Source organism: Saccopteryx bilineata, chromosome 2 (assembly GCF_036850765.1).
Source record: "Saccopteryx bilineata isolate mSacBil1 chromosome 2, mSacBil1_pri_phased_curated, whole genome shotgun sequence".
Taxonomy (NCBI): Eukaryota; Metazoa; Chordata; class Mammalia; order Chiroptera; family Emballonuridae; genus Saccopteryx; species Saccopteryx bilineata.
The window spans coordinates 388,496,904-388,640,348 of NC_089491.1; the positions used below are offsets into that span (position 1 = coordinate 388,496,904).

The 143,445-nt window shown below is 42.7% G+C and overlaps 3 protein-coding genes and 1 long non-coding RNA gene across 5 annotated transcripts; all 4 read right to left on the reverse strand.

The window, feature by feature from the left end:
- Positions 1–3,590: 3,590 nt before the first annotated feature.
- LOC136327240 (myosin-4) lies at positions 3,591–31,448 on the reverse strand. The gene is made up of 40 exons (XM_066264239.1): positions 31,376–31,448; positions 31,117–31,164; positions 28,406–28,653; positions 28,159–28,302; positions 27,615–27,771; positions 26,905–26,932; positions 26,685–26,802; positions 26,214–26,306; positions 25,998–26,061; positions 25,572–25,670; positions 25,354–25,457; positions 23,614–23,752; positions 22,920–23,038; positions 22,674–22,823; positions 22,404–22,574; positions 20,541–20,850; positions 19,053–19,126; positions 18,400–18,487; positions 18,202–18,319; positions 17,568–17,691; positions 17,333–17,469; positions 16,953–17,208; positions 15,368–15,610; positions 14,884–15,060; positions 14,552–14,697; positions 14,383–14,473; positions 13,912–14,301; positions 12,631–12,757; positions 10,513–10,631; positions 10,185–10,381; positions 8,754–8,937; positions 8,504–8,669; positions 8,276–8,400; positions 7,689–7,997; positions 6,698–6,901; positions 5,335–5,460; positions 5,075–5,245; positions 4,886–4,990; positions 4,686–4,781; positions 3,591–3,859 (listed from the first exon to the last, which is right to left on the reverse strand). Exons 3-40 carry the CDS (start codon positions 28,607–28,609, stop codon positions 3,707–3,709), a joined length of 5,826 nt encoding a protein of 1,941 aa, XP_066120336.1. The 5' UTR covers positions 28,610–28,653; positions 31,117–31,164; positions 31,376–31,448; the 3' UTR covers positions 3,591–3,706.
- Positions 31,449–36,748: 5,300 nt separating this feature from the next.
- On the reverse strand, positions 36,749–60,238 carry LOC136327242 (myosin-1). The gene is made up of 39 exons (XM_066264240.1): positions 60,207–60,238; positions 58,226–58,469; positions 57,984–58,127; positions 57,715–57,871; positions 56,635–56,662; positions 55,688–55,802; positions 55,507–55,599; positions 55,309–55,372; positions 54,553–54,651; positions 54,357–54,460; positions 54,069–54,207; positions 53,795–53,913; positions 53,547–53,696; positions 53,253–53,423; positions 52,171–52,483; positions 52,004–52,074; positions 50,963–51,050; positions 50,765–50,882; positions 50,370–50,493; positions 50,145–50,281; positions 49,791–50,046; positions 47,276–47,518; positions 47,006–47,182; positions 45,787–45,932; positions 45,618–45,708; positions 45,147–45,536; positions 44,444–44,570; positions 42,784–42,902; positions 42,458–42,654; positions 41,652–41,835; positions 41,215–41,380; positions 40,999–41,123; positions 40,312–40,620; positions 40,022–40,225; positions 39,572–39,697; positions 39,312–39,482; positions 38,948–39,052; positions 38,732–38,827; positions 36,749–37,013 (listed from the first exon to the last, which is right to left on the reverse strand). Exons 2-39 carry the CDS (start codon positions 58,427–58,429, stop codon positions 36,858–36,860), a joined length of 5,826 nt encoding a protein of 1,941 aa, XP_066120337.1. The 5' UTR covers positions 58,430–58,469; positions 60,207–60,238; the 3' UTR covers positions 36,749–36,857.
- A 3,044-nt stretch (positions 60,239–63,282) lies between these two features.
- On the reverse strand, positions 63,283–90,060 carry LOC136327239 (myosin-2). Its single transcript, XM_066264238.1, has 39 exons — positions 90,018–90,060; positions 87,907–88,130; positions 87,673–87,816; positions 85,601–85,757; positions 82,338–82,365; positions 82,141–82,255; positions 81,960–82,052; positions 81,762–81,825; positions 81,022–81,120; positions 80,826–80,929; positions 80,311–80,449; positions 80,037–80,155; positions 79,796–79,945; positions 79,494–79,664; positions 79,040–79,349; positions 77,972–78,048; positions 77,055–77,142; positions 76,857–76,974; positions 75,222–75,345; positions 74,997–75,133; positions 74,631–74,886; positions 72,396–72,638; positions 72,104–72,280; positions 71,877–72,022; positions 71,703–71,793; positions 71,232–71,621; positions 69,896–70,022; positions 69,105–69,223; positions 68,770–68,966; positions 67,854–68,037; positions 67,611–67,776; positions 67,397–67,521; positions 66,922–67,230; positions 66,632–66,835; positions 65,971–66,096; positions 65,711–65,881; positions 65,527–65,631; positions 65,309–65,404; positions 63,283–63,562 (listed from the first exon to the last, which is right to left on the reverse strand). The coding sequence occupies exons 2-39, from the start codon at positions 88,108–88,110 to the stop codon at positions 63,407–63,409; spliced, it is 5,829 nt and encodes a 1,942-aa protein (XP_066120335.1). The 5' UTR covers positions 88,111–88,130; positions 90,018–90,060; the 3' UTR covers positions 63,283–63,406.
- Positions 90,061–123,249: 33,189 nt separating this feature from the next.
- On the reverse strand, positions 123,250–124,553 carry LOC136327277 (uncharacterized). 2 transcript variants are annotated; one of them, XR_010729588.1, is made up of 3 exons: positions 124,422–124,553; positions 124,101–124,208; positions 123,250–123,684 (listed from the first exon to the last, which is right to left on the reverse strand). It is a non-coding gene; the product is annotated as an uncharacterized lncRNA (long non-coding RNA). The 2 variants fall into 2 exon arrangements; XR_010729587.1 differs by having other exon boundaries at positions 123,250–123,689.
- Between the last annotated feature and the right edge of the window lie 18,892 nt (positions 124,554–143,445).

Sequence of the window (143,445 nt, forward strand, 5' to 3'; positions counted from 1 at the left end):
CTGTCATCAACAAATCAACAAGTGCTGGCGAGGGTGCACAGAAACGGGAACCCTCCTACACTGTTGGTGGGAATGCAGCTTGGTGCAGCCACTGTGAGTAGTATGGAATTATTCCAAAAAATTAAAAGTGGAACTTCCTTATGACCCAGTTATTCCACTTTCAGAAATATATCCTAAGAATTCCAAAACACTAATTTAAAAGAATATATGCACCCCTATGTTCATTGCAGCATTATTTAATATTCCAAGATCTGAAAACAGCCCAAGTACCTATCAGTAGATGAGTGGATAAAAAAAATCTGTGGTCATTTATACCATTGACTATATGCAGCCATAAAAGTGAAGGCGTGGGGCCAGTCCATTTTGCATCTCCACCCTTCTTACCAGTCTCCATGTGACTTCTTTTGTTAATCCTTGGTTGTAAGACTCTTCTTCATCTAATCTTCAGATGGTTTTTCAGGACGATTGTTCTTAAATTTAGTTATAACTCCAGTGTGGTCCTGGGAGGAGGTGAGTGTAACCTCCACCTACTCTGCCACCATCTTAGATCCTTATTTTAATGCTGGATGTCTTAAAACCCTGAATCAGCCCTCAGCAAAATTGTGAGTAAATGGCCTTTATAGATGCATCTTGTTATGCCCCTCCTTTCCCTTGTCAAAGATGCCTCCCCTTCAGGCATATCTCAGCACCCCTTTTTATGACATGCTTTTTTAGTTGGTTAGCCAATATTTCTAGCTATTAGTCAAAATTAGTATATTTACAACTTAATAAAAGATTAAATAAAGTGAACACCCTGTAATATGTCAAGTATTTGGTCTCTTGTAGTAGGATACTTAGATATAAGGTAGATAAAAGAGTAAGTAATATTTTGGAATAGAAAGATCTCGAGTTTTTTTCTTTTCTTGATAGCTGTTTAGTTATTTGAAGATTTGTAAATTGAGCTGAGGGGAAAGATTCATGATATTTCCAAGAATCAATGTCTATGGTCCCAGAATTCACTTTTAGTAACCATGATGTTTAAGTCTTCAGAACATGGAAAAGTAAAGAAACTGGCTTTATTACAAATCCTTAGGAGATTTTATTTGTGGAATATTGTCTGGCTGGATACCAAAAACACTAGGGCATGGTCATCTCTGTCTCAATCAATCCCTGTGTATACATTTTAAATAGGTTTATCAATAAGTTAGAGAAAACCTTTCTTGCCTTTGTAACGTTTTACAATCTTCTTCCAGTCTCAGTTCTTTTCCATCACAGTACGTCATACTGCTACTTATCAGGGAGGAGTAAGACTTAAGCTACCTCCATTATTCTACTTCAGTGCTGTCCATGGAGACAGCGTCCTTCCTTCTTCTTGCGTGTATTCTGTTAGGCTTCTCATATCAAGCATCAGTAGGTTAGAAACTCTTCCTAAATCTCAGTGATCCCTCATATCAATTAAAGAAAAGGCAAAGAGTATTCTAAGTATTTCTAGATTATAATGAATGGTTTTGTTGTAAGAGATAAGGCAATAAGCCCATAAATCACCTACTCTGTAAAGAATATTAACCAAAATAGCTGTGACTCTAAATTCTTTCTGCTTTAATCAGGGACCCCAGAATAACTGACCCATCTGTAATTAAGTCAACTCCCAACTGTCTACATAAGCAATAATTTAAATAGTAGACAGAATAATAAAGCAATTGCCCAGTGCTTTTGAGGTCAGTAGGTTAACTCTAGAGAGTTTAATTAAAATTTGATAATAAATGCCTGCTCGAAGCAGGATATTTCATTAGTCCTTATTATGACCTAAGTGAAAATGCATAATTGTTTTCTATCTCCTCTAAATCCTCTTCTCATGAAGCAGGTTTCTTATTACTGACGAGGATTCCTGTATTGGGGAAGGCAAGTCCCTCAGGCAGCCTCCTCATTAGAAAGGTATATCCACCAGAATAAATTGGTCCTCTACTATCTTACTTTTTAATAAGTTTAAATGTCCACACAATGAAGCCAAACGATAAGCTTTAAAAACTTTTAAGTAAGTGAATAAAACCACTCTGGCAATGGCTATGATAAAATACTGTCACATCCTTTTTGCGATTAAATAAATTTTGTTCCTGATTCCACCTTAAAATTTGAATGGTATTGAGAAAAATCAGGTTCCTTGATAAGGAACACAATGTGTTGAAATTAGGTAGCAGGTTAATCAAAATAATTATCTAAAAAGTTCTGTCCCTTTTTGTCTTTGCTTTTTCTGGAAAGGGAAGAATTTCAGAAGAAAAACAGTTTTCCCCAAAAGGAAGTACACGGAATCACTGGGAGGTGTGAATGCTGTGGAACTGCAACTTCTTCAGCGTTGTCTCTCAGTCATTTCTTTTTTTTTTTTTTTTTTTTTTTTTATTCTTCTGAAGCCGGAAACGGGGAGAGACAGTCAGACAGACTCCTGCATGCGCCCGATCGGGATCCACCCGGCACGCCCACCATGGGCAACGCTCTGCCCACCAGGAGGTGATGCTCTGCCCCTCCGGGGCGTCGCTCTGCCGAGACCAGAGCCACTCTAGCGCCTGGGGCAGAGGCCAAGGAGCCATCCCCAGCGCCCGGGCCATCCTTGCTCCAATGGAGCCTTGGCTGCGGGAGGGGAAGAGAGAGAGAGGAAGGAGGCGGGGGTGGAGAAGCAAATGGGCGCTTCTCCTATGTGCCCTGGCCGGGAATCGAACCTGGGTCCCCTGCACGCCAGGCCGATGCTCTACCGCTGAGCCAACCGGCCAGGGCCTCTCAGTCATTTCTTTACACGAGTATTAGAACCCAGGTTTCATCTGCATTCTCGTTCATTTCCATCACTGCCACCTCCAATCTGACCATTTTATAGCCTTCCTAACATCATTCCAGGCTCGGGGCTTCCCTGTACTCCATCCTCCATACCACTGCCAGAATCGTGTCAACTCTTCTCCTTGCGGAATCTAACCCCTTTGATGTGTGTCCTAATTTCCAGCCCTGCAGATGAAGCAGGAAGGTTTTATCCTTACAGTCAGCTGTACCTTCCATCTCTGGCCCCCTCGGATGCCTTTGCTTACGGAGCCTACATTTAAGCTACTCTGAAATCCCATGCTCGTTTTCTTCTTACCAAACAACTGTCTCCACCTCTCTTTCACCTGGTAAGTTTTCTACTCCTGTTAGGGGCTAGCTCACAGTCCTCTTTGAGAAACCTTTCTGAACTCCCCAGGGTAGCAGCTCACTCTATGTGACTGCTACACTTTGTTTTTATATTAATACTTCAGTCAGAGTTACCATACTGTACTGTAATCTGTTTGAACTGCTATCCCTCCCAGTGGCCTGAGCTCCTCAGAGACGGGATGGCTCATATTCCGGGTGCCTGTTTCTGTGCACACACACACTTGGTACTCATTAAAACTGGTTGAATGGAGCTGAGGGTGCACTGACCACCTCATGTCCTCTTAGAACACATAATTTCATTTGCCTTCTGTTAAAGTTCCTGTATTGGCCACACTCATTTTTGTCACCATCTCTGATGGCGGTCAGTAGGAGCTTAATGAATATTTAATAAATGAATCAGTTCCAGTAGCACTGTAGAGCTCGGTATTGACACACACGTATTTTAGATTGCAAAATTCTCTGATTTTATTTCTTTGATATTACAGCGATGTGTGAAAGTGGCAAAGATTTTCACATTGTGTGCGTCTCTTTGGTCACCTCTCAGCATTAGAAGGGATCACTCTTCACTGACGATCTTTGTGTGCACCTCGCGGCTCTTCACCCGCAGCTTGTTGACCTGGGACTCGGCGATGTCGGCCCGCTCCTCCGCCTCCTCCAGCTCGTGCTGGAGCTTGCGGAACTTGGCGAGGTTGACGTTGGATTGTTCCTCCTGAGAAAAGAAATGCATTTGAGAATGCAAGGAAGTTTGACATATTTGATTCTTACCGCTGATAAAAGCAGCTACGGGATCTGCTTCACGAGTGAGAAAGCAAAAGGTTCCGCTATTTGGTGACAGACTTACTTGGGGGCAGGGCAAGCGGCATAACCGCCTCAGTGATTGGGTGGTGTTCCAACCCCCCTGCTCAGGAATGGGCAGGGCTCCAACCCCCTGCTTCGTTCGTCTTTCTTACTTATCTCTTCTTAGCAAACTTAAATGCTACCGTGACCACAGGAGGATCAACATATCGGGACCCTGAATGCGTCTTATATCTATGAAACAAAGTTTTAAAAGTTGGCGCAGTGGTAATGTTGAGTACAGAAAACCTTAGGAACATTTCAGAATTAATAGGATAAGAAGGAAAACTGCAGCCAAATTAAAAAGAAATGTCCCGAGATGGATTTTTTTATGAAGCTGAATGAGGCGTAAACCTCAGAGGCCTCATCTGCACAGTCCCTATGAGTGCGGGCAACATAGGGCTTCCAGAGGGAGTGGTACAATGTTCTAGACAGAGAGGGGATCGGGTTGTAACCAAGAGGCATTTCTGTCTGAGCATGTCTGGAAAATTGCTTAAAGACTTCTCAGAACCTGAATCTGGAAGACTCCAGTAACTCGTGGTAAAAATTTTCTCATTCTAGATACTCATTTTCAAACCTAATTTTGTATTCCCAATTTTGTGTTCTTTGCCTTAGAGAAAGCCTCTTAAAGACTGTCCACTTCAGGCTCCACAGAACCTGGCCTTGCTCTTTGACCTTTCTGTCTTGCTGAGGATACTCACAGCCTCTTCAGCTTGTCTCTTATACGCTTTAACTTTGGTTTGTAATTTGTCCACCAAGTCCTGCAGCCTGAGGACATTCTTGCGGTCCTCCTCGGTCTGAAGTGAAAGAGGTAGCAAATAGACTTGTGTCATTATTTGAAAACAACTCATTTTTATTCTCTTGAAAATAAAATTTCGCAAACAAGGCAAGGGTTGGTCACCTGATAAGTGAGCTCCTTCACTCTCCTCTCGTGTTTGCGCAGACCCTTGACGGCCTCCACGTTCCGCTTCTGTTCATTTTCCACCTCGTTCTCAAGCTCCCTCACCTGGCGAGAACAAAGGTGTTTAACCACTGGCTGCCACTAGCTGCGTGAGCAGGCTGGGAGTCATATGGGGTAGTGGAGACCCACCCTGGCCTCCAGTTTCTGGATCTGCTTCTTCCCGCCCTTCAGGGCCAGCTGCTCCGCCTCGTCCAGACGGTGCTGCAGGTCCTTCACCGTCTGCTCCAGGTTCTTCTTCATCCGCTCCAGGTGGGCGCTGGTGTCCTGCTCCTTCTTTAGCTCCTCGGCCATCATGGCCGCCTGATTAGTAAGGAGATCAAGAAAGTAAGGAAGCCTGGCAATGGCAGGTAGCCATGTGTATTAGTAAAGCAAACGCTCATCTTGCTCACGTCAGTGATGGCCTTCTTGGCCTTCTCTTCTGCATTGCGTGATTCTTGGACAATGTCTTCCATCTCGCCCTGGATCTGGGAGATGTCTGTCTCCAGCTTCTTCTTGGTGTTGATCAGGCTGGTGTTCTATTTTAAATTAATAAAAAAAAGAGAAAAGCCTATTATAAATATTTACATTATCAATTTTATTAGTGTATACAGACATAAAGTTTTGACCTAAGAAGTGTTTGGAATAAAAACCAAATCAAAAGTTGATTCTAGGTTTATGCCTTCTCTTCTTTCTACTCATATTTAATTTTTTATATCACAGTTATCTGACAGTTTATCAGTTGCTGCTTGTAAGCACAAAACACTATTCCTTCCCCAAGAACAAATTTAACTTCTGTATCATGTAGCTCCACACAGCTCATGAAAAGTTGACTATTAATTTTTAGGTGTTCATGTTTATTATATTTTAAGTGCATAAATAGCATCATTATTGGTTCAGAAAATGATGAGAATCTCTTATATTTTGGAAACTTGATAGTATTTGAAATATTCAGTAAATTAAAGGATACTGAATAATGAATGAATAAGAAAAATGATGCATTTTAATTTAAATTTAAAATTATTTGTAGTTTGTGCTTTTAACATTTCTATGATGGCTGTTTATATTGTAAATTTTAAAAGTATATAATAATACATGTTTATTGTAAAAAAATAGTAGAACATACAATTTCACAAAAAGAGACAAGGAATGAACTAATGAACACTTTTGTTTATCCTTCTGGATGTTTTCTCTATATTTTTAACAAAAAAGATGATACTTATATATTATTTTTAAGTTGCTTTTATCACTTACTATATTGTCAACATCTTTATGGCAATAAATGAATACTACAGTGGCTGCTTTTGTGAGGATAGACTACCATTTATGTAACAAATCCAATACAAATACTGACTAGTAGCATTGATTACTTCCATGAGTTTGAACTTAACAGATTTTTTTATATCCCATGAAGTTAACTTTATTTGCACATATGATACATAAAGATCATGCATTGGCTTATTCTTTATTTTACTTATACGCCATTTTGAGTTGCAAAAGACAAGATGGCCATCGATGTTATATATATGGTTATTTGTGGATGGCGATCTTCTGTGCTTTATTTACTAAAGTTTCTAGAACTGAAAATTATTTCAAACAGATATAATGATGCCATCCCATGAATATACTTGTGAGCCAGCTGGGTCTCAGTATGTACATTTTCCAGAATTCCAAATCCTTGCCAAGATTTCTCCTGACTGTACAAAGAAGCTTGTTTTCCTGAATGGTCTTCTCTTTCAGGGAGTGCATTTGCTCATCCCTAGTCTTGAATCCCACCTGGGTGTGCAGGAGCTGGACGCGCTCGCTGGCGTCCAGGAGCTCCTGCTCGGCCATCCTTCTGCTCCTCTCCGTCTGCTCCAGGGAGGCCCGCAGCTCCTCGATCTCGGCCTGCAGCAGGTTGGCTCTGCGCTCCACCATGGCCAGCTGCTCCTTCAGGTCATCTTGGCTTCTGATGGCATCATCCAGGTGTAGCTGGGTGTCCTGCACAGAAAGAGAAAATGACTCTTACTCATGGTCTGATTAAAGAAATACAAATTTAGGGTCATGTACATACACTGATCTTAATAACTCAGAGTATGATTAGATAGGAAAATTCCGCAAGTCTCTTTAGTGACAACTTCTTTGTAGCCTAGCGGAGCATTTCTACTCAAAAGAATATGATGTTATAATATTTTTGATCCTGAATCATAGAAAAATACTATGGCATAAGCCATGAAATTTTGGATCAGGAAAGTATTCTTAGAGATTAGCTAGTCTAATGGTATTAGTTTATGTACAGTAAACAAGTGAAATCCAGATAAATGAAGTGATTTATTCAGTGACATGTAACTAAACTCTCTCATCACTTTCTCTGTCTCCTCATCCTTCTTTGTCTCTTCAGAGGACAAAGTAGGTAAACTCTGTCCTGGGCTTTCCAGAATAAAGCTGTTTTCTAGCTGTATACATAAAAATTTCAACTAATCAGCATACTATTTAGAGGACTTAATGGCAGTTAGTCCTCATAAAACATCAAGATGTGAGTGACTCAGTGACATCCAGACTGCAGGATATACCATGTGTGTTTATCCCAATGTACCTTCAGTATTCCTTCTCAGTGACATCCAGACTGTAGGATCCCATGTACGTTTATCCCAATGTACCTTCAGTATTCCTTCTCAGTGACATCCAGACTGTAGGATCCCATGTACGTTTATCCCAGTGTACCTTCAGTATTCCTTCTCAGTGACATCCAGACTGTAGGATACCATGTGTGTTTACCCCAATGTACCTTCAGTATTCCTTGTGTGTTTCTCAGGTTCTTGATGGCCTCCGCGGCCTGGCGGTTGGCGTGGTTAAGCTGGATCTCCATCTCATTCAGGTCCCCCTCCATCTTCTTCTTGATCCTCAGAGCGTCGTTCCTGCTCCTGATCTCGGCGTCCAGTGTGCTCTGCATGGACTCCACCACTCGGAGATGGTTCCTCTTCAGCTGGTCAATTTCCTCATCCTTTTCAGCAATTTTCCGGTCAATCTCAGATTTCACTTGATTTAACTCCAGTTGGATGCGAAGGATTTTGCCTTCTTCATGTTCAAGAGATGCCTTTTGAGAAAGCAGCATTTAGGTTACCTAAATGTAATGTTCTAAGAGCTCTTTTGATTTGTACATTGGGATAAATTCTTCAAGAAGGCATTTAAAAAACTCAAAGACTTTTGTACATCTTAATTTAGCCTATTAGGCCTGCATTCCCAAAGTACAATTCAGTATTTCTCACTGTATTATATGAGTTACCCCATAAAAGTCTGCAGTATGATTGATCTCATTTGCTATTAATTTTTCAACTTATTTATAAAGCATAAGTGAGCAGACGAGACATGTACCTCCGCCTCCTCTAGGGCAGCCTGTAGTTCACTCTTCTCTTGATCGATCTGTTTTTTTATTTTCTCCAGCTCATGGATATGCTTTCCTCCCTCTGCAATCTGTTCCGTCAGGTCAGAAATCTCCTCTGTAGTTTAATAAGAAAAGACCAAATTCAGTTTAGAAAAAATGAAAAATTAGGAAGATATCCCTCTTACCATTTTTGGAATAGAACGATCATAAAAACTCACGTTGCAGGTTCTTATTCTCTCGCTTTAGGGTTTCAAGTTGATCCAGGGACTCCTCGTAGGCGTTCTTGATCTTAAACAGCTCAGTGCTGAGAGAGCGGGACTCCTTCTGGGAGGCCTCGAGCTCAGCCTGCGTTTCCTCTTGCTTCTGCTTCCATTCTGAGAGGACCTGAAAAGCAGTAAATCATCAGCCAGTGCAAGGAGACAGGGAGACCAAGTGACACACGGCTGAAGTGTCAGCAGGCTGGGCCACCTTGTCGAAGTTCCTCTGCTTCTTGTCCAGGGCGGCACAGGCGGCGTTGGACCTCTCCACGTCAATCATGAGGTCCTCCACCTCGTTCTGGAGCCGCTGCTTGGTCTTCTCCAGGGAGGCGCACTTTGAATTCACGGCTTCCACGTGCTCCTCAGCATCCTGCAGACGCTGGGCCAGCTTCTTCCTGAGAAATTGGTCAGTATTTGAGTGACTAAGAGCACAGTCGGAGTTACCGCAGTCACCTTTATAAAGCTGCTGGCTAAGAAAGCATATTTTCCCCAAGATATTTTGTTCGATGTCTACAGGTCTTTAAGCTTTTCTAAAATATCTTTTCAGAGTCCATTTTAGCTCTTCTAGAATTCTCTTTTTCCCAGTGAATTCTTACCTTTATCTCAGGGGTTGTCAGACATGTATATGAGGCCATTGGTATATGTGTGGTGGAAAAGGAGGAGGTGGAGAAAGAGAGAGAGAAAGACAGAAAGAGAGAGAGATGAAGGCCTTTTGCTGATTGAGCAATGTGAGGATGTGAGGGCGGGTCAGGAAGAAGGGACAGCAATGAACTGGAGTCGTATCAAAGAATGTTAGGCTTCTTAAACATTTCCTCTTGACAATAGAGGAACCTGGCTCAAAGTGACATGCTCAAGGTCATTTAATCAATCAGTAACCTTTTGGGTTTGTTTAGCTCAGAACATAACTATTATTTCATTATTACACTTCCCAAACATCCTCCAGTCTTACAGCTCCCTTCACCAGCTCGGCTAATTTTTGACCTCTTCCAGCCAACACTCTCACCTAGAACACCCCCTGCGCACGCTTGCCAGTCCCTCCCCTTCTGTCCAGTTCTTACAACTCCCAAGACAAGTCAGATTCAGAGAAGCTTCCTTCGCTGGGAATATAATGGTTATTTTCCTATCATGCATGACTCCCATGAGTTTTATTTCACAAACTGCATGTTATTAGTAAACTCATTGGTACTGGTTATTAGTTAAATGATGAAAGGGTATGATAGTCTTATTCTAAATTTCCAATACGCCAGGTAGAGATAAACTGATTAGTGTTCATTATAATATTCATATCAATATGCCAGATAAATCTCAACGTCTCTATATTTTATATTAAAGGAAATTAATTCTACTTAATTTTTAAAGGGTATACTGATAATTATTAATTCACTTTGGTAGAAAGAAACTTAAGATGCTTTCGTAATAGACCAGAATAAGGAGAGGGCTCTGGTCTTGGTCCATACATGGGGCTGTAGGAAAAAGAATTTGGTGGAACCCATCACTTTGCAATAAAATAGAATGAAATCCTGTACCTATCTCCATGCCTGGAATATTATCTTTCTTTTATTTACTTATTTATTCATTTATTTATTTTGTTGTTTTTAAACTTTAATTTCTTTCTGCCCTCTCCCCCACCAAGAGCACATACTTGGCCTCCTCCAGCTCCTCCGTGCGCTGGATGGCGTCCGTCTCGTACTTGGTCCTCCACTGGGCAACCTCACTGTTGGCCTTGGACATTGATCTCTGTAGCTCGGCCTTGGCTTCTTGCTCCTCCTCGTACTGTTCCCGCAGCAGGTCACAGTCGTGGTGGGCTGACTGTAGGGCGTGGGCCAGCGCGTTCTTGGCCTGAAGTAACCAAAAAGCGTGTAATGTCAGTTTATTATGTTCTTATCCATCAATATTCTTTATGTGAAGTTCAATAATGTCTCATGCTGAAAAGTTCAAGAGATTCAAAGTATCAACTGGAGAATTCTCACCTTAGTCTCCTCTTCCAGCTGCCTCTTTAATTCCTCGATCTGTTGGGTGAATGCTTGTTTGCCCCTGGACAGCTGAGACACCAGAGCATCTTTCTCATCCAGCTGGCGTGAAAATTCACCTGTGAGAGTCAAAACATGAGTGATTGAGTTCTGTTGTCTAAGAGAAGAATAATTTGAAAAATGAAATAAGATTAAAACTCTCTTATTTCTTAAAGAAATAGAACAAAAAACCATCAGATTTATATGAACCATAAGAAACCCTGAATAGCAAAAGCAATCCTAAGGGAAAAGAAGGAAGCTGGAGACATTACAATACCTGACTTCAAACTATATTATAGGGCCACGACAATCAAGACAGCATGGTATTGGCAGAAAAATAGACTCTCAGACCAATGGAATAGAATAGAAAGTCCAGAAATAAAAACCACATGTATATGGTCAAATAATTTTCAATAAAGGGGCCAACAACACACAATGGAGAAAAGAAAGCCTCTTCAACAAATGGTGCTGGGAAAACTGGAAAGCCACATGCAAAAGAATCAAACTCGACTACAGTTTGTCCCCTTGTACTAAAATTAATTCAAAATGGATCAAAGACCTAAATATAAGACCTAAAACAATAAATTACATAGAAGAAAACATAGGTACTAAACTCATGGACCTTGGTTATAAAGAACACTTTATGAATTTGACTCCAAAGGCAAGGGAAGTGAAGGCAAAGTAAATGAATGGGACCACATCAGACTAAGAAGCTTTTGCACAGCAAGAGAAACTGACAACAAGACAGACAGCCAACTAATTGGGAGATGATATTTTCAAACAACAGCTCAGATAAGGGCCTAATATCCAAAATATACAAAGAACTCATAAAACTCAACAACAAACAAACAATCCAATAAAAAAATGGGAAGAGGACATGAACAGACACTTCTCCCAGGAAGAAATACAAATGGCCAACAGATATATGAAAAGATGCTCATCTTCATTAGCTATTCAAGAAATGCGAATCAAAACTACAATGAGATACCACCTCACACCTGTTAGATTAGCTATTATCAACAAGACAGGCAATAACAAATACTGGAGAGGCTGTGGAGGAAAAGGAACCCTCATCCACTGTTGGTGGGAATGTAAAGTAGTAGTACAACCATTATGGAAGAAAGTATGGTGGTTCCTCAAAAAATTAAAAATAGAGTTACCATATGACCCAGCAATCCCTCTACTGGATATATACCCCCAAAACTCAAAACATTGCTACTTAAAGACACATGCAGCCCCATGCTCATCGCAGCATTGTTCACAGTGGCTAAGACATGGAAACAACCAAAAAGCCCTTCAATAGATGACTGGATAAAGAAGATGTGCTATATATAAACTATGGAATACTACTCAGCCATAAGAAATGATGACATCGGATCATTTACAACAACATGGATGACCTTGATAACATTATACGGAGAGAAGTAAATAAAAAAAAACTAAGAACTATATGATTCCATACATAAGTGGGACATAAAAATGAGACTCAGAGACATGGACAACAGGGTGGTGGTTATGGGGGTGGAGGGTTAGGGGAGAGGAAGGGGGTGGGAGGAGGAGAGGGGCACAAAGAAAACCAGATAGAAAGTGACAGAGAACAATTTGACTTTGGGTGATGGGAATGCAACATAATCAAATGTCAAAATAACCTGGAGATGTTTTCTCTGAACATATGTGCCCTGATTTATCAATGTCACCCCATTAAAATTAATAAAAAACAAAGAAACAAAAAACTCTCTTATTTCATAATATGGAAAGAACTCATGAAGTTTGATGCTGTTGAGAAGACTATTTCTTGCTCTTTCAAAAATGTGTGAGCTTTCTTTGATTTTTAGGATTTGGGGGTTTTGAGTAATGCTAAGGAAACAAAAATTTTCTCAGCACAAGGAGCTTAAAATTTTTTTTATGGCTTATGGACCCTTTTCTTTAACCATCTCACAGTAAAACGATGAAGGAATAACAAATCAATGGTAAATGGCGACACGTGGCCCACGAAATGATTTGTGTTCCCTAGGTACATAGTGGCTGTGGTCTGCCTTTCATTCACTCTGCACAAGAAGGGCATAAATATGTGCTCACCTGATTCTGTGTGTAAACGCGCCCTCTGGGCTGACAGCTCATTTATTAAGCGCTGCTGCTCCTCCTCCTTTGTTTTCACCTCACTCAGCTGGTCCTCTAGTGTGCGGCACATCTTCTCAAAGTTTCCCTGGGGCGGGAGGCATAAAACCGTGAGACGGTACATTCCTACTTGTACGTCTGCGATTTGGAGATCTGTAAATACTTGTGGAAAGCGACTGAATTTGATTTACTTTTCCATCTACCTCAAAGCCCTGCACGGTGCCTTGGATAAAGAGTCACATAATTTTGTCTGAATGAATAAATAAATGATTGTGAAATGACTGGAAAACATAAGCATCATTTAACTCTGCATCTGGTTCCTACCGCCCACTAGTGGGCATTCCAACTTTCATGGTGGGCAGTAGCGGAGCAACCAAAGTATAAATAAAAAGATAGATTTAACTATAGTAAGTTGTTTTATAAAGACTTATTCTGCCAAACTTAGCGAAAATCTGACATAAAGTACTTGGTAAGTAATTATTATTATATGCTTTAACTTGCTGTAACTCTCCTTTATAAATTTTATACAGTAAAGTTACTTCCCAACTTTATAAATCACCATTACTATGGAACCGGTGGGCGGTTAGAAAGTTTTACTACTAACAGAGATACAAAAGTGGGCAGTAGGTATAAACAGGTTGACTACCCCTGATGTAGAGTATGGTTTTTAGATAACTTTTTTTTTCTGTAATTGCACGCTTCCACAGTATTAGTGACAAAGTGTAAAGTAATTTCTATATATAAATGAAACGATTCAATTTAACACAGTGATGCCTACTAGGAATAATTTTAATATTTGAGATAACATCTAAAGCAGGGGTCCCCAAACTACGGCCCGAGGGCCGCATGCGCCCCCGAGGCCATTTATCCGGCTCCCTCCGCACTTCCGGAAGGGGCACCTCTTTCATTGGTGGTCAGTGAGAGGAGCACAGTTCCCATTGAAATACTGGTCAGTTTGTTGATTTAAATTTACTTGCTCTTTATTTTAAATATTGTATTTGTTCCCATTTTGGTTTTTTACTTTAAAATAAGATATGTGCAGTATGCATAGGGATTTGTTCATAGTTTTTTTTATATAATCCGGCCCTCCAATGGTCTGAGGGACAGTGAACTGGCCCCCTGTGTAAAAAGTTTGGGGACCCCTGATCTAAAGCGTGTACAGTTAGATTAGATTGTCATATATAACTTGATCATTTTGAATTGTTGCAAATAAAGATGAAAAGGGGACAAGTTAATAAGAACCTTGGCTTTGGAGACCGTCTCCATGTTGCTGGCCAGGTCGTCGATCTCCATCTTCAGCTCACTCTTCTCCTTCTCCAGCTTCTGCTTGACCCTCTGCAGGTTGTCGATCTGCTCCCCGAGCTCGGCCACGCTGTCCGCGTGCTTCTTCCGGAGGGCGGCCGCCGTGGCCTCGTGCTGCAGGGTGGCCTCCTCCAGGTCCCGGCGCATTTTCTGGAACTCGGCCTCCCGCTTCTTGTTCATCTCGATCTGGGCAGAGGTCGCCCCGCCGGCTTCCTCCAGCCGCTCGCTGATCTCCTCCAGCTCCCGGGACAGGTCGGAGCGCTGCTTCTCGGCTTTGGCCCGGGAGGCCCGCTCCGCCTCGATCTCCTCCTCCAGCTCCTCGATGCGGGCCTGGGCGCGATGAAATACACATGCTCAGCCCGTGCTAGTGATTCCGCCCGTTGTGTCGCCCTGACGGAAACCCCGTGGTACCTGTAACTCCTTGATCTTCTTCTGCAGCTGCATCCCCAGGGCCTGCTCATCCTCAATCTTGCTTTGCAGATTGCTCATTTCAAACTCCTTCCTGTTAGAAAAGCACTTGGTGTAAGTCACAGAGACATTCGTAGTCACTTCCCCATGAACCTCTGTCCTTGCTGCTTACTTTTTAAGCTTTTCATCCAGCTGCTGTTTGTCATTTTCCACGTCCATTGTGGATTCTTGGGCCAGTTTTAGGTCTCCCTCCAGTTTCCTCTTGGCTCGTTCCAAGTCCATGCGGAGTTTCTTTTCTTGCTCCAGAGAGCCTTCAAGCTAAATTTTTAATGGATATTATTTATTTAAGTTCTTAAGAACTAAAGCTTATGGTACTAATGTGCAAAAATGCACAGGAAAATATTATAAGACATACTTAGTAAAAATCTATGGGCATCATTTATGGTGATGTGGTACAATTGCTTATTTCATCTGAAAAGAAAACACTGTGTTTTTCACACTTACATCATCCACTTGCTGCTCTAGCTTGGTTTTAGCTTTGGTCAGGGTGTTGACTTTGTCCTCTTCTGCCTGCAGGTCGTCCAGCGTCTGCTGATGGGCCTCTTGGAGGGCCTTCTTCTCCTTGGTCAGCTTGGCGATGGTTTCATCCAGGCCTGCCATCTCTTCTGTGAGGTTTTTCACCTTTAGATTTGAAGGAAATTACAGAAATGTTAATGACATCCTGTCATCTTGATGAAAACCATGGTAGTATCTTAGGACAACGTCAGCCTGATGGAACAGGGAAACTACAAGCTAACCCAGGGCTCTGTAGCTGAAAAGTATGGCAGGTCAAGGTCAAGATCAATAGGAATGGTAAAGACTAAATAGATGACGTAGTATGATAGTGTTATCATTTCCTATTCAATAATTTTATGATAAACCTTCCATTAAAATACTTTAGTTACAACCTAGCACTTGTAAATACTCTAAAATGGGTCATGATTTGTACCTTGTTCTCTGTGGCATGCTTCTCCTTCTCAACCTTGGCCAAGGTCAGCTCGAGGTCATCAATGTCCTTCTTCAGTTCTGAGCACTCATCCTCCAGCTTCCTCTTTTTGGCCGTCAGCTCCGCGTTGATCTCTTCCTCATCCTCTGCTCTCTCGGTCACCTCTTTGATTTTGGCCTCCAGCTGGATTTTGGCTTTAATCAACTGGTCACATCTTTCCTCTGCATCGGCCAAGCCTTCAGCTTCCTAAAGGGGGAAATGAAATATATACATTTGCCTAAGTTATATCTGCAAACAAACACTAATTTGTTAAAAGGTAGAAACTTCAATGACCCAACCAATTTGGTCAACACATGCCAACTAACTTGTCAACTTTTAAAAATCAAAAGGATAAAAATGTTAGTAATATCAAATATACTGATTAAATATAATAACAAATTTCCTCCAAATATCCATACATAGAAAGGCAAATCAGGAAAAAGGAGCTTTTTGGCAAAATCTGCACCTCTGTTATTTGGAAAAGTCACTTATTTGTTCTAGAACATAGCTTTCTTACATTTCAGGATGATTAGTTTAGCCATTTTTTCTGTCCTGGTGAAAAAAACATAATTTCTATTTTATCCATAAAAATAATCACTAAAGAAAGAACATTGTACCTGACCAGGTAGGTGGTGGTGCAGTGGATAAAGAATCAGACTGGGACACAAAGGACCCAGGTTCAAATCCCCAAGGTTGCTGGCTTGAGCAAGGGCTCACCAGCTTGAGTGTGGGTTCACTGGCTTGAGTGTGGGATCACAGACATGACCCCATGGTCGCTGGCTTGAGCCCCAAGGTCACTGGCTTGAAGCCCAAGGTCGCTGGCTTGAGCAAGGGGTCACTCACTCTGCTGAAGCCCCCCATTCAAGGCACATGTGAGAAAATAATCAATGAACAACTAAGATGTCACAACAAAGAATTGTTGCTTCTCATCTCCTTTCCTGTCTGTCTATCCCAGTGGTTCTCAACCTTTCTAATGCCGTGACCCCGCAATACAGTTCCTCATGTTGCGGTGACCCCAAACCAAAAAATAATTTTGGTAGCTACTTCATAACTTTAATTTTTCTACAGTTATGATTCAGAATGTAAATACCTGATATGCATTATGTATTTTCCGATGGCTTTAGGCGACCCTGCTGGGGTCGCGACCCACAGGTTGAGAACCGCTGGTCTATCCCTATCTGTCCCTCTCTCCCTCTCTCTCTCTTTGTCAAAAAATATAACTAAATTAAAATAAATTTTAAAAAGAATATTGTAATCCAAGAGAAGTTTCTATAAAGAAAAGGAATTGTCTATGGATATTTTTATGATTTTGCTGACTGATGATCAAACATATGAATGCACATATGAGCAAATACAATGTAATCTGTGACTTTGCATCTACTGCTTCTTTAGGTCTGAGTTTTGTTATTTTTGAAAGGCAAACAATTACAACAAATGTTTCGGTGGAAATCATTTATTCATAAACCTTAAATTAAAAGATTTCTATATCAAGTCAGGTAGTGATTAGATGATAAGGATATGGCTTCTCTGAGCAATATATTATACTCACAGATTGTACTTGGAGCTGCAAGTCGTTTTTCTCTTGCATTAGAGTTACCATTTTCTCTTCAAGTTCTTTCCTTTTTGCCTCTGATTTAGCCAGGTCTTCCTTGGTCTTCTCAAATTCCTCCTTCATGTTGGCCATCTCCTTCTCCGTTTCTGCACTCTTGAGGAGGGGCTTGATCTTAAAATACAGTTTCATCCAGGGCCAGTGCTTGACGTTCATGAAGGCACGGACGTTGTACTGGATGCAGAAGATGGACTCTCTAGGAAAGAAAAAAAATGCAAATGAAAACACGTGGAAAGGGACCATGCCTCAAGCAAAGTAATGACTGTATTAGATCCAACTATTAAGCTGTGAGGAAGGAGGACGTGCAGGTGCTCCCTCACCTCCTCTCCATCATCTTCTTGAACTCCACCCGCATCAGGTACCCTCTGCACATGGCTTGAGTACGTGTGATGAGTTGAGCCAGCTTATCATCTCGCATCTCCTCTAGAGTTCCCAAAAGGCCAGCTTTAAAGAAAACCTTGGCAAAGAACAAGTTAAATATGTCATTTTCATGAATGAAAAAGTCCAAAAAAGATAGATGAAGTTTTGATGGATAGAAATTTGTATTGGTGGTACCTTAGTGTGACCGAATTTGTACTGGGTGTGGTCAATGTCAATAGATCCTAGAAGTTTCTCAGAAGCCTTCTTGCTGTCAATGAACTGACCTTCTGGGATGGCACTTGCATTTAGAACTTTGTATCTGCCAGAATCAAGAGAATATTAAAATGTGGCTTTTCTTCATGGAAATAAAATAAGTAGAACTCTTGATAGCTGTCATTGACAAAATTATACATTGATTTTTGGAGAAAAGATTGCATTCAAATAAACAATGCTTTATGTAAAACCTGCAAAAATATAAAAAACTTAAAATCATTTAAACGAAGACTTCCTTCCTTTGTGATCACCTTTCAAATAATTGCATTTTAGTGTTCAAGGAAAAGTTAAAAAAATATCCGAGGCCAGGCCGGGTAGCTCTGTTGGTTAGAGTGTCATTCCCATGTGCGGAGCTTGCAGGTCTGATCCCCGGTCAGGGCACACACAAGAGTCAGCCAATGAGTGCACAGATAGGTGGAACAGCAAATCAAGGTTTCTTTCTATCTCTCTAAATCAGTAAGCAAAACAAATTTTAAAAAAATTAAAAATGTTTGAAATATGGGGAAATTTTGATATAGACTAGCACATTGAAAGGCATAAATAATGAGACACAAACCTCTGCTTGAAGTCTGCATACAGGATCCGGCTGGGGAAGCCCTTCCTGCAGATGCGGATGCCCTCCAGCACCCCGTTACACCTCAGCTGGTGCAGGACAAGCTCGTGCTCCATGGCCCCTGAAAGGAACAATAGCACGCCTCATCTCCTGGTCCAGAGCAAGCGCGCTGGAGCCTGTGTGATGTCAGAGCTCTCTTACCGGGAGTCTTGGTCTCGTTGGGGATGAGGCAGCGTACAAAGTGGGGGTGGGTGCTCTTCAGGTTGGTCATCAGCTTGTTCAGATTCTCCTGTGAAGCCATATAAAAAGGTTTAAAATAATTTCAAGTAGCATTTACATGAGAGTCTCTACTGATCTGTAGTTAATGTGCTCCTCTTTCATGTTTTAATGAGCTGTCTCATGAAGAACAAATAATGATAGCAAAGAGAAATATATATAAAGTATAGATAGAAAATTAAAGATTACACAAAACCAGTCAATTCTAGTACATTTTTCTCAAGCATGGCCAATCAGAGAAAATTTATATTGAGACTTTGGTCGTATAAAGCAGATGTAACTTAATACAGTGGTTGCTCTTAAACGAGGGTTTGATTTCATGTGAAGTTTGTTAGTGCCAGATCTTTTAGATCTGGGGCTGAAAAGGATGTAGTTCATTTAGTGTTAGGTTTGATGTGAACAGACACAACTGCTGTTGGTCTTCTTATTAAAATCTTCCTAAGGAAATTTTCAGGTTATTTTTAATACATCACTACCTTTTTTTCTGTTTTAGTCTAGATTTATTTAAAATTTTATTTAAGTTATAATAATTTAATTTTTTACAAAAGTAATTATTTGAGTTTAAAAATATACTGTACCCTGAAGAGAGCAGACACAGTCTGGAAGGAAGAGCCCTTCTTCTTGCCGCCTTTCTTTCCGCCACCGCCGCCCTCTAAAAAATAAAATAGCGGAATTCTAATCTCTCAAGTATATCCACAGATATCACAACTGCCAAAATTCCCTTTGCAATTTAAATGAGCACTAATGAATTTGTATCATTCTTATCCTTTTCCTGTCCTCCAATTCTGGATTCAGAAAATGAAACATTGATCCACATTATAAACTTTCAGGAAAACACTACCACCAACGCCACCAACAAAAGAACTCTGTAAATAAAGGGTAGACTCGGGGAAAGGATGGGATTCCTCTAGTTCAAATCAGCAGAGTCTGTCCCTCAGAGGAATGCCGAGGAGACAGAGGCCTCCTTAGTGCACACATCCCCAGAAAACAGGCAGAAGTGCATGTGTGGTCCCTTAGTTGAGCTTCTGCTAACTGGGCTTTCATACCGTTACACGTACATCTGGTCTTAGGTGACTTAAAAGAACAGAACTTTACCTTCTCAAGCACTAGTGCCCTGACAAAAAATTTCCTCATTTCTACATCTGGTCTTAGGTGACTTAAAAGAACAGAACTTTACCTTCTCAAGCACTAGTGCCCTGACAAAAAATTTCCTCATTTCTAACTTAGTTGGATCTTTGAAGGAGTCAGCAGTATTAAAATGGTATAGATGGGCTGTATGATTGTGAACAAGTCACTTAACTGCTCTGAGTTTCTTATTGATGAAAAGAGGGTGTGGACTAAATGATCCATAGTGTCAATTTTATCTCCGAAAGTCGATGATTGTAACTCTGCCACCTTATTAAATAGACTTCATTTCATTAGATCCATATTGGCCGATATTTTCATGTTAGGTTTTCTATAACTATATCTGTCTCTGATAAATAGTATATTTCTGATTAGTGGCTCCAGGAACATATTTGGGATATTAAAAATGGCCATCAGTAGATGAGTGGATAAAAAAGTTGTACATTTACACAAAGGAATATTACTTGGGCATAAAAAATAAATCTTACCCTTTGTGATAGCATAGATGGACCTGTAGGGCATTATGCTGAGTGAAATAAACCAGTCAGAAAAAGACAAGTACTATATGATTTCACTTATATAAAGGATCTAATGAACAAAATAAACTAACAAACAAAATACAAATAGACTCATAGATACAGAGAACAGTGACAGCTATCAGAGAAAGGAGGTTGGAGGACTGGGTGAAAAAGGTGAAGAGATTAAGTAAAAACAAAAAATTATTCATAGACACAGACAACAGTATGGTGATTACCAGTGGGAAGAAGATGGAGGGAGGCAGAAGAGGGAAAAGGGGGATAAATGGGGATGGGAGGAGACTTGACTTAGGGTGGTGAACACACAGTACAATATATAGATGATGTGTTATAGAATTGTATACCTGAAACCTGTATAATTGTATTAACCAATGTCATCCCAACAAATTCAATTAAAAAAATTACCAGCTTCAGCAGCTGCTCCCCCAGCAAAGAGCAAAGACAGAGTCTTCATTGAAGACTTCTGGTACAGCCCAAGCACAGTCTCGTTCAGGGGGTCCTTGTTCTTGTCAAGCCAGCCGGCAATGTTGTAGTCCACGGTGCCCGCATAGTGCACCAGGGAGAAGTGGGCCTCGGCCTTGCCTTTGGCGGGCTTGGGCTTCTGGAAGTTGTTGGACTTTCCAAGATGCTGTTCATACAGCTTGTTCTTGAAGGAGGTGTCCGTGGCCTTGGGGAACATGCACTCCTCCTCCAGGATGGAGAAGATGCCCATCGGCTAAGAGTAGAAAAAAAGATTATAATAATGCAGGGCCCCTCAGAAAAAAATATGCCCCAATAATTTATGTACTTGGTGTTAACCTGGAAAATATAATGTTCCAAAAGAAGACTTGGAATGATAAGAAATTAAATAGGCAAGATGCTAGTTCATTTCTACTACTGAAATTTAATACAATCATGTACCATGGACATACAGGAAATATGTTTGCTCTGTTAAAAAAAATAAAAAAAACTCCATTAAAAAGAAAAGAAACCCACCTGTACCAATTGATAAACTTCATGTTAAGAGTATAAAATTAAAATTCTGAAACTGTCATTTCAAAGCAGAATTCTTTCTTCCATAAATGTATGTCCCTAAAAACTTTCTTCCTTATTGACAATACAACTTCCTTCACCTCAAATCTAGACATGACTTAAGTATGAAGAAGAGAGAGATTATGGATAATGACTAGAAATGATCCATGTGCAGGAGAAAAGTGATTCTCATATTGTATCATTAAAACTCTTTCTACTTTAAGCTATGTTCCCATCACTGTGGAGTTAAATGATGTTGATTTGGTTTTGCTTTGTAAGCAGAATGACTCTCTTAAGTGGCAAATTTGATATGAAAGCCTGATATAAAATTTAACATTGATGATTTTGCTGTAGTCACAAATTGTCTCCCAAAAACTATTTGGGTTGTTCCAGAAACTGAAATACTACAGAAAAAAAAAATGTCTTTACTGGGGAATAAATAATTTAAATGAGTAATAGAGATATTATATCACCAAATTAAAATAGCTTTTCTCTCAATTGGGCAGATCTAGTCTACTTTTGTGCTCTCATTCCTCATAGTTTTTGAATTTTGACATATTTGAAGTTTTCCTACGTGGCAGTTGCGTTTACTCTTCCCACTGATTAGGGTAGGGTTCACACATGATGGTACATCTTTTTGGTGTTAGTAAGTACATGATGAGTTCTCACTGCCAATTTGCAAGTGTTTAACGACTGCTTGATGAGTTTTACGTCTTCAGAACTGATACAGCTATTGCTCTACCCCCTTGATAATGGCTCATATTCCAAGAAAGGCTATAGAAAAGTTTATTACTCATCATTAGTTTACTCAGTAGTCATCATAGTCTTAATGACTGAAACAATTGAAGAGTTAACCTTCCAACCTTTAAGATATCCTGCCTTGATGCACATGAATGGTGATACCTGCACGATACACCATCATGGGTTTCCCTGAGTTCATTACAACAATCACAGGACTAACTGTAATTCCATTTCTTTCTCGCATATACATAAAATCATTTAGGAATAATAGTGAGGGAAAATGGAGTGATTAGAGGGGAAAATGTGATTATGTACATATAGGTGTTGTAATCATTTTTCTACAAATTACTTTTTTCATTAATAATATCACTTGTGACACACCGCACAACTGATCAGAGAGAACAAGTATGTCATAAAATACCACTGCTTGTTCTTTGAAAATTGGGACTACAGTTAAGCATAGGAAGATGGACTATTTGTTCTGCACATTTGGAAGGCTTGAAAAGTCATACAAACCTTCTCGATGAGCTCGATGCAGGCGGCCAGGTCCATCCCGAAGTCGATGAACTCCCAGTCGATGCCTTCCTTCTTGTACTCCTCCTGCTCCAGCACGAACATGTGGTGGTTGAAAAACTGTTGCAGCTTCTCGTTGGTGAAGTTGATGCACAGCTGCTCCAGGCTGTTGAACTGAGTGTTTCAAACAAGAGCCGTTTGGGTGAGCTGGGGGATTTCATTGTGGATTCAGCAAAGCAAATGCTAGGCCAGTCATTTACCCAAACAACTCACATCAAAGATCTCAAAGCCTGCGATGTCCAAGACCCCGATGAAGTATTGCCTGGGCTGCTTGGTGTCCAGCTGCTGGTTGATGCGGGTGACCATCCATAAGAACATCTTCTCGTAGATGGCTTTGGCCAGCGCACCCACGGAGTTGATCACCTTCAAGAGCAAAAGTAGTTTAGTTTCAATTGAAAACAATGATGGATGCTTGTATCTCCTGTGACTTAAATGAATTAAGGTTTAAGTTGTGTTTACCTGCTGCACAGTCTGGCCTTTGGTGACGTACTCATTGCCGACCTTGACCCTGGGGTAGCAGAGGGCCTTGAGCAGGTCGGCAGAGTTCAGACACTGGAGATAAGCTGCCTTATCAGCCACTGCATGAACAAGATGAAGAGGGTGAGACCCATCATGGCTCATACAATTTAATGGGTGACAGTGACACAGAAAAAATTTTTTTGCTTGAAGAGTAATATGTACAATGTAGCAAAACCTGTTCATTTGCTGATATTGCTTCAAAGTTGTTGCCATTTTAATGCTAATTTTAATAATTTTCCTTTTGAGAATTTGGGAAATGATGTCCTGTGTGATATTTAAAACATAACTAAAGTGGGCCACAGATGAAAATAATTTGAGAAACTCTAACCTATGGGAGTAGTGACTGAAAAAGTAACAGCTTCCTCCCCACCACCAGTGCATGTGGAATAAAAAATGTTTTAATCACTTAACAAGCACTAGCTTGTGTGAAGTCAGTGAAGAATGGAATGGGCGAAAATCACATCTTCACAAGTCTGCCCCAGTCACGTCAAACACCAGGTAGTAGACCATTTCTTTACCCCAGTACTTTTTCCCATCATCACTGAAGTCAAAGAAAGTGACACCATGGTCTGTGACTCTGAGGAGCTGCTGGTGTTAGTTCTGTTAACTGAAAGACATCAATAGGGAGTGGTACCCTCAGTGCCGTCGGGCTCGGCCTGCTCCTCTCGCTGCTTCTGCTTGAACTTCATGTTCCCATAATGCATCACAGCTCCTGTGAGCTTGTAGATGGCCACCTTTTCATCAGCGCTGAAACCCAGAATGTCCACAGCAGTCTGTGGAAAGAGTTGAATTTAATTCATCGCACAGTTATCACCGTAGAAGACTCAGGATACTCCTCCCACTTTTTTTCTCATCACACCTTGTCTTATATTTGACTAACACCTTTTTGTTTTTAAAAGGCACTCATATTCAGCACCATTTTGTTCCACATTGCAACACCAGGAGGTATGGATCCGTCTTCCCATTGAGTCATGTGGACAGTAAAGATGTTATGTGACTTGTCCACACTCACTCTGCCAAGACCAGAGCCGTGGTTTTTCCCATTTCTCCACATTAGCAACCTGGCCTTGCTAATCTAATGCATACTATTCTTGATTATGGCTTCTCTTGCTCTTCTCTCCAGCCTCAGAAATCTGTCTGTTCCTTCTTCTCCTATATTGTCCTAACCTAAAACATAATCAACCTCTCTCCACCCTAATGAGCATAAGGGATGCTGTTGGGAAGAGAATATGAGGACAACAGCAATAATCTGAGTTTTTCTCCATGTGCCGCTCTGATGACAGGTCACAGGTTAGCTGGCCATGAGACATCCAGCAGGGAGCTTTACCAGATCATTGTTCATGTAGGGAACAGGCACTGTGGAAAAACTTTCTTTTGTTATTGAACTATTTTTGTGTCTTTCTTCTCATTAGAGTGTGATTACCTTCTTAGTTGCCCATGTTAGGCTTTGAAAAGGTTCCTACGATGGAGGCAGGCATCAGGGAAGAAAAATACTTTTATTTACTACTCTCGTCTCCTAACACATTTGGACATATGAATATAGTAATAAGTTATAGACAGTAAGAGCTCATATAAGAGACACACAAATAGTTCATAGACTCCTTAAAATAATGTTTTAGAGGAAAAGTATGTTTGCAAGCAACTTTAAATCCTATCTTGAGAATGTTGGGATATTCCCATTGGTATTAAAGTTAATAATCAAAGATGATTGACTTCAGAAATTCAAAAGAAAGCACAAAATATGTATAAAGAATATAAACCAAAGTAATCTTTAAAAAAAAAAAGAGGGAGAGAGAAAATCTATAGCTCTAAAAATAAATGTAAAGGCTTCATAGCTCTAAAAATAAATGTAAAGTCCCAAAAAGGATATTATTCAGATAGACAATCCATTTCTTCTTATACTACATAGGGAGGTGAGGCTTATATTATTAGCCCACAGAAGTATTTTCAAAACAAATTTTGTGTTTACATCTAATATAGAGGAACTGTGGGGATTTCATTCTGTTACAAAAATTTTTTTTTAATATTATGATTCTCATATTCTTGGATGTAGGGTCTGGCATAAAATAGAAGAGAAACATCACTACTGGAGTATAAAAATTGACCAAATATGACTGATAAGAGAAATTAAAAAGAGTCAGTTAGCCAAGGAATGACAAAGACCTAACATTTATTAGAGACATTTAAATTTTCTAGTACATACTGATGGGCAGAGGCATTGAGATATCAGGTAATTTTATTCTAGGGGTGGGGAACTCTGAAAGGTGGACTGCCTATTTATACTCTTTCTGCTAATGTTGTCTACTCCAACAGAGGAGAGCATTGTATACTGGAAAGTGAATCTGCCTTTTCCTGCTTTGTCTGTGTCACTTACATCAGTGGCTATCAGCTCCTCCTGGTCATCAATGCTGGGGACCGTGATCTCCCCCTGACTGACGAAGGCAAAGTCATATGGGTTGGTGGTAATCAGGAGCATTTCTGAATACATGGAAGAGAATAAATATAGACAGAATTACTTTGATTATCAGAAGGGCTGTTATGGTTTTGTTTTGTTTTGTTTTGGGGTAGAAATCAACCAAAGATATTTCTTACCAATAAGCTCTGGTTTCTTGTTGGACATGATTTGATAAAATATGTGGTAGCTTCTTTCAGCCTTTAGCTGAAAAGTAACTCGGGACTTCTCTAGCAGATCTAGAAAAGGAGATTAAGCATATATATATATATATATATATATATATATTTATCCTTTTTATTGAATGTATTGGGATGACACTGGTTGACAACATTATATAGGTTTCAGGTGCACAACTCCACAACACGTCATCTGTACACTGTACTGTGTGTTCACCACCCCAAACCAAGTCTCCATCCATCACCATCTATCCCCCCAGCCTTTTCTCTACCTCCCCCACACCTGTACTCCTGACAGTCACCACACTGGAAAAGGACCCCATGGAAAAAGTTAAAAAATTTTAAATATACCTCAAAGAAAAAGATAATCACTAATATCTAACTTACATGTTTCAATATCTGCAGAAGCCAGTTTGCCTGTGGCACCAAAATGAATCCTGATAAATTTACCCTTAAAGAGGCAAAGGAGAATTCATTGTACATATTAATAGACAGACACTAGTTCTTCAGTTATAGGACAAATAGATGGAAAAGATACTGCTATCAGATGTACAGAAGAGGCAGTGCTAATTCTCACAGGAGAAGGAAGACCAAGAAACTTACAAAACGAGAGGAGTTGTCATTCCTCACAGTCTTGGCATTGCCAAAGGCTTCCAGGAGGGGGTTAGCGCTGATGATTTGATCTTCAAGGGTCCCCTTAAGAGAATTAAATAAGAAAGATAAACTCCACAGAAGATGAGTTGCAGTCTACTAAAATAACTTTCTCCTTTCTCGCTTTGGAGTAGTCTGTGACTTGTGCACAGGGTTTTCTAAAGTGAGTAAGGAGGAGGACAAACTGTGGGGAAGGGACGCTCTAGTGACATGGTCTTGATTTCCATATCTTTCAGGCTCATTTTCTCTCCTAATTAAATGGTTGTGAGGACTTTTGCATATTGAACCAATACATTTTCATTCTCATAAGTTCTTCCTGAGTTATTAAACCTGAGGTTGCATGGTGCTGAAGTCACCTAAAAACGTGGTCACATTTTAAAAAGTCTTTCAGTTCTTCCATCCCCAAGTGAGCATCACACCCACCTGCAGTTTGCCACCAGAAGCAGGCTCCTCTTTCTTCTTCTCTCCAGTAACTGCAATTGTTGCAAAGTACTGGATGACACGCTTGGTGTTCACAGTCTTCCCTGCCCCGGATTCTCCGCTGTCAAGTCCAGACAGAAGAAAAAGTCAGACTCTAAGGCTGGAATAGTCACTATTACAAGGGTCAAAGTCAACAGAAGAAAAAGATATGAAATGTGCATACGTAATCAGGATGGACTGGTTCTCACGATCTGTGAAAGAAACCAAAAACCAAGATGTTTAAAAAAAGACAAAAAACTTAGTATGTAGATTAACATATAGTACTTGTAAACTCACACAAAAATATATCAATTGGTGCTTTGCTGTTCTCACAAGATACTTCTAAAAAATAAGCTAAGGGTAGGCTAATTAATTATTCTATTAAACTTCCATTACTTTTAATGTAATAAAATATGTAATACATTATTTCATCATATTAGCATATGAGAATGAACTATCAATATCAAGTGAATAAATAATAGTTTCGTGTCCTATTAATCACCTAGCTCACAACTCAAAATTCTGTCATGATTAATGTCCAATCCAAATTTTAATGTAATAATTGTGATAACTTCTCAGTATGAAATTTCAGAGTGTATGTTTTAGAAGAGATGATCTATTAGCTAGAATTAAAATGCATATTTGATGCCTAAATTTAGTTAACTTTGAACTGAAATTTGCATTAATTTGGATTTTATCATAGAAATCTAAGCAAAATTCTGTATATGTTTGGAACTGGTATATTTTATTCTAACTATATTTCTCTAAGTTTATTAGTGCTATTAAGTTTATGCTGATCATTCTATTCTTAAGGTACTGGCCCTAGATTTTGTTTTATCAGTACACAAATATTTTATAAGTGGGTATGAAAATTGTAATTCTGGACTTGCTCACCCGTCAGCATGAACTGATAGGCGTTGTCGGAGATGGAGAAGATGTGGGGCGGGGCCTCCTGGCGCTTTTTGCCTCGGTAGGCGGACACCACCTCGGGGTTGTACACCGGCAGCCACTTGTAGGGGTTGACGGTGACACAGAACAGGCCCGAGTAGGTCTGCGGGAAATGACAAGGTTGCTCAGTCAGTAGTCACCTCATGAACTTGTGCTGGGATTACGGAGTGAGGGAACTAAGCACTGTATCGAAGGGACCCAAGCCTGAGGTTCTCGTGAGGCTTAATAGTTTCATTTATTTTGCTGCCTCCCTCCCTCCAAAACCCACTGCTGCACAAAACGCCTCAGTTTGCCAGCGAATTCGGTATTGAGTAGATGGCTTTCCACGTGCATATTTTCAAGCACATCAGAATTTATAACCCGAACCGAATGATTGGTCTTGAGATAGCATTGCCTTAGCAAAGTCTGAGAATGAAGTCTGCAATTTGTTTTAGCTAACATGGTACAGTACATGGAATATTGGAAAAGTAACATCGAAGGGGGCACTCACGTAGATCATCCAGGCTGCGTAACGCTCTTTGAGGTTGTACAGCACGGCGGGCTCGTGCAGGTGGGTCATCATGGCCATGTCCTCGATCTTGTCGTATTTGGGAGGGTTCATGGAGAAGACTTGGTCTTCCTTGACTGTGACAGTCTGTTAAGAAAAGAAGGAGCCAGTGTGTATCAACTAAGTAGTAGGATAGGATCAGTTTGCCTCTCCCTCCTTTTTGCTTTTTTTCTTTGTTTTTTTAACTTACAGCTCCACCTTCGGTCTTGACTGTCACCTTCCCCCCTTCCCTGCTTTGCACTGTTGATTTCACATAGGACTCCTTGGGGTCCACCACAAAGACAGAATTCTTGGCGTCAAAGGGCTTGTTCTGGGCCTCAATCCGCTCCTTTTCAGACTTGCGGAGATACGGGGCAGCCTCCCCAAAAATGGCCATTTCAGCATCCGAACTCATGGCTGCAGCTCACTGAGGGCCACACAGCACAGCACCAGGGGGACCTAGAGGGAAGACACAGAGGTGGACGGTGACCCCGCGTGTCCTGCCGCTCTCTCCCATGCTCATCTCCTCACCCCTGCCTTCCGGGGTCACTGCTGTGGACTAGGTAAAGGTTCTGAAAGGTTCGATCGTCGATTTGAAGCTCTTATATTGGAAACATAATTTTTATGGCATCTTAAGCCTCCATTTTTCTCTTTTGTACAGGTTGAGAGATGTGGAGGAATTGATGTTTCGATTAGCAACATTTGCAATACCTGAAATGTGCTCAGTGTCTTTTCTTTCTCTGCTTGCTTTTCATGTCTTTCCCTTTTCCATAAACTCCTTTTTTTTGACATTGTGATGATACAAAGAAATGGAAAATGACTGTCAACAATCGCTTTACAATCTAAATGAACCTATTTAAGAGATTAGATTACTTAAGCAAGTTTTTTCCTGTCTCAAATCATTAAAGTTGGATATATAAACTGGATGTAAAAAGATACTAAAATTGGATCCCTGAAAGCTACATCTGTTCTTCAAGGACGTAGTCCAGGTTGAAAACATGAAAAATACTTGTCCTGGTTAACTGACAACCGTTAGGTAATTAAAGACAAAAGTAAGTACAAAGAATGCTGAAAATCCAACAAATTATTTTATCCTGTCAAAATTACCTTTTATCAGTTTTAAATTGTTTGAAAGTCAGAAATATTTAAACAAAAGATAAACTTGACAAGTTTCTTGCAGAAAAACATCTGAATTTTTAATAAAATTTTTATAGCAATTGTATATTTTTAGTTTATGCTTCTCTTTGTTTTTAGCTAGATTTTAACATAGAGATTATTTTTATCTGATTCTTATTGTTTTAGGTCTCTCTCTCAATCTCTCTCTCTTTCCTCCTCTTATTTAAAAAATACCAAGTCTCTAAACATCTCTGCTGAAGTGGATAGCCAGGATAAAGTTTCAAGCCAGAATAAATTTTTCTCACTGACAAGTTAATTGTGAGGAAGTGAGTCCTCTTGCCTGATGGCAGGGACCGGTGAGTGAGCCGAGTTAAAGGGGTGACCCCTGTGGAGCAGGAGGGAAGCTGGTGTGTGGAAAGCAGCGTCTTGGGCATCAACAAGGACCGGCAGCCTTTTCTCAGCTGCCCAGGAGCAGACTTGGTGAGAACGTCCTCAGTTTGCAGTGTCAAATACAGAATTTGCCAATGCTATAGCTCTAAAATCAATAGGGTTCATACTTGTAAAAATCTCTATTTTTAAACTAAATTGTTTAAGAAATCAAATGTAACGGGGTGACATTGATCAGAAAGAGTACATAAGTTTCAGGTAAACATTTCTAAGTTTCTTGATAATACAGTGAAATTTAGACATTTGCAGAGGATAGACATTGGAACATTTAATGTTAGGATGTTTTTTTCTTGAAACTAGAAATGTCATTGTCACATTGTGTGTGTGTGTGTGTATAGTTTCTGTGTTTTTGTTTACATCACACACACACATCAAATTTTGAATTAACTGCCATAGAGAATACTATACACAGTGTATCCACAAAGCACAGAACGGATGTCACCCTGCCCATCTCATGTCTGAAATCGGTCACTTCCTAGCCTGTGGGTGACAAGCCCCTAAGGACCCTCAAGCTTGTTTCAGTGGTAATGGCCTCAAGTTGAACAAGCAACATTCCCACACAATGGTTGCTGTAATTTTCCAAATGAATATAGCTGCTGTATTAACTATAAACTCATTTAAAATAGTTATTACATGTATAGGAGGTTTTCATTAGTATGCCTGTACTTAACATGCTACAAAAGTACAGGTCCCAACAGGTCGAGTTAGGGAGGTCCATTAAATGTTTCTGGTCCTTAGAAACCCCTGACTTAAATCAGAGGTGACAAGATCTGGGCAGATCTTACCAGTCACCTAGAATAAAGGGGCCTCATTTCACTGGTGAGGAGACTAAAGGTTCAGAAAGGTGAAGGGGTCATTCGGTGACACAGAGGCGTAAGGGGTGGTGCTCGGATCTGAGTCCTGTTCTCCTAGGTCCACGTCAGGACTCATTGGTGCTAATTCTACTGCAATACACTATTTCAAGATACAGAAATGCCAGCTGCTTAGCAGGCAGCTAGAGTCAGTGAAAAGCCTGGACCGGCACCCAGAAGCTGGGACTCAGATCAACACATTGTTGATGTTACCATTCCATCTCTGCTCTATCCTGTTGTTTAAGTTGCAATAGTAGTGCACAGTAAATGTTACATGCAATCCTTGCCTTCTTTCTCAAGTTCTAACAACACGTAAAAGCGTCATTACATTTTGTGTGGATAAATGGTCTGAACAGTCAGAATTTTATGAGAAGCCATTTTTTAAGAAGCAGCTGCTCCTTAGATCCTATTCCCAATACTAAACTAAAATATAAAATGGTAGCCCTTTAAGACACAGCAATATAGAGATCCCTTTGTTCTTTAGAGTGTAATAATAGATGACTCTTACCTCTGTGTTACCAGATGGAGAAGGTGGCAGGCTCAAAGCAGACAACTACTGTTGAAAGAAAAAACAAACAAGAGAATGTGGATTCTTTTATTTTTCCCCCCATTTAATCACAAAATGCTAGTAATTATTGTGTACAATGTCATCCTTAGGAATGTTGGAAAGAAAAGTTAAACTTTGGGAAAGAGTAGCCATCTCCCCTAAGTGAACAATAATGATCAGGAATGTAAAACTAACTGAGTGCTCGTCCACGTATACATACCTTAAGGAATTTTGAGGAAGGACAGGACAGAGGCATCTCGGTCCCACTTTTATAGAGACCATTCTGCAAACACAGCAGCCACCTCAGCTGTCCTAACTGGGAACCTACTTGGCAAAAACTTTTTTTTGGCAATCTCTTTGGACAATATTCACTGACTGTGGCTGTGAATGGATATAATTAGAAATATTTGTTGTCACCCATAAATAATGTGACAGAGGATGATCTAGGGTTTTTTATGGGCATTTGATAGGGGACGGGGATTCAGGGCTTCTAAGGCTGTTTTTCCAGCTCTGCGGCTGCATCATTCACCACAGAGTTCAAAGCCAGTTTCCCACTCACTCTCCCACCTGTAAAATCGGTCTGGCAGAATGAGCCTGACATGAGGAGTTCAGGACTAATTGATTTGTTGGCGCTTAGAGTCATTGAGAAGCTGGGATGAATCTTAGATCTGACGTTATGATTGGAAGCACTGGGTGATGGATATTAAGGCAGGATTCCTAGCCCACGTCCGGATTTTAGAAACCACTGGTGAGAGATGCTTTTCAAGTCTGAAAGTCTAAACACCCAGGGCTAGTGAATTCTCAGGTCAGGCAGTGGTAATGGACCAGTGGGAGACTCATGCAAGACTGAGAATAGACATAAACACTTCTGTTCCTCTCCAGGAGGACTTGCCATGGATAGCTCCAGCTCATGTGTTTTCTCTGAGGGGACAACAGAATGCTGTGTGGTGTTCCATGCATGTTTCCACTGCATAAGGGAAGGAAACACAAACGTGTGTTCCTATTGCACGGGCAAATCCGCATGCCTAGCTGTAGCTCTAATAAGGTGGGTACTGCGTATTTTTATTTAAGGTGGGAGGAAAGACGTGGCATCCACAATACTCTCTCTCTTTGTGAATTGAGAAGAAGAGTGGGCCATCACATGTGAGCACGATACTTGTAAATTGGATTTGGGTGCTTTTGCCACATACACAGCTGTTGCAGAATATGACAGGAAATCTATCTACTCTAAGTGCGTCCCTAATGTCTGGTGTGATATTTTTGACTGTCATCTGCCAGCTTAAATTACTGATTAATGTGATCACAGTTTTTATACATCTATTGACTTAGAATTTCTCTTTAGCACAGAACAGATTGAATCTTTTCTACTTTTTCTTTCTTCTGATAAAATATATTGGAATAGTTGGTCAGACTTTTCTCTTTTTTCATCTCTGTGGAAATGATTCACGGAAGTGAATCATTTTGACTTACTCAAAATGTCAGGCTCTAAGCCAGAAAGAAGAAACATCTCCTGATTTTTCTCTAATTTAATTTTCTTATGACTCACTTATTCTTACTTTTTTTAACTTAATATCTAAATTCTAGACATAAGTGTAATCATACACATGCACTACTTTTGGAACTGAAAGATAAGATAAGCTATGAATGAGATCAAGACACATAAGCTGAGTTATACAGCTCTTGCTAATGAGAACTCTGTGTAAAAGTCAGAACTTTGACCAATCGCAGATAGACTAATCATTCAGATCTTGAATGCTCTGAAACAAGACAGTGATATTGTAGTGGAAACTGTCATGGGCCACCCAGAATGGCTCAAAGAATCTTGCAGAGCTTGGGTAAAGGAGAAGACAACGTACACTGAAGGAGAGAGGAGACATTTTTCTTCCAGTTGCTTTCCTAAAGAGTGTCTAAATAGGAAATACAGGAAATTGCCACTAACCTTTCTTTTACTTGTGTGGTTCTTTAGGATTAGGTGTAGGTGAGAGGAGAGTGGTTTTGGATGCTGCTTTAAGCAGTCTGAATAAAACCTTCTCTCTAGCATTTCCCTCTCATTCTCCTAAAGATTTGGAAATATTATAGTCTTCTGTGACCTTGTAATTCTTTATCAGTTAAAAACATAAACCTGGTAAAAACCTAATATTCACTCTTCCTTATAGAGTTGTATGAATTAAATTAGGTTGTATGAGTAATTTATAGCAATACTTATATAATTAATATAGGTATTATAGACTATTTTATTGTATCATAAATGGAGATTTTACCTAATTTATATGTAATCTTTTAAAAATTCATATGTGCACACAGACACACCTAGTAGAATGCTTAGAATCGTGTCCACCAGGGACTACTGATGCAGACATTTCTTAGTGAGAAGTAAAGGTCATGCCGACATGCCAGTACCTCTCCCAGATACACCCAAGGGGCTAACGTGGTAGCAAAGGGCTGAGGAGAGGTGGTGCTTAGAAAACATCAGTGCACAGGATTATTTTTGTTGTTGCTGTTATGTTTTTATTCTATAAATTGTGTTAAAAATACACTTGGGAACTAGGTTGAAGAAGTTATGTTCTAGCTTCTGTATTGAGTTTGAAGTACTTATAGCAGAGATATCAAATCAGGAACTCAGAATAGAGAACTAGAGTGGGATATACATTTGGACGTCATAGAGTATGGGTGGTGTCAAGAAGCCAAGGGAGAGGATGTGATCATCCCATGGAGAAAATGCAGAGTGAGACGAGAGGGAGCTAAGTGGAAACCTGAGCCATGCCCCTCTGCGTTCACAGAAACATGGGGTGGGGAGGCAGAGGCAGATGAGCTGGTGAGAGAGAGGAGAGGAGAAGCGGGAAAGTCCAAACTGTAAAGAAAACCAGGGCAGAGCAGCGTGTTTGAAACCAAGGGAAGAGAATGTTTCCAATAAGAGAGAAGGGCCAGATGCATAATGTGCAGTTGGAAGGTTGATTTAATTAAGTATTGAGACATGTTCATCTGATTTAGCAATGAAAAAGTCACAAGATCATAGTGAAACCCATCTAGAGAGAGTGCAGGGAGCAAAAGACAGATAGGAGTGAGTCAAGGAGTAGGTGGGAGGTGAGGAGATGAAGACAGTGTGTATCCATAACTCGTGAGAAATTTTATTGTAAAGGAAAGTAGGGAAATGAGACAACAAATAGAGAAAAAAAATAGAATCATGGGAGAGCCTAAGAAAGGGTCCAATAGAGTGAGAGTGGAAAAAAAGTGAAGGAAAAGCATGGCCCATTTTATAAATATTCCAGGAAAGGGGAGGATGAGATTTAGAGCCAGTGGCCCTAAACTGGAGGAGAGAGATCCTCAATGAAAGAGGATGATGGCTTGGCAGTAGAAACGTTTTAAGGCCATTTTCACTCAAGGGCATCTACTTTTTCTTTCAAGCAGGATCTGAAATTATTTGCCAGGCCAAAAGACAGATGGAAATTTGAGGAGAGCAGAGAAGATTTCAAATAGAGAGAAGCAGAATGATTGAGCAGATTGGTGATGTAACTCCAGCTCTGAAGGCCCAGTGAGGTTCGTGGTTGGGAATTGATAGCGGTACCATTTCCTCTGCAGTGTAGAGTAGTACATGATCAGATCATTCAAGTTTAGTTGTTTTGACACTCAAGGATAACAGGAGGGTAGGATGTGGCAAGGAATTTTAGGGTATTGTCAAGAGAGTAGACAAAAAGACAGATGATGAATTTTTACTTAGTTGGGAGAGAAATAAAGGTAAAATAGGGGCTGAGGAAAATGAAAGAAGTAAAAGGCCAGAATACTGGAAGTGTCAATGGTGTTGAAGACATGTTATGTTGGGAATAGCCCAACAGGCAAGCTAGAAAGTCAGGAAGGATATGCTCGGTTTGATGACTTTGGTGACTGGATGTTTTTTTGGAATGAGGGTGTGGAAGAGCTAGAATGGGAGAGAAAGCAGTGGACAGTGGGAATCAGTGTATTGGATGAATGATTGATGTGGACATTGACGTCTCCCAGAATGTGGTAACAAATGGGTGAAGAGAGAAGAAGTGCTAAAGTCTTTAATGAAGGAGAAGTCAGCAGGTGATAGCTATAAGTACATGGAATAGCAGAATAGCAGAGTCTCAGAGAAGGAAGTATAAGCAGCAATGTGGACTGGAGGTGAGGCGGGGATTTTGTTTCTAGCTCACGACCAAGCACTTCTTAAAGTGTGGCTACCTTTTAAGAGAGCTTTCAGGGAAGCATTGTTTTTAGGCAGATTTTGGTTTAAGCCAAGTATGGGAGGCATGTTCCAAGGGATATAAGAAATCATGTTTTTTCAAGTTGGTCCATATTGGGTGATCGGAAAACTAAGATTGGCAACTGTTATCAAACCCGCCCTTCCTTCTCTGCCTCTTTGCTCAACACCTGTCTGTTTAATAGGTTACAACCTTTAGCAGAAAATTAGGTAATATATTAAAGACTAGTAACTGTTTTATAAATTACTTTAAGGTCAGCTCAAGATGTAGCTTTACATCAATCCAGTGATCAATACAAAATAAATGAGCATGCGTAACAACCCAGAGGGAAGCTTTCCTAGGAGCTGAGGTCCAGAAGTGTGCATCTGAATAATTTAATCTATTGGATAACAAGGTTAAAGACATTTAATTTTGTATTGTTTCATAGGTTGTATACTGTTCTTATAAGATCTTTGTTCTAGTCCTAATGGACAAGATACTTGCTTGACCCCTGTCTGTTAAAAAATGAGACAAATAGAAGGCCCATGTTACCCTCAGCACATACCAATCTGTAGTAATACTACAGATTACATTTTATAATTACACATATAGTGTGGATTATACATTATACTATAATTGCCACAACACTATAAAAAGGCACTAAATGTAGCAACCTAAAGATAAAATAATGAGAGTAGGAAACAGACTTTAAAAGAATAATGAATTAGCCCTTTGCTATCAGAAGTTCTGTGAGGAAGCCATGTAAAAGATGCAGAAACTTCCAAAGAGAGAAGAAATACTGAAATATGTCTGTTCATAACTCCCATTTACCATTTAATAATGTACGAACCAGGGAGGAGGCTCGGTGAAACAAGCAACTCACCATCTGTAAGTAACAGAACACTACAACTCTCTCATGTTTAAAAAGGACCAGAAAATTTATAGAACATGTTTTCCTCTCCAGGGATCCTAAGCCAACTTAATATAATAGTTCATATCATTATGGGGGAGAGTTGACATTTTAAGTATTTTTGTTTTCTCTTTCCTTTTATGTTGGTAATTAGTGTGTTACTATATTTTTACTCAGCCTTGGGATCGAGACTGTTAACTTCATGAACAGAAATCTGCTTTTCTGATAACTCGCTGACATTTTGCCAAGGGAGGTAACGTGAACAGTCTGTGTTCAGGGGCCTGAAGTCTGCCTCGGGGTTTCCCCAGCTCCCCGCAAGGGCACGAGTGGGTTAGCCCTTACTGACTGCAGGTGACGTGGCTCCTCCTGCCACCTTTTATGTTTCGTTACTAAATCCTTCTCCAGAAGATATGAGCAAGATGTTCGTTTCTTTAATTGATGCATTGAAAGGTAAACTGACACAGTGGCGGAAAAACAGAGACACATCTTCTTTGCAAATAAATTTTTTATCTGCAAAAGCTTTAAGTACAAAATGGAGTGACAAAGAACGTCACATTGTGTGCGTCTCTTTGGTCACCTCTCGGCATTAGAAGGGATCACTCTTCTTCACTGACGATCTTTGTGTGCACCTCGCGGCTCTTCACCCGCAGCTTGTTGACCTGGGACTCGGCGATGTCGGCCCGCTCCTCCGCCTCCTCCAGCTCGTGCTGGAGCTTGCGGAACTTGGCGAGGTTGACGTTGGATTGTTCCTCCTGAGGATGAATGGAAATGCGTTTAGGAGGGAAAGAAATTCAGAATCTCTAGTTTCTCAAAATGGTGGGTCTTGAATTTTCTTTTTAGTTAAAAATGATTCACTGTAGCAAATCTTTTTGAAAAAGCTAGAGAAATGCTCTTGAACTTTTTTTATTTTTGTATTAACCCCTCTCATGCATCTTGAACTCATGGATAACAAGGATGGACAGGGGACATCATTTGTCTCCAAGATGTTCTAAAAGTTCTCCTTTAGGATGTCTACACATCTTCAAGCTAGTCCTAATAGACCAGCTTTCCAGCCTCTTCCTTTTTCAAAATCCTGAGAATGCAACCAGACCTTTTAAAAATGCAGATATGCAAACTAAATTATGCTGAATTAATAGCATTGATTATAAATTATTGCCACATAAGGCAATTTAGAAATAAGTCAAGAAGTCAGTTATTTTCTAAAGTAGTCTGAGTGGTCTCCAATTATGTTTGAGTATAGAGCAGTGAGTTCAGATGATCAGTTCTGCTTTAGTGTCCAGTAACCATTTTTTTAAAGGCTCATTTAGAATCATCCAAAATATGGCATTTAAATTTAGAACATTAATAAAAGTTAAATAACTAAATAATAGAGTTTAAACAAAAGAACACCTCAAATCTTCCCCATATAGATAAAGATAGTAGGAGCTAGAGAAAGGTTATCTAAGTCAACTTTCTCTCTCTCTTTCTTTCTTTCTCTCTCTCTCTCTCTTAAAGGCTTAAAGGCTAGGGGAAAAATAAAAACCATATATGAATGGGAGAACTAATTTATGATATGTAGGCCTGTATAACCATAATTTTCTACTTAGGAATTTGATGTTACATGATTGCTATTTCCGATGAATCACAGGATGGGGAAATGAGAAAGAGTAAAAGTCTAAGAATACGTGGTTTGAACACAACCAAGACCTCCTGAGCTCCAGACTTAATACTGAACTGCCTATTTGACACTTTGGTTTGTGTGTACGATATTTTAAATAATGTTTCCAAAAGTCCTGTTTTCTTCTTGCCCTGTTTATCTGTTCTTTCCCTAGATCTTTATTTTAGTAAGCAATACTCAAATCATAATGTGACAATTATTCAATTTTCTTTCTCTCACCTCCCAAGTGCTACTATGAGCATATCTTTTAGTTTCTACCTCCAGAGTATCTCCAGTTCTCTCTACAGAGAACTCTCCACTACTACCTAATCCAAGTGATGAACTGCCTGAGAAGCCTCCTAAAATGTTATGCTGTAGCTACCTATATTACTCAACAATCATTTATTTTCCACATAGTAGCAGAATGCTCTTTAAAAAAAAAAGCCAGAGCATGACTGACCCAATGTAAAAGCATCCTGTGGCTTCCCGGTGTCCCATTGTACTTAGAAGAAAGGCCTGCTTACTCATCATATCCAGAAGACCCTGCGGTCCTCCACTGCTGAGCTCTTCAGCTCCGTCCCTGCCACAGGCTCCCTTGTTCTTATGCTCTTGAACCAGACTTCCCCACCTAGAACCTGCGCACCTGCTCTTCTCTAGAACGTTAGGCTCTGGCTTGTGAAGTGGTTGCTTTCTTCTTGTTCTTCAGACCTGCACTGGACCATTTCCCTGTACTCTTTTCTCATTTCACCTTTCTCTGTCACCCCTCTAACCGAATGTTCTTGGACTCAGCAGCACTGGAGGCTGCCCGGGGACCCCCAGGGACCCTGAACTCACCGCTTCCTCCGCCTGCCTCTTGTACGCCTTCACCTTGGCCTGCAGCTTGTCCACCAGGTCCTGGAGCCTGAGGACGTTCTTGCGGTCCTCCTCGGTCTGCAATGACATGCCAGAGGGAGTTTCTTTAAAGTACAAATACCATCACACACGGCTGTGCATTTGGTTTTCAGCGCTTTGCAGTCAGAGGTGAGAACCCAGACAGGCTGCTTTCCTCACCTGATAAGTGAGCTCCTTCACTCTCCGCTCGTGTTTGCGCAGGCCCTTGACGGCCTCCACATTCCGCTTCTGTTCACTTTCCACTTCTGCTTCAAGTTCACGTACCTGCAAGGAGACAGGTACGTTTGAAAGACATTATGATCTGCTCACTTAATGGATTTATACTCTTCAAATGGCCTGGATACTTCTTTTGCTGCGTTTTCTATAGCGTTTTTGATGCCCTAGTCTCATCCGCCCTCTTATAAGCTCTTGGCAGAAAGGACTGTCTCCCATTCATCTCTGGATGCCACACATGATCTAGCAGTGGTAGGTGTTCAGAAATCAGATGTGCTGAGCTGAGAAATATGCTGATCAGAAGACCCACCCTGGCCTCCAGTTTCTGGATCTGCTTCTTCCCGCCCTTCAGGGCCAGCTGCTCCGCCTCGTCCAGACGGTGCTGCAGGTCCTTCACCGTCTGCTCCAGGTTCTTCTTCATCCGCTCCAGGTGGGCGCTGGTGTCCTGCTCCTTCTTCAGCTCCTCGGCCATCATGGCCGCCTGATTAGTAAGGAGATCAAGAAAGTAAGGAAGCCTGGCAATGGCAGGTAGCCATGTGTATTAGTAAAGCAAACGCTCATCTTGCTCACGTCAGTGATGGCCTTCTTGGCCTTCTCTTCTGCGTTGCGGGCTTCCTGGACGATGTCTTCCATCTCGCCCTGGATCTGGGAGATGTCTGTCTCCAGCTTCTTCTTGGTGTTGATCAGGCTGGTGTTCTGGTTAAAATACCACATTTAGAAATATTAAGCACATGAGAGCAAAATTAGGATGCCCGCTGTTCTAAAGAAATCACAAGCTAGTTAATTAAATTAACTAATTAGTATACCTACTTGTTACATAGTGTCTGAGTTGACAACGTATTTTTAAAGACAATCAATTCTGGATGTCAAAGTTCATAAAATATATTGTTAATCCAAAAATATTGAATGTTTTCAACTTTATCATTCATGAAGCACTATGAATAAATTTTTATATTGTACTAAGATATGAGCAAAATTTTTTTCTCCTGTATTTTTCACTCTTCTCTTCTATGTACCCACCTGGGTGTGCAGGAGCTGGACGCGTTCGCTGGCGTCCAGGAGCTCCTGCTCGGCCATCCTTCTGCTCCTCTCCGTCTGCTCCAGAGTGGCCCGCAGCTCCTCGATCTCGGCCTGCAGCAGGTTGGCTCTGCGCTCCACCATGGCCAGCTGCTCCTTCAGGTCCTCCTGGCCCCGGAGCGCGTCGTCCAGGTGCAGCTGGGTGTCCTATGGAATGAATGACCCTTGAGAAATCTTTTCCTCAGGGCTCCGGCCTCCCCAGCGGGCCCGGGCCCCTCTGCTGAGCCGCTGACCTTGAGGATGCCCTGGGTGTTCCTGTAGTTCCTCAGGGCCTCCGCTGCCATGCGGTTGGCGTGGTTCAGCTGGATCTCCATCTCATTCAGGTCCCCCTCCATCTTCTTCTTGATCCTGATGGCGTCGTTCCTGCTCCTGATCTCAGCGTCCAGCGTGCTTTGCATGGACTCCACCACTCGGATGTGGTTTCTCTTCAGCTGATCAATTTCCTCGTCCTTTTCAGCAATTTTCCTGTCAATCTCAGACTTGACTTGATTCAACTCCAGCTGGATGCGAAGGATCTTTCCTTCCTCGTGCTCAAGAGATGCCTTAATGACAGCAAGGGGGACATTAGCAGGGAATGGAAGTAGGTAGTATTCTAGAAATAGAAATTAGGGCCTAATATTATGCTGCCTTAATGTATCTTTATTTCATTGTTAAAGAAACTTCCTCAGTGTTATTGTTGGTTTTATATACTTCCATCTCCCTAGCTAGATAGTGCCCTCAGGACCCTTCACTTCATCTTTTCTCTCAGTGTTTTGCATAGTTCCTGATGTACAATTATGTTAGTTGTATATATGGTCAATTCTCCATCCGCACAATTATGTGAAAAGTAAAAATTTTCTTTCCTTTTGATTCACTAATCCTTGCATGCAGTAGACCCTAATTCCCCTTGTAATTGTTTTAGAGTGTCCAGTAATGTCTACCTCTGCCTCCTCTAAAGCAGCCTGAAGTTCAGACTTCTCTTGCTCAATTTGCTTCTTTATTTTCTCCAGTTCGTGGATACGTTTCCCTCCTTCTGCGATCTGCTCCGTGAGATCAGAAATCTCCTCTGTTGGTGAAAAAAGAAATACGTAAAATTTTGTTCAGTAGGAAAATAGTCTTTTAACTCTTTCATTAAGAAATAGGTCAAATGTACTCACGTTGCAAATTCTTATTTTCCCGCTTCAAGGTTTCTAGATGGTCTAAAGACTCCTCATATGCATTCTTGATCTTGAACAACTCTGTGCTGAGGGACCGGGACTCCTTTTGGGAGGCCTCAAGTTCAGCATGAGTTTCTTCATACTTCTGTTTCCATTCTGCCAGGACCTGAGGGGCAAGGGGCGGTCCAGAAACTTAGTGGGGAATGACTGATGTAATGAAACCATGAGTATGGTCAACTCCCACAGAGTTGAGATGATCTGGGACTGAACAATTTTTATGAATGTGAAGAATAGAAACCACAAGACCCACCCCCCTTACGCAGGAAGCAAGAACTACTGAGAATGGCCCTCGGATGGGCGAAGTTAGGCACACTGACAGCGCAGGCTAACTTGAATCGTGTGCTGGACACTGAGGCAGAAACTTCCGCAGACAGCACCTTGTCGAAGTTCCTCTGCTTCTTGTCCAGGGCGGCGCAGGCGGCGTTGGACCTCTCCACGTCAATCATGAGGTCCTCCACCTCGTTCTGGAGCCGCTGCTTGGTCTTCTCCAGGGAGGCGCACTTGGCATTCACGGCTTCCACGTGCTCCTCGGCATCCTGCAGACGCTGGGCCAGCTTCTTCCTGACAAGTGAAGTAAGGACAATAGAAGTGCGCGGTCATCAGCAGAACTGGGTGCTCAAAGTGGGCACAAGAGAGTGATCTCCACAGTCAGACTCCTTAATACTTTGCTCTTCAAACTTGCTTCTGTAGGTCCAGTTCTGCATTTACTCATTCTCATTCTCCTACCAACCAAATACAGTAAAGCACCCAAATTTCACTCTTGCTGCACCCATTGTCCTGGCTCTAAGGCAATGATCAGCCCAAGCCAACATTTTACTTTAATTATTTTTCCCTCCCGTACCTATCCCCTTGGATTGATATTTTGTTAAGTTGTTGAGAAACAGGAGAGGCACAAGAAAGTACAGCTAATTCTTATTCTGTCCACCCCTGTATAGATAGAAGGGTGCCAAAAGTTTCCCTTTTCAAAGCAATCATCCAGCATCCTCTTGCCTTACGTACTTTCTCTTTGTACCCTCTAGTTTCATTTAGACCATCGAGAGTATTTGTTTTTCTTGCTTAGTTTCATATTCATGCATGTTTTTCCTCTAGTTTTTTATTTGTTTGGGTGGCAGTGGATATGTGCCCATTTACTGGTGGTAGCAGGTGCACTACGTTAACAGAGATACTTCATTCTAGAACATACTTGGCCTCCTCCAGCTCCTCCGTGCGCTGGATGGCGTCCGTCTCGTACTTGGTCCTCCACTGGGCAACCTCGCTGTTGGCCTTGGACATTGCCCTCTGCAGCTCGGCCTTGGCTTCCTGCTCCTCCTCGTACTGTTCCCGCAGCAGGTCACAGTCGTGGCGGGAGGACTGCAGGGCGTGGGCCAGGGCACTCTTGGCCTGAGAACATAGAGATGGGCGATTGCATTTTATCTATCTACAGTACTATTTAGTGCCTAAGCTCCAACAGGTCCCCAGGCTGTAGAAGTAAACAAAACCAGGGGTAGTGACAAGGACGAGCCAGCTCACCTTGACCTCCTCCTCCAGCTGCCTTTTCAGCTCCTCAATCTGCTGTGTGAATGCTTGCTTGCCCCTGGAGAGCTGAGAGACTAGGGAGTCCTTCTCATCCAGCTGGCGGGAATATTCACCTGTAGAGACCGAGATCCAGACAGTGCAACTTGACTTTGGGAATGAAAGTGTCAAATTAAGAACTAGAGCAGGGAAAGCGAGCTGAGTTCAAACGTGACAGAGGGCGTGGATTCCAACACACAGCCAACATCGGCTTCCACCCCGACAAGAAAACATGGAAACATGACAAGGATGGGAAACGCTGAGGCAGATTATATGATGAACAACTCAGAGATTTGGGGAGATATTTAAGATTATTTGATCACCATAGAAATTGTTAAGAAACATGTGAAAAGCAATGTAAATCAAACCAACAAAACATTCCAGCGCTTTTTGTCTAAGGCAGTAGTGTTGTACTAGTTTACCTTCTATTGAAAGTTGATTAAAACAAAGAACTATTCTGTAAAAAATAGGAGACTTTGAACAGTTGCTTCTACAAATAGAAGTGGTGTTCAAAAGAAAATTGTGGAATCATTTTTATATTAAGAAATGATCAAGTATCCTTCCACTCCCAGAGGAGTTGATTTATGGGACTAACTAATCAGTTCCAAAACAAAATGGCATTTAAATTTATATCCATTTTTTTTACACATTATATCATATTACACATTGAGAAAAACTTCTTAACACCATTTTGACCTGGTTACTTTATTTCTAAAATTTAATAAGAATCACAACTTGCATTTTTTATACCACTAAATTACTAGGAGTAAACATGTCTGGAGGAAAAGAAACTACAAGGAACATTTTAATTCTTTTAGAAGACAATTTTTCTTTTTCATAAAGTATACTTACCATCTGTATAACAATAATAAAAGCATGACTTTGAGCTTTGTGCTAGAAAGAACACTATTTGAACAAATATGAAAGAGGAAAGTGGTCCAGCACTTTGATCTGCCTTTTGTTTCAATAGTGCGGATGACCTCTAAAACAATCTCCATCGTGTCCCTTCTCCCTAGGGAATGTAGAGCTGGTAGAAAGGTAGACAAGTCGATAGGGGGAGGGGGAGTGAGGAGACTTCCCCATCTGGATCACCCAGGTACTGCAGACCTCCTGGGACACGCCTAGGCTGGGGTGCGGTCCGGACTATTTCCCTACTACACTGCGGTTGCTACCAGCAATTAGAAAGACTTCGGGATAAAACAAGAGCAAGCATTCTTGACAAGTCATTTTTTCACTACCGTATTTGTCATCTTTTAAATGGGGATAACATTATACAGAATAATAAGGATAATAGCTATAAATAACTCGTGAAGGCATTTTGCAAGGCAAAACTACATATTATGAGGATACACTTATTATTTATTACTTTTCAATTCAAGTCAAGTCTTCTTTAAAATGTTCAAAATAAAAAAGCCTGGATCTCTTTATTATGAAAAACAACAAAAAAATAATAAGAAGAACAAAGCTGTTCATGGCAGTGGTCAATAATGTGTTCATAGGAGTGGGCACCGCCCAGGAAGGTAATATATGATTTCAAGTAATCAATGCAGACTTTTTCAACAAATTGAGCACCCAAGGTAAAATGGCCATTCAAGGTCAACACTGGTAAGAGGCCCACCTGATTCCGTCTGCAGGCGGCCGCGCTGCGCCGTGAGGTCGTTGATGAGCCGCTGCTGCTCCTCCTCCTTGGACTTCAGCTCGCTCAGCTGGTCCTCCAGTGTACGGCACATCTTCTCCAGGTTGCCCTGCGTTCAGAAAGTGGTAGAAGACACTGGAACAAGTATTTGGACCGTAGAGATTCTTATTAATACCAAGTATTCAGGAGGAGCTTCAGGAATCATTCATTTTGAGAATCAACTATTTTTACAAACAAAAATAACTGAGGCCTTAGATGGTGATGGAAAGAGTAACAAGATACACAGTCTATGTGTGAACCTGTCGTAACTGAACTGGCTCATCTGTAAAATGACAACAACAATATTCAATTCAGCTCATGATATTCTTTTTGAGAAGCAAATTAGGTATTTGTGCTTAAAAGAAAAACAGTAAACCTAATCAGGGTGAGGTGTTTTAAAAACCTTAAAATGTGTATTTGAATTCTATTTTTTATTTAAAAGAGTTTAAGTTTTCACTATGCATATTCTTTGGATATGGCTGTACTCCCAGAATGAGCGAGCCCTTTGCTCCACCACACCGAGTCGCCCCTCCCTGCCTCTGACCCGTTTCCTGCCTTAGAATCCTTCTTCCACTTACTAATGATTCCTAGAAGGCTAATTCACACCTTCTAACAGAAATCCCTAAGATGTAATCCATAACCGTACCTTGGACTTGGAGACGGTCTCCATGTTGCTGGCGAGGTCGTCGATCTCCATCTTCATCTCGCTCTTCTCCTTCTCCAGCTTCTGCTTGACCCTCTGCAGGTTGTCGATCTGCTCCCCGAGCTCGGCCACGCTGTCCGCGTGCTTCTTCCGGAGGGTGGCCGCCGTGGCCTCGTGCTGCAGGGTGGCCTCCTCCAGGTCCCGGCGCATTTTCTGGAACTCGGCCTCCCTCTTCTTGTTCATCTCGATCTGGGCAGAGGTCGCCCCGCCGGCTTCCTCCAGCCGCTCGCTGATCTCCTCCAGCTCCCGGGACAGGTCGGAGCGCTGCTTCTCGGCTTTGGCCCGGGAGGCCCGCTCCGCCTCGATCTCCTCCTCCAGCTCCTCGATGCGGGCCTGGGCGCGATGAAATACACATGCTCAGCCCGTGCTAGTGATTCCGCCCGTTGTGTCGCCCTGACGGAAACCCCGTGGTACCTGTAACTCCTTGATCTTCTTCTGCAGCTGCATCCCCAGGGCCTGCTCGTCCTCAATCTTGCTTTGCAGATTGCTCATTTCAAACTCCTTCCTGTTAGAAAAGCACTTGGTGTAAGTCACAGAGACATTCGTAGTCATTTCCCCTTGAACCTCTATCCTTGCTGCTTACTTTTTAAGCTTTTCATCCAGCTGCTGTTTGTCATTTTCCACGTCCATTGTGGATTCTTGGGCCAGTTTTAGGTCTCCCTCCAGTTTCCTCTTGGCCCGTTCTAAGTCCATGCGGAGTTTCTTTTCTTGCTCCAGAGAGCCTTCAAGCTAAAAGGTAATCATCCATGAATACAGTTCCTGGCATGTTCCACCTTTTGCCCCAGGTTAAACATGGAAACATTTAACTCTTATGTAATCAGCAATTTATTTTGATTTTTTTAAATTTGACAAATTTGTCCCATTATTTCATTTTAATTGATATTTATCTAGTCAAAGGACTCATCATTAAAGGTGAAATGCACCTCAATACCATATTCTTACAGTAAACGAGTCAGAGATCATGTCTTCTCTGTCTCGCCACTGGAATTCATTGTGACTGATGATTTACCACATGGCATGAACACCGTGGGAATATTTCCAAACCATGACCTTTGTCAAGTCCTCCCTTACTCAGACATTCACAGTAGATTCTCTGTTTGATATCAGAACATGTTTAAAGCCAAATTCATCCTCCACATTCCTTATTTAGGATCCCCTTTGTTCCTGTGAGAGAAAACTTTATGGACCATCATGGCTTCTTTGCTCTTGTTACGCTTTTCACTTAGAGAACTCCCTCTCTTATAAATCTTCCCATAGCCTCTCTCCTTTCAAACCCAGCTAAAGACCCGCTCTGTTTGTACAACCCTTCCTTCCTTCCTTCCTTCCTTCCTTCCTTCCTTCCTTCCTTCCTCTTAATTCTTTTTACCACATTATCTGTTACAACTAATTTTATTGATGTTAAAGGAGGGGAGATAGAGAGACAGACTCCCACAAGTGCCCTCACTGGGATCTAACCGGCAACCCCATGTTGGGCCAAGGCTCAAACTAGTGGAGCCACTGGTTGCAAGAGGGGAAGAGAGAGAGAAGGGGGAGAGGGAGGGAAAGATAAGCAGATGGTTGCTTCTCCTGTGTGCCCTGACCAGGGACTTTATTGATTTTTACTTATGTGTCCATCTTAGTTCCTGTAGTAGTGATAATTTTCTATACCATTTAGTCATTGGAAGTTCTTGGAAGTGCTCATTTTATCATGACAAAAATTCATGCTTACTTAGTTACAAAATTATATATATACACATACATATATATACATATATATACATATATACATATACATACATATATATATATGATGTTATGCTTACATCATCAACTTGTTGTTCAAGCTTGGTTTTAGCTTTGGTCAGAGTGTTGACTTTGTCCTCTTCTGCCTGCAAGTCGTCCAGCGTCTGCTGATGGGCCTCTTGGAGGGCCTTCTTCTCCTTGGTCAGCTTGGCGATGGTTTCATCCAGGCCTGCCATCTCTTCTGTGAGGTTTTTCACCTAGAAGGTCAAGGAAGAGATTGTCTCTCTCTACTATAAGCACCTTATTGGATGGTAGAACCTCCATATAATATAGCAGAATGTGTTTCATACCTTGTTCTCTGTAGCATGCTTTTCCTTTTCAACCTTGGCCAGGGTCAGCTCAAGGTCATCGATGTCCTTCTTCAGTTCTGAACACTCGTCCTCTAGTTTCCTCTTCTTGGCCGTCAGCTCTGCATTGATCTCTTCCTCGTCCTCAGCTCTCTCGGTCACCTCTTTGATCTTGGCCTCGAGCTGGATTTTGGTTTTGATCAGCTGGTCACACCTTTCCTCTGCATCGGCCAAGCTATCCGCTTCCTGTGAAGAAACAAAAGACACCTTTTTATTCTAGTTCTCTGGATATTTTCAGATTTTATTAATATCCTGAAACCAAACCATTAAGTTGTGTTTTAAAGCCTAAGATTAATTTTTATTAGCTCTCCATCACTGAGGAAGTATTTACTGGACACTTGTGACACTGAAAATAAATAAAGGGATTCAAGTCATGGTTTCTGGTGAAATTAGGGCAGTCCTATTTCTGATAATGGGGTTCAGGGCAGACTACCTCAAATGAAGGCACTTGGGCATACTGAAATCTTAAGCTGAAGGAGTTTGAGAAAATGGCAGATGGAGACAGGCCACTCTTACCTCATCCCCTTGCCCTTCTTTCCTGAAACAGGTCATAAAACTCCCATGTGAATGGTATACTCTCTGTACTCAGAGGAGAAGAGACATTCTTATCACCAGAGATGGGGAACTGGGGCCAAGAAGGCTGCGTAAACCTTATTAAACTAACTAACCCTATCTTTCCAGTTACTTCTTCACCATTAACTACCCTTAGCACAAACCCTGTGTCTTATCAATTCTTTACAAATAGACAAGTATAGAGGCCATTCTAGGCTCAAGAGAGAAGAGTATGCTTGGATACAGCATAGATGCCTCTTACAATTATCCATTGAACTTTGAAGGTCTGATGGACCTCTTGTCAATTTGTAAAAACCTAGTACACATGTCCCAGGGCCAACCTAGGCATTGACAGTTCATCCTAACCTAGTATACAAGTCCCAGGGCCAACCTAGGCATTGACAGTTCATCCTAACCTAGTATACATGTCCCAGGGTCAACCTAGGCATTGACAGTTCATCCTAACCTAGTATACATGTCCCAGGGCCAACCTAGGCATTGACAGTTCAACCTCTTTTAGGTTTTTTAGTCATGTGTCCAAAGCTTGTAAGTCCAATGTAGATTCCCTTCTCAATTCAGAAAACTAGAGAATAACCTTTAATGTTTCTATTGTTGGTTTCAGTGGTGACGACTGAAATTCTCATGTCCTTTGGGTCACAAAAATGGGTTAGACTATGACGTTTGATCAAATATTTCTTCTCAAGCCTCTGACTATTTATTGAGATATCAAAACAAGAACATTAGCCCTGGCCGGTTGGCTCAATGGTAGAGCGTCAGCCTGGCGTGCAGAAGTCCCAGGTTCGATTCCCGGCCAGGGCACACAGGAGAAGCGCCCATCTGCTTCTCCACCCCTCCCCCTCTCCTTTCTCTCTGTCTCTCTCTTCCCCTCCCACAGCCAAGGCTCCATTGGAGCAAAGATGGCCCAACCCGGGCGCTGAGGATGGCTCTGTGACCTCTGCCTCAGGCGCTAGAGTGGCTCTGGTCGCCGTAGAGCGACCCCCGGAGGGGCAGAGCATCACCCCCTGGTGGGCGGAGCATCGCCCCCTGGTGGGCGTGCCGGGTGGATCCCGGTCGGGTGCATGCAGGAGTTTGTCTGACTGTTTCTCCCCGTTTCTACCTTCAGAAAAATACAAAAAAAAAAGACGGCCCGGGCGCTGGGGATGGCTCCATGGCATCTGCCTCAGGCGCTAGAATGGCTCTGGTCGCAATAGAGCGACGCCCCAGGTGGGAAGAGCATCGCCCCCTGGTGAGCGTGCCAGGTGGATCCCGGTCGGGCGCATGCGGGAGTCTATCTGACTGCTTACCTGTTTCCAGCTTCAGAAAAATACAAAAAAAACAAAAAACAAAAAACAAGAACATTAACCCTATCTGCCATGCTTTGCATAAAAAATTGATACTATTTATAGAAAGTATTGTCGTTATCCTTGCAGTGATGCTGTTCTTTCAGGTACTAGGGAGTTTCTGAAGACAAGGAGCAGAGGGAAGTTGCCAAGGGCCATAGATCTAAAAATTCAGAATATCCGTTTCATGTTGATTCACATTTATTACAAATATGAATTCTCTTCACTGTGAATACTAATTATTATTTTCACTGCTCCTTTTTGCATTTTCTGGAGGGAGTATCTTAGGGAGCAAAACTCTCCTTACTTCCTGCCCATGTTCTGCTAGGGGAAACACTAGGGGAAAGGAAAAAGAAAAACACATTTTTGTTTCCCTTCTCAACAGCAAGGAATCCTACCATCATTCTTTTCAGTAATACTGTGGATGAAATTTTATAGAGCATTCTAAAGAGTTGTGAATTAGGGAAGACTGATAATAAGTCCCTTAGTAAGGTGGGATCTGGACCTTCCCCTAGCAGTTGCTTAATTTTAGCATCAGATTAAAGGAAATGGGTTCTGACACTCACAGACTGAACCTGGAGTTGTAGGTCATTTTTCTCTTGCATCAGAACAACCATTTTTTCTTCCAGCTCTTTTCTCTTGGCCTCAGCCTTTGCGAGGTTTTCTTTGGTCTTCTCAAATTCTTCCTTCATGTTGGCCATCTCCTTCTCAGTCTCTGCGCTCTTGAGCAGGGGCTTGATCTTGAAATATAGCTTCATCCAGGGCCAGTGCTTGACATTCATGAAGGCACGGACGTTGTACTGGATGCAGAAGATGGACTCTCTGTGATAGGAATGGAAAATTTCAAAGTCAGGTTATCACAGGAATCAGAATAACAAGGCTTAGGCTGATGGGGTTCAGTCAAGTGTCCCTATTAATACCTTCTCTCCACCATCTTCTGGTACTCCACTCTCGCCAGGAACCCCCTGCACCTGGCCTGGGTTCGGGTAATCAGCTGGGCCAGCTTGTCATCTCGCATCTCCTCTAGGAGCCCCAGAAGACCAGCTTTGAAAAAGACCTGCGCATGGGCAGGGTTGTGGGTCAGAAACTTTGCATCAGCTTCAAAGGGACAGGAATAGCAGCAGGTAGGCTTTGGAGAAGATTACCTTGGTGTGACCAAATTTATACTGGGTGTGGTCAACATCGATGGACCCAAGCAGCTTCTCAGATGCCTTCTTGCTGTCAATGAATTGTCCTTCAGGGATGGCACTTGCATTTAATACCTTGTATCTGTTTAACAAATAAATGATTTAGCTGTTGTCATGAACAAGGAGTCTATAAAAACAGCATAGTTTTTGGGTCATCTAACAAACAAACAAGAAGTCACATATACCTCTTTATACTCTGTGCATTCAAAGGATGTCAAACTTTTGATATGTCAATACAGAGTCTGTTACATTTGTTTCTCTTCAATTTTAATAGAAGGTATTAGTGATTCTTTCATTGAAAAACTAAAGTAAATAAGAAGAATCTCGACATAATTCAAGTGAAAAAGTCTGACCTCTGCTTGAAGTCTGCATACAGGATTCTGCTGGGGAAGCCCTTCCTGCAGATGCGGATGCCCTCCAGCACCCCGTTACACCTCAGCTGGTGCAGGACAAGCTCGTGCTCCATGGCCCCTGAAAGGAACAATAGCATGCCTCATCTCCTGGTCCAGAGCAAGCGCGCTGGAGCCTGTGTGATGTCAGAGCTGTCTTACCGGGAGTCTTGGTCTCGTTGGGGATGATGCAGCGTACAAAGTGGGGGTGGGTGCTCCTCAGGTTGGTCATCAGCTTGTTCAGATTCTCCTGTGAAGCCATATAAATATTTGGTTCCTATTTTTGTGCATTATTTATATAGTTTTCTACCAGATGTTGGAGTGGTTGTCCACAGCTGATGAATATGATAGCATAAGTTATAAATTTAGTGCAACATTCTAAACATATGGAAATACGTCTACCTACACTCTTTTGCCTAGATCTGTAGTGTGGTCTCACAAATAATTCAATGTCTTTCTCCAAATCTCCATTTCTTTCTTGACCTGACTTTCAGTTGAGTCTGCTTTCCTATCTCATGCTTATTCCTTGTCATAGCTAGAGAGCTGAGTCCTCCTTCTGGTTCCGTAGAAGGTGGCCTTTTAATACCTTATTCTGGGGACTGGCAGGAAACTGACAGCTATGTTAACAAGTGTGAGGTATTCTTCAAGGAAATCCTGGTTTTTCAAAATAACTAGAGCTTCAGTTTTTACAGATTGAATTGTCAAAGAAAAGCAAAGTTTCCTCAAAGAGTATTTCTTACCCCATCGGTTTTCTTACTTTTCTAGCTCAGCTTCCGATTCCTACTGCTGCTCTCTCCTCAGCTGTTGAAGTCTACTCATTTCCATTCGATGCCAATAGACACCTCCGTGCCTACATCATCGGGAGGCTCCCAAGTCTCAAGCAAATCATGAGATTTGCTTAATTGTATCCCAGTAGAAACTTATAAGTGTCAAATGACCTCATTTCCTGGCCCCCAAATTGAATTTTACCATCTGATACCGATTTCTGCAATTCACTCTGGTCCTCCCTGTGGCCTGTGTCTCCTATATTATACTGAGCACCTCTTCCAAATGTCCCTGAGACTCAGTACTACCACTGCCTGCTGACCTATGTCCTTCAGTCGCATCCAGTTGTAGAGTCCTTGCAACATTACTTCCCCATCCCCACACAATACAGTAAAAGTTTAATTTCCTGAGTCTAGTTAGACAAAATGAAGTTTGTACCCTGAAGAGAGCAGACACGGTCTGGAAGGAAGAACCCTTCTTCTTGCCGCCTTTCTTTCCGCCACCGGCCTCTAAGGGGGATGGAGAAAGCACAGACGATCATAGTACAGCCTTTCCCGGTTTAGGTTTCATTCATTAAGTAAAAGATCAAGGCTATGGAAAATGACCTGCTTCAGCAGCTGCTGCTGCTCCAGAGAAGAGGTAGGCTAGAGTTTTCAGTGAGGACTTCTGGTACAGCCCGAGCACGGTCTCGTTCAGGGGGTCCTTGTTCTTGTCAAGCCAGCCGGTAATGTTGTAGTCCACGGTGCCCGCGTAGTGCACCAGGGAGAAGTGGGCCTCGGCCTTGCCTTTGGCAGGCTTGGGCTTCTGGAAGTTGTTGGACTTTCCAAGATGCTGTTCATACAGCTTGTTCTTGAAGGAGGTGTCCGTGGCCTTGGGGAACATGCACTCCTCCTCCAGGATGGAGAAGATGCCCATCGGCTATAAGAAACATAACAGGCTATACCTTAATACTTAATCCTAGTATATCCCAGTGACTCCACTGTCTGCAGGAGCCAAAGACAACTTCTTTGGTGTTGTTACTCTGTTATGAAGAGCGATGGATGTAAAAGTGCTGTAAAAACAAGGCTCCTGGCCTGTTTGGTGCAATGACGGAAGGTGCTAGACATATAGTATGTGCTTAATTAATATTTGTTGAACGAAAGGACGTAGAGTGAAATTAACTATATAAATGTAGCTTACTTTTAGCAATAGGTTTACAAAATAATTTAGTTATATATATAGACATAAAGTAATATGAAGTATATTTCAAACAATCATATCTGTATTTCTCAATAGCCACCTCCTTCCAACATGACCAGTGCAAAAACTATTATGGGAATTTCTTTTTCAAAGTTAATGTTATCTGTTGTTTTCATAATAACATTCTAAGAAACACACTGCTCCATGGTCCCTCCTATATGGATCTTTGGATAAACCAGAAGGTATGAAATGCCATGGTCCCTGATAAGTTCTTCATCACTTTCTTGGGGATCACTGAGCCCTGGGATATTAACCACCCATGTACCTCTCTATGGGTCTGAACAAATTCTGAGTGCTTCCAAATACGTGCCCTTTATGCATAAGGTGATTCAACTCTCCTAGAGGTGTGGGGTTGGACACAGCGATGTATTAGCAGGAGAATTAGAGCAAAGAGGTGACAGTCCCAACAAAAGAGGAGCTTCCCCTGGGGAGTAGCATGTATCTCTACCTTCTCGATGAGCTCGATGCAGGCGGCCAGGTCCATCCCGAAGTCGATGAACTCCCACTCGATGCCTTCCTTCTTGTACTCCTCCTGCTCCAGCACGAACATGTGGTGGTTGAAGAACTGCTGCAGCTTCTCGTTGGTGAAGTTGATGCACAGCTGCTCCAGGCTGTTGAACTGAGTGTTTCAAACAAGAGCCGTTTGAGTGAGCTGGGGGATTTCATTGTGGATTCAGCAAAGCAGACACTACGTGGAAGGGCCTTTTTTTTTTGAGGCCAGACATTTACCCAAACTACTCACATCAAAGATCTCAAAGCCTGCGATGTCCAAGACCCCGATGAAGTACTGCCTGGGCTGCTTAGTGTCCAGCTGCTGGTTGATGCGGGTGACCATCCACAGGAACATCTTCTCATAGATGGCTTTGGCCAGCGCACCCACGGAGTTGATCACCTTCAAGAGCAACGGTAGTTTAGTTTTTGGATTGAAAACAGTGATGGATGCCTGTATCTCCTGTGGCTTAAATGAATTAGGGTTTAAGTCGTGTTTACCTGCTGCACAGTCTGGCCTTTGGTGACGTACTCATTGCCGACCTTGACCCTGGGGTAGCAGAGGGCCTTGAGCAGGTCGGCAGAGTTCAGACCCTGGAGATAGGCTGCCTTGTCAGCCACTGCAGAGACACAAGTCAGGTGCCCAACATGACCTCTGTGCACCCACCATCCCTACAGTAATCAGTATGTACCCATGAGAAGCCCCGCTGTAAAGGAATGGGCGTTTTGTTGCCTAGATTGTCTTCTTAAGCCCAGATGGACCTCCATGTGGTACCTTCAGTGCCGTCCGGCTCGGCCTGCTCCTCTCGCTGCTTCTGCTTGAATTTCATGTTCCCATAATGCATCACTGCCCCTGTGAGCTTGTAGATGGACACTCTTTCATCAGCGGTGAAGCCCAGGATGTCGATGGCGCTCTATCAGGATGGATGAGAGGAGAGTTGGGGCAGGAGACACAGATCAACTTAGGAGGATTTACACTACATTCTTAATCACACACATACAGCAAGGTGCTGTTGTCATTCCAAAACATAATGTATGTTACAAAGCTGCATGTGTAACTTACATCAGTGGCCATCAGCTCCTCCTGGTCATCGATGCTGGGGACCGTGATCTCCCCCTGACTGACGAAGGCATAGTCGTATGGGTTGGTGGTGATCAGGAGCATTTCTGGGTACACAGAATTCAAGGGATACATTTTGCATTAAAAGATGTTAATAAAACTATTAGCTCCTACTTTATAAATTTAAATTCTTTCTTACCAATTAGATCTGGCTTCTTATTTGACATGATCTGATAAAAAATATGGTAACTTCTTTCCGCCTTTAGCTGGAAAGTGACTCTAGACTTCTCAAGAAGATCTGCCGTGGAAAGTAGACATCGGATTAGCGGGGAATTGTAAAGTTCCTAGAGTGGCTTTGGCACTTGGGGTCATTAGCTAAATTGTATTGGCATCTTCAGATTTCAGCCAAATATTCCTATGAGATAGCACATCTTACATCTCGACAGTGGCAGAGCTCTTACCAGCTCTGGGAAGAATAAGGCATGCTGGCCCAAGGCATAACACTTTCCCCTACAGAAGATCCTTCCTTTATGGAATATAATTGATTCTTGGTAGCCACTCCCTCCCCTGGGGCGCTTCTCACTTTATAATCAAAGGATGACTGAAAATGAAATTTATCAAGGCTCAGACTAGGAAACAATGGCACAAACTCAACCCATAGGCAACTCATTTAACCCTAGTGTTAGTATTTTCTTAGGAAAACTTGAAGTTCATTCTGAGGCTAGAATAATTCAGACAGGCCCAACAGCTCTTGGCAGCTACTATAGAATCATTAGCTCATGACTGGCATGGATAGAGTACACTGAGGACTATGGGTAAGATTGGCATTAACTGTGGGCACGTTTGGCAGCAGGCTGGTGTTTCACAGGCTCCAGGCTCAGCAGGAGCTGCAAGATGTTCCTCCAAACCATCATTTGTCATTCTTGGACTCTATTTAGCAGGTCCTGTTACTCACATGTCTCAATATCAGCAGAAGCCAGCTTCCCTGTGGTACCGAAGTGGATCCTAATGAATTTACCCTTGCAAGTGAAAAAGATGATGTTATGTACAAAGCTCGAAGCTCACAAGACTGATGAGATTGAAATAATCATTCAGACATGCTTTCTCTGACATTTAAGGGCCAAGAAAATGCTTCTGTGACCAAGAGACTTACGAAGCGGGAGGAGTTGTCATTCCTCACAGTCTTGGCGTTGCCAAAGGCCTCCAAGAGGGGGTTGGCGCTGATGATTTGATCTTCCAGCGTCCCCTGCACAAACAGGAGCAGTGCTCATCCGGGGCCCAGGCTTCCTGAGAGCCCGGACAGTCTGGATTCTGACGCTGGCTCTCAGACTCACCTGCATTTTGCCTGTAGGAGCTTCCTCCTTCTTCTTCTCTCCAGTAACTGCAATTGTTGCAAAGTACTGGATGACACGCTTGGTGTTCACAGTCTTCCCTGCACCGGATTCTCCACTGTCAAACAGAAACCAAGCACATGTAAGAAGTTAAGCCATGTGACAAATGGAAGGCCTTCCACCATCAGCATTTACTACCTGAGCGTCTATTTTTATATGTCTTTGTCAGTCTCTTAGGTCTTTTTCTTCAACCTACAAGTAACTCATATTACCTCTGTTGCTTATCACTGACAAGATGTAGAGCAATACATTCATTTATAACTCATGTAACATATATTTTTTCAGTACTTAAAATATGCCAGGCTTTCTTCCAGGTGCCTAGGCTTGAGTTTGAGGGGTCCAAAAAACAGCCACTCAACAACTAGTAGTATATGGAAGAATGATAAAGAACTATGAAACAATGCAAGTGTCCTTCAGTTTCCTTAGACCAAAGACATGACTCAAGTTAGAGCTCTGCAGGAATAGGCTTTGCTCAAGTAACTCTCAAGAAGAAACCACTGGCACTATTCCCAGACTGAGTCACCTTCAGAAGTAAAAAAGTGAGTCACCCAGAAGGTGACTCCCAGAAGTGAGTCACCTTCAGAAGGCTGTGTGTTGCTCACTGCCCTGTAGCAGGCTTAGGCCATGTCCAGAGAAGGGGTCTTACATCTCCTACTACTATCTAAGTCCTATGGAACTTTCAAGACTGGACTAGCGAATGATGTAATTTGTGGCCATATTGTTTTACATTTTGATGCAATCTAAACCTTACAATAAAGTGAAAATAATATTTAGTTTTAGGCTGCTTATGCCATTGCTTTAGTATGTGGGCATTCACTAATTTATTCTTTTGATTTTTATTTTCCCAGTGAGAATAAAATGCTAAGAACACTCAGAATAGCAATACGTACGTGATTAAGATAGACTGATTCTCCCGGTCTGGAATGAAAACAATGGACAATCAGCATGTATACCAGCCAGTCACACAGACAGAACTTTGTATAGGGAAATACTTAGAGCATTGAGGATGAGTGTGATATCCAGTGGAGTTTCTCAATATATTGTTGTAAAGGCATATGTGGTGGTATTGTTAAGTCTCTTAAGTTGGGGAAGATAAAAAGAAAATGCTGTCATGTCTTAAATTCCTTAAGCCGATATCGGAAGTGTGGCTTTCTGGTTCAGAATAAAGAGCAGCACTTCCCAAAGGCAGACACATTCCCTAATGGTCAGGTATAGATTTCAATGTCATGCTGAGTGCTGATTAGCACATATACCTGAAAAATGCTAAGGATTTGGACTGTAGTTTAATATGTTAACTAGTATTAATTAAGCCAAGGTTGAGAATTACTTTCTAAATATCCCAGTTGGTGCCCCCCACACACACACACACCTACCTCTGTCTCATAGCCACAGACTGCAACCCTAACTCTGATAAGTCTTCCCAAAAATATGGCATTGGGTCAAAGAAAGAGCAGGTGAGAGAGGGTGCTGCCATCTGAATAAAATCCTTCAAAGAGGGGAAAGTAACAACTTCTGTTCATATGCCTGGAGCCCCTAAACACTACCGCATTCAGAGAGGATGTCCTATCTGGGAGGAGCTCTGATTACCTAAAAGAGATGCAAGTACTTCTAAAGGTATCCAATTCATCATCAACAAGAGACTTGGGCACTAAAGTGATTGGACATGTTTTACTTCTAGTTAAACAATATGATTCCATTGTTATTTAAAATAAACCATGTGCTTTCCGGCAGGGAGCCTAAAGAGACTTGAGAAGGACGGAGTAGTAGCGTGTTCTGGTAAAATCATGGCAGCACAGCAAGTAGAGCTGGGTTCAGTTCCCACTTTGACACCATGTGCCTCGCTCTGCCTTAGTCACCTCTTCTGTACAACTAGGGAGTTGGGTTCAATTACTTCTAACGCTTGCTGTAGCTTTAACATTTTGTGCTTATAGGCAGTAAAATAACTTGTGAAAAACAGTTGAGCCACTCACCCGTCAGCATGAACTGATAGGCGTTGTCGGAGATGGAGAAGATGTGGGGCGGGGCCTCCTGGCGCTTTTTGCCTCGGTAGGCGGTCACCACCTCTGCATTGTACACTGGCAGCCACTTGTAGGGGTTGACAGTGACACAGAACAGGCCCGAGTAGGTCTGCACACCCCACAGAAAAAAACAAAGTCATTATTTGATGGGGACCTTAGTCATCTATTTTTCAAAAATATTAACTAGCTCTCTGAGCAGAAGGCCATGAGAATGCACTCACGTAGATCATCCAGGCTGCGTAACGCTCTTTGAGGTTGTACAGCACGGCGGGCTCGTGCAGGTGGGTCATCATGGCCATGTCCTCGATCTTGTCGTATTTGGGAGGGTTCATGGGGTACACCTGGTCATCTTTCACAGTTACAGTCTGTCAAGTCAAAGAAGAGAGGACAGATCTCAAAGTTATGTCAGCTCACCCCAAGCCACACGAGGCACAGGCCAGCCATCTTGAGATGTTTCACTCACAGCGCCACCTTCGGTCTTGACTGTCACCTTCCCCGATTCCCTGCTCTGCACTGTTGCCTTCACGAAGGACTCCTTGGGGTCCACCACAAAGACAGATGACTTGGCATCAAAGGGCTTGTTCTGGGCCTCGATTCGCTCCTTCTCAGACTTTCGGAGGTATGGAGCAGCCTCCCCAAAAACGGCCATCTCAGAGTCGGAACTCATGGCTGCAGCTCAGTGGGGGCAGCCCAGTCGAAGGCTCTTCCTGGCAGAGCACAAGATAGTAGGGAAATTCCAGCACGGGACCGTTAGACTCACCTTTTAAGGAATAAAACATTACCTGATTTTCCAACCAGTATGCTGTGTATCTGACACTAATACAAGGTAATATTGAATGTACTCTATAATTAGAAAAGAAAAAAAGGAAGAGAAGACCTTCTTCATTCACTGACCAGTTGAGTGTTTAGGATTGCGTTGAGTATGACTACCTCTCTGGCTTGGCTAGAAGTGAAATGTCAGCCTCCGTGTCCCATGCCAGTGCTGACAGACACTTAATCATGCATTTGGAAAGAAACTATTGTCATCTGGCTCACCTACTGTAGGATATTGTAGTGGCTTTCTGAGTTTCATGCCTCATGTATATTAATTTTTATAAGCTGCCTATTACCGGCTTATATGGAGCACAAAGCTTAAATGATGGCAGGGCGTTCTCCATCTCTCTCCTATTGTTCTTTTTTTTTTTAAGACTTTATTCATTATTCCAGAAAGGGGGAGAGGGAGAGCAGTAAGCATCAATTCCCATGTGCCTTGACCAGGCAAGCCTGGGGTGTCGAACCAATGACCTCAGCGTTACAGGTCAACACTCTATCCACTGCGCCACCACAGGTCAAGCCAGTTACTGTTCTTCTCTCCCGGTTGTATTATTAGTACCTTGCAGTCAGGGAGCTCATTTCCCTCTATTGGACCCTTCACACATCTTAGAACACACATTGGATACAGCGAATAGCTCAAAGCTGGCTTTGTGAATGAAAAGAACAATAGAAAGGTGTTGCTAAAATTCTAGGAACTATTTTGTATGTGGTGAAGATCTTTTCATTATAGATGTGGATTGTCAAAGACTCCCTGACAAAGAAAGCCAAAATGAGAGAGCCTTGTTTTGAATTGTTAGTTAAAATATATTCTATTATTCATCAATTTCTCTTGTTCCTATATCATAACTTTGACCAACTCCCCTTTTCACCTGTCTTTAATATTTCTCAAAGACTTAATATAAAATGTTATTACCTATATCTTCTTGCTTTATTGCCAATATTATAAAATTTATACAAAAAAATCTTTTCAAGATTTGTCTCTTGCCATGTTAACACACATTAATCCTGCTAATAATAGTGACAGGTAATCTATTTTATAATAATAAAGTATCTTTTCCAGGCAAACTCAAAGCACTTGGGCAAACTTTTCCACATTTTTCCATTCAAACTATAATTTTTAGAGTGACACAATTAAAATACTTTGTCTTGCTGAAATGCTTATTGTCATTTTCCGTATCATATTTTTTAAAATGTCTATTTTGTAGATGTGCAACAGCATGCAAATTTCCGCCACTTTCCAAGGCAGGGGGGTTCAGTCTGTTCAGAGAGCATCTCGGGGGCTTTTATATTATATAGTGCTGACAAAAAGCTGTAGCAGAGTAAACATACATTTTCTCTATAAATTAATAACAGTAGAATGTGTTGCATCTTATTTAAAAGATAAACTGCAATATTAGAAATAAAAAAATTATGTATAAATCTCCTAACAACTGAGAAAGCATTTTCATATATGGCAAAGGACATAAATGCTTAAGAACCAGTTTTTAACATCTCCCTCGGAATTTTTCAAGGGAAGTATGATCAGCCATGAAATTGAAATGCTTTTATCTTATAACCCCTTGAGCCCTCTCCAAACCACTGTGGAAGATTTCTTGCACTCTGTAAGGAATGAGAAAAAGTCAAAATCTTACCTTACAGCTGGCAGCCTTGAAGTGGGTCAGAACTGTAAGAAAAAGAACAAATTCCTTCTGAATTAAATGCTAACAATTTCCACTAATAGCATGCACGATTCTTAACAGGGAACCAGGAAATGACTGGGGACACTGAAACATCTAATTAAAATTGCTCCGGAGTGAGTTGGCGCTGCACTGGACGGGCTGCCAGAGGCCATGGGAGCCAGGATGTGTGGCATGCGTGTGCGGGCGGCCAGACATCCCTTACTGTCCTTCAGACAGAGCCCTGTCCCCACACACACTTACCTTGAAGCTTGATGAGGAAAGACAAGTCCTCCTCATTCCAAGGGCACTTTTATAGGATCAAATATGGAAAACATGTCTCCTCCTCCTCTTTCTTAAAACATATTTGGCAAAACATGTTTTTGGCAATGAAGACCTCCAAGCATAATTCCCTTCATATTAAAGATGTTTGGATATAATTAGAAGTATTTCCTCTCACATTGGGTTAAGTATATGAATCAATCTCCTATAAATAATTTGAGTTGTTGGCAATCCGAGAGGGATCTGCCTTTGGAATAATGTAAGGTGTTGTTTCAGAGGCAGCCCTGTCCTAGAATCCCTGGACTTTGTTGCCTGCCGCTCTGCCCTTTCACTGAGTCGGCCGAGGTCTCGTCGACTGCTCGCACAATCGCAGAGATGAGACCAGGGAAGGAAGTGACTGCCTTTTAGCAGAGAGTTATGGGAAGATTGTTAGTTCTTCCCAAGAAAGGATGACTTTTTAATTTGTTTGTTTGTTTATTTATTTACTTTTGCAATTTATTATGCTTTTTCAAGAATGCTCAGAAATTCCATTTTAAAACTTGCTTTCTGAAGAGCAGCCAAAGATAGCTGCTTTGTTCTCCCTAGTCAGCCGACCCTGACTCGTCGCCTGGTACCATATTCCTACTTCAGACTGGAAGTCCAAAACTGGGTGGTCCCTCTGAGCCGAGACCTCCTGCTTCTCTCGTTTTGTTTGTTTATTTTCATTTTTAATGCAAGTTGCTGGTGGAATCCTGGTCCCTCTATGAAACTAAGTATAGGAAAATATTAGGAAACAAGGCAACTGTGAATTCTTCTCCAACAACTATCTATGGTATACGGTTCACCTTTTGCTTACAAACAAGAACTGAAAATAGTTTTCTAATTTTTAATTGAAAAAGTATTTGTTTTATTGTCTCTGTGGCTTTGCATCTGTCTGTGTCAGTATTGTCTGCCTGAAACTGACACCCAATTAGCTTAACATACCCTGGTTTGCAATAATCCCTGTATTAGTGTACTTATAGCGTATTTCAATCAATTTAATGGAAGTAGGTTGCCTAATGTAAGCAGATGTCTGGAGATAATGGTTGTATCATGGTCACATGATAGCATTGCTGTTGGAGACCATCTCATCCATATCCCTTAGCTTACTAGTAATGCAAATGAAATCCAAAGAATAGAAGAGAGTCTTCAGAAATCACACAGTAACCTAGAGCTGGTCCCCTGATTGCTATCCAGTGTCCTTGCTGGTTCCTTTCTTCTGCCTGCGGTAGATCAGAGCCTTCAGAAAGGGTCTGAAAGGAGACATTCTTCTGGGAGGGGTTTCCCTGACTGACTTTTAACCCCTCTTGTTACCACAGGTACATCATTTTATTTTCTTACACATCCACTGTTTTTTTAATCAGGTATCTGGAAAATGTGGGTAAGGAAGAGAAGACATTTTAATAATGTCTCAAAGGGATTTGGTGGGAATTTTAAGAGCTTTTTGACCTGTTCTGGATAGATTTTTCAAGAAATAGAAAGTAAGACATCACTTTTGGTCATTATTGCCAAGTTATGAGGCACGTAGCATCTACAGGTGATGTGGGAACAAAAAGTGAGGCCAATGCAGTGGGAAGGGCAGTACCACCCCTTCCTAAGGCAAGTGTGGCAGTGTGAACCCTGATCACCTGCTCACCAGCGCCTGCACTCCCAAATGATGATAATCTCACATGCCATTTAAACCAATGCACCCTTTCACTTCTTCTTTATGCTGTCCAGGAAGGTTATATTTTTGGCTGTGGATCTTAACTGAATACAGTTTTTTAAAAAATCGATCCTCTAGGAAAACTCTGAGTAAGTAAGAATGCTACCAAATCTGGTTTTTGCACCAAACTCATACTCATCATAATGTGTGTTGCATATATATTTAAATAATCTATTTTGAGATTCACATTTTATTGGTTACACAGGAGGCTACCAAGTCTGGAAACATAGGCTAATAAATAGCAAATTGATATTATATTAAAATATATAGAATAGGCCTGACCTGTGGTGGCACAGTGGGATAAGGCGTCAACCTGGAACACTGAGGTTGCCGGTTCGAAACCCTGGGCTTGCCTGGTCAAGGCACATATGGGAGTTGATGCTTCCTGCTCCTCCCCTTTCTCTCTCTCTCTCTCTCTCTCTTTTTCTCTCCCCTCTCTCTAAAAAAAAAATCAATAAATAAAATATATAGAATAATATTCTCTTTGTATTCAAACTTAATAGCCACTCTGCAACCTCTCTAACAGGGAGGTCACAGCTTTTTTTAAGTCATACCCATAACTCAGTACACACACTCTGACTGTACAGTCTGTTGGTATTATGATAAAAACCTTTATATGCTAATAATAATATTTTGGATTTGGATTCTTGATAACAGTTGTTAGGCAAAGAGAGCTAATTACATATTCATTCTGGATCCCCTATATGAGCATATAGCACAGACTTGGAAAATTAGGTTCCTATCCCTAATAGGAATAATATTCCCCTGGAGCAAGAGCTTTCTAAGATCCTACTATACCCCATTATTTTAAAAGGTTAGAGACATACAAATGACTTGCAGATTTCTGTTCATGAGAACTGGCTTCCCTAATAAGTGACAACTGTATCGTCTCAAAGTACTATTATATTACTACAGACCTAAAATCAAAGTGGATACGTAACTACTGCTTGGAGGTAGGTCAAATGTGACTGTTTATAACCTTGTGATTATTCGAGCTTTGACGTCAGTTTAGGAGAGAGAACAGACCAGTCTAAGGATACTGTTTGCAAAGCACCCTATGCTCTTTATTTCCTTTGCAACAGGGTGGAACGGACAATAGTTACAGATAGACATGACCAAAGACTTCACATTCTGTGCCTCTCTTCAGTCATGCCACAGCATCAGGGCCCGATCACTCTTCTTCACTGACGATCTTTGTGTGCACCTCGCGGCTCTTTACCCGCAGCTTGTTGACCTGGGTCTCGGCGATGTCGGCCCGCTCCTCGGCCTCCTCCAGCTCGTGCTGGAGCTTGCGGAATTTAGCGAGATTTGTGTTCGATTGTTCCTCCTGAAAATAAAGACGGAATTGTAAGGAACCCTTACAGTCTGCTGTGCATTTTCCTGGGCTCTGTAAGCCTAAGGGAAGAAAGGACTTGGCACCTTGTCCTACTGTATCCTGGGTTCTGCTTATCATTGAAATTAACTTTATGGTCTATTTGGGACTTGATTTCTCATAAATAATCACATTTGTATTCTTGCAACCAGAACATACTAAAAGATGCAGACCATAAATAGTGTAAGAAAAAGTGTAAGAGCAGAGAAAAAGTCAAGAATTTTAAAGTCATTTTTGCCAATGCTTGCTATAAGGTGACTGCTTGAGTTAACTATTCTTTGTCACAGTAAGGATGAGTTTCTGAATAGTTTCTTTAAACTGAAAAATTGTTGGATTTTATAATATACTATTTTGTCATATTTCAATATAATCACGTTTTTTCTCCTGCTTTGGATGTAATGATTCTATTGACAGATTTCCTAATATTAGTAGTCCTTCCATTGTAGAAATTGAGCCTATTTAATGGGCAATCTCCTGAATAAAATAAGTATTTCAGCACTTTGGTGATTTATTTTTACTGTAATTACACTCATCAATAAAACTGCAAAATTGCCTTTAGTTTTTTCCCCCTTTTCTTGCTTGAACAGGTTTTGGTATGAGGGTTATGTGCTTCTTAAAGTAATTTGGAAATCTTTCCATCTTTTCCCATGCTCTGCAACAGCTTACATAGCTTAGGGATTATCTGTTACTTAAAGTTTTGAAAGACCTATCTGGATCTGAGTTCATTTTCAGAAATAAGTAAATCTGAAATAACTTATTCAACCACTTTACTAATTTATAATTCTTCTATTAAAATCACCAATTTTTTTAGATTTCAACTTTGTTGACAGGTTTATGTTTTACATTTTAAAAATGTAAACCTACTTGTATGGCTTGTCAACTTTCTAATTTCTAATATTGAGAGTTTATATTTTCTTCCTCTTTTTCCTCAAGCTAGATATAAGCATATTTATTTTATTACTATTATTATATTAACTCCTTAGAAATTATCAGATATTACTGAAATTAGCAAATTAGAATATAGTATACTCTAATTCAGTGTTTTTCAACCACTGCTCAGCCAGAAATTTTGTGCAGATTTGAGAAAGAGTTAACCACTGGTGGGCCATGGATTGGTGGCTGAAAACCACTACTCTAATTTATCCGTTTCTATCTTTATCTTTATCTGTACCTTTTACTTTATTATTATTACTTATTTATTGGAATGTCAGTTTAATTCATTTATTTTTATTTTTGATTCCTAACAAAAGCAGATGAAGCAATGAATTGTCCTCCAAGGACAGCTTTAACTACATTTTATAAATGTGTAAAAAGTAGCATCTTCCTTGAAATGTTATTTATAATTGATAATTCAGTAATTATGCTTTTTACTTCCAATTTAACCCAAAAATACTTCGGAGAGTTAGCTTTTTAATGTTTAAGCATTTGAGAATCCCATTTTTGTTTATATTTCCCATCACTTTACAAATTTGTCACACTGTGGCTAGAAAATGTGGACTGTATCATTTCTGTTTTGAATTTTTTTGATATGTGAAGATTGACTTTAAAAACCAAGCTATTAATATTATAAATAATAAGAAACAAGTATAAAAGGGCAGAAAAGTTTTTAAGAAGCACATGGTCTCTGTAAAGCAAACAGCTTGCTTACTACATGGAGTAACAGGTGCCTTGTCTCTTCCCTTCTGTCTTAGGAATACTTACAGCCTCCTCAGCTTGTCTCTTATAAGATTTCACTTTTGCCTGAAGTTTGTCTACCAAATCCTGAAGTCTGAGAATATTTTTCCGATCTTCTTCCGTCTGAAAAAAATTACAAAACAAATAGAGCTTTCTTTCTGAAATACATGACTGTTGTATCATGGCAGATGAGTGTTTCACATATTTAGAGAGGAGAGCTTAACTGATAAAAATGACTGCTCTACCTGGTAGGTGAGCTCCTTCACCCTCCTCTCGTGTTTGCGCAGACCCTTGACGGCTTCAACGTTGCGCTTCTGCTCACTCTCAACCTCTCCTTCTAGCTCACGCACCTGTGAATAAATAGGCTCGTAAGAACTTGGATCCAATGAGGCACTGGGGGCAAATGGAAATGCATATGGAGAGACCTACTCTGGCCTCCAGTTTCTGGATCTGCTTCCTCCCGCCCTTCAGGGCCAGCTGCTCCGCCTCGTCCAGACGGTGCTGCAGGTCCTTCACCGTCTGCTCCAGGTTCTTCTTCATCCGCTCCAGGTGGGCGCTGGTGTCCTGCTCCTTCTTCAGCTCCTCGGCCATCATGGCCGCCTGATTAGTAAGGAGATCAAGAAAGTAAGGAAGCCTGGCAATGGCAGGTAGCCATGTGTATTAGTAAAGCAAACGCTCATCTTGCTCACGTCAGTGATGGCCTTCTTGGCCTTCTCTTCTGCGTTGCGGGCTTCCTGGACGATGTCTTCCATCTCGCCCTGGATCTGGGAGATGTCTGTCTCCAGCTTCTTCTTGGTGTTGATCAGGCTGGTGTTCTGGTTAAAAGTAAGTTATAAATTTTTTATCATGTTACCTAAGAACTTAGTGGTAGCTTTTTTTCCTCTTAAATTTCAGATAAAAATTTGCAAGTCAAATACCCTTTAGTACTATTTTGTCACATTGTACAATTAAATAAAATAGAAATGTTATAGAATATTCAGCATCTACAAGTACATAGTTCATAACTATACCAAGTAACTCTATAATTTCATAATTGCCATTTACCACTGAGACCATTCACAGGCATAAAATTATAACAAACATTCAAACATTCCATTTTGCCATAATAAAACTGTCAGTATTGATAACCAGAATCAATAAAGATATTAACACAAAATAGCCTGGGTAGCCTTGGAATATTATAGGAAGTGAATCAATGCTTATGCAAAATAAAAGAGCCACAGATGTCTCAGTAATACTGTGAAAACTTGATAGAAGAATAAAACCTGCCTGCCAAATACAGATTTAAGCTTATAGTTTCTGGCACATGTAGGCATTTATTAAAGGCGAGTTCTTCGTGCTGAGTCCCACCTGGGTGTGCAGGAGCTGGACGCGCTCGCTGGCGTCCAGGAGCTCCTGCTCGGCTATCTTCCTGCTCCTCTCCGTCTGCTCCAGGGTGGCCCGCAGCTCCTCAATCTCGGCCTGCAGCAGGTTGGCTCTGCGCTCCACCATGGCCAGCTGCTCCTTCAGGTCCTCCTGGCCCCGGAGCGCGTCGTCCAGGTGCAGCTGGGTGTCCTATGGAACGAAGGACCCTTGAGAAATCTTTTTCTCAGGGCTCCGGCCTCCCCAGCGGGCCCGGGCCCCTCTGCTGAGCCGCTGACCTTGAGGATGCCCTGGGTGTTCCTGTAGTTCCTCAGGGCCTCCGCTGCCATGCGGTTGGCGTGGTTCAGCTGGATCTCCATCTCATTCAGGTCCCCCTCCATCTTCTTCTTGATCCTGATGGCGTCGTTCCTGCTCCTGATCTCGGCGTCCAGGGCGCTCTGCATGGTCTCCACCACTCGGATGTGGTTTCTCTTCAGCTGGTCAATTTCCTCGTCCTTTTCAGCAATTTTCCTGTCAATCTCAGACTTGACTTGGTTCAACTCCAGCTGGATGCGAAGGATCTTTCCTTCCTCGTGCTCAAGAGACGCCTTAATGACAGCAAGGGGGACATTAGCAGGGAATGGGAACATTTGGAAGTTTTTCTGCAACCTATTCTTTCACAGATTTTGTGCTTTTTATCTTTCTATTTAATCTGTGGGTGAGCCTAATTCTTTTCCGGATATGTTTATAACGCACGCACAGTTGGGCTTGTACCTCTGCTTCCTCTAAAGCTGCCTGAAGCTCACACTTCTCTTGTTCAACTTGCTTCTTGACTTTCTCCAGTTCGTGGATCCGTTTGCCTCCTTCTGCGATCTGCTCCGTGAGGTCAGAGATCTCCTCTGTTGTTTGGGTAAAGATTTGGTCAGACAGAGGACACAAGAAAGGTCCCCATAAGGCATGGATACTACTGTAAGTGAAAGGGACTCACGCTGCAAGTTTTTGTTCTCCCGTTTCAAAGTTTCCAGCTGATCCAAGGACTCCTCGTAGGCGTTCTTCATCTTGAACAGCTCGGTGCCGAGAGAGCGGGACTCCTTCTGGGAGGCCTCGAGCTCAGCGTGGGTTTCCTCATATTTCTGTTTCCATTCTGAGAGGACCTGAAAAGTCACGGATGGTCACAGGCGGTAGAGGCGAGAGGGAAACAGCGGAGAGCAGAAACTTCCGCAGACAGCACCTTGTCGAAGTTCCTCTGCTTCTTGTCCAGGGCGGCGCAGGCGGCGTTGGACCTCTCCACGTCCAGCATGAGGTCCTCCACCTCGTTCTGGAGCCGCTGCTTGGTCTTCTCCAGGGAGGCGCACTTGGCATTCACGGCTTCCACGTGCTCCTCGGCCGCTTGCAGACGCTGGGCCAGCTTCTTCCTTGAAGATTATACATGTTTGTAGAGAGAAGGAAACCAAAACAAGAATGCGAACTATTCCTGCATTGACAGTTAATGGAAACCTTATGTTAATAATATTCATGTTCAAACTATCCATTCATTCATGTGACAAATAATTGATGAGCTCCGACACTGGGTACACAGCAGTGAACAGGACAGAAAAGGTCCTCGTCTCGTGACGCTTCCCATCAAGTAAGATGAGCAATAAGCAAGTGAGAAGATGCATAATAACATATTGCTGATACAAGTGCAATGAAGAAGAACAAAGAAGAGTGAGGGATGAGTGATTATTCTAGGTGGTCAGGGAAGGCCCCTCTGAGGAGGTGACGTTTGAGTCAAAATCTAGAAGAAGTCAGAGAGTGATCTAGGGGGAGGTCTGCAGAAGTGTTCTAGACAGAGGGACCAGCAAGAGCAAACTCTTGAAGCAGCAATGAGGTCCATATACTTGACCAACAGCACTAAGGCCTAATTATCTGTATCATTATTTGTTTTTCTTTATTTCCTTAATTAGATTTTAGGCAAGGAGGGAAGAGATCATGCTTGTTTTATTCATGTCTTTTCAGAGGTCTTTATTCATGTCTTTTCTGAGTGCCTGGCAACTAGGAGTTAATTCATGAGCGTTTGGGACTAATTCACGGACTCATCAAGGGTTGCGTCTCTCTGATTCAATGTGCAGAGTTCTCTGCACGTTCTCTAGTGTCTGTGCACGTACTTGGCCTCCTCCAGCTCCTCCGTGCGCTGGATGGCGTCCGTCTCGTACTTGGTCCTCCACTGGGCAACCTCACTGTTGGCCTTGGACATTGCCCTCTGCAGCTCGGCCTTGGACTCCTGCTCCTCCTCGTACTGTTCCCGCAGCAGGTCACAGTCGTGGCGGGAGGACTGCAGGGCGTGGGCCAGCGCGTTCTTGGCCTGGGGAAATAGTCCCATCTCTATTGTACTGGATATTTCAATGATTAATTACTAAGGTTTAAAGCCTTTAACAAGTTGATGCAATGGACTCCAATTAAGGTCAGATCATGGGAGGGGGATGAGTCTTGTAACAGTTACCTTTATCTCCTCTTCCAGCTGCCTCTTTAATTCCTCGATCTGTTGAGTGAATGCTTGTTTGCCCCTGGACAGCTGAGACACCAGAGCATCTTTCTCATCCAGCTGACGTGAAAATTCACCTGAGAAAGAGGCGGAAGAAACAGCAATGTTTTCATAGGGAAGAAAAACTTTGCAAGCCCACATTAGAAATAAATTTTTACTTTTAACTGCACCACCCAATTGAGTGCTCAAATGATTGACTTATTTGTTGACATCTTCATGTTTAATGTTAAATTTCTGATTTCTATGGTGAAACTTAAATATTAATCTGAACAAAGAAATGCAACTCTGTTTTCTTCGTAACTTACTCTTGAAGGGTCGTAAGATACTGCGTAAAACCTGGTGAGAATGTTCAAAGAAGGCCCAGTCCCCGTTTCCCACGACTCGCCAGAGACGGGTTTCCCCACCGCCTTCTCAGGAATCAATCGCTTCGCTACAATACGGATAAAAAGAAGCGGGCTCCGAAACAGAAGCCCAGAGCCCACGCTCGAGCGATCCTTACTCCACGCGACCTCTCCATGCGGCCACGTGCTCACGGCTTTTCTGGAGCACACAACCTGTTCCTGTCCCAGCAAAGTCCTCCCCTCCACCATTGTCCCCACGTGACCGTGCAAGTGGGCTGAGAGCCTGAGCTGGTCGGTGAATCACCCGTGGGCGGAGCTGCTTTAGTTAGGCTTTCCCATCACCGAATCAGTCGTTCCTTTGTAACCACATCCCCGCACTCTTGGGCCTGACCCGGGGGAGGCAGTTACCGGATTCCGTCTGCAGGCGGCCGCGCTGCGCCGTGAGGTCGTTGATGAGCCGCTGCTGCTCCTCCTCCTTGGACTTCAGCTCGCTCAGCTGGTCCTCCAGTGTACGGCACATCTTCTCCAGGTTGCCCTGTGCGAAAGGGAGCCAGCGGGGGACGCAGGGGCGTGTGAACGTGATGCGGCGCTAGCTACCCTTTCTTCTAGAACCAAAGGATCTATTTGGACACGGGAAATAAATTCTCTCTTCTCTCTAGGTATGATATAGATGAAATTTTTTCTTTGTATTTTATGATTACTGTCCTAAGTTGAAACTATATGTTGGGATTTTTAAATAGCTCATCATGAAGCAGTGTCACTATTATAAAAAATTTAAGGTGATGCTCTAACAAGATTTTCCAACAAATTTATGGTGTATTTTTTAAAAGCACATTTATAAAATTTTTGCTGACTTTATGTAGAGTGACACTTCTCTAACTGCATAACTGAGAAGGTTGGAGAACTGTGTTGAACCAGAGACCTAGAGAACACAGATGACCGACGTTCAAGTGGGAGCTTTTATTTTACCGTATTTTTCGCTCTGTAAGACACACTTTTTTTGGCCCAAAAGTGGAGTGGAAAATGCCTGTGAGTCTTATGGAGCAAAAAATATGGTATTTTATTAAATATTTTAACACACCATTTTGTTCAGAATATTTTTTTCTTATTTTCCTCCTTAAAACCCTAGGTGTGTCATATGGTCAGGTGCGTCTTATGGAGCAAAAACTACGGTAATAATGGTGTCGTGCGGCCCGTGTGCTTACCTTCTTTGATTTCAGTTTCTTCCTATGTTCAGTGGAAGTATTACAAATATTAATGTCTTTCTTACTAACCTGGACTGTCACAGAACAAATGACATACCGTATTTTGCGCTCCATAAGACTCACTTTTTTCCCCTAAAAGTGGAGGGGGAAATGCCCATGTGGAAATGCCCATGTGTTTCTTATGGAGTAAATGTTCTTTTTTTTTTTTTTTTTTTTTTTTTTAGCTGCGGGTTCCTGGATAACTAGGAGAGTATTTGAACCTTCAAGTCTCTTCTTTGTTAATAATACTGCTGTTGAGGTTACATTGTTGAAATATTACTGTGGTATATTTTATTAAATATTTTAACACACCATTTGGTTCAGAATATTTTTTTTTTCTTATTTTCCTCCTTAAAACCCTAGGTGCGTCTTATGGTCAGGTGCGTCTTATGCAGCAAAAAAATATGGTAATTTTTGTAAAGTGCCCTGTGCAAACTGTGACGTTTACATAAAGGCTTAGTGTTGTTAATAAACAGTTTCCCAGACTCTGCTGTACTTACCTTGGCTTTAGAAACTGTTTCTACATTGCTGGCCAGGTCGTCGATCTCCATCTTCATCTCGCTCTTCTCCTTCTCCAGCTTCTGCTTGACCCTCTGCAGGTTGTCGATCTGCTCCCCGAGCTCGGCCACGCTGTCCGCGTGCTTCTTCCGGAGGGTGGCCGCCGTGGCCTCGTGCTGCAGGGTGGCCTCCTCCAGGTCCCGGCGCATTTTCTGGAACTCGGCCTCCCGCTTCTTGTTCATCTCGATCTGGGCAGAGGTCGCCCCGCCGGCTTCCTCCAGCCGCTCGCTGATCTCCTCCAGCTCCCGGGACAGGTCGGAGCGCTGCTTCTCGGCTTTGGCCCGGGAGGCCCGCTCCGCCTCGATCTCCTCCTCCAGCTCCTCGATGCGGGCCTGGGCGCGATGAAATACACATGCTCAGCCCGTGCTAGTGATTCCGCCCGTTGTGTCGCCCTGACGGAAACCCCGTGGTACCTGTAACTCCTTGATCTTCTTCTGCAGCTGCATCCCCAGGGCCTGCTCGTCCTCAATCTTGCTTTGCAGATTGCTCATTTCAAACTCCTTCCTGTTAGAAAAGTAGCAAAGGATAACAATTGAGTCTACACCCACCACTGGAAAGAAGTTCGTAAGTAATTCTTTCATACTTACTTTTTGAGCTTTTCATCAAGTTGCTGTTTCTCATTTTCAATGTCCATTATGGACTCCTGGGCCAACTTGAGGTCACCTTCAAGTTTCCTCTTAGCCCTTTCTAGGTCCATGCGGAGTTTCTTTTCTTGCTCTAAGGACCCTTCCAGCTAAACATAAATAATGTGGAGTCAAAAGATTTCCTTAACCTCCTTTAAAAATACTAGTTTTCTTGTTAATCCTAGACTTACATCATCCACTTGCTGCTCTAGCTTGGTTTTAGCTTTGGTCAGGGTGTTGACTTTGTCCTCTTCTGCCTGCAGGTCGTCCAGCGTCTGCTGATGGGCCTCTTGCAGGGCCTTCTTCTCCTTGGTCAGCTTGGCGATGGTTTCATCCAGGCCTGCCATCTCTTCTGTGAGGTTCTTGACCTTAGGAAGTGAAAATACTTTGCATTACAGGCTATATTTTGGTGGATTCCATATTATGCTTATATTCCATAATAATAACAACAACAACATAAACCTTTCTTGTATACTTTCACACCTTGTTCTCTGTGGCATGCTTCTCCTTCTCAACCTTGGCCAAGGTCAGCTCCAGGTCGTCGATGTCCTTCTTCAGTTCTGAGCACTCGTCCTCCAGCTTCCTCTTCTTGGCCGTCAGCTCCGCGTTGATCTCTTCCTCGTCCTCTGCTCTCTCGGTCACCTCTTTGACTTTGGCCTCCAGCTGGATTTTGGTTTTGATCAGCTGGTCACACCTTTCCTCTGCATCGGCCAAGGCTTCAGCTTCCTTGATTTGAAAACAAAATCAAAATTGGGAAGAAATAATGAAGTATTTCTAATGATCACAGTGGAAATTTCTGTTGTTTGTTTTTTTAATTTAAACTTTCATGTACCATCTGCTGTGTGCAAGGCAGGATACTGTGGAAAATAAAACATGACAGATATTATCCTTTCCTTTGGAAGATAGACCCTATGCCTTTGGTATCCCCGGGGGATTGGTTCCAGGATCCCCTCACAGATACCAAAAACCCAGGATGCTCAAGTCCCTTACATAAAATTGCATAGTGTTTTGCATATAACCTATGAACATCCTCTCACAGACTTCCAATAATCTCTAGATTACTTATAATGTCTCATACAGTGTAAATGCTATATAAATAATCTCTAGATTACTTATAATGCCTCATACAGTGTAACTGCTATGTAATTAAGCGCTATATTGTTTGGGCAATAATGACAAGAAAAAAGTCCGTACGCAGTCAGCACAGACACTACAATCATAGGCCTAGCTATATAGTGCGTGTCAGAAATAATACAACATTTTAAAAAATATTTTCAATTTACAGTTGACTAAATACACAGATAAGGAACCCATGGATATGAAGGGCCCACTATATTCTACAATAGATTTTAAAGCCTATTACCCAAATGATACCATTAATTCAGAAGGCGATTAGGGACATAAGAGTTCAGAGAAGTGCTATTAGAGATGGTTTTGTGAATGAAAGGGCATTCGAGTTGGGCCTTGGCAGATGGGTTGGATTTAGGCTCCAGAAATCATTTATTGGGTGGAGAAGCAGGAGGGAAGAAGACATTCCAGCAGGAGAAATGCAGGATGCAGCTGCTGCTAAACTCTGTCTCTCTGTGGGGCTGTGGGATGGTCCTGGCCTGCTCTAAAGTCAAGTTAAGGCATAAAGTCATCAAGAAATTCCTGGCAACCTGCTGTGTTTGCACTTAAGAAGGGTGGGGGTGTACAGGAAATGAGAGAGAAATTGATATATGCATTTATCAATGAGCCTCCCTATCAGCCTTTGAGCACATAAAAGAATAAAATGTGCTGCATATAGCCATCTAGTGTGTGTGTGTGTGTGTGTGTGTGTGTATTCTAATTCTTTAGGGATGAAAGAAAAAATCAGGATAGATTTGAAGAGGACAGAAAAAAAACGCTTTTTCCTTCTGTAACCTAGAAGAAGAGGTTGTTATACACCCCCCCCCCAACTTGACAGAAAAGAATAATCTTAATCAATGGAAGAAATATATGATTCTGTGATGAGTAAATTATACCAGACCAATTTGATTCAAATAAAATGAAAAAGCAGTCTTAAAAATTAATATTGAAGTTGATGGAAACAGTTTGAAAAGGATTAATCAGTTCAGGGGTGCACACTAAACAGCCAGGGTGGAGGGAGAGTGAGTTGGGGTCCAGGCAGTGAGCAACTTAGGGGTTACTGCAGCAATCTGGGTGTGACATGATGGGCAGATGTGGAGCGGGACCGGAAAGAGAAAGCCTGAGTTTTAGAGGTCAGTAACAAGCGACAACTCAATAAAGTTTGATGTAGCATACTGCCATTTGTCAGCTGGACAGCTTGTGCTTTAAGATCCATGGACATCTAGGACTTAAAAGGAGTTTTGGAGGAAAAGTGACTCTCTCCATGCTGTCTTCCCCTTAGTATTTTATTTGGGGCAATTTCTCATTAAAATCAGTTTCAAGGACTGTCTTCAAAGGGAAAGTAAGTCATAACTCCTATAGTTTGATGACGTTGTGTAAAATAGAAGACAACACTGCACCTCGGTTCTACCTCATTGCCTTGGTGCTGCTTTGGGGATGTTTACCGGGAGATGAAGGAATGCATAGACTTTAGTAGTACAGTCAGAATGCTTTCACTTTCTCCCTACAGTGAGTGTCTCCCACACTGACTCCCCAACTAACAGTGCTAGTGACCAGAGTTCCAGCAGTTACGTCTTGAGTGACAGTACCCAGGATAATACTACTACTTACAGACTGGACTTGGAGCTGCAGGTCATTTTTCTCCTTTAAGAGAGTGACCATCTTTTCCTCCAGCTCCTTCCTTTTCGCCTCCGACTTGGCAAGTTCTTCTTTGGTTTTCTGAAACTCCTCCTTCATGGTGGCCATCTCCTTCTCGGTCTCCGCGCTCTTGAGCAGGGGCTTGATCTTGAAGAAGAGCTTCATCCAGGGCCAGTGCTTGACGTTCATGAAGGCACGGACGTTGTACTGGATGCAGAAGATGGACTCTCTGTGATAGGAATGGAAAATTTCAAAGTCAGGTTATCACAGGAATCAGAATTACAAGGCTTACAGAATTACAATTACTGATGGGGTTCAGTCAAGTGTCCCTATTAATACCTTCTCTCCACCATCTTCTGGTACTCCACTCTCGCCAGGAACCCCCTGCACCTGGCCTGGGTTCGGGTAATCAGCTGGGCCAGCTTGTCATCTCGCATCTCCTCTAGGAGCCCCAGAAGACCAGCTTTGAAAAAGACCTGCGCGTGGGCAGGGTTGTGGGTCAGAAACTTTGCATCAGCTTCAAAGGGACAGGAATAGCAGCAGGTAGGCTTTGGAGAAGATTACCTTGGTGTGACCAAATTTATACTGGGTGTGGTCAACATCGATGGACCCAAGCAGCTTCTCAGATGCCTTCTTGCTGTCAATGAATTGTCCTTCAGGGATGGCACTTGCATTTAATACCTTGTATCTGTTTAAGTAAATAATTTTTTTTAACTGGGTTTACTGATGACACTAATAGTAGTTCAACACTAAATGATCCATCAAAAAATTAAAGTTAAAAAAAATATTATATTTTGTTCGCAGGAAAAATATTGTATACATGGATTGTTAATCTAACATTGACTGTTTTTTGGGGGGTTTTTTGTATTTTTCTGAAGCTGGAAACGGGGAGAGACAGTCAGACAGACTCCCGCATGCGCCCGACCGGGATCCACCTGGCACGCCCACCAGGGGGCGACACTCTGCCCACCAGGGGGCGATGCTCTGCTCCTCCAGGGCGTCGCTCTGTTTCTACCAGAGCCACTCTAGTGCCTGGGGCAGAAGCCAAGGAGCCATCCCCAGCGCCCGGGCCATCTTTGCTCCAATGGAGCCTCGGCTACGGGAGGGGAAGAGAGAGACAGAGAGGAAGGAGAGGGGGAGGGGTGGAGAAGCAGATGGGCGCTTCTCCTGTGTGCCCTGGCCGGGAATCGAACCCGGGACTTCTGCACGCCAGGCCGACGCTCTACCACCGAGCCAACCGGCCAGGGCCCTAACATTGACTGTTTTTATTCCATTTTACCTTCCTGTGTAGTTGTAACTTTCCTTTCTGCCTCATCAGACCTCGTTCTCAGAAAGGACTCTTACCATCTTGTGCATTAAGGTCTAGGTGACCAGTAAAATGCAGCATGTTATCCTTGTTTGATGCACTTGCTTTGTAAGAGCTTGAGTCCACAAAAGCACATTTTCACTGAGGACTCTGGTAGGAAGTACGCTGTAGGTATGCGGTACTGCTCTGAGCACCTCACGGCCAATGGAGAAAGGCTTTAGGTCGTGACCACGGAGCTCTCGGTCAGTTCCCCCACACCCAGGCTGGGAGAGACCAGCTCCCCACCGCGTCCCCCAGCCCTGGTCCACTCTGCCTCTCGTTTGAGTCTCAGGATGGATTTATCCATCTCCAGGGAGGAGAAAGGAGGGCTGAGGGGCTATTGTAACATGGTTCTGGGAAACTAATGTGTGAGAGGAAAAGGTGGAGATGCAAAAGAAGTGACAGAGAATGTGTGGGACAATTCTGAACTCAGCCACGTAGTACCCATGGGACTTTGGGTAGGTAACCTAATTTCTTTTCACCTCAGTTTATTTGTCTACAAAATGAGGTATTGGTAGTACCTGCCTCTGCTGAGGTTTTGTAAGGATTAAAGGAGAATAATACAAATAAAAACTGGTAGTATTCATAATTATCAAAATAAATATATATATATATATATTGATATATATATATTGATGAGCTGACCCAAAAGGTTGGCAAATTCAATTAAAAATATATAGAATGCTCAATATGTCGTATATCTAGATTTTAAAGATGCTTTGAGGCTTATAAGTTCTTACTTTGTGTGGAAAATTAAAAACAAATAGAGGCATATTTTCACAAAATTATTTCTGCTTGCATTAAACATATTTATACTAACACTTTACGATACAGCACAATCAGGAGTGTCTGACCTCTGCTTGAAGTCTGCATACAGGATCCGGCTGGGGAAGCCCTTCCTGCAGATGCGGATGCCCTCCAGCACCCCGTTACACCTCAGCTGGTGCAGGACAAGCTCGTGCTCCATGGCCCCTGAAAGGAACAATAGCACGCCTCATCTCCTGGTCCAGAGCAAGCGCGCTGGAGCCTGTGTGATGTCAGAGCTCTCTTACCGGGAGTCTTGGTCTCGTTGGGGATGATGCAGCGTACAAAGTGGGGGTGGGTGCTCCTCAGGTTGGTCATCAGCTTATTCAGATTCTCCTGTGAAACCAAGAACATTCCTGTTATCTCCAGTGTTTGACGTGGTTTGAGCGTTTATAAAATCAGTGTCTGTGGCTGAGTTGAGTGGCCAGTGGGGAGGCTTTTCTCTTCCCACACCTGCCATCTTGATATGCTTCTGCTGAGGGACAGCTGTGGCCTCGTAAGTGGGCAGGAGTTACACATATAAAGAGCCTGACACATGATTCTTTTTATTGTATACAAGTACCGTCTTTCTTCCTTCCCCTGGCCACCCACATACAAGTCCATTGCCTTCCCATACTAAATGGTCACACTGTCTTCTACTAAACTCCATGGTTTTCCAAATAAGGCAACACAAGCCTGAACCACATCTGGACTTTTTTCTATTAATATATGGTTCCCCCTTTCCAACTACATCAATGTTTAGGACATAAATATTGTCTGTAAAGGAAACAGTTTGACCAGTTATAATTGGGAATTAACCAGATTAAGAACAAGGATACCATATTAGGCTTTGTGTAGGCTAGTGGTTAGATTTTCATTAGTCTTACTGATTATTTTGTCTCTCTGAGGACATGTCATTGCTTATTTTTATGATTCAACTAAATTATGAATGTCAGAGTATTAAGTTTTATCAGATTTCCTATAAAATATTGTTTGTTATTTGGCTTAACATGACAGAAGGATGAGCTAATAACTCCTGAGTAATTTCAAGCTCTTCTCTCTCCAAAGCTAGTTTAACAGAAGTCATGAGTTAATGTCAGCCCTTTTCTAAATGACTTGTGATTCTGAAAACAACTTTGCGAAGTCACTGGGGAGTGTGGGCGGCGTCGCGAGCAGTCTTCCTTACTCTGAAGAGGGCAGACACCGTCTGGAAGGAAGAGCCCTTCTTCTTGCCACCTTTCTTGCCACCACCGCCACTTGCCTCTGAGGAAAATATGAGAAACGATGTCATTCAAATACAGTGTTTTGTGATTTTTTGTTTTTTTGTTTGTTTGTTTGTTTGTGTTTTTCTGAAGTGAGAAGCAGGGAAGCAGAGAGACAGACTCCCACATGTGCCCGACATGCTCTGCCCATCTGGGATATTGCTCAGTTGCAACTGGAGCTATTCTAGCACCTGAGACAGAGGCCATGCAGCCATCCTCAGTGCCTGGGCCAACTTTGCTCCAATGGAGCTTTGACTACAGGAGGGGAAGAGAGATAGAGAGAAAGGAGAGGGGGAAGGGTAGAGAAGCAGCTGGATGCTTCTCCTGTGTGCCCTGGCCGGGAATCAAACCTGGGACTTCCACACATTGGGCCAATGCTCTACTGCTGAGCCAACTGGCCAGGGCTCAAATACAGTTTTGAATCAACAGGGCTATTTCTTCCCTATTTGCTGATTTCTATGCTGAAATGAACATTTTTTTGCCACTGGCCTCTCTGATTGTGAATGAATCTTACATGCTAACTAAATGTGCATTCACTTTTCTGGGAGTTTTTTTCTTCTCCACTAGGAAATGAAGTGAAGGGCATTCTTCTCACAGTATAGAGATGGACTCTTCAATATTAGGGCATTTGGGAACACTATAATGTCAACATCATCAATAGAAGCTATAACTGAGAGGCAGAAGTTTGTCATTGTATTGCCTTCAACATGCCTAGATACTGAGAATCCAGCAGATGTGGAGGGAAAGCAGGAGAGAATCATGGAGGCCTAGGCTTTTCTTTGGTTGAGATCCTTAGAGCTCCTCCCTGACCTTTTGCGGTAGGGCTTCTATGAGTGTTGACAGGAGCCACAGCTGTATAATTACAATGCAGCCTACTTATCAAAACCTGGAGACCCAAAGGCTTTAGCCTGGAGTCCTTAGGCCAGCGCTGTGAGATCACCAGCCTCAATCTAACAACACATCTTATAAGTGTTGGAATTGTTGACCCATACCTGCTTCAGCAGTTTGAGCCCCAGAGAAGAGGAAGGCTAGAGTTTTCAGTGCGGACTTCTGGTACAGCCCGACCACGGTCTCGTTCAAGGGGTCCTTGTTCTTGTCAAGCCAGCCGGTAATGTTGTAGTCCACGGTGCCCGCGTAGTGCACCAGGGAGAAGTGGGCCTCGGCCTTGCCTTTGACGACCTTGGGCTTCTGGAAGTTGGCGGACTTTCCAAGATGCTGTTCATACAGCTTGTTCTTGAAGGAGGTGTCCGTGGCCTTGGGGAACATGCACTCCTCCTCCAGGATGGAGAAGATGCCCATCGGCTATAAGAAACATAACAGGCTATACCTCAGTGCTTAATCCTAGTACATTCCAGTGACTCCACTGTCTGCAGGAGCCAAAGGCAACTTCTAGTAATGGTCCCAACAAAAGAGGAGCTTCCCCTGGGGCGCAGCATGTATCTCTACCTTCTCGATGAGCTCGATGCAGGCGGCCAGGTCCATCCCGAAGTCGATGAACTCCCACTCGATGCCTTCCTTCTTGTACTCCTCCTGCTCCAGCACGAACATGTGGTGGTTGAAGAACTGCTGCAGCTTCTCGTTGGTGAAGTTGATGCACAGCTGCTCCAGGCTGTTGAACTGAGTGTTTCAAACAAGAGCCGTTTGGGTGAGCTGGGGGATTTCAGTGTGGATTCAGCAAAGCAGACACTATGCAGAAGGGCTTTTTTTTTTTTTTTTTTTGAGGCCAGACATTTACCCAAACTACTCACATCAAAGATCTCAAAACCCGCGATGTCCAAGACCCCGATGAAGTACTGCCTGGGCTGCTTGGTGTCCAGCTGCTGGTTGATGCGGGTGACCATCCACAGGAACATCTTCTCGTAGACGGCTTTGGCCAGTGCGCCAACTGCATTGTAAACCTTGAAAGACAAAATATATCATATCTCTTGAGGTGATTAGAGAACTGTCCAATGCTTGCATCCTTAGCAGTAATTTAAATTATGCACCTACCTGCTCTACAGTCTGGCCTTTGGTGACATACTCATTGCCGACCTTGACCCTGGGGTAGCAGAGGGCTTTGAGCAGGTCGGCAGAGTTCAGACCCTGGAGATAGGCTGCCTTGTCAGCCACTGCAGAGACACAAGTCAGGTGCCCAACATGACCTCTGTGCACCCACCATCCCTACAGTAATCAGTATGTACCCATGAGAAACCCCGCTGTAAAGGAATGGGCGTTTTGTTGCCTAGATTGTCTTCTTAAGCCCAGATGGACCTCCATGTGGTACCTTCAGTGCCGTCCGGCTCGGCCTGCTCCTCTCGCTGCTTCTGCTTGAATTTCATGTTCCCATAATGCATCACTGCCCCTGTGAGCTTATAGATGGACACTCTTTCATCAGCGGTGAAGCCCAGGATGTCGATGGCGCTCTATCAGGATGGATGAGAGGAGAGTTGGGGCAGGAGACACAGATCTACTTAGGAGGATTTACACTACATTTTTTTAAATTTTATTTATTCATTTTAGAGAGGAGAGAGAAAGGAAGAGAGAGAGACAGTGAGGGAGAGAGGAGAGAGAGACAGAGAGAGAAGGTGGGGAGGAGCTGGAAGCATCAACTCCCATATGCGCCTTGACCAGGCAAGCCCAGGGTTTCAAACCGGTGACCTCAGCATTTCCAGGTCGATGCTTTATCCACTGTGTCACCACAGGTCAGGCTACACTACATTCTTAATCACACACATACAACAAGGTGCTGTTGTCATTCCAAAACATAATGTATGTTACAAAGCTGCATGTGTAACTTACATCAGTGGCCATCAGCTCCTCCTGGTCATCGATGCTGGGGACCGTGATCTCCCCCTGACTGACGAAGGCATAGTCGTATGGGTTGGTGGTGATCAGGAGCATTTCTGGGTACACAGAATTCAAGGGATACATTTTGCATTAAAAGATGTTAATAAAACTATTAGCTCCTACTTTATAAATTTAAATTCTTTCTTACCAATTAGATCTGGCTTCTTATTTGACATGATCTGATAAAAAATATGGTAACTTCTTTCCGCCTTTAGCTGGAAAGTGACTCTAGACTTCTCAAGAAGATCTGCCGTGGAAAGTAGACATCGGATTAGTGGGGAATTGTAAAGCTCCTAGAGTGACTTTGGCACTTGGGGTCATTAGCTAAATCGTGTTGGCATCTTCAGATTTCAGCCAGATGTTCCTATGAGATAGCACATCTTACATCTCGACAGTGGCAGAGCTCTTACCAGCTCTGGGAAGAATAAGGCATGCTGGCCCAAGGCATAACACTTTCCCCTACAGAAGATCCTTCCTTTATGGAATATAATTGATTCTTGGTAGCCACTCCCTCCCCCGGGGGGCTTAGGGACTCTAAAAGTGAAATTTATCAAGGCTCAGACTAGGAACTAATCACACAAACTCAACCCACAGGCAACTCATTTACCCCTGGTGTTATTTTTTCTTAGAAAATAATTGAAATTTGTTCTGAGGCTGGAATAATTCAGACAGGCCCAACAGCTCTTGGCAGCTACTACAGAATCATTAGTTCATGACTGACGTGGATAAAGTACACTGAGGACTATGGGTAAGATTGGCATTAACTGTGGGCACGTTTGGCAGCAGGCTGGTGTTTCACAGGCTCCAGGCTCAGCAGGAGCTGCAAGATGTTCCTCCAAACCATCATTTGTCATTCTTGGACTCTATTTAGCAGGTCCTGTTACTCACATGTCTCAATATCAGCAGAAGCCAGCTTCCCCGTGGTACTGAAGTGGATTCTGATGAATTTACCCTTGCAAGTGAAAAAGATGATGTTATGTACAAAGCTCAAAGCTCACAAGACTGATGAGATTGAAATAATCATTCAGACACTCTTTCTCTGACATTTAAGGGCCGAGAAAATGCTTCTGTAACCAAGAGACTTACGAAGCGGGAGGAGTTGTCATTCCTCACAGTCTTGGCGTTGCCAAAGGCCTCCAGGAGGGGGTTGGCGCTGATGATTTGATCTTCCAGCGTCCCCTGCACAAACAGGAGCAGTGCTCATCCGGGGCCCAGGCTTCCTGAGAGCCCGGACAGTCTGGATTCTGACGCTGGCTCTCAGACTCACCTGCATTTTGCCTGAAGGAGCTTCTTCCTTCTTCTTGTCTCCAGTAACTGCAATTGTTGCAAAGTACTGGATGACACGCTTGGTGTTCACAGTCTTCCCTGCACCGGATTCTCCGCTGTCAAACAGAAACTAAGTATAATGTGGTCCCCAAGCTGGTGGCATCTCAGCCATGAAAAGAAAGTATAACATCTACTTACGTGATCAGGATTGACTGGTTCTCTCGGTCTGCAAAAGAGAAATTATAAACATTTAATACTGTTTTATATATATATATGTTATGTATATATATATAAATATATATGTTTGTAACAAGTAAAGTAAAGTGGAACAAACTTAATATTTTTCAGACTTATGATTCTTCAGTGTTTCCTAGGGCTTGATGGGCTGTAGGTCTGCTACCTTTTTAGCACTCTTCTCTCCTGGTCCCTACAGCTCCCATCACCCCTACCCGATTTAACATACACGCAACAAGTCACACAGAGCACTGCAAGGAAGCACTAAACTTTCTCTCTATACCACTCAATATATATCAGAAGTGGGCTTGGGCTGGATTTAGATGACAAGTTAATGGCATATTTATTGTAGGTAAAAGAAGGACTGAAGTGGGAATACAGGGAACATACCTCAACATGATAAAGGCCATCTATAACAAACCCATAGCCAACATCATAATTAATGGGCAAAAATTAAAATCAGGAACAAAGCAGGGGTGCCCCCTTTCACCACTCTTATTCAACATAGTACTGTAAGTCCTAGCTACAGCAATCAGACAAGAAGAAGAAATAAAAGACATCCAAATTGGAAAAAAAAAGTAAAACTATCATTATTTGCAGATGATATGATACTGTATATAGAAAACCCTAAAGTCTCAGTCAAAAAACTACTGGACCTGATAAATGAATTCAGCAAGGTGGCAGAGTATAAAATTAATACACAGAAATTAGAGGCATTTTTATAGACCAACAATGAACGGTCAGAATGAGAAATTAAGGAAACAATCCCCTTCACTATTGCAACAAAAGAAATAAAGTACCTAGGAGTAAATTTAACCAAGGAGGTTAAAGACTTGTACTTGGAAAATTATATAACATTGATAAAAGAAATCAAGGAAGATACAAACAAGTGGAAGCATATACTGTGTTCATGGTTAGGAAGAGTAAACATCGTTAAAATGTCTGTATTAGCCAAAGCAATTTATAAATTCAAATTAATACCAATTAAAATACCAATGACATATTTCAAAGATATAGAACACATATTCCAAAAATTTATATGGAACCAAAGAAGAACATGAATAGCCTCAGCAATCTTGAAAAGAAAGAATAAAGCGGAAGGTATCACACTTCCGGATATCAAGTTATACTACAAGGCCATGGTACTCAAAACAGCCTGGTACTGGCATGAGAATAGACATATAGATCAATGGAACAGAACAGAGAACCCAGAAATAAACCCAAACCTTTATGGACAACTGATATTTGACAAAGAAGGTAAGAGCATACAATAGAGTAAAGACCATCTCTTTAACAAATGGTGTTGGGAAAATTGGACAGCTACCTGCAAAAAAATGACACTAGACCACCAACTTACACCATTCACAAAAATAAACTCAAAATGGATAAAAGACTTAAATGTAAGTCATGAAACCATAAGCATCTTAAAAGAAAACATAGGCGGTAAGCTCACCGACATCACTCGCAGCAATATATTTGCTGATTTATCTCCACGAGCAAGTGAAATAAAAGACAGGATAAACAAATGGGACTATATCAAACTAGAAAGCTTTTGTACAGCTAAAGACAAGATGAACAGAATAAAAAGACAAACCATACAATGGGAGAACATATTCGACAATACGTCTGATAAGGGGTTAATAACCAAAATTTATAAAGAACATGTAAAACTCAACACCAGGAAGACAAACAATCCAATCAAAAGTGGGCAAAAAAATGAATAGACACTTCTTCAAAGAGGACATACAAATGGCCAATAGACAGATGAAAAAATGCTCAACATCACTAATCATTAAAGAAATGCAAATTAAAACTACAATGAAATACCACCTCACACCAGTCAGAATGGCGCTTATCAACAAAACAACACAGAATAAGTGCTGGCGAGGATGTGGAGAAAAGGGAACCCTCCTGCACTGCTGGTGGGGATACAGATTGGTGCAGCCACTGTGGAAAACAGTATGGATATTCCTCAAAAAATTAAAAATGGAACTGCCTTTTTACCCAGCCATCCCACTTTTAGGAATATATCCCAAGAACACCACATCACTGATTCAAATAAAGAAATGCACCCCCATGTTTATGGCAGCATTGTTCACAATAACAAAGATCTGGAAACAGCCCAAGTGTCCGTCAGTGGATGAGTGGATTAAAAAGCGGTGGTACATATACACAATGAAATACTATGGGGCCATGACAAAGAAGGAAATATTAACTCTTGCAACAACATGGATGGACCTGGAAACTATTATGTTGAGTGAAATAAGCCAGGCAGAGAAAGAAAAATATCATATGACCTCACTCATTTGAGGAATCCAAGGTACAATGTGAACTGAGGAACGGAATTAAACCTGAAGGGAAGGGGAGGGGGAGCTGTTGGGAGGGGGCAAGGGGAATAGGGGGAGGGGAGGATGCATTCGGGGAGACACTAAAATCTATGGAAACACAATACATTTTAAAATAAGGACGGAAAATAGGCATTGGAGATCAGTTTAGCCTGTGAACGAGAGTAAATACAGTACAGGTGGTAGTTTTGAAAGTAATCATGGCTAGAATCAGGTTTTAGAAAAGGGTAGAAGTTTGTTTTGATGTTTTACTCTGCCTGAAGAGGGACTCTCAAGCCCTCTCCCCAGGGTGCATAATGCCTTAGGCTGGTCTAGCTGAGACAGCATTGTAGGAAGAAGAGTCCTGGGATAACTGTCTTTATACCAGAAACACCTTAATATCTGGATGTGTTCAGGTTGACTCTGGGAAAAGGACAGTAGCATTTATGCCAGCCTTAATGTAAGACTGTAAGTTTAGACCTGAGGATAAGACCAAAGAGGCAAATTTTACTCTTCTGTTTCTTGGCTCTTGGTAATAGACACACAGTTTGTGTGGCGTGATTGTGTGTGTGTGAGAGAGAGAATGTGTATCTGTGTGCATGTGTGAGATATACCTATATGTAGTTATGTTTATATTTCTGTTTCAGCTTATTTTGTTTCTGAGTTATTCAAAAGTAAGTTATCCAACCTCTGTTGGTTTTCAGAAATTTAACAGATCATTAGCAATTGTGTAACAGAGATTGTAAGTCACCTTTTGTACTCCCTCCACCCTGGACCGTCTTCCTCACACATATATCAACTGCAACTGAAGGTGACCGTCTCAAAGAGTGTCTGGAGACGGTTAGAGTCTCTTTCTCCTACAGCTGTGCTCTCAAAAGATGCACACAAAAGCCTGGAGCTCACCCGTCAGCATGAACTGATAAGCGTTGTCGGAGATGGAGAAGATGTGGGGCGGGGCCTCCTGGCGCTTTTTGCCTCGGTAGGCGGCCACCACCTCGGGGTTGTACACCGGCAGCCACTTGTAGGGGTTGACGGTGACACAGAACAGGCCCGAGTAGGTCTGCGGGAAGGGAGAAGAAAGAATAACCACTCAAAAGCCTTTCTTAGGACTTGTACAATTCACTTATGAAATGGGTTTTAACTGAAAAGAGCCCTTCAAGCAGTTAAGGTGCTGACGCCTTCCCTCCTCAAGGCGTCTGCATGAACTCTAGTGGGACATTTCAACAGTGAGAGAGCAAAACCTTTGATGGAAAGATCACAACTGACATTTAAACATTTATTACCGTTGGGATTTGTCAGTGATTTTCACGTAACAAAAGCTCCAAAAAGATTTCTTTTATGTGTAATATGACCCATTTTCACCATCTTGTAGGAAGTAGGCATGTATATTTTTATAACACTAGGATAGTTCAAATTCATTAAAACAGAAATTTGGACACAACCTAAGTGCCCAACGATACAGGAATGGTTGGGTGAGCTATGGTGAATCTTCTTAAGCAATATGATATAGGCATTTAAAAAAGTAAATTATTTGCCAAATAGTGTTACATCATAAAGAAGCAACATGAAATGATATAAATATAAGGTCTGCCAGAAAGTTCTGTCCGTTTCTATCACAACAAGTTTCGACACGTAAGCACATGTTTATTTGGCGCATGTGTGCCTCTCTATTTTTATCACTTAATGTATACATACTGACGTAGCAAATTAACTAAAACAAAGTTGATTCACATTAGTCTTATGTGTGAAGCCATAGTGTACCCATGGCTACTGATAAAGTTCATTTATGCCACTGTAATTTTTACGAATTTCAACAAGGAAGAAATGCTACAGAAGCATGTCTGTCGCATCCACCATATTCCCCAGACTTAGCACCCTCCGACTATCACTTGTTTTTGTCCTTACAAAATTTTTTGAAGGGCAAAAAATTCAAAAATGAAGAAGATATCAAACAAGCACTGGTTCAATTTTTCACATCAAAAGATAAAACATTTTTCAAAAATGGGATATCAAATTGCCCTCATGCTGGCAAGAAATCATTAATAATAATGGCAATTATATTTAATAAAGTTTATTGACAGTAAGAAAAATTTGTATTTTGTTTTATTCCAAAAACGGACAGAACTTTCTGGTAGACCTTATATATTATGATGACAATAAAGGGATTTTCAAATCTTTGATAACTGATCTCGGACAGGCACCAACCAATCAGAACGGACGCTGACTAAACCTCAGGTATGTTTGCGTAAGCGTTGTATCAGCACTGGCTGAACTAGACCAAATATCAGTGTGACAGGGTCACTTCAGTCAGAAGACATGTACTGCATGTGTGTCACATGCCAGCCTCTGCGAGGCACTCAGAATAAAACGCAAAGGAGACCTTGTTCCATGGGAATGCACAGTCGATGTAGGAGGCAGATATGTTAGTAAACAAGGGTCCCAAAGCCTGATCTGTGTGACTGCAGGGACAGAAGCAACAGGACTGAAGCGCGACTCTGCCCTGGGAAGCTGGAAAGGCTTCATCGAGGTGCGTCACACAGCAGGGATGAGAACGCACAGATACAAGTCGCTGTTGTTTCAAAGGAGTGAAAATGGGTGAAATTTGGTCTTTCAAAACATCATGTTTAAATGCTACCACTTAAGTTTATCTTTTCTCTCTGGATGGTTCTGTTGCTGAACACAGAGGTGGGGTGGAAATGTAGGCATGCGGCTGCAATCTCAGCGGTGGCTGCTCCAAGGCTTGTGCAAGGGACCTGCGGCAGACTCAGCTCTAGACGACGGCCTTGCTCAGCTCTGAAGGAGGCGTGCCAGCTGTGGGCTTGCGCCTTACAAAAGCAACAGCGAACCTTTGAATCAGTTACACTACTAGAAAAAGCAGAGTGGGTCCCCACGTGTGGCCCATTTCTACCACAGGGAGAGCCAGGCTGGTGGGTGCAGGTGACGGGGGCAAAGACCACCTGGAGGGGGGCACTCACGTAGATCATCCAGGCTGCGTAACGCTCTTTGAGGTTGTACAGCACGGCGGGCTCGTGCAGGTGGGTCATCATGGCCATGTCCTCGATCTTGTCATACTTCGGAGGGTTCATGGGGAAAATCTGATCATCTTTCACTGTCAAAGTCTAGTAAACAGAAAAGATAACCATTTGCATTGATCAAGTGATCAAACCAAAAAAAAAAAATTAATTGTTGGCTCGTGGGCCTTCACTCACAGCTCCCGCTTCAGTCTTCACGGTCACTTTCCCTGCTTCCCTGCTCTGGATCGTCCCTTTGACAAAGGACTCCTTGGGCTCCACCACAAAGACGGATGTCTTGGCGTCAAAAGGCCTGTTCTGGGCCTCGATGCGCTCCTTCTCGGACTTGCGGAGGTACGGGGCAGCCTCCCCGAAGGCGGCCATCTCCTGGTCACCACTCATGGCTGCTGAAGTCACGAGCCCTGAAGGAGGGGACGGAATATTTCACCCTAGAGACCCTGGACTGTAATGTACATCAATAAATCTCTGTATCGGCCCTGGCCGGTTGGCTCAGCGGTAGAGCATCGGCCTAGCGTGTGGAGGACCCGGGTTCGATCCCGGCCAGGGCACACAGGAGAAGCGCCCATTTGCTTCTCCACCCCTCCGCCGCGCTTTCCCTCTCTGTCTCTCTCTTCCCCTCCCGCAGCCAAGGCTCCATTGGAGCAAAGATGGCCCGGGCGCTGGGGATGGCTCTGTGGCCTCTGCCCCAGGCGCTAGAGTGGCTCTGGTCGCAACATGGCGACACCCAGGATGGGCAGAGCATCGCCCCCTGGTGGGCAGAGCGTCGCCCCTGGTGGGCGTGCCGGGTGGATCCCGGTCGGGCACATGCGGGAGTCTGTCTGACTGTCTCTCCCTGTTTCCAGCTTCAGAAAAATGAAAAAAAAAAAAATCTCTGTATCGATGCTATCTCAAGGGTCCTGTTAGAAATGGCGCCAAACAGGTCCACTGTACACTCTACTGTAGCCATTGAAACAAACACCATCACAAGGACTGAAATACATCGGGGGTTCTTGTGTACCCAGCACTGGACTTGGGGCCTTCCAGCCATTATCTTCCTTCGTCCTTCGTGACGGACATTCTAATCGGAGAGCTGGATTGTGGCCTCAGCCTGCTGCTGAAGAGCTTGTGACCTTGGGTAAGACACTTGATCTTTTTAAGCCTCAGTAGCTCCATCTTTAGAATAGGGATTACAATATCTGCCCTTCTGAATTCACAGCCAGGGAGATATAATGAAGACACTTTGGGAAAATAGTTAAAATGATGACTGAGGCAACAATTTAAAATCTTCATGCTACCATTCAGATGCAAAATGTCATTTATTATAATGTAACAACATTCCCTTTCTGGCCAGATGGTATAAGAGAACTTCATTTCCTTCTTTAGGTCTTCACCCAGAAGTGCTCATATTCAGGGGATTTGGAGTGGGGGAGAGTTGTAATCTTGCACACCATTTTTTTTAATTGGGTGCTTTTATTAGAATTTTGCTAACATAGTTCTCTGCATATAAATCTAATTCATTATTTAACCCAGTTAAACTAACCGAGGATAAAAGCCATTGCAAACATTGTCCTCATTCTTCTACATCGAAAGGCCCCCTTTGCCTACCCAAATTTCTTTCTGAAGAATGCAGGCTCAGGCTATGCCATCCTGTGTTACCTGCAGGTGGCCCATGGTCTCAGCAGAACCAAAGATTGTGCAGAGGGTGCTCCGGCAGTCATGGCATGAGCAAATCGCTGGAGACTTATTTTAATCAGCTATCCCCTAGTCTCTCTCTTTAGAAACGCAGTCTGCAACGGCCACACAGGTTGGCACCTTTACAGGGAACAGACGTTGCTAAGTGTTTCTGTCCCGTGCCACACTCAGCACTGTGTAAGGTCATGTTTAAAGAAGATGTTCAGGAAGTTTGAAGGAAGTGTTTTCCTAAGTACTTCCTTTCTTACTTATTAGGTGCCATGTTTACAAAATGAATTCTGATAGCAGGATACATTTTTATCAATTTGACATTGTTAGCAAGGGAATCTTAGTGCAGACTTTTTTCCCCCCTATAGAAACCAAATAATATTCTACTAACAAGTCTCCTCTTGCTACCATGTCACCCCCCACTGCTTGAACCCTCATTGAGGATGCGTGCATTGTTCTGAAGGGCCAGTCCTCCCTCCCTCCTTCCCTCCCTCCGCTGCGCCTTCCCTGAAGCGCAGTTGTCGAGGCATCCACTGAGACAAGCACTTTTCCAAAGGTTGCTAAGTGACACAGATCCATCCCACAGGCTCTCACATTCTCCTCCAGGGACCCATTCTTCTAAATCTTACCTCTTTAGCAAGTGAGAGGATGTCACCTGGAAGTGAGACAGTTCTACAAAAGAAAAGGCAACAGCACCTGATTAGTTAACCAAGACCAAAACGAGACAAAATCCCTGTCTGTGGCTTTATGTGCTGTTGTAAACCCAAGTGGCAGCAGAAGCCAGGGATGTGAAACGTGCAGTGGTCAGAAGGGGCGGCACTAGGACTGGCAGCTCCAGCCGACCCTGGGCAGTGCGGCCAGTGTTCCTCTTGAAAGTCCTGTCCTGTTCCCACTTACCTTGGAGCTTTTTAAAGCAGGACGAGTCAGCCTCCTGCCACGGGCTCTTTTATATGGACAGCTATGATGACAATGCGGCTGCCTCTCCTTTCTTAAGTCAAAAGAAATTGTTTGGCAGAAAAAGTCTTGGCACTCTTGCGTCCTCATTCATGTTAAGAATGGTTGGATATAATTAGAAATATTTTTCTTATTGAGTATGTGGATAATTCTCCTATGGATAATTTGAGAAGGTGATCTGAATGGGAGGCCCGGGCTGGTGGATGAAGACAGGGACTGGGCAGCCGCATACCTGGCTTCCGTCACAGATTCCTCCTGGTCTCGCCGGCACGCCATGCCCTCCGGCTCGTCTTGCCTCACTCTTCGTGTCTAACATACTCAACAACAGGCATGAAATACAAATATTCATTTTCATTTTGTGAGGGTTCACTTTTATCTGTCGACACGTCCTTCCCAGACTTGCACAACTAAGCTCTGTGCCTTCCGCGGTGTAAAGAGAGAAAGTCCTCCTTTGTCCGAATAGCGTCATTTGGGGCTATCCTTGCTTCCTCGCTGTTTCCTACAGGGCACAGTTTCCTGTCCACCCGGGTGTGGCTGGCCTGCGACAGGAGGGGTTTCATGATTTCTAGTAGTAAAAGGTGCATTCAGGGAGGGCTTCCACTACTTCTTCATATCAGCACACCTAGAAACAAAATGATGCATCAGAGTAGGATGCTGGAGGAATGTGGAAGCGGTTTGGCTACGTCTGTAAAGGGCTTGCTGAGAACATTTCCTTATATGATAGAAATATGATCAATAGAGCCAGCATCAAGGAAAAGTCCCAACACTGAACCTGTCTGAAACTTCCAAATGACATCATTTTTAAACTTTGATGGGGAGATTTCAGCTCGACTGAAAGAACAAAACCCACTGATACTCAGTTTTACAGTTGAAATCGTGACACACATTTATTTCCTCATCAAAAATTCAAAAAATGACCACACAGTATTTGTATTTTTGATAGTTACCATTGTGGCAAAACTTTACACAAGAAGGCAATAAAAATACAAAACCATGTTTTTTACTACTGTTGAAGTCATATTTTAAATATTTATTAGCTTTCCCTCTTTTTTCCTTCTTTTTGACAAATCTAAAGTCAGAATTTCTAGGATAAGGAAGATACATTCTAAATCTACTTGAACTCTTTTTTTTTTTTTTTGTAGTAACTATTTCAAAAGATGGTGAAGTTCTAATCTTCAAAAGTCCCAAGTGTTAGAGTCACCCCACTGCTGGGTTGGTCACCACTAAAAGGGCCCGTCAACCACAGAACACAGAAGTGTCTGTTACATTCAAAGCCCCGGGTCTGACGCTCTGCTCTGAGCTGTCTGCACCAGGACAAACTACTTGGCCTCCCAGGCTCCGCACCCTGGCCGGCGGCACCCTGGCTGCATGCCCTGTTCCCGGGCATCCGACACACTGATATTCCCAGCAGCCCCCTGGGTCTCTTGCCCACAGCTGACAGCATCACACGCTCAGCTGACTACTGAAGTGAACGCTCCTAGATTCCATTCAGCACGTGGTACATACCACCAATTTTGCTTGCCTGCTTCAGGGATTGTAGAGTCACTATCAAACTCTTAACTCAGCCCAGGCCACCCTCTGAGGAACCCCTGGTTAGGCTTCTCGCATCTGGAGAGCACCTCCAAGGGCTCTGGCATCCCCTGTCCATCCAGCCACCCCAAGACAGAAGGAACGGACCTTTCGTGGCACATCCGTGACTGTCCTGGTGCCAAGACACACGGCCGGGGTGCCTGGCGTTGAGATGAACTGTAGTTCTTGTTCTCTCTATTGTGTCACACAAAACGAAGCCATTGGTAATGCGCACACGAAAACCAGCGCTCCGTTCCTGCTGCCCACGTGCACGCTTTCCTTACACTTGATTTAACTCTTTCCTGTTTACGTTCTTTATTAAAATGTCCTTTGCTGTTAAGTCACGTCATGGTTCTATATTTTTCTTTCTCAGTTTTTAAGTTCTTTCAGTGAATACTATTGCAGGCAGAAGCTGTCTAATGTATTATTATTTAATGTGAAGAAGAAACTGCAGAGACTCATCCCCGGGGTTGAGAACTGCACCTTAATCGCTCCCTGGGCCACTTGGCTCATGAGACTGGTGAATGCGATTAGAGAATGTGCTTCTATCATGTAAATGTTCGGGATAACTGGCTAGGCCACTCTGCGAGGGAGGCAAAGACATACACTTCCCGCATTTTCCTTGATTTCACCAGTATTTTGACCATGCCTATAATGAGTCAGAGGCTTTCTACTTTCACTGATTACCCCTTGGGATCTCTGTCACATTAAGGTTTAGTGACAACTCAGGGAGAGAGGGGATTCAAGAGCAAATGCTGGCTTGTGCAGTGTAAGGAGGCGCCAAGAGAAGAGAAGTCGCTGCCCCCGCCCTCAGGGGGGTGTCATCCAACCAAAAAACCAAACCCACAGACGAAGCTCAGGTCCCCTTCAGAGCTGTGTCAAATCAGGCATAAAAACCTGCCGTGGACAAGTTTTTTGCAGATCCTAGATTGGCGGGATCCTAGATTTGACTTTTCACTACACGTCAGCCGAGTATCTTTGGAAATTACTAAACCATCCCGAAACTCGGTTTCCTGATCTATCAAATGGGTAATGAAATGCTACCTCATAAAGGTCTTTGAGGAATGAGGGACAGAATGCTTAGGAGCTAAGAACACCTATTGCTAATTCAGTAGATATCCACAATTGCGGTTACTCTGGCCCCGTCTTCTGTTCTCATTCTGAACTCTGTTTAGCCAGCAAAGTAGTTTCCTTCCCGCTTGCTATAACATGACATGCTCGTTTTACTGATGATCATTCCAATCACCGGGTGGACCTTTACAGAGAATTACTACCTGCCAGGACCTTCCATCAGCCCCCCATGGCCACTGAGGAGCCCCTACTCCCTTTTGTCTCAGTTCTACGTCTTCTGTCTGTCAAAATCCAGACCAGGCCTCCCGGGCACTTTCCGCAGTTCCTCCACTCTGCGTGCGGGAGGAAGGGCGATTCGGCTTAGGAGGAGAATCGCGGGGGTTTGCTGTTACCTTAGGATAGGCAGGAACGAACGAGAGCCTGGTCTGGGAGCTGGTGGTGGAAAGGGTGCTCAAGAAATCGGCTAATTGGTGATCTCCAGAGAGGGGAAGTGAATGTTTGGTAACAGGCCCAAAGGGAGACTGACGCTTTATTCTTGGGCATCTTTGGGATTTTGTTCCTGGTGTAAGCAAGTGTTACTGCTTTAAAAATAAAAAGTGATGATGTAGCAAAGGAGGATTTCTCTAAAAATGAGAGGAAAGAACAGATAGAGTTGAAAGAAGTACAACCACAGAATGAAAGAGAAGAGCTACTCAGCCGCAGAGGAGTTCGGGTGTAAGGTGTCCAGGGCCCACTTCTCAACCTTCCCCGTGGACTAGCCCCCGGGTTTCAACCAGCCTGTTGAAACCGTATCTGTTGATGCTGTTCTCTGTGAATGTGTTGATTTTCTGGTCCAAACTTGGTGCCTTTGTACCTGTAACCCACACGTATGACATCCCACCGCTAGAAATCTACACTTCTAAATGTCCTGTCATAGAATTGCCTAAGAATTTGCTTTATATAGAAAGAAAGAAAATGGTTAGCAAGAAGTCTATAAGAAAGCTCATAATTTAAAGTCATTGAGAAAGATGAGGAGGAGTTTTCAAAAGCCACTTATAGTTTGGTTCTGTGATATATTACAGGGTTCTTTTCAGTAGTTACAGATTGAGCTCTCAAATAAGACAGTATTTAGTCCTAGGTGTGGGAGGGGAGCTGGTATCTGAGCACTCGTGGGTACAGTTGTTCCGGAAGTTGCTGGAACTGTGCTGGGCTGAAATAAATCTAAAGGATTGTTATGTGTACAGCATCCTGTTAAGCACTTGGCAGAGAGGAAGAGGGACCACTCTTTTTTTTTTTTTAATTTTTTTAAAAGGTTATTTTATTTTTATTATTATGATTTTTAGAGAGGAGAGGGAGAGACAGACAGAGAGAGAGAGAGGAGAGACAGAGAGAGAGAAGGGGGGAGGAGCTGGAAGCATCAACTCCCATATGTGCCTTGACCAGGCAAGCCCAGGGTTTCGAACCGGCGACCTCAGCATTTCCAGGTCAACGCTTTATCCACTGCGCCACCACAGGTCAGGCCAAGGGACCACTCTTGATACCCAAATTCCAGCAGTTCTGCCAGCAGAGAGCACATAATCCGCCCTGTAGATAAGGGGTTTCAGTGACCTTTCATGGAGAAATTTGGGAAAGGAAAAACTATTTATTTTAACACTGAAGCAATGTTTATTTTCCTAACTGAAAGAAATTTGGAAAAAGAACAATAAAAGGATGGAAGTCAAGAGAAATTACTTCTTAATTGTGGATATAAAGAAGAATGCATTTACTCTGCATATCTCAACAGTCAGTTACCAACTTGTATCAAGTTAGCTTGATTATGCAATTAAGAAGTACAATCAGTCTGGAGAGTATGTCTTCATTTCACATCATCAATAGGGTCTATGATGTTAAACGAAGAGCTATATAACAAAACCAGTTTTTACCACAGGCTAATTGGCATCAAGAATTAAGTTCCTACAGCCTCCTGTCAGCATTATAACAAAACAGCGTTGAATGAAATTATGATATTCTAGGATATGCTGTATATGGCCTCTGTTATCTTCCTGCTTATTAAAGAGTAGGCATCAATGCATTTAGTTGAATGATTAAGGATACATGACCATTATTTTTATAATTATGCTATTTGCAGAGCATTTTATAGCCCGTAAATAGTTTATAGGCATGATCTCACGTTTTCTTTCAAAACTCTGGTGTATGAATAGACCAAACAGAGTCTCCTCGTTTTGTATATGAAGCAACCATGAATCAGAGGGGTGTGAGGTGGCTTGCTGAATCAGAGTGGAATGCAAATAAAGATTTCCCGCTCTACTCTCCGCTGCTTTAATGACCAATAGATGTGACTATGTGTTCAGTCTAGAATTGCTTCGACTCTTTTAGGTTGACTATTAGGGTGCAAGTTAGTAAAGTGCTAGCCCTCACCAGACATCTCCCACTGTTGTGGGGAAGGTGAGATCAAAGACCGATATAAATATACCAGAGGGTATTCCGGACTGCAGAGCAGTGTAAGTGTAGGGCCCCAGAGGAGATGGGATGGAATAGCTGCTCCCTCTTAACCTTTGGTTACTCTGTTCTCTCAGTTGCCTCGGAGTCAGCACCCTGACTGTAACAGCACATGCCAACTTCTTCAATGAAGAGATGGCGTGTGGTCGAGGGATCAGGGGAGGTTTCACCAGAATGACATCTGAGATGACCCATGAAGGAGTAGGCAGGGTTTAATAGGTGGAGATCCAAGAAGGAAGAAGTCCTAGATGCAAGAATGGAAACAGAAAGAACAAAAGTGGGAAGACGGAAGGTTTGAAGCCTGTTGGAGGAAGAGGCAGCTGTCTTGTCTGACTACAGTCTAACATATGTGTGAAGGAGAAGTCTAGGGAAACAGATTGAGACCAAGTACATCAGAAGCTCTTTCTAAGACTAACTCCTTAAGAATGAAATGTCTTGTCCCTAACTAAATGCGGCTGATTACAGCCCCTCCTGCAGGAGTCTGCCTTTGTCCCAGACCACCGACCTCCCAGGTCCCCTGTTTTACACTCAATTCTGCACTCTGGTTTTCCATCTCCCACATCTACTCTCAGCACACTCACCACCGCTGGGCTCTTCTCCTACCATTGACCTCTTCCTCCCTGGACCACATTTGATCACACTGTCAAGTAACCTAATCCTTCGCCCACTTCCTTAACCACGATTCTTCCTCCCACCGATGCGTCTTGAAGGTGGAAGCAGCATGACCTTCACCCAGCTCCTACGCTGTCCTCCCAAGCCCACTCACAGGATGTGACAGCAAAGGACCTTGGATACTAGACTCAGGAGTTTGACTTGAATAAAATGAACATTCAGTCCCTTAAATATAGGGCTATTAAGCAAAACAACACTGGCACGAACTTAGAATGCTCTACTATTGAGCATTAAAATAATCTCACACATTATTATAAATAAAATTTACCCATCGTCTAGGTAAGAAAATTTTATTTTACTTGACTGTGATGAGATTAGTAAACTTAATTTTTAGGAATAGAGATCTTCAATTAACACATTGTTTTTTCTTTATCCTAGCTGCAAAAATAAAATTTAAAAAATGGAGTCAAACAATTTGTATTCTGTCCTGCCAAGATCATCCTCCCATTCCTGCCCAACCCCCAAAAAAATCCCAAAAAAGAAAAGGAACAGAGGAGCATGAATCAGAGGTGGGAATGGGTTCTGGTTGAAAACAGGAAATAATTTTGCTCTTTCTGTGAGCTGGGCATTTCAGGGAGACCTAAACGTGGCTCAGCCACCTCAAAGAAACAGTTCGAAGGACAGCCTTGGTGAAAACAGGGCTGCTCTCCAAGCTTGAGGAGTATTTTTAGATCGTGAGGAAGAAGGTGGTTGGGTTTTTTTTATTTGAAGGAAAGGATGGTAGTGTCATCCAAAGCCCTTGTCCTGTGCAGAAGTTGGGACTTGGCATGACTCAAGAAGCATTCTTCACGAGGAATGCCGCCAAAGGCTAAGCTTCAGACACCACGCGCTGTGGAGACCCAGTTGCTCGGCTCATCTCTGCAAAGCCTGACAGCAGAAGTCTGAGTGGATTTCTCACTCTTTGTCCCTTTTTTCAAACTGTCAGTAATGCTCTGTTTTGATGGCTCTGTGGGAGGCTCAAGCCTATATCCTTTCTCCTTTGCACAAGAAAAATAACAATTGAAATCCCCAAGATATGTCATATCCTCATGGGGAAATGTTCACTGGCCGATCTTGAACAACCCTCAAAGTACAAGCCTTCTGATTCGGAAGGCAGGGGGTTTTCTGATTCGGAAGACAATGTGGAGAAGATACCATCTCCCAGTAAACTCTGTGAGGTCAAGGGTATGGCCCTGTTTTGCTCACCATTCTGTCTCCAAGGCTTGTCATGGTGCCTGACATGGGGTCAGGACTCAAGAATATTTAGAAATAAAAGAAAGAAATGAGATTTTTGAAGCCTACTCTCAGCATCTGGTGACTTTTACAGGGATTAGGGACAACAAGCCCTTTGGAAGATGGATTGTCCCTGTGAAGGAACCACTGATTGCAGGGCGTCAATTATTTACCAAATGAGGCCCTGCTGGCTCAGCAGTGGGATCATTTTTAAAAACAAGCCAAAAGGCCAGACTTTTTTAAAATCTAAAAGTCTTCACCCAGTTAAATTGTGCATTTCTGTTTTTAATCGGGAGAGCCTGCGGCCTCCAGGGTTTTCCTGTCTTCCTGACCGCAGTATGATGTGAGCTCTTGCAGAACAAAGACGGAGACACCTCTGCATTTCACCTTCAGATATGGGGAGAAAAAACCAAAGCTACAGAGGACTAAAACTTCGAGAGGATCGTGATTTACGTACAACTAAAACATCGCCAAGAGAGTGTACTTTGCTCTTTAAATAGTGTGCCACTGACTCAGTGATCCTGCTATGTGCAAACAGTTGTTGAAGACCAAGCAGGGAAGACTGAAAAGTGTCCCCAGGAGACGAGGAGCAGGAAGACAAAACAGGTGCACCTTGTCTTATGGGGCTTCACTTGATTGTGTTTCGCAGAGATTGTGGGGTTTTTTGGGGGGTGTTGTCTTGTTTTTATTTTTGGTTTTGGTTTTTACAAATTGAAGGTGTGTTGCAACCTTTTGTCAAGCAAGTCTGGGGACACCATTTTTCCAACAAGCTCAAGGGATGGTTAGCGATAAATTATTTTTAATTAAGGTATGCACATGTTTGAGACACAATGCTATGACACACTTAATAGAGTAGTGTCATGTATATACAACTTTATTTATACCAGGAAACAAAAAAAAGAATCACGTGGCTTGCTTTTATTCCAACAGTCTCTTTATGGCAGTGGTCTGGAATGGGACCCACATCCCCAAGGTACGCTGGTAACTAGAATCGCTCCTCATCCTCTTTAGTTCCTGACACAGCTGCTGGTACAATAAATAGTTCTTGGAAAATGCTGATGAAGAAAATACAGAGTTCAACCTGTGACTTACATTTTCAAATGCTAGATACCACCTTGGGTCTTTATTTTTATGTTCTCAGATGAAGACCCACGCCCTGGATTCACACGGCTCTGCACGTGCATGTCTTTGTTTCTTAGTTTACTGCTGTGTGGCCTTGAGCACGTTCATTAACTCTCTCTCTCTCTCTCTCTCTCTCTCTCTCTCTCTGCAACTAAGCATATTTATTTATTTATTTAACTTTTGTTTTTCAATTACAGTTTACATTCAATATTATTTTATATTAGTTTCAGGTGTACAGCATATTCTTAGATAATCATATACTTTACAAAGTGATTCTCCAGATACGTCAAGCACCCGCCTGGCACCACACAAAGTTATTAAAATATTATTGACGACATTCCCTGTGCTGTACTTTACGTCCTTGTGACAATTTTCTAATTAGCAATTTGTACTTCTAAACCCCTGACGTTTTCACCCGGGCCTCCACCCCCGCCCCTTGGCAACCATCAGTCCGTCCTCTGGATCTGTGAGTCTCCCGTTTCGTTGGTCCACTTATTTTATTATTTAGATCCCACATATCAGTGACAACTTCCGTTGCTTTCTTCCTTATACTACTGTGAGAACTAAAGGACTTAATGCTGATCAGGAACTTGGCGCAGTGCACGACGTTAGCTGTTCTGGAAAACAAACATTTTAAGCCTTGTCTTCTTCAACAAAACTATTTTAAAAAAACAAAACTGTTTTAAGCCTTATCCTTGGCTAGAAACTATAACTGAAGACACAAACTACAAGCCCTGGGAGGCATTTTTAAAAGAAACCTTGAAGAGAGCTGTTGACCAAGATTCTGTGAGAAGACGGGCCCTCAGCTCCACACCACATCTGTTGAAAGAAGAAGATTAGCACATATTTACATAAGATCTCAGTTAAGTCGGCAGTTAATCTGTGCTCCTCCATGTGAAATTTGATTTCTTTCTAAGTCTCTTTAAGATGAACAAAGAGATTTCCTATATTAAAAAAATATATGTTTTATGAGTTCCAAGGACTGTTGACTTATAACCATGAAGCTGCAAATGTTTTTATAAAAAACTATCTATGTTATGCCCTGGCCGGCTGGCTGAGTAGTAGAGCGTTGGCCTGGCATGTGGATGTCCCAAGTTTGATTCCTGGCCAGGGCACACAGGAGAAGTACCCATCTGCTTCTCCACCCTTCCCTCTTGCTGCTCTTCTCTCTTCCTCTCCTGGCACTCAGGTGGAGCAAGTTGGCCCTGGGTGCTGAGGATGCTCTGTGGAGCCTCCACTTCAGGTGCTAAAAATAGCTTGGTAGCGAGCATGACCCCAGATGGGCAGAACATCAGCCCCAGACCCTGGGTGGACCCTGGTTGGGGCACAGGCAGGAGTCTGTCTCTCTATCTCCCTTCCTCTAACTTAAAAATAAATAAATAACATTTCTGAATTTTTATCTCAGAGAACTAATTCTTTGTCTGTGTTCTAAGAATGATAGAAAATGATGTATTGTAAATCCAAGTTAATTTTTTCCTTCAGTTAAATTGTTATGACTGAATGGTTCTTGTATATGTCAAGAAAATGATCCTGTCTGTCTCTCTCATCTATTCAAAACAGTGGGACAATTGATTCTTCCTCCTGGTTAATCTGATAATGCAGACTCTTATGTGTAGAACCCCAATTTAGAGCTTCTTATAAAGGTCAGATATTTGAAGGGAGTGTAATTCATCAAAGATACCACTTTGGAAAACACTGTTGAAAATCTCAGACAGCTCTAATTAGGTGAGTACAATGATCATGGGTAGAATGTTAGATAAAAACTATTAAGAAGGTTTCTAGGAGGGTAGAACAATTGAGAGGGGCTAAGGACCGGTGAATGCATGAGAACTGTGTGGCTGTGCCAGTGGCAAAAAGAATATGAAAGTACACATTTCCAACCAGTCAGAAGTAAGTGGTGGAGAGGGTAGAGAAGGACCAGGGTCTGGGCCCCCTTTACAAATATCGCGGAGGTATTTTTGTCCTAACAGAGGGCCCTTGTGGAAGAAGGGTGAGCTAGAGCATGCACAGGTAGAGGGGAGCCTGCTGAATCCACTCTGACTCTAGGTGCCCCGGGGACTCGTGACCTGGGCTCAATAAACAGAAGGTCTGGAAGGGGAAAGGCAGGCCAGGAAGCCAGTGTGCTGGAGAAGAAAACCCGGAACTGGAGTGCAGGCTGGGATGAAGACCGAAGTTGGGTTTAGCGGCTGATTGAGTGTGCAGATGGGGCTGAGATGAGATGAATCTCTTACCATCTGGAAAAAGTGGAGAGTTCACAAAGAGGAACTTTAAACAGGCTCGATGGTGTGTCTGAGGTTATCTGGTTCAACCTGCGGCTCAACACAATCCGCTTCAGTTTAACAAGTCTGTCTGGAAATGCTTCCTCAGGCTGCCCTATCCAGGGGTTCACTGGGCTCTCTAGCTCCGCTTTAGGAGAAGGGCATTCTAAACGATCGGATTTATTTTATGGCCTCTGTGCAGTATTTTAATGTCTGCTCCAGAATGTTCCTGTAGCACTGTGCGTCTTCCTGCTAGCTCTGCCCCGGGTCACAATCTCCACGTAAAACCTGGTGCTGGAACTACCTTAAAAAGCTGGCACTTCTTCTCCTCTGAGACATGAGGTGGAAACGGCTCCTCACTCCCTCAACCCTTTGCCACCCTGCTCCTCCACTCTCCTCGGAACCCACACACTGACTGTGACCTGTGACATCTCTCCGTTGAAGGGGTGGAAAAGCGAATTATAATGTAAAAGAGTAAAAAGCTCACAAGAGCTATAGCTTTCATTGAGTGTTTACTCTGCTCACTACAGTACTGAGAACTCTACATGCATGATTTGTTTCATCTTTACAAAAGATTAACCCTGTCCAAAGCGGTAAGGAACCTCAATCTTACAAAGGAGGGGACCAACACCCAGAGAGATTTAGCAACTCCCCCAAAGTCACACTTTCACGGAGTGGTTAAAATTTCTGCGCAGGGAGTGTGGCTTTCCGAGTCTAAAACTCCACTGTGCTAGTCTCTAAGAACACTGAGACACAGACCTTCCCAGGGGGCCTTCTCTTTCTCCCCACTCCCTTCGGTGACTTTCCTGCCCTGAGGTTTATAAAAGAAAGTTGAACAGAAAGTTCAGAGTCCCTTTATAAAAGACTTCTCCTCCCCCAGCCCACAGTTATCCCAGTTTGCATCAGTGTGGTGCGTTGGTTAGAATTTGTGCACCAATCTTAAGACATAATATTCATACTAACGAAGTTCCTAGTTTACATTATGGTTCACTTTTTGTGTTGTACACTTCTATCGGTTTTAACAAATGTATGATGTCATGCATTTACTATTACAACATCATATAGATAGGACCTCCTCTTTCAGGGACAGTATACATCAATAGCATGTTGCTGAGGGGTTTTCCCTGGCCGCCAAAGTTACCTATCTGTACCCGTGTGGTTCCCACTATTATGCTGAGGGCTTTTGAATGTTCTTCCTACTTTCAAGGTGGTTTCTCCTGAAATCCCTAAAGAATTGCTGAATATTACATAATACTCCCAGCAGGGTGATTATGTGCTAGGTGCACTGTAAAAATTTCTGAAAATCATAAAATCACTGTGTTTTAAACACACTCGGACCCAAAGGTTTTGGACTTGGAGCTGTGGCCCAGTATTATGAAATGTCCCCAGCAGGGTCTGTGACAGCAGCTCAGACTCAAACACACATGTTCGCATCAGTTTAAGAAGAGTTTTTTATTTTTTGCCAAAGTACACATCTATTTATCTATTCATCTCTATAAAAGTTTCTGTCTTAACTCTACAAGCTAGAAGAGAGTGGACCCCAATATTTAAAGTCCTGAAAGAGAGGAACTTCCAGCCACGAATACTATACCCATCAAAGCTATCCTTTAAATATGAAGGAGAAATAAAAACATTCACAGATACAGAAAAGATGAGGGAATTTATCATCAAAAACCCCCCACTCCAGGAATTACTAAAGGGGGTTCTCCAATCAGATACAAAGAAAAAAAAAAGCCACAAGTAAAAGCTCCAAGAAGAACACAATAAAACCAAATTTAAACTGTGACAACAACAAAAAGAAAGGGGGGGAGAGGATGGAGATTAACAGTAGCAAAGGATGATGGAGTGCAAAAGTACTCACAAAATAGTGTGCTACAATGAACAGGGTAGGAACCCTTTTCATTACTTAAAGGTAACCACCATTGAAAAAACCACCACAGAAGCACATGAGATAAAAAAGATAGCAACAGAGGAAAGATGTATGGAATACAACCAAATAAAAACAAAAGATAGAAAAACGAAAGAGAAGGATCAAACAAGACACAAAACTAACAGAAAGCAATCTATAAAATGGCAATAGGGAACTCACAAGTGTCAATAATTACACTAAATGTAAACGGATTAAACTCACCAATAAAAAGACACAGGGTAGCAGAATGGATTAAAAAAGAAAATCCAACTGTATGCTGCCTAAAGGAAACTCATCTAAGTAACAAGGATAAAAACAAATTCAAAGTGAAAGGCTGGAAAACAATACTCCAAGCAAATACCATCCAAAAAAAAGCAAGCGTATCAATACTCATATCTGATAATGCTGACTACAAGACAGCAAAAATACTCAGAGATAAAAATGGCCATTTCATAATGGCTAAGGGGACAATGAATCAAGAAGACATAACAATTCTTAATATATATGAACCAAGCCAAGGAGCACCAAAATATATAAGACAGCTACTTATTGACCTTAAAACAAAAACTGACAAAAATATAATCATACTTGGAGACCTCAATACACCACTGACGGCTCTAGATCGGTCATCCAAACAGAGAATCAACAAAGATATAGTGGCCTTAAACAAAACACTAGAGCACCTGGATATGATAGACATCTACAGGACATTTCATCCCAAAGTGACTGAGTATACATTTTTCTCCAGTGTACATGGATCATTCTCAAGAATTGACCATATGTTGGGCCACAAAAACAACATCAGCAACTTCAGAAAAATCAAAGTTGTACCAAGCACATTTTCTGATCATAAAGCCTTGAAACTAGAATTCAACTGCAAAAAAGAGGAAAAAAATCCCACAAAAATGTGGAAACTAAACAACATACTTTTAAAAAATGAATGGGTCAAAGAAGAAATAAGTGCAGAGATCAAAAGATATATACAGACTAATGAAAATGACAATACGACATCAGAATCTATGGGATGCAGCAAAAGCAGTGATAAGAGGGAAGTTCATATCACTTCAGGCATATATGAACAAACAAGAGAGAGCCCAAGTGAACCACTTAACTTCACTCCTTAAGGAACTAGAAAAAGAAGAACAAAGACAACCCAAAACCAGCTGAAGAAAGGAGATAATAAAAATCAGAGCAGAAATAAATGAAATAGAGAACAGAAAAATTATAGAAAAAATTAATAGAACAAGGAGCTGGTTCTTTGAAAAGATCAACAAAATTGACAAACCCTTGGCAAAACTTACCAAGGAAAAAAGAGAAAGAACTCATATAAACAAAATCCAAAATGAAAGAGGAGAAATCACCACAGACACAGTAGATATACAAAGAATTATTGTAGAATACTATGAAAAACTTTATGCCACTAAATTCAACAACCTAGAAGAAATGGATAAATTTCTAGAATAATACAACCTTCCTAGACTGAGTCAAGAAGAAGCAGAAAGCCTAAACAGGCTTATTAGTAGAGAAGAAATAGAAAAAACCATTAAAAACCTCCCCAAAAATAAAAGTCCAGGCCCTGATGGCTATACCAGCGAATTTTATCAAACATTCAAAGAAGACTTGGTTCCTATTCTACTGAAAGTCTTCCAAAAAATTGAAGAAGAAGCAATACTTCCAAACACATTTTATGAGGCCAACATAACCCTCATACCAAAACCAGGCAAGGACTGCACAAAAAAAGAAAACTACAGACCAATATCTCTAATGAATACAGATGCTAAAATACTAAATAAACAAAATACTAGCAAATCGAATACAACAACATATTAAAAAGATAATACATCATGATCAAGTGGGATTCATCCCAGAATCTCAAGGATGGTTCAACATACGTAAAACGGTTAACATAATACACCATATCAACAAAACAAAGAACAAAAACCACATGATCTTATCAATAGACGCAGAAAAGGCTTTCGATAAAATACAACACAATTTTATGTTTAAGACTCTCAACAAAATGGGTATAGAAGGAAAATATCTCAACATGATAAAGGCCATATATGATAAACCATCAGCTAACATCATATTAAATGGCACTAAACTGAAGGCTTTCCCCCTTAAATCAGGAACAAGACAGGGTTGTCCACTCTCTCCACTCTTATTTAATGTGGTACTAGAGGTTCTAGCCAGAGCAATCAGACAAGACAAAGAAATAAAAGGCATCCATATCGGAAAAGAAGAAGTAAAGGTATCACTTTTTGCAAATGATATGATCCTATACATCGAAAACCCCAAAGAATCCACAAAAAGACTACTAGAAACAATAAGCCAATACAGTAAGGTCGCAGGATACAAAATTAACATACAGAAGTCAATAGCCTTTCTATATGCCAACAATGAAACATTTGAGAATGAACTCAAAAGAACAATCCCCTTCACGATTGCAACAAAAAAAATAAAATACTTAGGAATAAACATAACAAAGAATGTAAAGGACTTATATAATGAAAACTATAAACCATTGTTAAGGGAAATCGAAAAAGATATAATGAGATGGAACAATATACCTTGTTCTTGGTTAGGAAGAATACATATAATCAAGATGGCCATATTACCCAAAGCAATATACAAATTTAATGCAATTCCCATCAAAATTCCAATGACATTTTTTAAAGAAATGGAGCAAAAAATCATCAGATTTATATGGAACTATAAAAAACCCCGAATAGCCAAAGCAATCCTAAAGAAAAAGAATGAAGCTGGAGGCATTACAATACCTGACTTCAAACTATATTATAGGGCCACGACAATCAAAACAGCATGGTATTGGCAGAAAAATAGACACTCAGACCAATGGAACAGAATAGAAAACCCAGAAATAAAACCACATATATATAGTCAAATAATTTTTGATAAAGGGGCCAAGAACACACAATGGAGAAAAGAAAGCCTCTTCAATAAATGGTGCTGGGAAAACTGGAAAGCCACATGCAAAAGAATGAAACTGGACTACAGTCTGTCCCCCTGTACTAAAATTAACTCAAAATGGATCAAAGATCTAAACATAAGACCTGAAACAATTAAGTGCATAGAAGAAGACATAGGTACTAAACTCATGGACCTGGGTTTTAAAGAGCATTTTATGAATTTGACTCCAATGACAAGAGAAGTGAAGGCAAAAATTAATGAATGGGACTACATCAGACTAAGAAGTTTTTGCTCAGCAAGAGAAACTGATAACAAAATAAACAGACAGCCAACTAAATGGGAAATGATATTTTCAAACAACAGCTCAGATAAGGGCCTAATATCCAAAATATACAAAGAACTCATAAAACTCAACAACAAACAAACAAACAATCCAATAAAAAAATGGGAAGAGGACATGAACAGACACTTCTCCCAGGAAGAAATACAAATGGCCAACAGATATATGAAAAGATGCTCATCTTCGTTAGTTATTAGAGAAATGCAAATCAAAACTGCAATGAGATATCACCTCACACCTGTTAGATTAGCTATTATTAACAAGACAGGTAATAACAAATGTTGGAGAGACTGTGGAGAAAAAGGAACCCTCATCCACTGTTGGTGGGAATGTAAAGTAGTACAACCATTATGGAAGAAAGTATGGTGGTTCCTCAAAAAACTGAAAATAGAATTACCTTATGACCCAGCAATCCCTCTACTGGGTATATATCCCAAAAACTCAGAAACATTGATACGTAAAGACACATGCAGCCCCATGTTCATTGCAGCATTGTTCACAGTGGCCAGGACATGGAAACAACCAAAAAGCCTGTCAATAGATGACTGGATAAAGAAGATGTGGCACATATACACTATGGAATACCTACTCAGCCATAAGAAATGATGACATCGGATCATTTACAGCAAAATGGTGGGATCTTGATAACATTATACGAAGTGAAATAAGTAAATCAGAAAAAACCAGGAACTGCATTATTCCATACGTAGGTGGGACATAAAAGTGAAACTAAGAGACATTGATAAGAGTGTGGTGGTTAGGGGGGGAGGGGGGAGAGGGAGAGGGAAAGGGGGAGGGGGAGCGGCACAAAGAAAACTAGATAGAAGGTGACAGAGGACAATCTGACTTTGGGTGATGGGTATGCAACATAAGTGAACGACAAGATAACCTGGAGTTGTTATCTTTGAATATATGTATCCTGATTTATTGATGTCGCCCCATTAAAAATAAAATTATTAAAAAAAAAAAGTTTCTGTCTTTTCAAATCTTTTTGGATTTCATAATTGCAAGTAAGGAATGGTGGACCTCCCTAGACAATACCCAACGAATGGAATAAATGCCATTATAAAAAGGTCTGTGAGCACACATGAGAGTGACTGGCTCATGTCTGTACCCCCTTAGCTGGAGCCGGTTTCAGGGAGGAAATGATAAGGACATGGAGCTAGTGGGTAGTGACTATTTTTATTAAAAAAATTTCTTGTAATGAATGAGTTAATATATTTTTGTTAAAAATAACAGAAATTCCAACTCAAAGAAGCCATAATAATAAGTGTGTCAGCTAATACATTTGGAAAAACCACAGAGGACTAGTGTAGAGCAAGGCTTGATCCAGATGCCCCGTGATACCATCGAGGACTGGGCTGCAGCTTCTTTTCATCTCTCGGCTTTCCCCTGGGAGCCGTCTGCTCTGAGGTTGGTTCTCCTCATGGTGCTAAGAGGTCTGCCAGCGGCTTGCAGGTAGGTCTGCATGCTTCCCTACTCAAGTCCAGAGGTAAGAGAAAGCACTTATATCTTGGACAAGTTTGTCACATGCTCATCTTGTGGCCAGGGGATGGGAATGCAGTGATCTGTTTAGCCTAGCTTAGAATATAGTTTTTAAACAAACTTTGCCTATTCTTGAGGGTAAACAAAGCCATCCAAAAGGGTATACAAACTTGGATAGTTCTAAGACCGTGATGGCGAACCTTTTTATAAAAACGACCCACTTTTGCAGTGCTGGTCAATCTGGTCCCTCCCGCCAACTAGTGGGAGGTCCAGCTTTCATGGTGGGCCAATCGAGGTGCATTTGGTTGCTCCTCTAAGCCCACCATGAAAGCTGGAACGCCCACTAGTGGGTGGGACGGACAAGGTTGACCAGCACTGCAAAAGTGGGTGGTTTTTATAAAAAGGTTCTCCATCATGGTTCTAAGGCAATCTATTTTCCTATATTTATTCACTTTCCATACTTATTATTGCCTAAATCGAAAAAAACCTGAGAGGCATTGGGTCAGTTCTTTTCATTCCCCCTTCACAGTGGTCCCTCTGCTCTACCAAAAAAGGAGGCGTGTCTCAGCCATCCCCTGTTACTGTGGTGCATTGACCTAGCGCATAAAATCCTCTGGGCACACCCAGAAAGGACTCTTCTGAAATGTTACTGTTGAACCAGCTCCTTTCGTCAAGACATTATTACTTTTCCTGTGTTACACATGTGGCTGTTAAGAGTGAAGCGGGACTTAGAAAGCTAGTATCAGACCACCGTGGTATGTTCCAGATTCAGATCTAATACAGAGTGGAGTGGGGGAACAGTTTCCATTCCTACCCTTGGGTCGTCTTGCCCCAGATGGTGCTTAGAGAAAACGTCGTTCTGGAGGGAGACTTTCCTGGGTGCAAAGCAGAGGGACATGGGTGGGAAAGACTGAAAGTGGCCATGACAGATTGCCTGTTGCCTCCTCTGTCAGTCTGGAATTCAGAGGTGACACGTTTTGGATTGAAGAATGAAAAGAGGCTTTTTTGACAGAACATAAGTGTATTTGTCAGCAGGCTTGCCAGTGAGCTCTGGATTTGCCAGCATGATTAGATGACATTTTCTATCAATTCAGTGAATGAAGTCTGCTGTTCTAAGGTTTCTATAAAATAGAGTTAAAGCACATGCTAAGCATTTTATTTTTTAAATATATTGGTATGGTTATATTTCTATTTCCTACACCCTTCCTGGGTATATATCAAACTAAATAAAATGTCTCTGAGTGAAAGAATAACAAGTTTAATTAATAGTCATTTGCTATGTAGGTAAAGTCCTTTTAATATAATTCCCCAACCTTAAAGAGTGAATGTCTGTAACTAAAAAACAAGTTCATTAGCAAGGCATGTAATTTCCAAATCTTTGTTTCCTACAAATTAAAAAAAAATTTTAACTGATTTACCAACTGATCATTAAAAATAGTTTTTTTGTAGACATGTAACTTTTGTGCATAACAAAATATTAATTTCAACCATAAAATCCTCTCTCATATAAATGGCATCTCAACAGCTGCATCTATAAAAAAAGAAGAAAATAACAATGGAATTAATTCTGAAAACTACTTCTCAAAATTAGTAATGTTTACCCGTGGATTTGTGAACCAATTAAAATCTAAAGGCAGCCCCATCCATCTTATTAGAAAAGGCCTTTCCAGCATAACTTTACTATTTATGTTTAGTAATTATTCACCAAGACCCATTATATATTTCACGTTCTTCAAGCCAAAGTTATACTTGCAGTAATTGTAATAATAACTCAATGCAGAAAAAGTTAACATTTGGAACCTGACAGTCCTAAGAAATAAAAAAGAAAATTCAAATAACGGTCGTATACACAGAGGAATAATAGCTTACTCAAAAGAAAAAACACACAAAACAACAACAACAACAAACGCAGAAAGAATATTAAATGAAGATCAAATTCTCGGAGGAAATAAAACAGAAACGACTGCTTTGCCTAGCTGCGGTGGCGCAGGGACCGAGCACTGACCCCGGGCTGTGGCACAGCGGACCGAGCACTGACCCTGGGCCCGCGGTGGCGCAGCGGACCGAGCACTGACCCCGGGCCCGCGGTGGCGCAGCGGACCGAGCACTGACCCCGGGCCCGCGGTGGCGCAGCGGACCGAGCACTGACCCCAAACGCTATCCTCTCGTTTGGGACCTGTTTCTTCATTGTCTCATTTGGCAGCCTTCCTGTGCTTGTTTCTGTGTCTCAGGTCAAGGTGCTATGTCTCCTGGGCCTGGTAGAGTGGCCTAATGTCGTGGGTGTCTTAAAGAAGCCTGTGGCACAGCCTCCTTGTTCACCCCAGCTGGGCGCTGCAGGTGTGCCCCCCACTCTGTGGGGGCTGCATACACTCCCCAGTTGTAGTTGAGCCTTGATGGCCGTTGGAGTGCCAGTGGGAGGGACTTACCCCAGGCCAATTAGGTGGAAGGACTGGCAGGAGGGATTTACCTCCAGGCCAATCGGGTGGAAGGACTGGCTGCCTCCACTGTGGAGGATCCACTGTGCAGGGCCCACCCCATAGAGCAGGACTTACTGCCCTGGGGCTCTGGGGCCTGCTGAGTGCACCGCTTCCATGTGTCACTTGTGGAGGTGTTTGGGCAGTTTTCTGATGTGGTGTAAAGCTGTCCCCTGGGGTGTATTGGCTCTGGGCTTCCCTGGAAGTGCCGGCCAAGGTCAGCTACCACCCGTGTTCTACCCAGGACGGGCTACAAAGCAATCTGAGGGTGGCTGTTGCTTGTGCTGGGCTTGGCAGTGCCCAGGTAGGCCAAGCTGTGACCCCAGGCCAAGCTGCCACTACTACCAGGCCTAGGGCCGCTTAGCAAGAGGTACCGGGCATGCCGAGGCCAGATGCTGCTTGTTTGAGATTTTAGGAAAGTCTGACGGGTAAGCCAAGGCTGGCCATTTGTGTGGAAAAGCCACTGGAAACAGCTTGGGTGGGCCTGCCAGGTGGGTGGGGTAGAGTGTCAGGAAATACCAGGGCTGGGTGAACAGTGATAACCAGGCTGATAAGACTCAGATACGGAGGCTGATGGGGAAGGAAGTGATCACCAAGTGGAAGGGGAGAAAACAGCCGAAGGTCAACGCCAGTGAAGTTAGGCAGTACTTGTATTTCTCTGTCTAAAGTCAGAGAACTAAGTGAATTCACTTAGGTGAGGAATTCTAAAAAATCTAAACAAATGAACAAACAAAACAGACTCTTAGAAACAAAGAGCAAACTGGTCGTTGCCAGAGGGTAGGGTTTTGGGGTGAGGGTGAAGAGGAAGGGGACTAGAGTCAGCAACAGAGCGACCCCTTTGTACACTGGCAGGTGGTCACTAGGCTGAGCGTGGTCATCATATCATAAGGTATATAAATGTGGAATCACTATGTTGTACACCTGAAACTAACAGAATACCGTATGTCAACAATATTTTAACAAAATAACAATGAAAACGAAGGTCAATAGAGGGAATAGACTTTCCCCTCCCCCTTCTTCAATCTGGTGGAAATGTGCTTGTTTGAAGGCAGAAGAGAAACCCCGGGGTGAAAGGGGTCTCGAGGTCACATGGAGATGTCCTGAGGGAGGGAGGGCAGAGGAGAGATTTAGACGAAGAGAAAACGGGTGTGTGGCTTTACAAATAGGTTGAGGCAATGGGCTCTGACATCCTCGAACTTGAACTTCCGGATGGATGGACAGGCACAGCTGGTTACTGCTTACGGAGTCCCTTCGAGATTTTTCTGCAAGGCCTAGCCACAGCCCTAACCATGTGCTACCTACGACCAAGACCCATCTCTTTAATCATTAGTAAAAGGATATTTTTCAAAGGGTACAGATTTCCATTTACAAGATGAATAAATTTGGGGGATCTAATCCACAGCATGGTGATTATAGTTAATAATAATGTATTATATACCTGGAGATTGCTGAGAGAGTAGATCTTACACGTTCTCACACACACACAAAAGAAATGGCAGTTATGTGACACGATGGAGCTGTCAGGTAATGCTGGGTGGTGTTCATTTTGTGGTGTATAAATGTATCAAACCTAACATTGTACACCTTAAACTTATACAATGTTATATATGCCAATTCTATCTCGATAAAGCTGAGAGAAAAAGAAAGGATATTGCTGTTGATTGTGCTCACACGTGTGCCCGCAAATGAAAAGATACTTCCAGGACATAAAATTGAGTCCCTGCATTTTACCCATTCTAGATTTCAAGCAGAACCAGCAGTTATTTAAACAGATGGAGTATTAGTAAATCATACCTATGGAGATGTCCAGGTGTCCTGTATCTTTATATAACGGTAGCATGCTTGTTTTTAAAAACTATTTATTGAGCGTGACCAGGCAGTGGCGCAGTGTATAGAGGATCGGACTGGAACACGAAGGACCCAGGTTTAAAACCCTGAGGTCGCCAGCTTGAGCACAGGCTCACCAGCTTGAGTGAGGGTTCGCTGGCTTGAGTGTGGGATCATAGACATGACCCCATGGCCGCTGGCTTGAGCCCAGAGGTCACTGGCTTGAAGCCCAAAGTCACTGACTTGAGCAAGGGGTCACTAGCTCTGCTGTAGCTGCCCCTCCCCCCCGCCCTGGTCAAGGTGCATGAGAAAGCAATCAATGAACAACTAAGATGCTGCAACGAAGAATTGATGCTTCTCATCTCTCTCCCTTCCTGTCTGTCCCTATCTGTCCCTCTCTCTGGCTCTGTCAAAACAATAACAAAAAACTATTTATTGAAGTGTAATATAAATACAAAGAAGTAAACATGTCATAAGATTCCACCTGCATACATGTTTACAAACCAAACAGGTGGTCCGCAATGAGGTCAATAACAGAACACGAGCCTGACCTGTGGTGGCGCAGTGGATAAGGTGTCAACCTGGAAATGCTGAGGTCACCAGTTCGAAACCCTGGGCTTGCCTGGTCAAGGCACATATGGGAGTTGATGCTTCCAGCTCCTCCCCACCTTCTCTCTCTGTCTCTCTCTCTCTCTCTCCCTCTCTGTCTCTCTCTCTCTCCCTTTCTCTCTCCTCTCTAAAATGAATAAATAAAATTAAAAAATAATAATAACAGAACACGACAACAGCACCAGCACTCAACAGCCCCTCGTCACGTCTTAATTTGGTCATGTTTAAACTTAATCCAGTTTAGACCTGAGACCACTCCCCCCCCAAAATAAAATTAGTGTGCCTTAGAAATAATATGATGGCAGCTTTAGAGTAAACTGTTAACTTGGTTAAGTTGGGTTTTCACTACTAAAAAACTGACTTCAGAAAACTTTATTCCTAAGAACCACATCTTTAAGCAAAACTGAATTGCTCCTAGCAATATTTCTCACTTTTCGGTACATAAGCAGCATCCGGCCAATGACAACGGTAAATTGGCGAGTAGAGGATGTGGGTCTTTATTAAGCATGAACGGGTGAGCAGACAATCATAATACCAGAGAAGTGGAGACTGGACCTGAGTGGTTGCATTCAGGATACTACTGTATATACACGCCCTGTGAACGATATGACTCTGTGAGTGCCTTTTTAACTGTTCTATTTTGTAAACAGGATGGTTATTGGTGAAAAAAAATGGTTTTCTTTTTACCTCATTTTATACTAGTAATAATGTCAGTAGTATCTAGTCAATAATATGTAGTTTTATGTTTTCATAGAGCATCAATATATTCATTTTAATTATTCTATTTTTTATTCGTACATCTGTGCAAATCTGATATCTCTTTGCCACCTTCATTCAATCAGCACAAGTAGGCCATGCAGACAGAAAGCGGGGAATGTGAGTGTGGACATGGTTCCCGTGCTTGGAAGCGTCAGTGGATTGCTACAGTCTAACAGGCTTTGTTCTGGGGTGAAGTAGTTGAGGGTGAGAATGGGAAAGCACAGGATTGGCAGGGAAGAGACAGGAAGCTGAAAGGCCATGAGGGTTACTTTCTGCTGAAGTTGTTTATCAAACCAGGGGACCAGATGACCGAACTGAAGTGGCGGGCCTGACACAGGGGGCCAGATGACCGAACTGAAGTGGCGGGCCCGACACTCCTCCGGTGTCCCTGGCTCCCTTAACCGCCCTGGGCTCTGCTGCGACTGAGGACCAGGATAGTGGTTGTCATTGACTTACAGGCTCCTGGGGTCAGGCCATGTGTTCATATAGTACATTTATTCATAAGTGCACATCCTAATCCCTCCCACACACTGGTTTTTAGAAAAAGAGAAAACACTTTCGTTTGGCTGAATGTCAACAGTAGCCAAAGAAGTCAGGTGAATGTTAACTTTTTTGTTTTAATCGTTGTAAAAACATTTATCATGAGCTCTACCATCTTAACCCCAGTGTTAAATGTGTAACACAGCACTGCTATGTACAGGCATGATGTCGCCCCGTGGCTCTCTAGAACGAACTCATCTTCCCAAACTGAAACTTTATGCCGTTTAAATAGCAACTTGCCATTTCCCCTTGCCCCAGCTCCGGGCAACCACCTGTTCACTCCCTGCCTCTGTGGAGTCCGTCTTCATTAGATTCCTCATGTATACAGGACCATGCAGTGCTTGTCCTCTTGTGACTGGCTGAGTTCACTTAGCATGATGTCTTCAAGGACTATCTATGTTGCTGCCTACGACAGAATTTCCTTCCTTCCTAAGGCTGAGTGACACTCCACTGTGTGCATGGACCACATTTTCTGTATCCATTCACTCCTCAGTGGACAGTTACGCTGTTTCCACGTTTTGACTACTGTGAATAATGCTGCCATGAATGTGGGCAGGCAGACACCTCTCACCTCTCTGAGATCCTGATTTCTGTTCTTTGGATAGATTACCTGAAGTTCTACTCCTGGATCATATGGTTGTTCTATTTTTAATTTTTTGAGGAAACTCCATACTCTTGTGCAGCTACACCATTTGGGAATATGTGATATGTTTACTTAAGTTACTTAAGTAACTATCTTGTTGCAATATGGTCACCATGGAGACAATTTGCACTTCTCAAGATAACACCCGTCCAGTAATAGTGACATTCTAAGATTTTAACTTTTCATAAGAAGGGAATTTGAATATAAGAAAGGAACTTGAATATTGGAAAGATTTTGCTCTTTGATTCTCAAAAAATGATTTTTTTAAATCAAAGGTAGTTTAAATCTACCTTTCTCTTTTTTTCCTTCTCATTGTGTTTTAAACTCAACACTTTAGATTTATTACTTTTTACCTTAATTGAAAGTTCCATTTAATACTGCATGGTCATAAAAATAAACAACAATAAAAAACAAGTCTTTCTTTTTGCGACGACATGGATGGACCTGGAGAGCATTGTGCTGAGTGACACAGGCCAGTCAGAGAAAGACAAGTACCGTGTGATCTCACTCATCTGTGGACTCTAATGAACAAAACGAACTAGCAAGCAAAACAGAGACAGACTCGTACCTAAAGAGCAGTTTGACAGCTGTTAGGTGGATGGGGGAAGTGGACGGATAGAGCAAACAAAGACAGGAGAACAGCTCATGGACAGCGACCACAGTGTGGTGATTTTCGGGGGGAAAGAAGCACGGGGGGTACATGGTGATGGACGAAGACTGGAGTGGGGAGGTGAGCACACAGTATACAGTGTACAGAGACGCATTGTGGAATCGGGCGCCTGAACCCTGGATAGTTATGCTGGCCAGTGTCACCCTGATGAATTCAATTTAAAAAATAAACTTGTGATGCCTCCCCCACAGGTTAAGTTCCATCCAAGGCAGTGGAAATGTAATGAATGGTAACTTGACCTTGCCACTTTCTGTCAGCATGCACTTTTAGAAATGCAGCATTTCACAGGGGAAAGCCTGCCCCACACTAACTGGGATTACTGACGTGTGAAGATCAAGAAAGGTACAAATGTGCCTCCGTTAATGGAAAGTGTGAGGATGACAGGCCACCGGAGACTAAATCAAACACAGAGGGAGGAGTTAAGGCAGCAGACTGGGAAAGTTGGAGGGAGGAGGACCGTGAGAAGAGAAGGCCAGAGCAGGTTTTAGGAGAGAGGAGACGGTGTAGGGCTTGGGGGAGCCAAGAGGGAGGACGAGCAGGTGGACAGGAGGAGATACAAAGGTGGAATAAGACGAGAAGGGGGTCCCTGGAATAGGAGAGGGGAAGGCCTTATGATGCCGTCGATGCAGGGATGGCAAGGGAGCTGAGGCTGGCCAGGGGAGGCAGGAGGAAGGAGGCAGTGACCTGGGTCTTCAGCAGACCCACCAGCCTCCTACCTGCCTGTAGAATGAGGGCCTTGAAATAGCCCCCATGGAAAGCTAGCCTGTCTAGAGAAGTAACTGGATATACAGAGCATCTGTTGATTTACTGAGTCTTGGGAAAGGCCAGAACTTGATTTCCTGACTTGTGAGTAAATATTTTCTAAGGAAAATTAAGAGACTCTGTCTCATCCACTTAAGTCTGAGAACTGAAGGCATATTCCTGCTCCAAAGCAAAGTGAGCCCTTTTTTTTTTTTTTTTGATCAGCTTAAAAGAATACTTTTATTTGTTAAGTGTTCCAAAAGTAGTCTGTAAGAATACTGGTATTGTAGATTTTGCTAATAATTAGTGATAATTATATTAGACAACTGCCTTAATAGAATAATATATCTTATGCAAGGATTTCTTCTTTATTAATCCATTCATCAAAATACAAAAGTTTTAGTCAAAGTTTTAAAATATCCCAGCTGAAATGTTCCCACTCTTAGCTTTCCAAAAGAATGAAATAGATCAATGTGAAGGAGAAATACCTCAGTTTAAGAAATGAAATGTATTTGCTAATAATGGAAGGAAAATTTCCTATTTCTTCTGGGGCTTTAAGGCGCCCTGGCACGTCTTGAACACAGAAGTGCTAAGTACACAGTTGCCCTTGGGAGTCTCATGATCAACTTGGTGAAAAATGATTTGTGTTGAAAGACAAACCACCTCAATCTGGAACTTGTAAATTTGAGCTGGGGAAACATTTGTTACATAGCGACCTTGAAGTAAACAGGGTGGCTGTTCCCCCAGAAATAGCATTTACATTTGCTGAGGGGGTTGGATTAGATGATCTTTCTGGTCTTATACAGCTCCAGTCCTCTGGGGCACATTTGCCTGCCTTCTAAATATGCCTGTGGCAAAGGAGTCTCATCCCCTCTTGGCCGCCGTATAAATGGAGTCAGTGTTTGTAAGAGAGTAACTTGGGAGTGTCTATGGACACTGTAAATGCACAAACCCTTCAGCCAAGCAGACCTACTGCTAGGCGTGTAACTTGTACACTTAGTAGCATAGATGCTTAGTATACACACACAAGATTCATTGTAACAATGTTGGTAAAAGAAAAGAAAAGTAGGGAAGAGAACCTATAGATCCATCAATGGGAGAGTGAATGAATCTACCCAGAATATCCATTCAGTGAATTACTCACCACTTAAAAAGTATGAGATGAATCTACAAGTGCTCATCTGTGGGTGCTCTTAACTCCATCAGGGCATACATTTATTTCTGTCTCTTTTCCTTTCAGCACTTAAAACAGTCCCTGGAACATTTTTAAGTGAATAAAGGAATGAAAACAAGTTTTTAAAGTAAGCCTCAACATGCCTGTTAGACAGCTGTCAAAGGGGGTGGGAGTTAGGGAGTGGCTGGGTGGAAAAGGTGAAGGAGCTAAATAAAAATAAACTTACAGACCCAGACCACAGTGTGAGGATTGTTGAAGGGAATGGAGGAGGGACAGATGGTGATGGAGGGAGACTCGACTGGGGTGGGGAACACTCTACACGACACAGATGAGGTGCTGTAGAACTGCACACCTGGAACCTGTATCATTTCATTAGCCCATGTCACCCCAACAAGTTCAACAGAAAAAGTTGTTAAACGTTCTTCAGAAATAATCCTGTTCATGTCAAAAATAAAATGAAATGAAAGTCAAAAATAAAATAAAATTGCAAGGGCAGTGAATAAATAAATGGGCTTGAAGAGCACTCCGTATTTCCAAAGGCTCCTCAAACTTGGACCTTAGTCTCTCCCAGTCGCAACTGCAGGAGATGTGAATATTGTATAGCACCCAACCCTTGAAGACTGGATGGTTTTGTTCAGCAGGGATAAGATTTAATCCCAGCCCGGGATGACGCTCCGGCAGCTGCGGAGGTGGGGGCGGGGGAAGACCCACCGTCCCTGCAAACACTCCTCCCGCGCAGAGCACTGCCCACGGGACGGTCATGGCTGCGGGCGGCTCTGACCAGGCCTGGAAACCGAACAGGAGAGAAATGGCCAGCTGTTCCGTTTGAAAGCATTTGACTTGATTCCTTGTGAGTTTTATCACATAGTCTGTAGCTCAGCAGTTCACTCCTTCAACGAGACAAACATATTTCAAAGGAGGACATGTTTTCAGTGAGCTTGATGGCGTTTTACTTTTTCATCTCAAGGAGTTTGAAGATCTATTCCTAGTGACAAAAACAGAGTAATTTTTAAAAATTCCTTTCCTGAGTTAATAATGTAAAAGACTTAAAAATCTTAACATGAATCTAATCCTTCTTAGTCAAAATCCTGTGTTTTGTGGGGTTAAAAGGCATAATTTCATTCCCTTTGGCTATTTTATCCATTTGCCTCCTGTTTATTTTTATTTTCCATTCTGCCTATTTCCATAAAATACTTGGGGATCTACTCTTAAAGGAATCTAGAATAGCCTCACACTCCCAAGTCCTTTGTAGAAGAAATCCCAAAGACTAGTAAATATAACCACACCTGTTGGTTAAAGATACATGTTACAGAAAATAAAATCGCCACTTGTTTCCTTTGCACGGCCAGGGGAGCATTTAAGGATTTGTTTCAGAAGTGCTGAAAACACGAAACTTGACATCATCGTAAAACTTGCTGAGATGCTGGGTGCTGGATTTACAAGTGCACTCCCTCAGCGCCGTGGACTTGGCAGCCTGCGATAGCCACTCAAGTTCATAAGATGCTCAGACAGTCCGATTTAGTAACTTAGTAAAAGAGTATAGCTTCTGACTGACAAATATAGGGCTTTCAGGAACATGGTATGGATGCTGTACAGCTCTCTGGTTTGGGGGACACCATTGAAAGCGATTAGCCACCTCGTGTACCATTAGCTGGATCCTGCTTCTCTCTCAATAGCATCTTAACAGACTAAAGGAAGAACGGGAAGAAACCTATTGGAAACTGGGTTTCTCCATATACATGGCACCAAAGACAGTGTTTGTCAGTTTATTCTCTGGTGACAGTTCCTGGTGTTATGGCTTTCAAGCGAACACATTTTATTACTTAAATGTATTGCACTTTGTAAAACCTTTGCATTTACAGAAAAGGTGAGAAGGCAGAGAGGTTCCATATGTGTGCTCAGTTCTCCCTCTTATTGACTTCTTAGTGCGGTACGTTCGTTACAGTTAACACAGTACACTGTTATTAACAGAGGTGCAGCGTTTTTACCCACTGCTCATTTTCTGCTCCAGGAACCCACCAAGGGCACCACATTGCACCGAGCTGTCCTGTCTCCTGAGGCTCCCCTTGGGAGTTTGTCAGGGTCCTCTTGCTTTGATGACCTTAAAATTTTTGAGTATTGGTTGGGTATTTTATAAGGATGCCCCTCTATTGTCTAATGCTTTTCTTATGATTAGACTGGACTTACTGGTTTGGGGGGGATTAACATCCCAAAGGAAAAATGTCATTTCTTATTCATGGTGACTGATCATCAAAGGTGGGATTGTCAGTTTCTTCACTTTCAAGTTGCTTTTCTTTTTTAACCTCCTTTCCGTCCTGTATTCTTTGGAAGGGAGTTACTCTGGGCAGCTTACACTCAAGGAGTAGGGAGTTTGCGCCCCTCCACAAGGGCAGAGTGTCTGCAGAAAGTACTTGGAATTCTTCTCGTGGGACATTTGCCTCTCCTCCCCCATTTATTAGTCAACCACTTATTTATATAAGTATGAATATTTATCTTATACTTTGGGTTATAATCTAACACTGCTTTGTTTTGTGCCTGAAATTGTTCCAACTTTGACCATTGATTGGGAGCCTTTTTAGCCGGCCCCTGTGTCTCTCTGGCGTATTCCCGGTATTCTGTGTGCGTGTGCGCATGCGCAGGGCACAGAAAATCATTTTCCAAATTAAAGCGTCTCTTTAGGAAATCAGAACAGAGTTTGCTAGAATGGTTTTATCTCCTAACATACTGTTTGTTATATACACACAATGAATGTATCCCTTAAAGAGAGTAGTCAGTGACTACATCCTATGACCCCTCTAAGAGGCTTGAAGCTGTCTTGAGATAATTAATGCCTAACAGCAGGAGTTAGTCACGTCTCCCAGCTCGGCAGGACTGGGAGCTGAGTTATCAGTAGCTTATGAAGCTCCTCATTATAGCAAATGAGCTCGAGTCAATGCTAGTTGGTGTCACTGTTAAATGACCATTTTGAGAACACGATGATAAAATAAGTAAATATAAATATATTGAGTCAGCAGTAAAAGACTTAAAAATGAAATGCAATACAGTGAAACAGAAACTAGGACCCTCTAAAATTCACACAATACAATATGCAGGTGATGTATTATAGCAGGGGTCGGGAACCCTTTTGGCTGAGAGAGCCATGAACGCCACATACTTTAAAATGTAATTCCGTGAGAGCCGTACAATGACCCGTGTACATTATGCATTATCCAATAAAAATTTGGTGCTGTCCCGGAGGACAGCTGTGATTGGCTCCAGCCACCCGCAACCATGAACATGAGCGGTAGAAAATGAATGGATTGTAATATATGAGAATGTTTTATATTTTTAACGTTATTATTTTTTTATTAAAGATTTGTCTGCAAGCCAGATGCAGCCATCAAAAGAGCCACATCTGGCTCACGAGCCATAGGTTCCCGACCCCTGTATTATAGAACTGTATACCCGAAACCTATATAAGTTTATCAATGCCACGCCAATAAATTCAATAAAAAATAAAAAATAAAAAAAATAATAGAATCACTTCCTACGTCTGGAATTTTGATTGCCAATCATATGTGAAAACCTGAGCTATAAATCACGAGTTTGATGGAGAATGGCCCATCAGCAGATTGAAGTAATCATTGAAATGCATTTCAACATATTTTAAATACATTTCGAACAAGATGCTGCAGCGGGATAAGCAAAGATACTTCATCTCCCCGTCCTGGGGTTTCTCAGCCTCGGCCCTGACAGAAGAGTTCTCTGTTGTGGCCGCAGGCCTGTGCTCTGCAGGACGCCCTGCAGCGTCCCTGGCCTTTCTTTCCTGCGAGACACCGGGAGCACTTCCCCTCCCCTAAGGTGCAACAACCCAGAATGTCCCAGACATTGCCAAATACCTCCTGGCTGGCAACACTACCCCCAGTCGAGAACCACTGCCTTATGCCAACGTAGTATTCACCAAAGAGGCTCTATCTATTGTGGGAAGAGGCTCCTAGCACCGAACCCTGTATTCCCCCAGGAGCCCTCGTTCAGTATGCGCTCAGGGTTCACGGCAGCGACTGTAGAGGGCACCCCCGCCATTAACAACCAGAGAGCAGAGGTAGGCAGCTGAGGGACCGAGTGGAAGGTGGCCTTTTGCTATAATAGCTTGTGTGTGTGTGTGTGTGTGTGTGTGTGTGTGTGTGTGTGTGTGTGTGTTTTAGCTATCTAATTCAATAAGGCGACACTGATCAGAGTGCACGGGTTTCAGGAGTACGTGTAGATGGCATTTGAACAGTTGACTGTGTGTGTGCCCATCACCCAGAGTCAGATCATTTTCCATCACCGTGTATTTGTCCCTCTTTAGTCCCCACCCCACATGCTCCTGCCCAAGCCATCACTTCACCTTTATCTATCTCTATGAGTCTCAGTTTTATATCCCACCTCTATGTGAAATCTTATCATTCTTAGCTTTTTCTGATTTACTTATTTCACTCAGTATAATGTTCTCAAGGTCCATCTTGTAGTCGTGAATGATACTAGGTCATCATTTCTTATGGCTGAGTAGGATTCCACTGTGTATATGTACCACCTCTTCTTTATCCAATCCTTTATCAGGGGACACTTTGGTTGTTTCCATGTCTTGGCCACAGTGCTAGTTAGAGGATTGGATAAAGAAGAGGTGGTACATATATACAACGGAATACTACTCAGCCATGTGTCTGTGTATCAGTGTTTTTGAGTTTTTTGGGTAGATACCCAGTAGAGGGATTGCTGGGTCATATGGTAATTTTATTCTTAGTTTTTTGAGGAACCACCATATTGTCTTCCATAATGGTTGTACTAATTTACATTCCCACCAGCAGTGAATGAGGGTTCCTTTTTCTCCACAACACCTCTAACCCTTATTACTGATTTGTTGATAATAGCCAGTCTCACAGGTGTGAGGTCATATCTCATCCTAGTTTTGATTTGCAATTCCCTAATAGCTAGTGAAGATGAGCATTTTTATATATCTGTTGTCCATTTGTATGTCTTCTTGAGATAAGTGTCTGTTCAGGTCCTCTCCTCATTTTTTAATTGGATTGTTTGCCTGTTTGTTGCTGAGTTTTGTGAGGTTTTTTATATATTTTGGAAATTGACCCCTCTGAGCCCAGCTGGGGTTCCTTTGCTACATTATAGCTGTTTAATTTGTTGAAATTTCAAGGAGAGAGATCAAGATCAAAGGTATCTCTCACACTGCCCTTACTCTGATGTCCTACCTATTGTGTTTTGTACCGTACATTAAATCCGTCAAAACTTTGTTGTTTTTAAAAAAATCAAATAATAAAATTTAAAAATACAGTTTAATAATATTTCTCTTCAATTTTAGAGAGACAAAGCCACTCCTACAAAAAATGCAAACGACACTCAGCTCCCTACAGGGCCTTGAAAGCTCTGCATAAGCTCTTCCCCTGCTGTGTGAGCACTGCCCTCTTTGTGAACAATTCAGGTCGCCCCTCTGGTCTATTCCTGGCTCCTGCAAATCACTTCAGTGACTTTGTCATTGCTGACTGCACGTTTCTCATCTACCTGGCCAAATGGATGGTCAGGACTTTTTCCTTCAAAGTCCTGGCCATCCCCCTCAAAGAGATATTTCTCTTTCCCTTGTTGAAGCTCTTGTGGGTTTCCTCTCAGCTACTGTTTCCCACCTGATTCTGTTGGTTGTTTTTAAGTTTCAGGTCTCCCTAAGTCCATTGCCAGTTCTTAGGATGGCACCGGGGACACGGTCTTATCTGTGCACTCCTTCAGCGCCTTGCACTTAATAGACACCTCATAATATTGATTGACTGACTGTCCTTTATCATTCTGTACCAGGTATATTTTTATCAGAGCCTGTATTCTTAAGGGAATTCCTATTCAGTTGTGTAAGCTTGAGGCCACCTGGGTGATTATGTTTCCAGAGTAGCATGCAGATTTTGTTTTGAGGCCTGGCAAAGGTTGCAAGCGCTGCACACGATAGGTGAAAGGAGTGTCATTTTGTCTGTGCAGAGGGAATCCAGGACCCAGACTTCTGTGTCCAGGGAGTCACAGACCAGGAAGGGAGCTGAGCGTGGTTCTGTTGCGTTCACACAGTGCTGGGCACTGTCTGTGGCACCCAGCATGCTTCATTTACTCACTGGAGCCTGTCTGGTAGCTACAGTGAAGCCCGTTTCATAGAACGGACAGACGCTTCGTTTCTATTCTAAGCATGATGTGCCCGGTAAACACGGAAATGGGGTAAGAACACAGGCCTGAAGGTCCACCACATTGGCTTGCCCTCACACAGAGTGAACAGTAAACACTGTGAACACACGTAAGTGCAAGTATTCTCTTTGCTGTAAATTCACAGAGTCGTGTCTCTGGACAAAACACAAGGCAAGAGCACTTTGAGAAGGCCCCGGGCAAAGCGTCTCTGACTTTAATATATACTCTGAGGGGGGAGGAGGTTTATGAAGGACCTTGTGCCCCTTCAAAGCACTGATCTCGGCCAGCCATGGTTCTCAGTCTGGCTGAACACCAGGCTCACCTGAGGATTTTTTAGAAACCTAAAACACAGATGGGAAGAACATTCTGACCTAATTGATCTGGGGTGGAACTCGGGTGCCAGCACTGCACTGTTAGAAAGCCCTCTGGATAATTCTCATGTCCATTCGGGGTTGGGGGCCACTGAAATAGAGAGAAACAAGGACCAGCCGGTTTCTCTACTTAGATGGTTCTAGAGTCCTGGCCCCAAAGCAGCGGCACTGGCAGCGCCGGGGAGCGTGTTACAAGTTCCCATTCGTGTTCAGTGACTGAGTCCGATACTCCGGGGCGGGGCCAGCAACCGCAGTGTAGACCCTGAACGCGATTCTGACGCACGGTGAGGAACGGGAACCACTGTCCTTCGAGCAGGCAGGCGGTTGACCGAAAAGGAAGTACAAACAGTCAATCAACATACAAAAAGATATCAAACTCCCAGTTAGGGAACGACAAATAAAAATAACAAGAGGATATACATTTTTATCTGACAGCTTGCTAAAAATTAAGAAGATTGATAATATCTAGGATGGCAGTAGGAGACAGGAAACCGATACTCTCCTATACGACGAGCGGACGGATGAACCAACACATCCTTAGAGGGAAATTTGGCCGTTGAATTTAAAATTTGAAATAGGCATATCTCATGACCATGAAATTTCCCCTCTCGGCCGGCCTCCTAGAGAAAGACCTCGGGCCCGCGCATCAGCAGACACACACACACACAGGTACTTAGTGGGCGGTTTCAGGGACGGGGGACACTGGAGAGCACCCACCTGTTTGGTCAACACAGGAGGAGGTCCGAGTACACTGGGCCCAGCCTTGCTGTGGATCTCTGCGCAGCCGGGGTTCCCCGTGTGCCCGTGGGGACCCCGCCCCAGACTCTGCAGGAGGCAAAGTCATGCGGCAGAAATATATTATATATATGGTACAGTTTAAGAATAACACACCCAAATCCTCGCAAGGATCCTCACCCAAGTCCCTTTGAGGGTGCATAACCGTGAAGACGCATAGAAAAGTCGAGCAATTATTATTTGTTCGGGGGGTAAAACTAAGGGGGACAGAGCTGGAATAAAAGTATGAGACTTCAGGCTTACCTATCATTTTTAAATTCCTTATAAGATTTATGGATTTCTTGAGCAATGAAAAACAATTTTTCAGAGTGAAAAACGTATCTATGGAAATAACATATTAATTTTTTTTATCAGTGGTTCTTAAATCACTTTTTGGTCATGACCCCTGAGAATCTAATGAAAGTCACTCCCCCCCACCCTCACCCCCCCACCCCCAAAATTCCATGATGGCACAAAAAATTTGGTTCCATTTCTGGGAACTTGTGGATCCCTTGAAGTCTTGCATGGACCCCTGAAGGGGGAGAGAGTTTCTGGCCTGACATTTGAGGACCCTAAATAGCTTTCCTTTTTTTGCCCCGGGCTCCGTGACCCCTGCTCCCTCTGTGTCCCGGAGGAGTCATCATGTCTGAACGCTATTTTTATGAGCGTCAGCAGCTCTCCTCCGGCGGATCGAATTTCCCCAGAAGGCAGATTTTCGCTGACATCTTAGTACTTGGAAGGAGCGGTGATCCTTGAGGAGTGAGTGAAGGCAGCATGTGGTCCGCGGAGCCGCAAACAGAAGCTGAGCCATGTCAGGAGAGCCGCGAGCGCTCCACACTTGCTTTCGGGCATCAGCGCGGGCTTTTTTTAGGTTCTGCCGTGTCATTCTCCCTTCACGCGCCCACGGACCCTTTTCCACGTGGCTGTGGAGAGGAGCCGTTAGTTTTTTTGTGTTTTTTTTTTCTTCTTTCTTTTATGCTTGTAAAGAAGCAAGGGGCAAGAAAAAGGTATCTTGCCTGACCTGTGGTGGCGCAGTGGATAAAGTGTCGACCTGGAAATGCTGAGGTCGCCGGTTCGAAACCCTGGGCTTGCCTGGTCAAGGCACATATGGGAGTTGATGCTTCCAGCTCCTCCCCCCTTCTCTGTCTCTCTCTCCTCTCTAAAAAAATAATAAATAAAATTTAAAATTCTTAAAAAAAATAAATAAATAAAAAGGTATCTTTTCACTCCAGAAATCTTTATCAGTTTTCCTCCTGATAGTCCCAAATGGGTACACAAGGCAGGTTTTTATTAGTTTACTCTGAGCTGTCTCACAGGCAGTCAGCGCTCATGAAAGTGAGGCCCTGTGCTCCCCTCCTTCTTATTAGTCCCTGAGCTGCGGACGGAGGGTGGTCCTCGCCCACCGAGTCTGCTCACCGCGAATGGCTGCGCACGGGTTCCCGGGAAGCACTTCCGACCACCTCTCTGGGCCATCCCGGGGCCATCCCGGGTCCCCCGTACCCCTCCCACCGGGGCAGGTTCCAGAGCACCCTGCCTGGGGAAGTGGGCTGGGAATGCGTCTCTTCTTCGCTTCTCTAGGCCTCCACTGATTCAGTCACATTGTCAGTAGGAGACTAGATGGCAACACTCTATGGCATTTTCTAAGAACTGTGGATAGTCACCCCTTTAGAACAACTACAAGCAACTATGAGATCTGTGCAAAAAGGATGCAACTGAATGCTCTGTGAGTCTTTCTCCTCTTCAAGACTGTTTTCTGCAGCTGCTGCCTGGGCCAGGGCAGCCTGTCCTGTCAGCTGACTGCCTGCGTCCCTGAACTCTGGGAGCCAGTCCCTCTAGAAACCCCTTCCTGCGCTGAGCCCTTTGCTCAGGACCTTCGGACCCACCCTCCTGCAGCCCACCCACATGGTGTTTCCTTTATTTACACGGTCCACGTCCCCTTCGCAATTTTTCAGGTGGCGTGTGCCCATCAACCCAGCCAACAGTGCTCATTCTCCTTTGTTTACACAGTTTGCTTCTGCTCATAGGTACTTCTCCATGGAGTGCTGAATCGTAGCTGCCCTCAGCAAACGTGTCTTAAGCACTCACTCTATCCCAGGCGTTCTTCAGGTTCCGGGGACACAAACAAGATTCTATTCCCGTGGAACCCATATTCCAGCACGCGAAACAGGACGAACAAGTCCATGGACATATGCGGTGATGTCAACGAGGGATGGGAACGAAGCAAGGTGATGTGCAAAGGGACTGAGGAGGAGAGAAGGACAACATTCCCTGAGATGCTCAGGGGGGGTTTCTGTGAGGAGAAAGCGTTTGAACCAAGATCTGGAAGATACAAGGTACTCGTCAGGCAAAATTAGAAAGAGAACATCAGGTAGAAGGAGCAGCAAATGCAAAGGCCCTGAGGCAGGAAAGAGCTTGGCATGTGGGTAATCCTAGGTGTCTTCTTAAAAAAAAAAAAAAAAAAAAAAAAAAAAAAAGCACTTTTAAAAGCTGGCTCTATTTCCTCCAGCATCTAGCATCTAGAGAGGCTGACAGACCGTCATCTCCACGAGGGTGGATTTCCTGTCTGACTTGTTTTCTGTGATTAGAACATTGATTGGCACACAATAGACCATCAGATTGATGACTGGACGGTGGATGCTCATTGAATAACTGGGTGGCTTGTCTCTGGCCTGATAGCAGAGCCAGAACGGACAAAAGAACCCTATCTTCTACGTGTTAGTCTGTGCTGAGCCGATGCCCTCTAACCTCTGTTCCCTTCATTCGGAGAAGTGGGCACAGGGCCCTCACATCCTCTTTGGAGGAACATTGGACATGAGCTCTCACATACGCAATGTCTGGGCCTTTTGGAAGCCACTCAGTAAATGCAGGTGATTCCTACTGCATGGCTCAGTAGGGAAAACCCAACTCACTACACACTGAATTTTACCCCAGCAACACTGGGGAGGCTCTCTAACCAGTTCCTGTCCTCGCCACCATAGGATTCCAAAGCTGGCCCCTCTTTCAGGTTTTGGGAATGTGGATAAAGCATTCTATCGAGTTAGCAGGACACTGTTTTCCCTGCCCTGCTGCTAAATGTATCGTTGTGGGAATCCAGGGCCCCACCGGGCCCTTCTCTCGCATTCTCTCAAGGAGAAGGTTGTGCTACAGTCATACAAAGTAATCCCCAGTGGAATGGTGTTTTCAGTGTACCTTCAAGAAGACTACTTATTCATAGAAGCAATAATGTTATAAGATCCGTATAGGATGAAGAATATAACCAAGAGCTTCGTTAAAGTAATGAACCGCTCTAAAACCGCCATCTCAAACAACAGCAATCGTTGGAGCTGCAGGTCCACCTCCGCTTTCCTGGAGACTCTCAGAAACATAAACCACTCTAAGCTTTTTTCTTCATTTTTTGTTTTTTTTTATGAGAGTTGAGTTTCTTTGGGCCAAACTGACTCTGAACATCTCTGAAATGTATTTGAAAGTGTTCTGTTTCTTTCCAGTACCACTACTTAGGATTATAAAACAGTAGAGATAGTGGCCAGTCATTCAAATAGGGAAATGCATGAAGGAGTCCAATGCTCTTTTTCCAGTGACCCCAAGACGTGGTAGTTCACCTTCCCGAAGGGTCCATCTTTCTCAGCAGCAAACAGTGGGTGCCCTAGGAGTGCTGTTTCCCAGGAAGAACGCTCAGCCTGTTTCCACACCCACTGTGCCGCTATTCCCACAGCTGACGGCAGACCAGACCTGGAGTGGGTGTGCTGGGAACGTCCGCTGACGACCGCCGAGTGATTCGCAAGCCAAGCTAAACCCACAGCTCGGCCGTGTGTCCGAAGAGCTGAACCCACAGCTCGCCGTGTGTCCGAAGAGCTGAACCCACAGCTCGGCCGTGTGTCTGAAGAGCTGAACCCACAGCTCGGCCGTGTGTCCGAAGAGCTGAACCCACAGCTCGCCGTGTGTCTGAAGAGCTGAACCCACAGCTCGCCGTGTGTCTGAAGAGCTGAACCCACAGCTCGCCGTGTGTCTGAAGAGCTGAACCCACAGCTCGCCGTGTGTCTGAAGAGCTGAACCCACAGCTCGGCCGTGTGTCTGAAGAGCTGAACCCACAGCTCGCCGTGTGTCTGAAGAGCTGAACCCACAGCTCGGCCGTGTGTCTGAAGAGCTGAACCCACAGCTCGCCGTGTGTCTGAAGAGCTGAACCCACAGCTCGCCGTGTGTCCGAAGAGCTAAACCCACAACTCGGCCGTGTGTCTGAAGAGCTGAACCCACAGCTCGCCGTGTGTCTGAAGAGCAGCAGGCGGCCGGGCTGAGCGTTTCTAGCGCACAACGTCGCCGCTCTCCCCACTGAACTTGAACTATCAAGCCCAGCAGCGCCCGGCAGGGTGGCTGGAGTTGAACACGGTGTGCGTGCTGGTGCTGTCGAGGCTGGTGAGGGTGGGAAGGGGAGGCAGAGGATGAAACGGCAGGGCTCAGACCCCCAGGCTTAGCCCCTCTCTACCCCCCAACCATCACTCTCTGAGAGGGCAACGCCTCGCACACAGTGTGAGCTCAGACATGGGCACGTGCTAGCCGGGGCCCTGTCATGTGATACACACGTATTTGCCAGTTGAAGCAGGGGTCGGTTTGGCAGCTGGATTCCCTAAGAATTCCCTGCTGCACAAGCACAAAACACTGTCCAGCTTTCGCCTGCGAGGGCCTCTCCCCTCCCAGGGCCCACGGTCCAGACGGTTCCCAGGCCAGGCACCAGGGGGCCCGGTGCGAGCAGGCCCCAGGCTTCTTCGATGGAGAGCCGTGTGGAACGAACAGGGAAGGCCCACAGAGCAGCACAAGGGCACATCAGGACTGGCTACCACTCGCCACACAGTTATAGTAGACTTATTTCTAAATGGTTTCTATTTATTTCCAAAAGAAGCAATTTCCCCTCTTTTTCAAGAGGGCCCAGGAGGGAATGTTTGACTGTGAGAAGTCAATAAATGAGGAAACTCTCCTTGAATCCATCTAAATAAAACATCTTCCCATTACACCTCGTGTGTCATCAGATAAATCCAGTTTTCAGAACATCCGTTCCATCTTGAACTACTTTTTATAAGAACAAAATTCACAACTAGAAGAATACAAGCTCAGGGTTTGCTCAGTGGACTAGCACTGGGTCTAATTTAGCTTTTGCCTTGAATTCTTTTGTTCTTTGGGCAATATGGTTCTGAGACAAACAACAATGATGAGTCTTAGAGTTGCAAATGCGGATGCAAAACAAGGATGTCTAAACTCCTAAATATATTATAGTTTCCATTTAAACTCACTTCATGCACTCACTCATACCACTGATACTTTGAGCACCCAGCATACTTTTAGGGAAGCAGTACTTACTACAGACATGAGTAGAATAAGGCGAGACACGAACAGATTTGCCTCCCCAGTGGGCAGGGCAGCCATGAACACAAATGATAAAAAGCCCTACACTAGAGGCTGGATGTGACAGTCTAAACAGTGTGGTAAAGGCACCGTGAGGACAGGAAAAGGTATTCTTACAAGACTCGGATGAGTTTCTCTGATGAGGGGACAGCATTGGCCTTTGCCAGACAGAGAACAGAGAAAGCACATTCCTAGCACGTGGGACCACGTGGGCAACATATACCACAGGGAGAGATGAGAAAGCGTGATGGGTCTGGAGAGACGTCCACTGTCCAGGGTAGCTATTGCCTGGGGTTTGGCAGAGCGAGTGCACGGCATGATAATCTGGAGAGCTGTGTAGAGGAGAAAGACAAAGGCTCTTCCGTTAGTTCAGTTCTGGACATCAAGAAACAGATGCGACCATTAATCGAAACCAAAGGGCTCTCCTGCCTACCTGTGCACCTGTTGTATCACTGAGACCCAGAGGTCAAGATTTAGGTGGTAAGAGGGTGGGCTTTGGTGTGTCACGGAACTGAATTTTCTTTCTTGGACCCAAAACCTACTGTAATTGTGTTTTTAGAAAATGATTAGCTCTCCCCAACCCTCAGTTTTAGTATCTGGAACCCAGAGAAGAAAGCACCTTAACCAGGAACATAAGAACATGTAAGAGAGGCCCTGGCCGGTTGGCTCAGCAGTAGAGCATCGGCCTGGCGTGTGGGGGACCTGGGTTCGATTCCCGGCCAGGGCACATAGGAGAAGCGCCCATTTGCTTCTCCACCCCCCCCTCCTTCTTCTCTGTCTCTCTCTTCCCCTCCCGCAGCCAAGGCTCCATTGGAACAAAGATGGCCCGTGCGCTGGGGATGGCTCCTTGGCCTCTGCCCCAGGCGCTAGAGTGGCTCTGGTCGCGGCAGAGCGATACCCCGGAGGGGCAGAGCATCACCCCTGGTGGGCGTGCCGGGTGGATCCTGGTCGGGCGCATGTGGGAGTCTGTCTGTCTCTCCCCGTTTCCAGCTTCAGAAAAATAAAAAAAAAAAAAAAAAAAAAAAAAGAACACGTAAGAGAATGTAAGCTACACACGGAACAAATGTTGACTGGTGAACAAACGACTAACTAATGTGACCGATAAGAGTGTTTCATTTGTCAAGGTCAGTGGAGAAGCTCAGGGTCAGGCAGGTCACCTGAGGGGAGATGAGTCCATCACTCGGTCGCTGAGGACAGCCTGGAAGGGATTTACGGCTTTGACCCCGTCTCTCGGCCAGATTTGTAACGTCAGGAGGACATGCCCAGCAGGCTCACTCTGTCCTTAGATTTCTTTCCCCACGGGGATTAAGAAGGGGGAACTGAAGGCTCGGATTATGAAGACATTCTTGCATCTGCCTGTGTAAGATGATAATGTCAAAGATTCCTGGCACCAAGCGAGGGAATGTGTCCCCTGTCCAAGGCTCCTTGTCCTCACAGGATTACCAGGTGCCTGCAGATATTAGACCTTGGGGACCATCTTAAAGTCCTTGTTTCTTCCCCCTTTTGTCGTTGTGTATTTAATAGCTAAGTTGTACAGGTGGGTACAGGCTATGTTTCCACCTCCTGGCAGTAATTGTTGACTTAAAAAAATTTTAATAGACTTTATTGAAAGACTTTTTAGGTTCACAGAAAAATTGAGTAGAAAGTAAAGAGTTCTCACCTACATACCCACCCCACATACAAGCACTGCCTCCGCACAATGAACATCCCCCGCCGAAGCGATACATTGTTACAGTCACTGAACCTACATTGACTCTCCTCATCACACAGATTCCATAGTTCACATTAGCATTTACTCTTGGTATTGAACCTCCTGTGGGATGTTGTTGATTTTTTACACTGGCAGCTGTCCTGGGAAGGTCTATCCAAATAATTTGGGACATGGCTGGTGATGCTAGTCTGTTTCCAAATAATATATTTTGGAGAAGAGCATTTAAGATTGAGTTGAACTAGGAAAGCAAGAGCAGGGTGGGGAGGAAAAAGAAGAAAGGAGGGAAGAAAGGAAGGAAAGAGGGAAGGAAGGAAGGAAGGAAGGAAGGAAGGAAGGAAGGAAGGAAGGAAGGAAGGAAGGAAGGAAGGAAGGAAGGAAGGAAAAAAGGAGAGAGAAAAAGAGAGAGAGAGAGAGAGAGAGGCATAAAGAAGGAAGAAAGAAGAGAAGAGAAAGGACCATCGGCTCACGAAGGCGAGTCCCCCCCCTCAGTTTCTGAAGCTCTTCACAGGTAGGGGTCAGTGATAATTCTCGCCTAGAACGTCCACACTCTTGTCCTGTTTCCTAAATCGGCTTCCTCCGCCCTGCAACCACCTCCAGGTCCCCCTCTCCCTGCATAGATAACACTGACTTGTTGTATCTTCCCTTTGCAGGCTTCCCCCACACGTCCTCCAGGGCTACAGGATGGAGCCCCCAAACTGAGACAGGGGAACGTTTGATTTTGAAATACAGCTCTCAGAAAGGGGCTGGGCAGTTTTAGAAAGATTTTGTTCTTTTAAGCAAGCTTTTTACTTGCTCTTGCAGAGTTCTTGTAAAGAAATCTAAGTCAGCCTCCTGCGTTGACAGACGAAGCCCTGTGGGAAGTTGGCTGTCCCAGGAGCCCCAAGGAACACTGACATGTCCTCCCAAACGGGGGTGCCAACAGCTGAAGGGCTCTAGTTACCCGAGAGGTGAGTGACAGGGACGCTTTGCCAGTTGGAGAAAGGAACGGAGTGGGGCAAGGAAGGTGATGGAGGGAAGGACAGAGGAGAAAGGACGGTGACAGGAGGGCGGGGGTGGGGGGTGAAGACAGAGGGAGGAGGATGTGATGGGCCACAGCCTGGAGGAATGGAGTGGGAGCCCGGTCCCTGGCCACACCCCTGCTGCACTTTGGGGGACCAGTGTGGCACCCACCTTGGACCTCAGGATATGGTTGGTGATTTACCAATCCAAATGACACCTTGCTGGAATGGAAACCATGCTGGCTGACTTCCCCAGGACCCTGAGGGCCCTCTCACAGCAGACAACTGTCCTAAAGGAAGCTAGCCACCTGCAGCTGGGAGGTGGCATTGGTCCTAACCCTTCGATTCAGGATTTAAATATATACTAAGTGTTTTCAAACAGCGAATGAAAGCTCACACCCAGTTAAATGTTTTTATTTCACCTTGTTTTTGCTCATTTTGCGTTTCCTGTATTTTTCTAAACTGAATAGGGATTGCATTGGGAATAATAAAAATAAATTGTTTTCAATTATAAAAGCTGAATCAGCTTGGAAAAAGTTCACAAAGCAATTTTTTAAACATTTATAGAAAAAGTGGTGAAGGGTTTCCTATCAAATTTTTAATTTTGATTGACGCGTGAGATGGGGGTGGCATTGGGACAAAAGGTGGAGCTTGTTAGCTTTTTCAACTGTCTCCTTATTGATTGACTTGTTAAAATAGTGTAATAATGTTGTCACTATTAAAATAAATTCAAGAAAAAAAGAAATTAAGAAAAACATTTTGCAATGTGTGTTTGTTTTTTAAAAAGAAACTGTTTCACTAAGTGAAACACTTTTAATTCACTATTTTTTAAATTGTGTAAAAGAGTGTTTTTTTCCGAAGTTAGTAGTGAAGAGGTAGTCTGACAGACTCCCGCATGCGCCTGACAGGGATCCACCCGGCATGCCCACCAGGGCGCAATGCTCTACCCATCTGGGGAGTTGCTCTGTTGCAGCCAGAACCATTCTAGCGCCTGAGGCAGAGGCCATGGAGCCATCCTCAGCACCTGGGCCAACTTGATCCACTGGAGCCTTGGCTGTGGGAGGGGAAGAGAGAGACAGAGAGGAAGGAGAGGGGGAGGGGTGGAGAAGCAGATGGGCGCTTCTCCTGTGTGCCCTGGCCAGGAATCGAACCCGGGACTTCTGCATGCCAGGCCGATGCTCTACCATTGAGCCAACTGGCCAGCGCTAACTTGTGTAAAATTTTAATTAAACATTATTTTCTGAACTTTTTAGCAAATCTTTGCTGCCAATCTTACACATGTCAGCCAACAGTCAAAAGCTGAGTTTTGCATTTGTCCCTCAGTATGGACCATACAGGCCTTTTAAAAATATGTATTTCTTTATTTTTCAGTTACAGTTGATATACAAGCTTCGGGTGTAGAAATCAATGACTAGTCATTATATCACTTACGTACTAACGAGCACCCTGATGAGCCAGCACCCATCTGGCATCATACATAGTTATGACCACATTAGTGACCCTTATTCCCCAGCTGTACTTTAGGCCCCTATGACTGTTCTGTAACTACCAACCTGCACCTCTTACTCCTTTCACCAGCTTCCAGTCCCACCCCCACGCCCCTTCCATTGGCAATTTTCAAAACGTTCTCTGTGTCTATGAGTCTGTTTCTTTTCTGCTTGTTTGTTTATTTTGTTATTTTAGATTCAATTGTTGATATATATTTATTGTCATTTTATTCTTATTATTCTTTTAAAAAAACCTATAATATTTCATGTAATACTGGTTTGAGGATGATGAATTCCTTCCTTTAGCTTTTGTTTTTTTCCTCTGAGAAGTTTTTTATGACCTTGGACTCTAAATGATAACTTTTCTGGGTAAAGTAATCTTGGTTGTAGGTCCTTTCTTTTCATCAGTTTGAATATTTCATGTCACTCCTTTCTTTGGCTTGAAAAGTTTCTGTTGAGAAAGCCGCTGACAGTCTTATGGGAGCTCCCTTGTAGGTAACTAACTGCTTTTCTCTTGCTGCTTTTAAAATGGTCTCTTGGTCTTTAATCTTTCACATTGTAATTCTGATGTGTCGTGGTGTGGGTCTCTTTGGGTTCATCTTGTTTGGAATTCTCAGAGTTTCTTGGACTTTTATGTCTATTTCCTTCACCAGGTTAGGAAGATTTTCTGTCATTATTTTTTCACATAGGTTTGCAATTCCTTGCTCTATCTCTTATCCTTTTGGCTCTCCCATGATGCAAATGTTGGTATGCTTGAAGTTGTCCCAGAGGCTCCTTACGTTATCTTTATATACGTATTTTTGCATTCTTTTATTCTTTTTGCTGTTATGATTGGGTATTTTCTGCTTCCTTCTCTTTCAGATCTCTGATTTGATCTTCTGCTTCATCTTCCCACTATTAATTCCCTTCAATGTATTATTTTTCATTTCAGTTAATGTGTCCTTTATTTCTAATTTGTTCTTTTTTATATTTTCTAGTTCAACTTTGTTTCCTATCTCTTTGTTGAAGTTCTCACTAGGTTCATCTACTCTTCCTTTAAGTTCATTGAGCATCTTTACAACCAGTGTTTTAAACTTCTCACCTAATAGATTGCTTGCTTCATTTTGTTTAGTTCTTTTTCTGGAGGGTTTTTTAATGTTTATTTGGGACACTTTTCTTGTTTTCTCATGTTGACTACCTCCCTGTGTTTGTTTCTATGTATTAGATAGAGAAGCTACATCTCCTAGACATTGTAGGGTGACCTAATGTAGTAGGTGCCCTGTAGGGTCCAGTGGGAAAGCCTCCTCATTCACCCAAGCTGTGTACTCCAAGTGCATACCCCGCCCCATGTCAGCTGTATGTATCCTCCAGTTGTAGTTGAGCCTTGATTGCTGTTGGCATATCAATGGGAGAGATTTACCTTCAGGCCAATCAGCTGCAAGAACTGGTTGCAACCACCAACCATCTTGGAGGATTAGCTATGAAAGGGTCCACTCTATAAATCAAGGCTTGCATCAGCAGGGCTCCGGTACTTACTGAGTTCATGCCATGAGAGTATTGCATGTGCATGTGGTTGTGTAGTGCTTTGATATTGTCTGAAACTGTCTATTGAGTGTGCCGGCTCTGGGGCCTCCCCAAAAGTGCAGGCCAAGATCAGCTAAAACCTGTGTTATACCTGGCATGAGCTACAAAGTGATTTTCAAATAACTATTTGTGCTGGGCTGAGAGGTGCCCAATAGAGCCCTAGTGCCAGGCCTGGGACCACTTAACAAAAGATGTAGGGCAAGATATTGCTTGTTTGAGAGATTTTAGGAAAGTCTAAAGCATGAGACAAGAGAGGTAATTCATATGGAAAAGCCACTGGCAAGAGCATGAGTGGGACCACAAGTTAAGTGCAGTGGGGTTGCAGGGAATCACCAAAGTGGGAAAACAGTGATAGCCAGGTGGAAAGGGACTCTGATGTGGTGCCCACCTGCTGGCTCTGTGGGGGAGGGCTCAACAAAGGAACAATGGCCTTTGCCAATACTTTGGTCTGGGAGAAAGCTGCCCCTCCAGCTCTCAGCAGATGCCAGACACTTCAGTTCCTCCTTGTGTGTTCTGGGTGCCTTTTGAGCTGCTGGCCCAGGGCTAGAGCTCAGAGAGAATGAGCCCAAGTAAGTCTGAGCATGGCCTGTTTAAGAGGAACACCTGGGACTCCAGCTGCCCTCTGTCTCGCTCAGCCACCGTCCCCATTGGTTTTCACAATCAGGAGTCTCTTCCTGGCAATGGAACCCTGAGCTGGGGGACCTGGAATGTGCCTGGGACCCCTCATTTTTCACTTTTCAGGGGTGACCTCCACCACTGAGATATTTCTCCAGATTTTACATCACTGCACGTGGGTGTGGTACCAGCCCATTCCACAGCTCCACCCCTCTACCAGTCTTTTTTTTTTCTCTTTTTTTGTATTTTTCTGAAGTGAGAAGCAGGGAGCCAGAGAGACAGACTCCCACATGCACCCGACCAGGATCCATCTAGCATGCCCACCAGGGGGCAGTGCTCTGCCCATCTGGGGCATTGGTCTGTTGCAACCATAACCATTCTAGCACCTGAGGCGGAGGCCATGGAGCCGTCCTTAGCACCCAGGCCAACTTTGCTCCAATGGAACCTTAGCTGTGGGAGGATAAGAGAGAGATAGAGAGAGAAAGGAGAGGGGGGAAGGGTGGAAAAGCAGATGGGTGCTTCTCCTGTGTCCTGGCTGGGAATTGACCTGGAACTTCCACATGCCGGGCCAATGCTCTACTGCTAAGCCAACTAGCCAGGGCCCCTCCTACCAGTCTTGATGTGGCATCTTCTTTAATTCCTTGATTGCAGGACTTCTGTGCAGGTAGATTTCAGGTGTTTCTGAATGATACTTGTTCTACAGTTTAGTTGTAATTGTGCTGTGGTAGTGGGAAGTGGTGAGTGCCACAGTTACCTACTCCACCATCTTGACTTGAATTTTCCACCAAATCATTCATATATTTGCATTTAATTCAGAGCTTCAATAGCTTAAATAACTTTTCTTCAACTATGAAGTTTCAGGGTGACAGAAAATTCAGGAAAAATAATTTAATAAATATTCACAACCCATTATCTAGATTTAATGAATGACATTTTTCCATATTTGTTTAGACCCTTAATAATAATTTTAGTAAATAATAATAAAATACTGTCTTTTCCCCAATGTTTTATACTTTTTTATCTGTGTATCCTTAAACTATATAAATTATTATTTTATATTTTCAACCTATACTAAAATAGTTATGGCACTTTACTGATTTTCTTTTTTTATTATTAATCAATGCTTTTTTGAGATTTATTCAAGTTGATGCATGTGGCTCTGGTTCATTCATTTTAAATGCTGTATATCATTTCATCGTATCACTCTACTGTAACCTATTTATTCTCTTACTGATGGACATTTAAGACATTTCTAATTTTTTTCTGTTATTAAAAATGCTGCATTGAACACTCTTGTCTGTGTCCTCTTGTGCACTTGACTCAAAGCCCATCCCAAGATTGTCTTAGCAGCACAACTGCTGGACACTGAAACACCTTTTTCAATTTAAGAGTGAGAGAGGAGAAAAACGCACAAAGTCTTAGGTCTTCTGCAGGAAGGTTGGTTTTAATAAGGATTCGGGCCATTTTGTTTCATGTGAGGATGACGCCTTCACTTCCTTTTACCACTTTTCTCCCAAATTTGAAAACTGACACACCTGTTCATCAGAGCCCTGATTGTGAAGAATTTGTTACTTGAAACTCAAAGAGCTAGCTCATCCTGAAGTGAAACTGATGATGAGACTAATGAATATGTCATTTCCCCTCCTTTTTCTCAGAATGTTGCACAGCAAGGGAAACCATGTTAAACAAGATATGAACATCAGTGAGCGTATTCATGAAAGAAAAATGTCTGCATAAGTAGTATGAAAAATTAAAAATTCTGAATCTTTATGAACCCAGACTGAAGAATATCCTTGTGCAGTGACTTGATGAGTCTCCTGTAATAGAGTTTTCCTTCTTTCTTTTTCTTTCTTTCTTTCTTTCTTTCTTTCTTTCTTTCTTTCTTTCTTTCTTTCTTTCTTTCTTTCTTTCTCTCTCTCTCTCTCTCTCTCTCTCTCTCTCTCTCTCTCTTTCTTTCTTTCTTTCTTTTTCTTTCTTTCTTTCTTTCAAGTGAGAGGAGGGTAGATAGTAGATAGAATCCTGCACATGCCCCGACTAGGATCCGCTGGCAACCCCGGTCTGGGGCCAATGCTCAAATGAATGGAGCTATCCTCAGCACCTGGGGTTGATGCTCAAACCAACTGATCCACTGGCTGTGGGAAAGGAAGAGAGAGAGAAGGGGGAGAGGAAAGAGAAGAGAAGCAGATGGTGGCTTCTCTTGTGCCCTGACTGGGAATCAAACCCAGACGTCCATATGCCAGGCTGACGCTCTATCCACTGAGCCACTGGCCAGGGCCACAGGTTATTAGTTTCTAACAGGAGCCATTCTGGATCCAAGAAATGGTAACTGTCTTTGCCCCCATGCAGTCTCTTTGGTGAATGGGATCAGAGTGTTACTTGGTGAGCACAGAATAAAAACTGGAAACAGCCCAAGTGTCCGTCAGTGGACGAGTGGATTAAAAAGCTTTGGTAAATATATACTATGGAATACTACTCAGCCATAAGAAATGATGACATCCGGATCATTTACAACAACATGGATGGACTTATTACACTGAGTGAAATAAGTAAATCAGAAAAAACTAAGAACTATATGGTTCCATACATAGGTGGGACATAAAAATGATACTCAGAGACATGGACAAGAATGTGATGGTAACTGAGGGGGGGAGGAAAGAGAGGGAGAGGGAGGGAGGAGAGGAGGGGCACAAAGAAAACCAGATAAAGGTGACAGAAGACAATTTGGGTGAGGAGTATGCAACATAATCAAATGTCAAAATAATCTGGAGAAGCTTTCTCTGAACATATGTACCCTGATTTATCAATGTCACCCCATTAAAATTAATAAAAAAAAAACCTGAATCTTCTTACGTGTTATTTCTATCAAGCTCTGCTCATCTTATTACCTGGCGTTCAGTTCTGTGACTCTATTTTTCACGTAAAGGGCCAGGATCAGTCATCCAGGAGCAGAGTGCCTGTTGGACCTCCTGGTGACGCACTGAGGGGTGTTCGTTCTCCAGCTTTTCCTTTCAGATATGGATGCAGACCACCGTCCTGCCTCCGACCCTCGTTACCACAGCTCCCTAAGTGTCGGCTCGTTGCTCCCTGAGTTGGGCGGCTTGCTAATGACACACTTGGCACTTTCATCTCCTCAGTAAGGCCACTCACTGCACATCTCTGTGCAACACGGGCTGGTCCTGGCAGCTGTCCTGTACACAGCTAATCCCCTCCTTCTTGCAGACTTGACTTACGGAGGTGCTGACCCTACGTTTTGGGAGACGTCTTACTTTGAGGGCCGTGGTTCTTTTTGTCTACCATCTACAATTACCACGCTAAAAATACTTGGGAAGGTAGAGAATCTTCAAGGGGACTTCGCAACTGGACTGGCATGATATTTCAAGGCTACAGCCTTAGAATAAGCTGCCTATTACCTGCTTGATCAATAGTTCGTGTTATAGTTATTTATAAACCAATTTTTATGCTGAACCTTGTGATTATATTACCATTTCCTTGCAAATGTCCCCGGCAACCATGTCGCCTGCGATTTTCCTGATCAAACCTCACTACCCAGAATTAGCTACCTTCCCTGTGCAGATGCCAACACTGCGTTTTCCTCGACGGCGGCAGTAAAGGTAAGCCTCCAGCCACGTGGATCAGCCACAGTCCTCCTACATGCCGCCTTCAGCATGTTCCCCCCCCCCCCCAGAGCACAATTCGTGAGCTTCCGCATGGACCCCACCTCCGAGAGCAGGGGTGGCTGTGTGGGGCACAGGCGCTGGTGTCGGTCTCAACACCGAGTGTGGACGATGCTGCTACAGGTTCGAACTGAACTGCGGTAGGTTTCTAAATCTCCGTGTGCCACTGATTTAATGAACCCTGAGCCCCTAAGCGTCACTCGGGTACCAGCAAGTTGGCCATCAGGCTCGCGGGCAGGAATGTGCTGGGCTCCACCCCTTGCTTTAGTGCACCTCAACAAGACGAGCTGCTCCCGCCATCTGAAAATGTTAGGGCGACTCCGAGGACCACAACACCCAGCTCTCATACTAGGGAAGCTCTCCCTTAAGATTAATTTACAGTTTTCCTCCTACGTGACTGTCATCCTTTTTCATCCCACGGCACACACACATAGAGTAATGACTAAAATTCTGCAGCACAGCAAAATCTATATTTTTTGCCAATCTGACAAAAATAATAGGTATAATTTTGATTCATTTACACTGGGCGGCTACTGTTGTGTTGGCTGTTGTCATTTCTTTATTTGACAGTCTAAGAGAAAAGAAGTCAGTGTCCCTAGCTGAATAGGCATCACATGTTTTAAACATTCTTGCAGCACACTTGTTGAAACTCGTTGGTCTAACTGAACCACGGGCCAATGAACATGCATGTGGGTGTGGTGGGGGGGTACTTGTACATGAATAGGACATTTATGGAAGGCTATACAAGAAACTATTGTAGAAACAGTGATTACTTTAGGGATGGGAACTGAAGAACTGAGGAAAGAGAGATTTTTTTTTTTATTTAAAAAAACCTTTTTGCTATTTTAGATTGCTTCCCATCTATTAAATAAGAGATTATACCCAAACGATCATGCAATCTTCTAAGTCCCTTCACTATAAGTCTATAATTCTCATGAATTGAGTACATTATGTACTTTCTTTCTCTAAGCTCTACTGAGTTCAACTCTGTTGGTCATTTAGAACACTTCATTTTCTCAGCATTGCCTGAGAATAAAAATTTTACACTTTGAATTGTACAAGTAAATTAATCTAATCTCTTTAAATTGTTGAAGTTTGGAATCATTTATAACAGACTATTTATAGGTTGTATCACATACATTCCTATCTTCCTTTTTTTTTTTTTTTTTTTGCACCTTTGTCAATATGTTTCACATACTGTAACATTCACCTGTTAAAAGTTTAGTGGTATTTACTATATTCACAGAGATGTGCAAATATCACCATAATCTAATATTAGAATATTTCAATATGCCCAAAAGAAACTCCATCCCATTAAGCAGTGAACCTCACTAATCTATTTCTGTCTCTATGAATTTGATTATTCTGGACATTTCACAGATGTGGAATTATATACAACGTGTGAGCTTTTGTTCCTATCCTCTTTAACAGAATCAAAAGTATCTTACATTTTCTTAATAATTTAAGCTTATTATTATTGACAGTTTACTCATTGTGACCTCAAAAAATACTGAGACAGGAAGGCTGTTTGTTTGCCTCTAGATTCCATGGCCCAGTAAAACACACAAGACTGTCAGAGCTTTGTTGCTCAGGTCATAAGGGGAAATTTTGAACACCTTATCTTATAACTTTTAACTCTTCTTTTATTATCATTCTTTTCTGGTCCTCCCATTTTTACAAATTTGGACATTGGTACATCATTCAGGTTAGGCCTGAGGTCTCATGTCTTCTCTTGGCCCAAGCTCATAATGGAACTCAACTCTGAATCTCTGGTGGGTTTCTCTCCTCCTCCTAAAGTGATCAGACAGACTGAAATCTTTTCTTCTTTTAGTGCTACCTTGAGCATCTTGTATGATTCAGTCAGCTAAATTTCATCTTAGAGATAAACCCCCCACAAGTATTTTATGAGCTCTCCAGTTTAAGTGGCACTAAGAACCCTTAGATTCTATATATCCTCCACCTTTCTTAAAATAGCCTGTAGCTCGAGATCCAAGATGGCAGCAAAGTAGGTGGAGGCTACACTCACCTCCTCCCAAGACCACACTGGAGCTCTAACTGAATTTAAGAACAATCATCCTAAACCACCCTCCCCCCCAAAAAAAACAGCTCAAGACTAAATGAAAAGGAGTCTTACAACCAAGGATTCACAGAAGTAGCCTCATCAAGATTGGTAGAAAGGGCAGGAAGCCGAAAAGCAGTGGCCCCCTCCCACGTGGCTGCAGTTCTGGAGGGACATCTCAGCTGCAGAAAGGGAACGCTGGGACGTGTTCATAGCATTGTATGTTATGAACAGCTACATGCCAACAAACTGGACAATCAGGATGAAATTGAAACACACAACCTTCCAAAACTGAATCAGAGGATCTGAAAAGACAGAATATAGTCAGTGAAACTGAAGCAGTAATAAGAAGAACTCTCAACCAACGCAAGTCCTGGACTGGATGGCTTCACTGATGAAGCCATCTTCTGAATGTTTACCAAACTTTCAGAGAAGCATTAACATCTGTCCATCTCAAACTATTCAAAAATATATCAAGAGGAGGGAAGGCTCCCACCCTCATTTTATGAGTCCAGCATTATCCTAATTTAAAAACCAGATAAAGACACTACAAAAAAGAGAAAATTATAGGCCAATATTCCCAATAAACATAGATACTAAAATCCTCAACAAAATATTAGCAGATGGCATGACACTGTATACAGAGGACCCTAACGAGTTCACCAAAAAATTACTAGAATTGATAAATAAATTCGGTAAAGTAGCAAGATACAAAAAGAAAAACAATCATTTGAATTTTTATACACCAATACTGATCTATCAGAAAGGGAAATCAAGAAAAACAATACCGTTCATAATTGCTTCAAAAAGAATAAAATGCCTAAGAATAATAAGTTTAACCAAAGATGTAAAACACCTGTACTCAGAAAATTATGAGACACTGAAAAAGGAAATTGAAGAAAACAAACAAGTGGAAGCATATACTGTGTTCATGGATAGAAAGAATTAACATCATCAAAATGTTCATATTATCCCAAGAACCTATAGATTCAGTAAAATTTCTATCATGATACCAATAGTATAAATCACAGACCTGGAACAAATATTTCAAAATTTTCTGTGGAATTAAAAAAAAAACCCAAATAGCCACAGCAATCTTGAAATAAAAAAAGAACAAATTTAGAGGAATCACACTACCTGATATCAAACTATATTACAAGGCCATAGTAACCAAAACAGCATGGTACTAGTATAAAAACAGATGTTTAGATCAGTGGAACAGAATAGAGAGCTCAGATATCAACCCATGCCTACCTAGTCAATTAATATTTGACAGAGGAGGCAAGCACACACAATGGGGTAAACACCATCTCTTCAAAAAATGATGTAGGAAAAATTGGAAAGACATATGCAAAACATATGAAACCAGACCACCTTCTTACACCACACACAAAAATAAACTTAAAATGGATCAAATACTCAAATATGAGACTCAAAACTATAAGAATCCTAGAAGAAAACAGGCAGTAAAATCTCAGACATTTCTTATAGTAATATCTTTTTAGGTATATTTCCTAAGGCCAGAAAATGAGAGAAAAAATAAATAAATGAGACTACATAAAACTAAAAGTTTTTGCACAACGAGGAAAACCAACAAAATGAAAAAAACAATGCACTGAAATGGGAGAACATATTCACCAATACATCTGATAAGAGATTAATATCCAAAATTGATAGAGAACTTTAAAAACTCAATACCAAAGAAACAAACAGTACAATTAAAAAATGGGCAAAGGACTTGAATAAACACTTTTCTAAAGAGGACATACAGATGGCCAATAGACATG

What these genes read in the sequence shown, in the direction of transcription:
- LOC136327240 (XM_066264239.1), bottom strand. Translation starts at nt 28,609, where the DNA reads ATGAGTTCGGATGCTGAAATGGCCATTTTTGGGGAGGCTGCCCCGTAT. An exon ending in CGAGCCCGACGGCACTGAGG is followed by an intron (nt 23,039 to 23,613) that starts GTACCACTCCCT and finishes TTGTTCATGCAG; the next exon opens with TGGCTGATAAGGCAGCTTAT. An exon ending in AGAGACAAGCTGAAGAGGCT is followed by an intron (nt 3,860 to 4,685) that starts GTGAGTATCCTC and finishes TTCTTTTCTCAG; the next exon opens with GAGGAACAATCCAACGTCAA.
- LOC136327242 (XM_066264240.1), bottom strand. Translation starts at nt 58,429, where the DNA reads ATGAGTTCCGACTCTGAGATGGCCGTTTTTGGGGAGGCTGCTCCATAC. An exon ending in CAGGCTTTGAGATCTTTGAT is followed by an intron (nt 53,424 to 53,546) that starts GTGAGTAGTTTG and finishes TGAAACACTCAG; the next exon opens with TTCAACAGCCTGGAGCAGCT. An exon ending in CCAAGAAGGCCATCACTGAC is followed by an intron (nt 39,483 to 39,571) that starts GTGAGCAAGATG and finishes CTTACTAATCAG; the next exon opens with GCGGCCATGATGGCCGAGGA.
- LOC136327239 (XM_066264238.1), bottom strand. Translation starts at nt 88,110, where the DNA reads ATGAGTGGTGACCAGGAGATGGCCGCCTTCGGGGAGGCTGCCCCGTAC. An exon ending in GCATCGAGCTCATCGAGAAG is followed by an intron (nt 79,350 to 79,493) that starts GTAGAGATACAT and finishes TGTTTCTTATAG; the next exon opens with CCGATGGGCATCTTCTCCAT. An exon ending in GGCTCAAACTGCTGAAGCAG is followed by an intron (nt 78,049 to 79,039) that starts GTATGGGTCAAC and finishes TATTTTCCTCAG; the next exon opens with AGGCAAGTGGCGGTGGTGGC.